At 38.3% G+C, this 121,896-nt stretch overlaps 2 protein-coding genes and 1 long non-coding RNA gene across 6 annotated transcripts; all 3 read left to right on the top strand.

Moving 5' to 3' along the window:
• The first annotated feature begins 4,266 nt into the window (after positions 1 to 4,266).
• LOC116725673 (forkhead box protein J3-like) lies at positions 4,267 to 80,986 on the top strand. Its single transcript, XM_032571891.1, has 14 exons — positions 4,267 to 4,639; positions 18,117 to 18,252; positions 18,532 to 19,020; positions 43,743 to 43,817; positions 48,577 to 48,650; positions 54,923 to 55,034; positions 59,263 to 59,421; positions 60,183 to 60,197; positions 64,115 to 64,304; positions 66,902 to 67,138; positions 71,898 to 71,999; positions 75,381 to 75,632; positions 77,088 to 77,189; positions 78,196 to 80,986. Exons 3-14 carry the CDS (start codon positions 18,652 to 18,654, stop codon positions 78,312 to 78,314), a joined length of 1,806 nt encoding a protein of 601 aa, XP_032427782.1. The 5' UTR covers positions 4,267 to 4,639; positions 18,117 to 18,252; positions 18,532 to 18,651; the 3' UTR covers positions 78,315 to 80,986.
• A 1,025-nt stretch (positions 80,987 to 82,011) lies between these two features.
• On the top strand, positions 82,012 to 93,845 carry LOC116725669 (uncharacterized). The gene is made up of 4 exons (XR_004340447.1): positions 82,012 to 82,430; positions 88,989 to 89,409; positions 89,512 to 89,620; positions 91,423 to 93,845. It is a non-coding gene; the product is annotated as an uncharacterized LOC116725669 (long non-coding RNA).
• Positions 93,846 to 108,230: 14,385 nt separating this feature from the next.
• On the top strand, positions 108,231 to 117,063 carry prdm2a (PR domain containing 2, with ZNF domain a). 4 transcript variants are annotated; one of them, XM_032571689.1, is made up of 4 exons: positions 108,231 to 108,649; positions 109,646 to 109,711; positions 110,651 to 114,601; positions 115,060 to 117,063. In XM_032571689.1, exon 3 carries the CDS (start codon positions 110,721 to 110,723, stop codon positions 114,570 to 114,572), a length of 3,852 nt encoding a protein of 1,283 aa, XP_032427580.1. In that variant the 5' UTR covers positions 108,231 to 108,649; positions 109,646 to 109,711; positions 110,651 to 110,720; the 3' UTR covers positions 114,573 to 114,601; positions 115,060 to 117,063. The 4 variants fall into 4 exon arrangements, with proteins under 4 accessions (XP_032427580.1, XP_032427571.1, XP_032427597.1 ...); XM_032571680.1 differs by having other exon boundaries at positions 108,233 to 108,411; XM_032571698.1 differs by lacking the exon at positions 108,231 to 108,649 and adding an exon at positions 108,656 to 109,294.
• The last annotated feature ends 4,833 nt before the right edge of the window (positions 117,064 to 121,896 follow it).

Raw genomic sequence — 121,896 nt, 5'->3', positions numbered from 1 at the left:
TGTAGGGAGGAGGGCAGGTGTGTGTGAGTGTGTATGAGTGAAGGCAGGGCGGATAGCCTAAACCTAAACTGTGATGCAGTCAGAAAAACACTGGATTAATAAATGGTATGTGGAATTAACAATAAAAAATGTTGTGCAATGTGAGGAAAAATAAAAATAATTCTCATTATTATAAAAAAATATTGCAAGAAAGAAACTGTTTTGTAAGAACAGTTACAAAACAATTAGAATTAACACTAATAAAAATATTTTTAAAAATGATTAGAGACACATCTTCACTAAATAGTGTCTGGGGAAAGTGTAACCAAAAGTGTGGACATGCTAAACCTATATAGGAAATAATTACAAGACTTGATTTTTTCAGTCAAACTTCATAGATACATCATAACATCAGTCTGCAGAGTATTAGTGTACTAAATTAGTGCACAAACTATGTGTGTGTGAGAAATTGAGAGAGAAAATCGCCTTTGGAGTTATTTGTTTTCGAAACATGCTCTAAATAAATATGTTACTTGATGTCCAACTTAGCGTTATTCCAGCTTGCCATAAAGTTACAGATTGTAGTTAATTTCATCAAGTATCATTCAAAAATGTTATCATAAATTTCTTTGGCAAAACAGATGATTCAGTCCTTCAACTCCAGCTGAAGGATTAAATACAGGAAGTTGCAATATCAATTGATTCAACAATACATTGACCTAAACCACATTATTCCCAGCAGCAGGAAGAGATGTTTCAGGACGGAAACTCTGTGACTGTCATGGGAACCTTTAAAACTCTTTTCTGTAGCGCTGCTACATTGGAGAGGATGAAGCGTGCTCATCTTGAATTCTGCCTTTGTGGGTGGAGGAAGGCTGCTCCATTTCCTAAGAGCTGAGTATCCACAAAATTCAGGTTACTGTTGTGCATCCAGTAACTATGCCTGGTAAAAACAATAAACCTTGGTTCTTTTTTTTCAGATTTATGCAGAACGAACATTGGAATTACAGGTTTCAAAATGTTGCCATCAACAACTAACTCTGACTGCTAAGGTTATTGATTTCTAATTGAGCTAAACCATCACACTTTGAATTCCTTATAAAATAAATCTTGTTTCTAAATATACACAATTTAGACTGAACTGTGGCACTGGTTCTATTTTTGTCTATATTTAAAAATAATTTTACTGTTTTTACCTCTACTTGTAGTTTCATCATTATGTTTTTCCCTCACTAGCTTATTGAGTTTGTTGATTGAAGGGTCTAACTGCAAGGTTGAATTCTTGTAGTTAATAAACTCCTGTATTTTTTGAGAGAGGTTTTCTGTATTTATTCCACACACATCTGTAGTATCTTGTGGTTCAGACAATCCTAGAGCTCGACTTCCATCCTGATATTTAAAAACCTAAGGCTTATCAGGAAGGTTTGCATAGTCAATAGCTGAAACTGAGTGATTTGGCTATTTACGACCTTGTGATTTCGAATCAAAATCAGTTAGTTTTTTCAGTTTGCAGTATTACAGTCTCTTCGGTGGCTTTCTTGAATTATACCTGATATTTAGGAAACATGAGGAACCAACTTCTAATTGTGATGGACTGTGTGTATTTCTGTCATTGTTTGTGTATACTGGAGTTTATTTTTTTGTAAACTGAAAAAATAAAGACACACAAATAAAAACAGGTAAACAACCTCGATGCTGATAGCGTGCAACTTAAAGGTCTTGTGTCACCCATCTGACCATCACACACTACATCGGCAGGGGTGTCAAACTTTTGCAAAGAGGGCCAGATTTGATCAAGTTGAAGATGCCCGGGGGCCAATAGTTGTGGTTCGGACACTTTTGTAACTACAAAAGTTTCATGCAAATACACTCTGTTATAAAACTATTTTCAATTGTCACAATTATCTTATCTTTCAAATGACAAAAAAAAACCAAATATAAGCCACTCAGGCAGATGAGAACAACTCTAAAAACACAAGATTCTGCAATTCTTTCATATCTGGAGAGTCAGATAACATTGAAACAAACTGTAATGAAATACCTTAAATTAACATGAGTTTAAAAAATATCTTTGTCCTCAAGAACATTTAAAACAGGAGTTATAAGTAATGCAAAGTTGTCTGTTATTATTAAATCTTAAAACAAGTGAATTTGCTCGTGTCATTTACAAGATCTTTCAGAAAGTAATAGTTTGTGTCACATCTACAGGTTCATAAAAGTCAACAGTAATAACCAAATCTTACTCAGAGTTTTAATAAAAATAATAGTGCCATAAATCCAAGTGCATAATGTTCTTTTGGCTTCTTACCTGTTGATAGTTGACAGATGTTAACCTGTTCAAAATACTCAATTTCATGTCCTCAACTCTCAGTGCCACACTGTTACTGTGCCAGGGCAGACATTCGCAAAATTCTTGCTTCTTCTCAGGCCAAATGGTCTCCACCATTTCATAACACAGTCCTTGATAAAAGTATCTTCAGTAAAAGGTTTGCCATGTTTAGCTATTAACATGGCCCTTCGTAGCTTGCTTGGGTGGATTAATTTTCTTTTGACTCAGGGCCCGCGTGAAGAATTGCTGTTGTGATGCCAGTGCAGCTTGGAGCTGCTTCAGTTTTCAGCACGGCATTCTCCTGTTAGCTTGTTTACGCGTTAGCATGTTTAGTCCTGGTAGTGTCTCTTTTGACGTTGAAATCCTTAAACAAGGCAACCGTCTCACAAATTACACAAGCACAATTGCCTTGATTTTCAAGTGAAGAAGTATTGTAAATATGCCCATCTCTCTTGAAAGCGGCGGCCCGCACTGTTAACTTGTTTTCTTTGCAGTGGCCATGGCAGAAATGAGTGGAGAGGGGTTTCGCTGCAACGAAGGCAGACTGATAGTATTAAAGTGGTACTGGCCACCAATTTGGTGAAAGGAGGAAATTACAGTTTTCAAGTTGATGATTATTTATTCTGTTTTCACAGTGCAGGGCGGCCTGCAATAATACATTATAAGACTGAAGCTGCGGGCCGTATGAAATCTGACCGCGGGCCATGATTGGCCCCCGGGCCGGACTTTGGACATGCCTGCACTACAGTTAATGAGTCAGTGTACATAGTGTCAGAAATACTCATAAGAAGATGGGTCAAAATTGTGTCTAACCCATGATCCTCCTAGACTTGATAAAGAGAGTTCTGCAGCATCTGCAACAATACCTATGCTGATGACATAAAACTTCAAATTTCTGTCATCATTTGACCACTGTCCGTGTTAGTTATTGAGACAGTATGTCCAGGCTATCAATTGTCAGATGGGTCAATAGATGCCTTTCTTCCAATTAAATGCACAAAAGACAGAAGTCAGTGTTTTTGGCCCCAAAATGGTTAGAAATCAAAATTGATCTCCAAGGAACTAAACACAAACACCACCCAATCTATTGCTTGTATTTCTATTTCAGACAGTTAGTTTTCTCAGCCAGCTTGTTTGTCACCAATAATCTGTAAGAAATTACATCAGAGGTGTTTCCGTAGAGGTAAGCAAAAGTTCAGGCACATTTTGGGCAAAAGTTTTTCATATAGAACACAATTAAATATGTTTCTTTCAAACACAATCAGTTAACATTTTAGGTTTTAAGGTGAGCACAAACAGTTAAAACAACACTGGCATCCTTAATGGGTCAACTAAAAGTTGAATTTACAACTGGTGCTGAGTGTCACGGAAAGTTAACCCACTAAAAAGATTAGACTCAGTGCACTTACTGTATATTATAATGGAATTATGACTTTTAGAAATGGTACGAGGAAGTCAGTTCCAACATTGTCCTCACCAGTTGGGTGCGCTGTTACTTCATATCAGACTCTTCCCTGGATTCAATGGTCAAATTAGAAGTAAGGACTAGGCTAGAATAGATCCAAGTCCTTCTCAATAGATTGGCAGTTTACCATCAAGCTCAACGTATCAGAGTAACTTAGTTATACACGGCAAACTTGCTTTTGCTGTGCGATGAATACATTAATATTATAATATTTCTTTGTCTAGAGCAATTATGTATCTTTTAAATCTGGATGCTTTCAGGGTTTCCTTTAGTTTTTCATTTTAAAGGAACGAAGTCGCTGAAATTATTGTCATAACCTACAAATATACTAAATAAACGTGATACTCCTTATTATATGGCTTTTTATAAATATATATGATGCAAAAAACAAGAATTTTAAAATAGTTGACATTCTTGTAGAATCTCATTAATATTAGAGCTGGGAACTAGTTAAATGAATATGAATTCATATTTCCCCCTGTTGTGGTGCATGAATTCATCTTCAATGTGCTCCGGCTGGCGTTGGAAGTAGTTCCGGTGGCTTATCAGCGGAGCACGGAGCGCTCAGAGAGCCGGGATCTTCTGCCGCCGCCGCTGCTGCCGCTGAGCTCAAACGCCAACAGCGGGTCGCAGTGTTTCCGTCAGGAGCGTCGGATGACCACAAGCAGCCCGGTCAGTTCAGTCTGACTCCGCCAGCCGGAGCGTCGAGCCTGCAAACCCGAGTGACAGCACAAAGATACCGCTGGAGCTTTTGTCTTCGGAAGGGGGGAATTTTCAAGTGTACAATCTGCGGCGTCTGGAATATGTAAAAAAAAAAAAAAAAAAAATCATAAGAGCTCTAAGCCGGTTCAGTTTTATTCCTCACGGTAAGTAGCCTGCTCTGGAATCTTTAGATGTTAGTCATGAAGGCATGTGATTTGCAATGACATATTGTGAAGCGGTAATGGTTTTACTTTTAAAGGCAGGCCGTGACAAGTTGACTGCCTGTGACAGTATGCATGCCTGCAGGTACTGGATATGTTTATTGCTTGCTTTCTTGTTGTTGTTGATAAGTCCAACTTTTGCAAGTTTAACAGAATCTCACCTTCGTGACATTGACTCAATGAGGCCGTCAGAAGAGATGCTGTTAAAACAAAGTTGTAGCCACAGATTTTTCAAGCGGTGAAATGTGTCTGGAGCAGTGGGTATCTACAGCTGTAGAGACGTTCAAAGCGAGACCAGAAAGCGAGACAGCCTCAGAGGAGAGACTCAGCGAAGCTGCACAGTGATGTGTCCCAAAGAATCAGCAGGGCAGCCGAACCAGTCAGCCCAGATGCATGGAAGAGACTTAACTTTATATTTTAAGTCTGCATAACGAAAAAAGGAGAAATAGTAAGGTGTCATTCAGATATGCAAATTAGTTTTAGAATCTTTCTAAATATTAATCCTTCCTCACTCTAAGGTACTTATATGCATCATGTCAAATTACAAGCTTTCTGTGTTCAATAATATTAAGTCAGATTAGTGCCTGAATACATTCCCAAATGATCTGATTTCATGTAACTTAAAATCAGTGTAAGTTTAGTATGTTCATCAAAAAGATCTAGAACATCTGAGAGTAAAGAATCATCAAATAGAAAACATATTAGGAGGAATTTTTAACAACTTATGGCAGGAAGTGGTGCAGCAATCTAAGTTTTTTTTTTTCCAGTGTAACAACTATAACTTAGATAATTTTGTAGAATAACAGTATAACATTTGTCCAGATATGCCTAATAGTATGACTTATAGAGCTACAAAGAAAGAAACTTCTTTTCCAAAATGAAACCATAAATTAAAATCAGAAAATGCTATAAAGACTCAACATCTTTCTTCTTACTGCAAAGATGCAACAAAGTAACTGAAACCATATCAGCTGTTTGAATGACTTAACTTTGTAAGTTTGCATTTTGAATGTGTGATGTAGATTTTCAGTTAACTTGCCAGGTTTGCTGTATTTAGTTCAGTACTGTAATGAAGACTATTGAAAAGTTAAAAGTCCAATTTGCATCATAGTTACTTCAACCGAAAAATAATTGTGTTAAATAATATCACATCTACATTTATTGTCAAAATATACTGAATCACAAGCATTGGCCAGTGGGATTCTCACTGCATGAACCCTTGAGTAAAGATGTACAAGTGTCACTGCATTACAATATTTGGGAACATATCTAATGTCTAACATTATTTAATTGTTTTTTGTTTAAAGATGAAAAAGGATAAAATATTTCTACTGTTATTAAAATAATCTAGCATTATTTTAACAACAGTAGAAATATTTTATCCTTTTAATAATCGAACATTATTTTAACATTTATTTAAATTTTCAAATTTAGTTTTCAAGTGCCCGATGCTCAGGATTTTCTATTCTATCTTTTGTTTTGCTTTTTATAATTTAACACAGGCATAAATAGTTGATACTAGCTGGTTAATTAGTCGGACTATCTGCTCAGGTAGAGCCTGCAGTCAGCTACTTAATAGACATGCTGCTTGTAGTTTTTTTCACTGCATTTCAAAAAATAGCAATAGTTTAATAAGAGTGAAAGGTGGGGGCTCCTTTAGTTCCTACACCATTATTGTCTGTCTTTAGAAATATTTCAAAACACTTCATGGAAGTAAAAGGGAACATGCTGTGCTCTTTTTTTAGCCAGCTGACGAGCAGTGAGCAGCATTGGTCAGTGGGAGAGCTCTACTCGTCCCATTAAAAGGATGAGAATATATATTTTCCTGGCATATAGTGTCTTTTTATAGTACAATCAAGTAACTATGTCACCTTCAAATATAACTTAAAAGAAAATTTGACTTCATAATTTGACACTTTGAAATTGGCTTCTGTCTCTTTAAGGAGCTCCATAAAGATGGCACTCTGTCTTCATCACAGCAACATTCTTCCTTTAAGCCGTTAGAAATGTTGCACTAAACTCGGCAGATGTGCAGTTCCAGCATGTGTTTGCTAATTCCTGCTGGTAGGCTGAAGGAGCTGCGTGGGCGAGGCATATGTGGGAGCTTCAAGGAGGAGCTTTGCGGAAATAGGTGGTGCTTTGTGAGAGTAAATGTTTGGGCATATATTTATACACACTCTTTATAAAAACCTTGAACCACTATCAGAGTAGTTAAAAAGTTTTGTGATGGTTGTACTTTTTAACACCCCGGTACACCTTGGTACAACTTAGCGGGTCATGCCTGTTAAGTTTAGCATAGAACGACATGATACAGAGTTTAACATATGATAACTATAAATAGTGATAATAAGGCAGAAAATAGGTAAAATAGAAAAATAGTCACAGTTATCTAAAAGAGATCATCTTCTCAATATCTAGAGGTTTTACAGCTTGTTGCTTCTTCTTTGCTATCAAAAATCTACAGCCCCATTTTTGGTGAATGTAGGTGAACAATACAAAATTTACTGTTGTTGAAGAGAAAAGTTCTGCAATTTAGTCAAACATTTAGTGTTAATATTCACATACATTACAAACATTACAACTCTTTTTCAATTATGAGCCTATAACTCTGAAATGTAAAGGACTTTAAGATATCACCATGTTTCTTCTTGCTGCTGTTCAGACAGCCAGTCAGTTATGTCCAGCTCCCTAAAAATAAACAGACAGTATGAGATGTTACTGTGTGTTTGTGACAGTGTTTTATTTTTTATTTTTTGCTTCTGATTTGGATGCATCTCTGATTCCTATCAAGATGAGAGCTGTCTGAACAGATTTCTCTCATCATTATTTGCTCGGAGATTTACTTGTGCTTGTAAATGGTGTTGATTGAGGGCAATTTGGCTTTTTAATTGCTGAACAGCTGCCACACTCACTGCTGATTGCCATTGTAGGCTCTTCTCAGTACATCACTCATAGACCTCCTAAATGCCTCATTAAAATGTTACGCAGAATCTCATGAAACGCGAGGAGAAGGAACCGTTGCAGCGTGTTTTTTTAAAATTTTATTTTATTTTTTATGTTTAGTGATTTGTGTTTTTATCATTGGAAAGGTCATTGTAATTATTGTCAATGTTAGCAAACGCAATGGAGAAAGAAGTGACTCAAGTAATGACTTTCTGAAAGTTGAATGAGGGGTTATATTTGGGTAGTCTTAAGCATTGTAGCTTCTTAGAAAAAGATGAACTCCATATAATGGTAATGATAATTATTTTTTTACGCAGCTCTTCTGTCAGATTTTTCTTTTCCCCCCTGCATTTTAATGATCTGTATTATTTTTGTGCAGCTTCACATTCAGTGTTGTTTCCTTCTTTATACTGAAAGTTAAAACATGGTGGATTTACATATTAAACCCACCTTCCAATACTACATAGGAGTAAGGAATTTGCCATTATTCTTTTTCTGGCCTAGATAAATTCATAGTATTAAAATCTTTTAAGTTTAATATATCGACCGTCCCCCAACTTTTTTTCTAGAAGGCAAAATTTCTAAAACTTAGAGATGTACAGCTCAAGCTTTTGCTGGTCAACACTGATTACTGGTCTTCTTTGAGGTCTGACCAGTGGGTTTAATTTTTTTTTCTAAGGCCTTTAACATATGAAACATAAAAAAATGTACTGCAAGTTCTTTGTACTTGCAGCACATGGATTAGACAGAAACATTTTCTGTTTAATCCAACAGAAAATGAAGGAATTGCAAAATTTTTCCTATTCATGCATCATAGGATATGTCTTTAATCTTTATCTGATTTTTAAGCTAAAAAAGAATACAAAGTAGTACATGGAATTGATGCATGTGTGCAGGAAAGTAATTCAGACTTTTCAGGATTTTGCTGGATATTCACATATCAGAGAAAACTAGTCTATTGGCTGACTGGTGCAAGTATGCTACAAATTTTGTGGTTTTTACATTAGTTGATATTTAAATTACAACTTTTATCTTTAATTTGCTGTGTCACTCTTAAGTTACTTAAATTTTTAAGTAACTTTGTAGAAATTTATAGATATTTAATATACGTTCAATAATCAAATAAGGGCTATTTTCTGCTTTCTTGGTGTCAAAGAACTTTATATCAGTCAATATCAATACAAATTGCTGAAACATACATATATTTTTTAAGAGGCTGCAAAAATTATAGAGATCGGATTTGGACAATTTTGTTTTCTTTGGATCTGCTCTGTTTAATGATTGGTGAGTCAAATACTGAAATATTTAATTTACTCTGTTTATACGAGTTTAAAAATGGTCAGAAAAAGGCTTGGAACTTATAATATTAATAGTCAATATAATATTGGTCCTGATGTAGTGAAATAGCTTTTTACCATGTTGCCAGATCAGTATCCATTTGCATCCTCATTTTGTTTCATGACTCTAGTAACACACATCTATCTACTGCATTAACATTTCCCAAGTAAATATTTTCTTTAAATGTCTGGAATGGTATAAAAACTACAGATACACATCTAGAAACATTTTGGAAAAAAAAGAAAACATATAGGAATCCTGACACTAAGCTAAGTTCTACAGATCAGATTATATTTGTGAACAAGTTATAGACTCGTGTTTTTAATACATATTTACTCTTTTGAAATGCTCGAAAAATAAATTACACTTGAGGACATATAGAATTGAAACACAATCCTTGCACCCTGGTGGCTGCTTGGTGTTCACACCGAGTTTGTTTTATTGAAAAACTCAGCGTGAGCTGCATTAGCGTGTATCATTCAGAGCTTTTCTTTCTTTCTTTTTTTTTTTTCTTTTACGGCTCATAAGTAATCTCTGACATGCTGTGCAGAAAAAAATTCAGCACGTTATAACTGCAGCACTAACTTTTATCTTTTTTAACTGATGCTATGATACGGTGAGTGTCATGTGATTTGCCTTGAAAGGAGCCGAGTCTCCAAATGAGGAACAACATGCTTTTAGCAAACACATACACCCACAAGTCTGTTGTTGACAAGAAGCTGTCTGGTCCTCATCACGAAAAAAAAAAAAAAAAACCTTGGTTAGAGATGCTGTGGGTTAACTGCCCTGCTTGAAAATAGTAGGGTTGCGGTTATTACACGAGGTGGGGATGAGGTGCAGTTTCAGCTGGAAGCCCCTCCAACCTGCCTCTAAATAGCATTGGTGACTAAGTCAACATTGTTTCAAGTATGTCAGTGAAGAGAAATTTTAAATGTAGAAACTTCATGTCAGGGCAATTACTTGTATGTAATCAATATTCAGGATCTTGCAATAGGATTCATGGTCACATTTTGTCATATTACAACCACAAAATGCCAATTTATTTCAGTGAGATTTTATGTGACAGTAGAACATGATTGTTAAATTGGAGGAAATTGATTCACAGTTTTTCTATTAAGCTAAATACAAATGCATGCCACATTACAAAATGTACAGATGATGCCAAACTGACTGAATGGAGAGCGTTTGTGAGCATCCAAGTTTTTCCACAGATTCTCAGGTCTAAATTAATTGTTGCTGTGTTTTGAGAATTTGTCCTGGTAAACGGTGAACATCATTTGTTTCCCTGTGTTTAGCGCCGTACGTCTTTCCATACAATCTCAGCAACTTTTGTTTCACTGCTGAGGTGATGCATCCCAACAGCATGATGCTGCCTCCTTCACAGTGAGGGTAGTGTTTACGCTCATGTGCAGCATTAGTATTTTTTTTTCTTTTACACAAAACAAGACAGCTGTGTTTTGAACTGGAGGAAATATTTAGAAGAATACAAATGCACACTGTTCAAATTTTTATTTACAATTCTGAAAACTATGTGTCGTTTTCCTCCCATTCCCCACAACTACGAGCCTCTTTGTGTTGGTCTACCGCATAAAATCTCAACCAGTTATATTATGTCTTGTGGCTCAAACATGACAAAATGTGCAAAAGTTTTAGAGGTATTAGTACTTTAGCAAGGCACTAATTCCCCAACATAACAGACTCCCGTGTCACCGAGCTCTAAACTGATGAATTTGACGACACATTAGAGGAGGCGTTCTCTCTTTTCAAGTACCTTTAAGTTCCCTGAGTGCTCCCAGTCACTGTGATTTTTGTCATGTCCCCAGGAAAGTACACATAATTTGAATTCTAATGCAGCAAATCCTTTTATCTTGTCAAAATCCTCTTTGATTCAGTTTGCAAAAGCGTCGCTGTGATTTCAAAAAGAAAGATGTGAGAGATAAGATAGGGGGGGGGGATGATCACCTTTAAAGGGCTGCTATTTGGATTGAACTCAGCCACTGCGCTGCCAACGACAAGAGCTTCCATTGTGAACTCGATGTCCCGCACAGGCAGAGCGCGTTGCACTCTTACTGCTTCATGTTTTAATGAGTAACAATTGTTGGCCAATTTGCATGTAAAACAATGCAATTACAAACAAGCATCAAAAAGCTGTAAAAACTTCTAAAAAATGTAAATTACTCTCTATTATTAAGCGCAACAAAACCCGAGCTATCCCTGCAAGCCTGGGCCTCAAGGTTTAGGATGCTGGCTTCCATTATTTATGCTATTCACAAGCCAAACTTTTTATTTTTTATATTTTTGTAGGGTTGTACAGTTGGGTGCTTTAATCTATTTTTGCTGTAAATTAATGAATTTTTAAAGAGGACTAGTCCTCGCTGAATAGGGCTGGGATGTGGGAATGTAGCTTGAGTTGCGGTGGCGCCGTGCTATAGCCTCCTTTAGTGTGTGCAAAGCGCGAGTTCACAAACAGCATCCCATCTCTGTCTCTCTTGGGACCTTTCGCTGGGGGAGTTTGCTGAATGTTGCACTCTTATGTATTATTTATGACAAAATATGCCTTTTTAACTCCGCCGTTGTCAGAATCTCAAATTCTGATAGCTTTTTTTTTTTTTTTTTTTTTCCCCCACATTTTGGTTGCTGTAAGACTTGCGGGTTGCTAACTCCTACCGCGGCGCATGTTTTTTTAGGTGTTGCGTTCTGTGTGGGCTTAGCGGGTAAATATTTCATTCTAGGGCTGGTGAGAGTCAGTTACTGATTGAATTCCTTAGATGCCAAATTTTTTAACCTTATCTCAATAGGATTTTCTGTTACATCTGAAAGAACCGCGACATTGAATGAAGATGTTGATGGATGAACTTGGTTGACATCAGCCAGCTAATGAAAGTTTTCCATCACCAATAAAATATGAGCCTCTGTATTAATCATCTTTTTATTCCCTTTCAGAGACGGGTTAGCCTGACCAGTCTGTTGAAGGCTGCTGACTTTGAAGTAGTGCCTTCCATTGATGCCTCCCCAGGTTTCGCGTATCAAATGATAATTGCTTAACCTAGCTCCATTTAGTGGCACACGAACAGCCACGCTGGGGGCAGCTGATTTGCCTTGATATCTCATAAATGAACCTTTTCAGGGTTATGTTTTGCCAAAGCAGAAAGTAATTAAGATGTTCAATGTGGCTTTTTGGACCTTTTCCTCTCTCCTTTGAATGGCCCGCACTTCTAGACATGTCAGCGCTCAAAATGCCTACAGAGTTCCTTTGACACATTAGCCCTGCTCTTGCCAAAAAGAAGTCCTTTCCAGAAACCCCCTCTGCTCCGCGCGCTCCGGGTGGGTATTTTGTCATTTCTTCATTTTCCACTGAAAATATTTTGATGCCTCTTTCCTTTGGCTCCCCATCCCTCACCACCACCCTCCCCTTTCTCACCCATCCCCCGTCACTCCATTGAAAGTTCGCTATTAAAATGCAGAACTGTAAAGTCCCCCTCTCTCAGTCTAAAAGCCTGCTAGCAGCGGGAGACTGTTGGCTGTTAGTGATGCATACAGCTGAGTGAGTGCATAACAGCTACAAAATCTAATGGGTGAATACATTCAATCACACACACACTCATCCTCAGCTCTTTTAAAGGGACAGTCATCAAAGCGCTATCCACAGCACACAGAGTGGTATATTATAACATTATTTTCAGAGAAGAGGAAAGAACGATTTTTTTTGCTTTTAAATGCCCATATCCTCTTTTTTATAAAAACGACGCGTGAAATTTCTTCTATGAACTCCATCAAGTCAAGCTGAAAAAGTTTACTTGTGTTTCTTTTAATTTAGTTGATCATAACCCTCTGAAATCATTATTTTTTTTTTACCATGATCTTAACCTCTACTTATTCCTATTTCTGTTGAACTAATAAAACTATTCACTCTGCTCATTTAAATGCATCAGTATAATTGCTACCAAGGCATCCTCCACTCAATATTTCTATGCCTTACCCAGATAAATATGTATGACTTACATTTATGGTTAGGGGTTTCCTAAAAAGTGAGGCTACAATTAAATCAAGAACGTTTTTAGCTAATATATACTGAAGTTGATTGCTTGCATTATGTACCAAAGCACATATGCATTTGGCTTGCTGTTCTTTATTAAAAGTGCAGTTTTTTTAGATAACAAATCCCAAATTTGTGTCACACATTTGACTATGTAAAACTTCCTTTTGCTGCAATTACAGCCTACAGTCAAATAAAGTCTTTTCGAGTATGTCACTACTAGCTTTGTATATCTAGAGGTGAAAATCTTTGCCCCTTCCTGTTTGCAAAATTATCTGAAGCTCAGTCACTTTGGATGGAGAACATCTGCGAACAGCATTTTTCACTTTTTACCACAGATTCTCAACTTGATTTAGGCTCTAGGCTTCGACCAGGCCATTTTAAAACATAGCTAAGGCTTGGGCTTAAACTTGTGCTTCACAAGATGACGATAACATGAAATTACAATGTTCTTGTTGAATTTTATGTTGATGATATCAGTTGCAATTCACTCAGCACTTTCCTCACTTTTCTTTTTCTATGACTCCAGCACTCCGGCATGAACTGTGGCATGAGCATCTTGGCCGCTAAGATTTGTGTCAGGTGTGGGCATGAAAGGCAGTGAAAGTGAAAGTTTTGTTGCAATGCTCCTGAAATGTCACAGCCTACTAAATATTGCATCCAAGAAGTTTTTTTTTACATGCAGTATTACACATATTGAAATTGCAGTTCAAACTGTGATTTGATGTATTGTGCAGCTCTAAGCTAAACCATTCCATCATACCTTTAGTTGTATGTTTAGGGTTGTTGAAAGGTAACACTGTGGTCCAACTTATTATTTTTTTTTTTTTTGCTGTCTCTTAACAGGTTTTCTTCCAGGATTATTCTATATTTAGCTCCATCCATCTTCACTTCAACTCCAAACTGTTTCCTTGTTCTTTGCTGTAGAAAAGCGTCCTAACAGCTGCCACAGCTGTATTTAACTGTGATTTGTTCATGGTGCATTGTTACCTGGCACACAGATAATTTTACATGAGGACTGAAAACTAAACATGGCTTCTTTCAATTTTTCTTTCTTATTTGCTGCTCTTTGGTAAAGGACAGGTCTGTGGAATGGATAGCTAATCCTTGTGCTGTCAACCAGTTCTTTCCTCTGAACTTTCTGCAGCTTCTCCAGGGAAACTAAGGCCCTTTTGGCTGCTTTACAGTCTTGCCTAGCCTTTCAGTTTAGATGGATGACCAAGTCATAGCAGATTTGCAAATGGGACATATCCTTCTCATTACTCTTATGATAGATTGAGCTTAGAATATTGTTTTATTACCCAACTCTGCTTCTCTGCAAACTTATGCCTGACCTGTCTGGTATGTTCCTTTCTCTCTACTGTTTGTTCACTAACACTCTCCAGGCCTTCACTGAACAACTTTATTTAAACAGAGATTAAATTACAATAAGATAAACTTGATTTATTAGTTGGTCGCCTTGGATTTTATCTATGGGTATCTGAATTAAGAGCTCTGAAAACAAACACATGTCACACTGTACAGATTTTTATTTGTAAATGTGCTACTTTGTGTTACTCTATCACATATAATCTCAAAGTACGTTCAAGTCTTTGGTTATGTGGAAACTTTTAAAGGGTATTCTAACTTATGCACTGATGAACAGCTGCTAGCACTGTTTTGCTTGCTAACACCTTGTGAAGTCTTTGTGGTCTCTTTGTGCTCATATGGATTTTCTTCAAGTACTCCAGCTTCCTTCCTCAATTCCAGTGGTGAATGTGAGGCTATTTGTTTGTTCTAGATTTTCATCAGGTGTGAGGGCATTTTTGCTCCTGTGCTTTGTACCATCTGTGTTGCTTTGTCATTAACGGGCCGAGGACTACTGTGAGCCAGAGGTTACAAACCAAGAATTTCTCCTGAAAATCAGCTTCAGTGGTTAAATGAGTCAAGCGTTGGAATTGAGACAATTTGACTTGAACGAAAACAATAGCAATGAAAAAACTAGTTTACTTTCTTAGGATTGGTTTTAATGTGATGTGTGAGCAATACCCTAAGTTGTCAACTGCAGCTCATATTTCATTAGTCATTTGTCGAAACTAAATACAGTTGCTGCTGCACTTTGACATGTCTTCTCTCCAGTGATCATGTTCCTGTAGAACCATGCTGATACAAAACCCGACCGATATCAGACATAGAAGGTATAGCATTGAGGTTAGATTAGTCACCGTGGGACCAGTTGTCGGAGTCGACAAGGTAATTGGTTGTGTCTACCCACCCAGCAGGGTCCCTTTACCCATAAGCAAAGTCATATCCCCTTTTCCTTTGCTGGTCTATGCTATTACTCATCATCTCAGCACCTCAACAGGCTAGCGGTGTGAAGCATTACAATGTGCGACCGCGTAGGCATCCCCACGCTCCGCAACTTCTCAACAACAGCAGCAGCGGCAGCACAGCAGGTCGGGGCTTGTGGCAGGCTGATTTGCAGTTCGAGCCTCCTCGTAATGAGAGGAAAATAAGCACTTGTTGTACCGTGTCTTGTGTGTCACCACCCAAATCCCACCTACCCACCGACATTAGATCCTTAGGAAAAAAGAAAGGAAGGCACACTAATTAAGACGGCTTCTTGGGATTTGGAAAAAAAAGAAAAAAAATGTTTGGATATACTTCTTGCATAGTGGAGAGGCCTGAAGGAGAAGAATCCTTATCGAGTTTTTCTTGGTTCCTTTTTCAGCATAGTCCCTCTGCCTGACTTGTTTAGTGTTATGATTTCTGCTGCTACACATGTTTTTTTGTTGTTTTTTTCCTTCATGTAATTAAAGCAAGATACTTTTCAGATGCTGGGCATTTTCCCTCTTCTTCTTCTTCATGTTGGTATATTAGGGCTCTCCATGGGGAAAGGTGGAAAGAAACCAATGTGTTTTATCTTTGTTGGCAGGCTTTTTGAAGCTCTCACACCTTTATCATTTACTGCATGAATAGAGGATGCGTGGGCCATTGATTGGGCTCTTTGTTGTTGAAGGACACATGAAGGTTAGCGCATAGAATTGGGATGAAAGTTTAGATGTTTTTTTCATTTTATTATTATGTGATTTAGATGTTAATTCCATGTAAACACATATTTAGGGTATTTTTTACTAAGTCTTTTCGTATATCCTATTTCAATACTCCTTTCTGCCACAGCATTAATTGCAGTTCAATGCACTTAGCCAATTATCCAATTAGGTAATAACATTATTTAGTGACTTCCAGCAACTTTTAAGGCAGCCAATAGTTATTTTACTTCGTGAGTTGGCAATAATGGCGGTACTTAACAAGCATCTTTAATGTTGCTTTCATAAAATCGAATAGCTTGTCTTTCAAAAAAAATAAGAGCATACTTTTTCAACGTATTGGCTTAACTTCCTTTATCACTCTCACATAGTTCTGCTCTCTCTCAAACCACTTAAAAAATCTTGCTTACAGAATTGCTAACCCTCATTATCATGTCTCGTTTATCAGATTTACGTCCTCTTACACAAATATGTTCTTCTTCTGTTTGAACCCTGCACTTCATCGTTTTCTCTGCTTGCAGGTTTCCTTTGCTCTCTCTTGAAGCAAAGTGGAAATTCTTCCTGGTAACAGTTACAGTCAAAGAATGAGGGTTTGATGAATTTTTTTTTAACATCACTGTCTTCCTTTTGGTGTGCCTGTAGTGCTCATAAGAGTTCACTCCAGAGGTATCTCCGAGCAGAGAGAGCAGAGCTGAAAGTACAGGTTTTTCCCTGAGAGTTTGAGCGAGTGGAGCAGGATTTAAACGAGAGCAGAGGACATCTGTACAAGAAGCATATCTGCAAGCAAGAGTTACTTTTTTTTGAGTGAGAGAAGACTTTGTGGGTAAGGACATTACAATATGTAAAAAAATAAATCTTGCTCTTGCATATAAGATGTATGCTTTTAGATTTTTAAAAGAAAAGAAATCCTCTATTATTATGGCAAAACTTGACACAAAATTCCTGCTCAGAGAAATTTTCCCGACAACAGGACTCTTGACAATTCTTATTTCCTACCAAAATTGCTATATTTGTTAATATTAAAACCTTTCAAAATATAGTTTTAATGTTCTCTGCTGGACACAATAAATGGCTGAATCAACTAAAACCTTCAGTTAAAATCTAATCAGGAAGTTTAGGTAGGATTTGTTACCAAAAAGACCAAAAGTTGTTTCATGTTCCATTATTGAACATAAAACAACTTGTTTCATTTACAAATTTGTACATTTAAAAATTAATATGTTAGACTTAATTTTGATTGAATTAAATGGGAATTACTAAACATGCTGTGAAATTATTTTTACAGCATTAGATGCTGTTGTTCCATTGTTACCAACTAAAGTGGTTTTTATTAGTTAAATCAAAGCATTTTCTCTGAAGACTAACTTGGCATTTTCAGTCCAACGAAGGTAAACTACAGTACAAAACAATCACGCATGGACAATATTATTTTCTTTCTTTAGCTATGACTCATGGCAAAATTATTTGTAAAACCCTTAATAAGGGGTGTTGCTAAGTTTGACCCAGGAAATATTTTTGGGGTGAGTGTTTTGCTTAAAGCTGTAATAATAAGAGGCTGAGGGTTATTTAGCATATGTTTTTATTGCTTGCGTCTGTCTGACAGGGATGTGAGAGGCTGAGTGGGACAGAGAGGTGGGCACGGACTTGTTGGGAGAGAGAGGCACGTCAAGCAAGAAAATGAAAATGTGTATGTGTGTGAGAGAGAGACAGCGAGAGAGGGAGATGTGTGTTGGTGGGTTAGACAGAGGAAAGCGGACGAGCCTTTCAGCTCCTCCGGAGGGTTGGAATTCCTCCTGAGCTGCCCCCCACTCCGCCATCCCCCTTTGGCAGACACTTGTGAAAACAATTCCCCAGCTTTTAGTCACTGTGCAGATCCAATTGCTGTTTCCACCTTGGATGGAATGGACTTTAAGCCAGACAGACACAACATAGAGAGGAAGAGAGAGAGGAGGTTTTAATCAAGTTGGACAGATGCCGAGGCCAGCTGAACGGTTGTGCGATATTAATATCTTATGAGAGCCGTCTGGCAGCGCAAGCTCACCGTCTTGTGTGGTTTTGTGTTTGTACATTGCAGCCGCAGCAGCATCAGCCGCCGTCACGGTCGCCAGATGAAGATTTTGTGAACATGCACAAGGGGAGGACTTTACCTTTCACAGCGCTGACTTCCCCAGATGCTTTGGCCAAAAGAAAGATGGAAGGAAATGGGAAGAGTAAGACACTTATCTCATTCCAAGCCCCCAAACTACTGTCCTACTTAATGTATAATTAATGGAAACAATATGATAAACAGTTTTTAATATCCCTCTCTCACATATTTATGTGCGGTGCTAAAGGCAAAGAGATGAAAGTGCCAAAATATTTTGTTTTCTGTTATACAAAGCTAGACCGAATGTACAAGTTGACATCCATGTGTCTCTGCCAAGTCTGCTTTCTGCTCCAGCTAAGGAAGATGAATAGGCATAGTAAATAAACCTCCTGTTCTTCCCTAGGCTTGAGCCAAGACTGCAGCACAGAACCCATTCAGTGAGCCAGCAGAAAATCCCTCCGTACGCCACGTCGCTGAAGCCCCTCTCCTTCTATTCTTTTGACCCTCCGGAGCATCGAGCACCATGACCTCTGAGCTGGAGAGCAGCCTCACGTCGATGGACTGGCTTCCACAGCTCGGCATGAGGGCAGCCATCCAGAAGGCAGACATGGGACACCACCACAGTCACCTTGGGCATCATCACCATCACCACCACCACATGCACCATCACGGGCACAGCCTGGGGAAGAAGATTGTGCATCTGGATCCAGGAACCACACTGGACCAAGAGGAAGCGGCACAGCACAGAGACGGCAAACCCCCCTACAGCTACGCCAGCCTCATCACCTTCGCCATCAACGGCTCTCCGCGGAAACGGATGACACTCAGTGAGATCTACCAGTGGATCTGCGACAACTTTCCTTACTACAGAGAGGCGGGCAGCGGCTGGAAGGTAAGAGAGGATAAGACAGGCAACTCCACATTTAGAGTTTTTTTTTGTTTGAGTATAAGAAACTAATATAGCAACCATAACACTGATCATCAACTCCTATGAAGGCAATCATCCGAGTCATCTGAATATTGCTGAGTGGTACTTTTCAGGATGTGCTGAACTTTGAATTCTAGTTTTGGTTCACAATATTGTTTATGAAAGTTTGCAATGCCCTGCTGATGTCATGTAGCTCTGAGTTTTCTAATACCCATGGAGGTTATGCTGCAATGAGTCTTGAGCTGTTTGGTCTGTCTCTCTTTTCCTCTCACCTTTTCTCTCTCTCTCTCACTCTCTCGGTCTCTTTTCAGTGTTTTTGAAAAAATAAAAGAGTCTCTATAGTCTGTGGCATACCAGTCTAAAACTCTTATACCAGCAGGGGGCACTAATGCCAATATTGCCCCATTGAAAAGCAGTTGTCCTTTTCACTTGCAGCACTACTGAAAAGATGAAAGTACTGAGCATGGCTAAAGTAGTACTCAGCTTAAGTTCTACCAAAAGAGTTGTTCTGCTTCTTCTCTTTGGCATTGTTTACCTTTTCCATCTTGAAAAACCACAATATAAAACTACATTCTTGGGGTTCTTAGTGAAAGTGTTGGTAAGCATGTTTTTTAAGGTTTGTCCAGTACGTCATAGTTTTCAACAATCTCATGATATTCAGTTCATATGTAGGGAAACTGCGTTTTAAAGGATCTTTATTTTGCAGATTATATGTGACTATTCTTTCTTCTTTCTATTCTGTACGTTTTACACTTCCAAAAATACCATGGAAATGTGGTTGTAGAGTGTATTTTATGTATTATTCTATGTCTGATTGCTCCTAAAGTTTCAGTCTGGACAGTTGTATTTTTGTTTTCTTCTTCTTCACACTTTTGGTGATGGTCTAATCACGAGCTAACCTAACTAAATATTGCTTTGATCTTGGCATCCACTGTCTCTCTCCATAAGAGGCAGTACTTATAGCTTGTGGTTTTCATCTCATTGCCAACTCTAAGATCAGTACTACTGTTATGTATGTGACCCTATGGTCCTCTTTGATGTTCTCAGCAGGAAAACCTTGCAGCCCTGCACAGCATTCCTGCAGTTCTTAACAGCCATAGAAGAACAATGTCAATTTCTGCATCTTGAAAGTCTAAAAAGTTCCCAAACTAAGGCCGTTTGCTTAAGGCGTGTTTCACATTTCTCTCAAATGTCGATGTTTTATATACATATGAGTTGAATTATTTTAATTCCACTTTAACATTTTCCGTTTTTTATTTGCTAACATTTAAGCATGTCTGACTCAACAAGAGGAATTAATATTGGCTACCGATTGCATCATATCCCATGAAACTCATACTGATGGTGCTCGGAGTGCCAAGCACCGACTGATCCCGCTGTTGCCTTAAACAGCACAGAAACCTTTTAGTGAACTGAGAATGATTGACAGGTGCATTTTGTCTCATTCAGGGGACATTATTAAATCCTTATGCAAATGTAGCAATGCAAATCCTGGCTAATACGAGCAGAAAGGTGCCGCTGTTATTGGAGACAAATGAATAGATCCCTGTGGTTGTGTCTTGGGGATTCTGTGGCTTATTAGTGGAAGAAGGGGATGGATATAGTCCTTCGACTGATGCACTGAAAAGGCTGTCTGCAAACTATGAACCAATTCATCTCTCTGAGAGTGGGAACGTTTTTCCTCTTCTCTCATTATTTCTCTTCCCTTTCACTTTCCATCTTCATCTCCTGAGCACTTGCACTCCACCAAACCATCTCCCTGCCTCCTCTCTCAGCCCTCCCCGTCAGTCACTCCTCTCGTCTCTTCTTCTCTTTTGCTTTCACAAACTCGTGTTTGCTCCCTGTCTGTAATCTTGAACGCACCGTTCCCTGAACATAGACGCATGCCAGAAACGGAGACAAAAAGGTTATGATCCAAGCCTGGGCTTTTGCTGGCAGAGTTCCTTCACCTGCACATAGATTCAATCAATTAGTTTTTCTTTTTGTCTCCAGAGAGGTGATAAAGGTTACCAAGACAATTTTTGGCTTTTTCTTACCGCTGCTCATGAATGCATTCTGCTGTTGGTTGTACTGGAGCGCCAGGATATTATTGTACCCCATAATTACACCATGATATGCATTGATTGTGTATGTGTGTGATTGAATCCTGTTAAGATCATTAACACACTACACTGGTGGCACTGAGATATTCTTCTCGGTCTGGCATTGCAGAGCTATTCTGCTTTTTAATAAGCCAGGATACAATACCTACAATCTATTGAATAAATCAGAAAAGCAGCAGGGCAAATATTTTGACTTTTTTTATTTTTTTTTACCAAGATAGGTTCTAATAAATAATGAAAAAGTTTGGCATTCATCTGTAAAAAGCAAATCTTTGGCTTGTCCTTGAACTTGTCTTTTAGAAACTTCCAGTGCCTTAAATATTTGTCAAATTTTCTCATGTTAAAGTCACACATTTTAATGCAGCTAATTTGCATTTCATGAGAAAAGAAAACAATGCATGGCTTTCAATTTTTTATTATCAAACAAAAATCTGAAAGGTGTGGCATGCATTTCCTTTACTATAATAAAAGGGGACTGAATAAACTCCAGTAAAACCAGTTGTCGTTAGAATTTACTCAATTAATGAATACTAAGAAGCACAAGATGTTGCTTCGGTCAGACAAGGTTAAAATTGAACTGTTGGGCCTGCAAACAAAATAGGTGTGGCAGAAAACTAACACTGCACATCATCCAGAAGACTCTATCCCCACTGTAAAACAGTGATGACAGCATCATCCTGAGGGATGCTTTTCTTTGCCACGGAAAGAGATGGATGGAGCTAAAAAGGGTGTGGAGATTCACTCACTACAGCTAGAGCTGCAAAAGAACGGTACAGATCAAAACGCTTTTGTGCGTCAGAATGACTTGGTGAAAGTCCAGACCTAAACTTATCTGTGAATCTGATCAGATCATTATTTATAGAAATTGTTGAGATCCACAAATTATTATCCTTCCACTTTCTATTCATGCAATTCTGTGTTGGTCTATTGCATAAACCAGGTGTGCCAAACTCATCTTCATTTATAAAAAATCTGAATGTTCCTAAAAGGGCCGGTTGTCCCAGAATGAATTGATGAAACCCATTACATTGCTAAAATATCAATAAATAGCTGTTTCAGCATTTAGTACGTGTTTCTTAAAATTAAATCATATTGAACATTTTTTCACACTGATCAGTCCATCCAGGTTTCCGTGATTGTTTTTGTGGGATATTTTACAATCAAAATAACTGATTTTTGAAATTTAGAAATATTTTTGAAATAATTTTTACGATATTTGCGCTAATGTGTGATGTTAAATATGACTTTTTATTATTCGCTGCATCAATAACAGACTATAACTTGACATCAAGGCAGCAGTCACTTAAATCCAATGTTTTTTGGCCAATTTTGAGAGAAAAATATCAGTAAAATCAGAAAAATGTGGGGATCTGTCGATTTTGTGCGACTTCTTTTGTGTGAATTTTGCACATTTGTGAAAAACTGGAGGGAAGTTCTTGATGTAATTTGGAGTCTGGAGGGGCCACATAACATTTGGCACCTGGCCCTTGAGTTTGACACATGTTTTCATAAACCCAGCTAGATTTGGAAGTTGGAACCAAACTTAATGTAAACAAACTGAATGTGTATGAATAGCTTCTGAAGCTTCTCTTAATAGATCAAAGTACATTATATTGAGTGAGTAATGCATTAGTTTGTACAGAAAGGCTTTAGACCATTGCTTTCTGGGTGACCTAACCCATCACAGCAGGGCTTGTTTTGTATCAGCCGTCACAGGGAACGTTACATAAGCCCAGCTAATTCCGGTTAAGGTGATTGCTGTCTGCTGCACACAGTAGGATCCAGACTCAAAGATTGTCTTATTGACAGATTCTACAGATATTGTTGTGGTTGACATATCCACCTGTGTGAAGTGCACACTCTTAAGATGGATGTTTTTTCTTCTTCTTCTGAATTTAGACTTCAGGCAAACTCTCATGCTTTCAGGAAACACTTTACATATATGATGCGTCCGGATTGTCTTGTCTCTGTTCGCCTGCCGCCGCGCGTGCACGTACGCTCACACACGAACCGGTGGACCCAGAGAGAGACTCCCGCTCAGGTAGGCAGAGTACGTGTGCAGTCTGCAGATTACACGCAGGGAGCTCGGCAGGAGATGAGATGGGAGGAGGAAGAGAGGTGTGTGTGTGTGGAGGGTTGGGAGGGGGTTGCTGTTAGAGAGCAGCGAAGAGGTTTACTACCCAGCACACGCACTCCGTCTGCTCTGTATGATAATGTGAGAGTGCAGGAATGGCAGAGTTTAAACCAGGACAACATGCATGCACCAGCTCGACCACACGAACGCATACAACCGCCGTATTGAATGGGTTGCATTTACCCACATGGTCTCAGTTTCAGATGTATTAAAAGTGAAAGCAGATATCTTTCTCTTGTACTCGTTCAGCCTCTCAAGGTCACGAGAGTTTTGGGTTCTTTGGCAAGAGAAAATGAATATGGAAAGAACTCTTTTTATCTGAGACGTATTGACGAGAAGCTTCAGCTTGAGCATGCATGCATAAACGATTTGTTTTTGGACCTTGTTGAATCTTCTTATAACATCTAGTATTACAAGCATGCGTACCATTTTGTTTTTCTTTTTTTTTTCAATGTTTTCTTTAAATCATGGGAGTAAGCTGGAAGAGGGCTATGACTGGAAACAGCGTTGCATTAGAATGCGTCATACTCGTGTTATTTAGTATCTCTGGAACGTCTTTATCTCCCCTATGTTATCTCTACCAGCCTCACTCTCACTCCCCGCTTTTGTGCTCGCACATGTCCTGCCCCCCCGCTTCCCTTTTTAAAAAAAACCCAAACATCCCTATCTGGTCCACGTGTCGGTCCACTCTCGAGGCCAGCTTGACCACAGCTTATAATGAGCACACAGTGGGACACCAACTTTCACTGCAGGTTTCCCATTTTCTGTCTTTGTCCTTTTGCCGCCAGCTTGTAGGGGTGAGGCATCTGAAAATAAAATAATGTCTTGCAATTTTGATTTTGTTTTATTCTATGATAAGTGGAGAGTATTACTTCAACATTTTATTGACTATGTTATGTGAAACTATGAGTGACATTATTCATCTTGTGTGTTTTTTTAAAAGTATGTTCAATATAATTTAGCTTCGTTTATCAACAGGACCCTTTTCTATTCTCACCACTGTCACTAGATTTCAGAAGGTAGATATTTTAGCCTAGATTTCAAACTGTTGTCTTCTGCTTTCAGTCTGCATTAGGTGTGTGGTTGATTGAAAGCGTACAAGTTTTTACATATCTAAGAAACAGGAAATTATTATTTTCTGGGATTTTTATACAATTTGTGCTACCTGTCATAGTTGAATCGGTCACATTTGTTTTAGTTCAATAACAGACTAAAAGTTTACTGTAACCATTTACCTTTAATCTCCATTTAGAAAGTTGATGATGGTGTTTAGTTTAGGGCAAAGTTTCCTTTAGAAATGGAATGAAAGGCCAAGAAGAGGGAGATTGATAGAAAATGTGGAGTTTAAAACAACAAATGACTAACTGGTGTCAGTCTTTTACAGCAAGTTAAGGACAACTATAAAGAGATTAAAACTTTTTCAGAAATACTTTCATGACTGTCAATATTTGCATTAAGAATAAAGTCCTAATTGGGAAACTGGAAAACATGTTGCCCTTCTGTGATTTGGGGCTGCCTGTTTTAAAGTGGTTGGTGGGAAACGTGACAGCAGAACTCCTTCATGATTTCCACGGTCAACTTTCTAAATGACGAATTGCTTTTTCTACCCGGATTTTTAAATATTAATATGTCAGGGACAGTAATTTATATCCTGCGTTGTTTACTTGAACTGATAAGATGCTCACAGATAATAACGGACGAGTGATTTATCAAAGCATGTGTGTATGAAACATTTTAAATAAATTTAAAAATAAAAAAATGCATTTCTCAATTAAAACTGATCATAATACAAACTCTGAATGCATGTAAGCCTGCATTATTTTAGAAAACAAAGATACATATTTATATATTTAACAGATTAAGGCAGCTAAAGTGGTTGATAATAAAAGTTAACCGTGTTTAACAAAAAGATAAATTGAATAGTGGTGGATCTTCCGTTTATCCTGTCCTTTCTGATATGCAATGTCTCTTCTGTAATTTCCTTTCCGCTGTGTCGCATTGTGTTGTTATACAGGATGACAGGAAAATGAGGCAGTAATATGGGCCCAGTTCACTGCAAGACTGTTTCTGTTGGGTTGTGCTTGAAAGCAAGAGGAAGAAAAGCTCTTGAAGTCTGCAATGTAGGTGCTATTCACATAGTTTTAAAAAAAAAGGCAGTTCTTCAATTGCTCCACTTTATTCTTTTCTAAATTAGATTAAATTCTGACCACAGATTATTTTGGGTTCATGCTGTGATGCATCAGATAATCAACTTAGTTGAATAAATAAGCCTGTGCTGATAATCTGAAAGCTTGAAAAGACATTGAGATGTTTAAATTGTAATTTCTATATGTGGGTATGACGATGTCTGCAAAAGTCTGGAACTTGATTTCAGTATTCTACAAGTAGGCTAAGAAGGAGTTAAGAGTGCCACTCCTTCTGTTCCTTTTTTAATTGTCTTGTTTCGTGCTTCCTATCTTTTTAGTTCTTTCCTTTTTCATTCGTTTAGTCTTTTCTTCCATTCTTCTTTCTCTCTTTGCCTTTTTTGTTGTGGTGTCATTATTTCTGTCCTCTCTTGTTTTATTTCTATTTCCTTTTTCTGTCCTTCATTCATTGATTCCTTTCTTTCTTCCTTCCTGCTTCCCTTATGTGCTACCCCTCTTTCTTTCTTGTTCTTTCTTCTTGTTCTGTCCTTCATTTCATTTCAATAATTTGATCCTTGCCTCATTCCTTCATTTGTTCTCTCTGTCGATTCTTTCCTTACTTGCATCCATCTTACTTCCTTCCATTCCTTTTCTTATTGTGCCCTCCTTCCTTGTTTCACTTCTCCCTTCCTTTCTTTTGGTTTCCTTTTATCCATGTGTCCTTTCTTGCAACTTGCTTGCTTACCACTACTCCTCCTATTTACTTTACTTTACCCTTTCTTCATCCCTTCCTTTATATTGTCCAAATGTTGCATTCTGTCTTGCTTCCTACCTAACTTCGTTGCATCCTGTCTTGTGGCCTCCATTCTTCCTTCTTCTTTTCCTTTTTACTGCTGCATGTGAGCTTCCTTTCTTGTTTCCCCTCATGAGTCCTTCATCCTTTGTGCCCTCCTTTCTTGTATTAGCCCGCTGTTAAGATAAGTTCATAGTGAAATTTACTACTTCATCTTTATGAAGGAATATTTAGGAAATTTATACACCACATACAAAACACAGTCCAGACATGTGCAGTCGGTGCTGACTAAATCGGTCTCTCTGAAACCCTGAGGCTTCAGGCAGCCTCTCATGCAGCCAAGCTAATTGCGTGCAAATTAGCAAACCCTAATATGAGGCTGTGAAGGGCAGCCGTGCCACAGAGGCCTTTGCCCTTTGGCTGACCACCGCGTATCACAGACAATCACCTGATATGAATCATTACTAGGCAATTTATTCAGGGTCACCACTCTTACTGCTGCATGTGAGCTCTACAGCTGAGAGCCTCGACAGTCAGCACTATGCTTCATTTCCATCACCTGTTTTGATCATTTTAGTTTAATACAAAGTTGCGTAAGGCCACACCTATGCACATCTGTCCACATATGGAAGAGAATGTCTTAATATCAGAGGTGGTGTGAAACATGAGATGACACAATGGACAGTACTGGGTTCACGATGAGATTTTAGGAATCACTTTTTGAAAAACCAAGAAACTCCATTTTATTGTTTTTACATATAAAATAGAACTTTCACAAAGTATCATGAAAAAAACCAGTAATCGATTGAAGTGTACAACACTCCAGTCAATGTGTGACATCTCTAAAAGGTTTTAAAAAAAATAAATAAATAAAGAAGCAATAAGCATTAGTTAGTCGCGCTGCTGGATTGTAACCAGGTTGCAAACTTCACTTTAAAATGCGAAAAGCAGAAATGGGAGCACGAGGCAAAAGACATATTAAGCAGTTTATTGAAACCGACATTTAAAATGAAACATCAACTCAGTAGTTAAAACAAAAACTTTAAACAGAACTAAAGGTTTCAAAAAAGTTCTAGTATTGTTTAGGCCCAATGATCAATTCAGAAGTTAGTTCAGGCATTCTTGACATGAGTGTTGCAGTCATTGCTCGATGTGTTGAAGAATGGCTTCATGAAGGACATCCACGGTCTAGACCTGGCATCTGCTTTTGTAAATGTCTCTTTCCGTTTAGTCTCAAATGTTTTGTTTCTAATGTGATTTAGGTCAGAGGAACATGAAGGATTTCCAAAACAGGGACGTTGGTTCCCCTGGAAGAGGTCCTTTGTAAGATGAACTTTGTCACCCCTTCTGACGAAAGACTCAGTAATGACTGCACAGCCCAGGGCCTTCAGTCATAAAGGTCTGCCCACTGTAGCATCCCCACATAGCCAGCAGTAGCTTCACTTCCCTGTACAACCTGAAGATCCATCATTCTACTGAAGGAAAAAGTTCTTGTGAGTTCCTCTTACCCTTTCAGTAACCATGGAAACCATCAATACACATTTTTCTCAGACTTAAAATTTCCCTTCATCTTTTAATGTTTACCTATGGTTATTAGAGCTGCAGTCATTATCAGTAAGAGCCTTAATTTGGGTCAAGAATCGGTCTGTGTTTTCACGGACACACAGTTGGATGCTCTGGCTGAGCACAGTTGATATTTAGTGGCTTGTGAACTTGGCTTTTGTGTCTTGACCCCCTGAGGACCCTTTCAGGTTTTACAGTTAGTCTTACATGAGCAGAGCTAGAGTGCTGTGAGACGTCTTGCTTGTGCAGCTCAACAGTTCTGCCAAAGACAGAAAACGTTTGGACGTTATGATCAGCGGGTCAAGCTAGTGTGAATGCTGCCCTGTGCATGGATTTGGACTTTTAAGGCTAATGTTCTTAAAGCTTTGATTAGCTGATTAACTATTTGTTGGGGAGTTCATCTGTACAAAGTAAAATCAATTTTACATTTAAAAATATATCAACACACAGGAGTCAGAAGTTGGGAAGGTTGGCAAAATCAGTATGCTTTCTGCCATACGTATATAAATAAAACCATTTTTCAAATATAATGTCGTTTTGAACTCCAGCGTTCAGAAACATTCCTCAGTCAGTGGTTTGGTTGACAATAGATGAATAGTCACTGATAAACCTGCTAACTTTCTCTCTGCAGCAAAATTGCCTTTGATGATTACAAAGGCCACAGACATTGAAAAACATATAGAGAACCTTTCTCTGTCACACCTCTGAGCTTCAGTGATAAACACGCACAGCTCGCCAGATGTTACCATTCAAATATGATAATACAAGAACGCAAGCCTAACATTGTCCTATGAGTAAACCTCAAATGACATGCATGTGAGCTACTTTATAATGAGCAGAAGGAGCACTCCGTTTGACGCAGTCACTGGTCTGTCTCAGACCAGTGACTCTATGCTGTCTCTTCAGTAGATGTGCCTCTGCTTCTTCTACTGCTGCCTGCACTGCCTCCATTGTTAAGCAACTGTCTAGAGTCTAGACCAATGATGTGATCGACTGGTGAAGTAATGCAAAGCTCAGATGTTTTCATTCCTTGCGTGGGTGTCCATTGTCTCCATTGTGTCTCACGGTTGCGCTCGAACACTAAAACCGAGTTGTTTAACAATTGGAAAACTATCCATAGCATGAGAAGTTGCTGTCTTAAAAAAAACCCCAGAGGATAATTCTTCAAAAAAACTCATCCCTCGTGTTCTTTTAAAGGTGACTACAACTTATTTGTTGTTATCCCTGTCGAAATGTGAGATCAATGACATTTTCTTTGCCATTAATAAGTATGGCAGCCCTTATTTTTTGTGTGGAATCTATTTTTTCCCAAATTGATTTCAGGTTTTCATAGATGGAGTTTTTTAGTAGGACAGACGTATGCAGCAATATGTGTGTTTGATGATTTTTGGAGATTTTTCTTCATTATTCTCCTCCATGTGGTCTTTGATAAGACAAGCTGGAATCCTCATTAAGCTCATGTCCCTGTTTTTTATTTTATTTTGAATTGACTGTAGGTGTGGTGACGTTTACATTTACATCTTTACATGTCCATTTATAGTAACAATAACAAAAAAACCCACAACCTAATTATTGCAAAACCAGTATTGAGGCAAGCAAGTCTGTAACCATTTAGATATAAAAGGAGCAATTAACTTTTGTAGGGAAATAGTAGGCAGTGGTTTCTGTTCACAATGAAATTTGCACTTTGGATTCGGCTGTATAAGTTGTTGGAAACCGAGTGTCCTGACAGTCATAGGAATCTCTTTCATCCAAATGTAAAATTAAATGTAATGTTATTTTTTTGTTTCTGATTTTGTCAAAACATCTTTGATGATTAGAAGTATCCAGTAAGGTAGGTTATCATGGTGTCACCATGTTACCATAGTTTCTAGTGGATTTGTGTTGGCTTCAAGATATGTCTTTAAAAAAAAAAAGAGTAAAAAAAAAGCAGTTTTTCCAGACATCAAAATTATAAACTACAATAAACTCTCATTTAGTTAGATCTTTTTTAATTCAGCGTGGCGGACCTAGTGTGTAAAAAAAAAAAAAAGGGTCATATTTATTAGAAACTGAAGGAGGAAAGTGAAACTATTCCACAGTTTTTCTTTTTAAAGTCAGTGTTCAGAAAAGCCACTGGAATCACCACATTGACATTTAACATATCAATGTTAAATGTCATGGGGCTTTGCATTTAATTTAACTGCTCTTTATGTGGACTTTCAGCCTTAGAGAAATTGTTGGTCTCTTTCTGCTCACACATACTTATACGTTTTAGCCCAATGCTATTCATTCCCCTGGCAGATTTAAATTTAAAGGAATCTTCTGCTTTACCAACATGATTGAAAAGGATATAGAAGTGTTTCAAATAGGATCCAAGGAAGACGTTACTTCTCAGTGAAAGTTTGCTTCGCAAAATCTCATCTGAGCAAAGAAGACAACTTCTGGTCTTTTTTTTGGAGGTCAGACAATATGTTTGGCCACAATGATGTAACATTTGTTTGACATAAAAAGGAGAAACATTCAACCCAAAGAACATCATCTATGCAGTCAGCTTGGTAGTGGGAGCAAGTTGACAGGCATCTTTATCAAAGTAAACAAGAAGACAAAATCAAAATTCTCAGTCTCAGCCTGCACAAATGACAATTTCAGAAAAACAGACGGCTAAATTTGTGAAAAAGCGGTTGGCAAAAAATCCACGTTTTTGAGGGGCCTGAATTAAATCCAATACAGAATCTGTGGTAGGAGGTAAAGATTAGGCTGATGACTAACAGGCTTCCCAGCCTCAGAGATTTACAACTAAGATAGCAGTGAAGACATATAAAAAGCTTCTCAGCAATTGAGCAATGAGAACCTTTTCTGACCAGACTCAATAAAAATAACTTTGAATCTGTCAGGGGTATGTGTAATTTTGAATTTAACTGTATGTATACTATATACATAAAAACGCAGCGTATATCGATGCAGCTATTAATTATGCTTGTGTGAGAATCCACGGTAGGAGCTTTTAATTATGTACTAATCACTAGAACCAGTGTCGGTATTAAATTCTTAATTAAAAGCGAGGAATTTCTCTCGCTATCTCCTCGAGCGTTTGGCACACGCCCAGCACTGTGTTCCGCTCTCCAACCAGCCAGGCCCACAGCACTCTCCATATGGCTAATAACAGGCTTAAGGCTGGTTTCCCTAGCACTGTGGAATGCAACAATTATGCTACAGAATGAGCTTATTTTGCTTGTTATAAGCTTTACATCCTGCCTGACATGAGTCTGTCGTTTGTCAGACCCCAACTAACATCGGAACGTCTCATAAAATGTTTCAGCAGAGAGAAACATTGATGTTTCAAGATGTTTATCTGGTTCAGCAAAACAAGCCCACTCAAGTGAATGAAGATCTGTGCTGTAAAACATTTATGGTGCTTCTTATAGAAGAACAAAATGGTCTTGGGGTTTATTTTAGTTTTTTTTTTTTTTTTTTTTACATTCGGATAGTTTTTTTTTGTTGTTGTCCTCAAACAACTGAGGTTCTATACCCCAAAAAAATGTTTGAAAAATGAGACATGCGAACAGAAACTCTTGTTCTGGTTGAGCTGCCTTTGAATTGATGACGACAAGCTGATCTCTTATTGGCTTTATTGACATTTTAATCACAGGAGGACGTGAGAGGTGGGACTGAGACATTAATCAGGCGTCTTAACATCACATTTACTCGGTACTCGACTGTGTCTGAGCAGACTGACATACAGCCCAGTGGGTCGTCATTCATTCCATTATATTTTGACAGTCTTTCCAAAGTGTTTTGTGGACATTTGTGGGCATTTTCTGTTGGTTTTTAGTAGAGATGCACAGATCACACAGAGCATTGCGGGCCAATTTTTGATCTCTGGTTTCTATAAAGCTCTTACCTACATCTAATGCTTAGAGCTAATTCCTATTTATTTTTAGGGCCTAAACGTATTTTTGCTGCTTCTTTTTTGTCACTTATTATTAATGTTTGGAACAAAGGAGCGGAAGTCATAGAAATGACTCTGAAACAGCGTTTTACTCATTTAAAACAAATATCACAGTTTGGATTTTTTGTTTTTACTATAAAAATCAGTGTCTTGTGTGTGCATCAGTGTTAACATGCAGACACTGAGCTTAACTCTGAATACTCTAAAAGGCTGTAAACATTTCAGGATTCAACATGCTCCATCACAGAAATCGAAAGCGTTAGAAAATAAATATTCAGCCTCGTTGATATCTCTTAAGTCAGCTCCGGGTCACTTTACTCCCTCACCAGTTGGACAAAATCTTCCCAAGTTGGGTATGAATTAGATTGTGTAATTAATTGTGTAGAAAATTAAAAATTATTATTTTTTTTTACTTTTTTGCTAAAAAGACAGGTATGAAATCAGCACAGCTTGACTATAAGCCACTCCGGAGTATAAGTCACATCAGTCGAAAAATGTGTGGTGAAGAGAAAAACGACACAAGTCACACTGTAGTAATTGGAGAAATTGTCAACCGTGACTTTCTGTGTCTACATAACTAGAAACCATCTAGCGTAAACAGCAGTCCATCAGATCTCGAATAAACTAAAAAACAAAAGACTGTCGCTGGATGTTATTTGGATTCACATGAAGTGCAGCCCGAGCATTCCTTCCTGCGCGCCCTGCTCTCCTGCTCGCACACCCCCTCTCCCGGAAAGCCGCTGACAGAGACTGTCACTTCACCGCAGTCCGATGGCTGACACAACAGCAACACAGCAACAGGAAGTGTGCCACCGTGACCTAGTTCGATCTGTGTTATTTCTGAAACACGTCAGTAGAATTACAACTGCGAGCATTTGTCTTTCTATATTAGCTGCAAAATTAGAAATCCCGCTAATTTGACGCAGGAAGGATGTTCAGGATACATTTACCAGGTTTATCTGATTTTGTCATTTGTTATCGTATGGACTATAGCCGAGGTTTTTGCTCTCCAGATCTAAATTTGTTGTCTAACCACTGTAAACAATACAAAGCAATTCCAACTAATGCACTGCATTTCATTAACTATATTTCTCTGCCTCAGAATGTCTTGTTTTTATGCTTTTGGGGGTCTGTTCTTATTTTAGCCATTGTATTTATTTCACAATAAAAGTTTGTGGCTTGAAGGAATGTGATGTGAAAGCCAATTTCCTTCTAGAGCCTGTCCCAAATTGGCAAAAAATACCTTTATTCATAAGCGCTGCTCCCTCTGAATCCCATATTGTATTTATTATTTATGTTTTCTATTTAGTAAGTCTCTTTTACCTCTATATTTTTTCACTCTACATGCATCATAAGAAAAAAAACATACAAGTGACTCATAAAGTAAAAGCTTTCATTAACAAACAAGCCAGGCTGTGTTAATGGTTCTGTGTTCAGTTATACACTGGGTTTAAGTGGGTTAGAACAACAGCGTATCACTCTGCTCTCAGATTTTATGGATGCCAGCAAAATGTTGCTCATAATTGTAGTAAATTATATTTAGTTTTCAACAATATCATAAGTAAAGATCTGAAAAGTGTGGGGCACCTTTTTATGCAACCATCTTTAATGTGGTACGACAAAAAAAAAAAAAATCAAGTGCCCTCATTCAAAAGAAACAAAATTGGGATTTATGATCTGTTTTTGTCTAAATATGTTGAATTCCAGTAACTTAATGACTCACAAGTTTAAATTTGATGTAGCTGCTCAGATGTGTTGCACAAGCTGAAAATCTTACAAATCATGTGTTTTCAATCCACATCTTTGTTTTAGAATCTAAAGTATTTCCACACACCATCCATTAATTCAACCCCCCCACCAGGAGTTATCCTGCTGCTTCGCCTCTCGTCCTCTTCGCACTTTTCCTGACTTTTGAGAACAACATTTGACACCACATGTGGATGATGATGTTGTTTTTTATGATTACTTAGTGCCAAAATCAAAATTCTATGCTAGTTGTGATTACTTTCTCGGTTATGTGACATCAGGCCGATGTGGCACGTATATAAACTTTTGACCAACACCGTGTCTGCTAACGTGCTCAGGCATACAAACAAAACACAGAAATCCAGCCTACAGATACACATTTTCAGGCACACACACCGTTAGGAAATTCACCTTTTCCCATAGTCAACGTGTGTGAGGAAAAGTAGAGTGTGGGGGAAGGGCCTATCAAATGAAATGAAATGAATATGTATAAGATGGAGTTTAAAATACCGTCTTGTATTCAGCCCTGCATGCTCACCGAGCGTCTGTCACTCTGTCAGCATCAGGATATAATAAGGCGGCATTTCAATGACGCTCAGAACTCCGGAGGCTCTCACATCTAAGACACCTGTCCATATGCGCACATACCCTGAACTGCCTGCTCCAGCCGACTCCTGCTCCCTGTTTCTTTTTAGCGCACCCTCCCTTTTCCTCGGCTTCTTTTCCTCTGCCTTCAAACTGTACCACATCTTACTCTTTCTTTATGCTCTGCCTGGCTCAGCTGAGAGATAGTAACGTATTCTTTTTCTCTTCTTCTGCCATTTCTTCCTTTCTTTTTGTTTCTGTTCTGTTTGCAGATGCACACGGATTACCTTTTTTTTAACACCACAACACACACCTGTAGGGCACTGGGCCCTCCTGAATACTGCTGGGTGTGTGTGCCTGTGGACATAGGTTAACACTCCTGCCAGCAAACCTTTTGGCCTTTGACTCCCGTCTCCCTGCAAACACACACATCAGTAGACATTTCTCAGGGATCTATACAATGCACACAGGCACAAAAGGCTCATATTTTACCTTGCTCAAAAAGAAACAACAACAAAAAAAAAACTTTCAGGCTGTTTATTACAGCTTACCAAGGTACACTGAAACTGTTTTTCATCCCAGCCTCTAAATCTCACAATCCATCGCTTAACGCCACAGCGGACCCACATGTTTGATCCCTCTCATCTTTTAAATGTCATCTTGTAAAGTTTTGGTCGCTTTAATCATTCTTCGTCCTTATACGGAAGAAGACATCCCTTCCCTAAACAGCAAATCTGTTGATGGATGATTCAACCTAAAGATCAATGTCCATCCTGGGACTGGAGATCAGATGAATGTAAATGTCACAGATCTGCAAGATACTGGGAAAAGAAAGGGAAAAAAAATATATGAATAACATTTTATTTTTCTGTAAAATAATCTGTATGGCTGTCAAGCAGTTTGAAAGTTTACCTGCAAATATAATATTAATTGGATTTTCTTTTTTTTTTCCCCTTCTGCTTTTAAATTTGTTGTGAGATGATTGAAATTAAATTAAGGAGAAAGACGGTTATTTTTTCCACACCTGGTAAAGACAATTAAAAATCCTTGAAATTAATTCATTTGTATTACAGTAACATAATCACACACAGAAAAAAAAAACCCTATAAAACTCACTAAGAGAACTGCAGCGGAGGGTTGCTTGTCGGAGTCGTCATTTTTAGAAGCAATCATTAAATGCTAGATACATGCCAACTGTTTTTCTTTGTGTAGAGTGAAACCAGAAAAAAGTATTTCTTGTTGTAGCTTTGCAAGCATAAACATATGGAGTTTACTAAACTCTACAGAGACTTTTGCTGAAACCATCTGCTAATGAGACAATGATTAAGCTTTTCTACAACAGTCCAGGTGGCTTTCAGGTACACAAAAGTGGAAATCAGGTAATAAGGCACTTTCATACTGTTACACCATGTTACTGTAAGCATGGTGAACAATCTGTTATGCTGTGGGCCTGTTATCTGTCTATAAGGCCTGCGGGAACTGTTTGTACGGAGATGAAACAGAACATTCACTGACTCTGCCAGTAAATTAAAATCAGATCCACACTGCACCTTTTTTTTATTGGGATAAGGGTTCAAAACAGTAGATCACCACACACTAACATACCTCTAGTCCATTTCTCTGTGCATCCAAACTACATGTTTTACTCATTTGCATTGTTCATTTTTTACCTTCTTAGTTTTTTTCACTTTATAAACATTAACCACTTTTTTTTCCTGATTTTGGTCACTCACATGCAAGTAGACATGCCTTAAGTACAACCATTCAGATTGGCATTAAAACATTGCCAATGACCAGATCTCATTTGCCCCTTTTTGCATACAAATAACACATAGCCATAACCCTGGGCTGTTAACATTAGTGTTCAACATTAGAAACTACTGCTATTGTTTTGTGCTCAAAATACATTCAATCAGCTGCGCTGTATTATTCAAGGTTGAACACAGTTGGGGTTCACCTGGGTCGCTTTTTTTGTGTGCAGGCACTTAAGCTAAAAGAACAAACAAAAAAAACAAGTTAGTTCACCTTCAGAACTACCTAATAGTGTGCCCTTGAATCTTAACCCACTCAATACGGGTGTAGCAAATTAATTACATTGTGGGACTTAACAAAGCTCAGTGGCAACATGAAGACACTGAAAATTTTTACCCATACACAGCAGTACATGATGGCTTACTGTCAGCTCAACTTTGCATCTTTATTATGCACATAGCATTGTATAAAAGTGAGCATTTGACTGATGGCCATCTTGGGAATATTTTGCAGTACAACTGAGTGAAACAATCATTACAATACAGATCTTATTATTGAAATCATTTAACTTTGGATTGTTTTATGCGATAGTTGTTTAGTTGTTTTAAATCACCTGACAGTAATTTCAGATTTTACAACAGCTTTGTTTCTTAAAGAGGAGCCACATCAGGTTTGCGAGTGATTCCAGGATGCCTTGCGTTCACACAATAATCTGACTGTGCTTAAATTGTCCCAGACCATGCCCAAGAAGTTCTGAGGGAAACCTTCATTTAAGTTCAGGTGTGATTGTTTTGGATAATATTACACGTTTTTTGTTTTGAGCTTCTGATTTATTGCTGTCAACCTTTTTGAAATAACTACAGAGGAATCATTCTCTCATGTTGCTTTGTGTTGAACTCAGACGTCATGACCCAAATCACCCAAACTTACATAACGTCAGTCTTCTCCTCGTTTCCTTTTCGTGCCGCCACAAACAACACACACCTTGTCTCATATGCCTACAGTGAGAAAACTGCTCTCTGATTTTGACCTTAACATATTGTACCTACTAACACATATTGTACACACATATCACATCGTATCATATTGCATTTTGTCAAGAAGTCATTCATGGTTATCAAGCCTGCTTTATATAACTAACCTCTTCAAGTTCAAGATGTTGCAGTCCATATTAAGCCTCAGCGTAATAAATGTGCAAATTATATGTACACTCACAGAGCCTGACATAACTAATAAATGTTTAAAAATGGAAATTTGACCTTATTTTCCTCCAACAGAACTCTAAATCTTCCACCCCGAAAAACAGCAGATGAAAGCAGGAGATTATAAAATGAACACGCACAGGTGCGTTTTTGTCTGCGTATACATGATTTTAGTCAAACAAAACTCATTATTTAATGATACAATATGTTCACCAGCGCTTAAGGACTAAACATTTATTAGATATTTTCCTGTGGGAATGAGACAACTGAGCGTTTTCAGCGCGTGCTTAATCCCGGTTGACACACTCGGTTTTAAAAGTGTAAGTCAAAATAGATTTTATGTCCACTCATAAAAAAGCTAATTGTTCCACTCTGTCTCGAGTATTCATACCCCTTAGACCTTTTTATGGGTCACCATATTATTACCATTAACTTTATTTTATTGAGATTTTATGCTGTGGATCAGGGGGTTTCAAATCCAAGCCTCAAGTGCTGGTGTCCTGCAACGTTTAGTTTCATCTGTGCTTCAACTTAACTGAGTCAAATAATGAGATCATTAGCAGGATTCTGGAGATGTTCACTGCATTCTGAGGAGGTGATCCAGAATGTTTGATTCAGGTGGGTTTGGACCAGGGACACATGTAAACTTTCCTGACATCCACCCTCAAGGTCTGCTGTAGACCAACAAAAGTCTAGCCCAGGCGGTCAGCAACATTTTTCATTCAAAGAGACACATTTGACCGTGTTGCTACAAAATAAAACTCTCCTAGATAACATAAAACATAAAAGGATTTGCTACATCAAATGTTTTATTATGAAAGCTACCAAATTTAAACTTATAAATATAAATATTAGACTCTGCTTCAGAAGAATCTTTTTGTAGAAGATTCCTTTTCAATAAATCCTCTATTACAAAGGAAAAAAAAAATTATAATGATGAGCCTTTCCTATAAATATGGAAAGGCTAGCAGCATAGTTTGAAGCTAGTCACTTTTAAATGCCTGTTGCAGATATTATATGCAGATTTTGCATTGGAACTTACTGAAAAACTCCTAAAAGGACCATTTCTCATTGATCTATAAAAAGCCACATTTCCGTTTTGGTTTTGTAAGAGTCACAGTGGAGGGACCAAAGAGCCACAAGTGTTGCTGCAGGTTGCAGCTCTAAATCTGACCCATCAAAGTGATGTAGAGGAAAATTAATGCTTGCTAAAATGTGTTCATCAAAAATTCTGAGAAGAGTGGTGGTGAGGGTTACTGTGTTTTAGGACAACTTCTAGTCTCCACAGTTTTACCCTTATAGAAGACTAGCAAGAAAGCCTTTTTTTTTTTTTAGAAATAAAAAAAGTTTTCCAATTTGCATAAAAGTGACATGGAAAATGTGAAAGAAGATGCTCTTGTCAGTTGAGTAACTTTTTTTTTTTTTAACCAGTAAGTTAATTGCAATGTCTGGCATGAAACTAACTTTATATTATCTTGAAAATGTCAAATCCGTTGCAAAACATGAAGGTGGCAGCAATATATGCTGAGTGGATACTTTTCATTTATCAGGGAAGTGGAAGCAGGTCAGAGTTGATGGGAAGGTGGGCAGAGAGAGATGCAGGACAATCCTGGAAGGAAAGTTGTAGATTCTGTAAAAGACTAGAGACTGGACCAGAGATCAATCTTCCAGCAGGACAACAGCCCTAAACAAACAACCAGAGCTGCTATAGGGTGGTTTAGATAAAAGATATCCATGTGTTAGGATGGCTCTGTTAAAGTCCTGGTCTAAATATGACTGACAATTTGTGTCAAGACTTGAAACTGTATGATCACAAGTGCTCTCCTTCCAGTGTGACTGAGCTTGAGCTGTTTCACAAACAAGCCTTGGTAAAGATTTCTTCTATCTACCTAAAGCTATAGTAGAGACATCCTGGATCTGTGGTTGCGGTTTAGGCTGGTTTAATCATTTAAAATCCCTGTAGATTTCATAGACGTTGTAACATTAGTAGTTAATGTCAGTTTAATTTGTTTTAAGAACTAAATACTGTAGATTATTGATGATGAATATATGAATATTTGATCAAATGATTATTTCTGTGGGGAAGATATAAAACCCCAGAAGTTATGTTTGTCGGCTGCTATTACATTTAATTCTCAATGTAATTTTATTTCGTAAAAACCGCTACCAGTTTTATTTGGATGAAATGAATAAGAATCCCAAGCATTTGAAAGAAAATCCGATTTTCCTTTAGCTTTCGTCGTCTACAGATAACATTCCAACAAAAATGTATCTATGGTTCGGCTTAATGTCATGGAAACATTAAAAGAGAAAGTGTTTATGTAGTTTAGTTCATGGCAGAGTTACGAGATCTCCTCCTCCCCCCACCGATTTTACACATTATCCTTCCTGTGTGTGTTTTAAAGACACTCAGACATGCTCACACACAATGCCAAATGCTTGTGTGGTCCATTAGCTGCTGGGCAGTGATGGCGTTGCCCCAGCGAGGCCCAGAAAGCTCATTAATCAAGCCGAGCAAGGAGTGGGTGGAAGGAGGATGCAGCGGTGGATTTCATTATCTTACTTCACAGCACTGCTAATCAGTACATTTATTGATGGTGACTATCCCCATTCACTGAAAGATTATAGTTTCTGTAATATGAGGGGGACAAAAAGACATTCACTCATGCAGTTTATATTTAGACACACAAACTGTACATTTGAAAATCTGTGCGAGTGAGCTGGCTCGGATTGATGCTTTCCAGGTAGAAGGAGAATCGTCTTATGTATGTTTTTATAATTAGATGCATACACGCACACGTGTACCCACCCCCACACACGCCTGCACACACACACCCATGCAAGCGCAGCACCTAGTGTCCTTGCAGCTGTCTGTAATAAAGAATGGTTTTGTTTCTTGCAGCTAACAGCAGGAAAAATGAAAAGTGGGTATGTTATTTTTATGGACATAAATGAAGAGGAAATATTTATATTGAAGTAAATTTTAAATATTCCAAGGTTTCCTCCAGAAAACCTGCTAAGCCCGGTGGTTGGGTGCCATGGCAGTCATTCAGCCAGCAGCCTGTTGTGTTTTTCAGTTAATTTTTATTTTTTTTAAATTAACAGGACATTTTAAAATATCACTTGATAATCATGTATTATTGAAAGATTGGAAGATTAATACCTGAACACCAACTATAAAGTCTTAAAAAATGCAAACATTTTAAAGAGACTTAAACAAATGCTTAGCCTGGTGGGGACACAAGTAAAGCCTGGTGGCCCGCCAGGCTTATAGTACACTGTGGGAAACCTTGTATTCTGAACAAAAAATCCAATTATTACAGCATTTAAGCTTGTCCCAATAAGCAATTAGTCAATTAATCTCAAAATAAATTAAAATGAGCTTGATTCTGTTGATTAATATGTTTTGTTTTTTTTTTACATTCATTTCATTTATTACATACATTTATTATTACATACAATTCATTTATGGTTTTGGTTGTAAGTGGTTCCGTCTTATTTACTGTTTTTTGGTTGTTGTGTTTTATATTGGAGGTTTAAAATGTCTTTCAGTTCCTGTGTTAAGTGTCCTTTACAATATTAAAGTTTGTCTTCGGGAGAGCAAACTTGCATTACGAAGGACACGAGCAAAGAAATACTGCTGTCGTCCGATAGTGAAAGACGACAGCAAGTTAGATGTCTGTCGTCTCCAGACATCTACTTGCTGTTCATTTAAAATATGTAAAAGGCTTTATTTGTTGGGGCTGGACATTATCTATTATCTATGGTTGTTTAAGCTATCCAGTAAAGTTATTTGAAATGTCATCAAATCAACAAACACCGTTTAAGACGAATCGAACGATGACGTCAGCTGTTGTGAGTTCAGTCACATAAAGGCAATCACATGAAGCTAGGAAGTCCATGCTCAAACATTAAAAAGCAAAGACTTCTGAGTTGTCTTTTATTTTATTTTTTTTCCAAAATTAAACCAATGTTAAGTATTTGTGCTGTGAGATCTCCTTTCTTTTCTTCTAGTCTGCTGAATAGAAGTTGTTCCCGTTGCAGTTTGACCATTTTAATGCATCCAGATGAAGCTGTTACCTTTTTGTTATGTTTGAAGTAGAGTTGCGTGATGTCACACACATCGATGAGCCCACAGGGAGCTCAGCATTTTAACCAGAGACTCCTTCAGGTGTAAACTGGGGCCTGATTTTCAAATGGCTGCTCTCGCTGCTGAATCCAGGAAACTGCTCTAAAAATCATCACTTTAAACTCTGTTGAACCATCAGGGGCCCAACTTTTGATTCCACACAGTGGGAATAATTTCCCCCCAAAACTTTTAGTGACATTATGCGGACTGAATTTAAGCCGTTAAGAGATTTTTATTGTTGGCTCGAGTGATTTTTTTAAATTTTATTTTATTTATTTATTTATTTTTTTAAGCACCATCGAAGAACAAGGACAAACATACAAAAAAATGCCACAGTGCGCAAAGACTGAAATACACAAGATTGTGCAGACGCTGCAAGACGTGCACAGGTGTGCATAAACTGCCTGGGTTATAAAAATAGTGCATAAATACACAAACAACAACAACAACAAAAGAAGTTGGTAGAAGTTAGCAAAGTCAAGCTTGCTGCTGAAATGAAGGCGCTTTCTGTGATTAATCAAGCGGCACCGTCCATGAGATATACAGTATATATATATATATATATATATTTTTTTTGGTAGATGGGGGGGTTTGCAGCGGCTGAGGGAAGAGGGGAGAGAATTCCTGTTTGCCTTTTTCAGTCACCTGATTGCCACGCTTTTCCTTGATGGACGGCCAGCGACCTGTCAAGTAAAGCAAAAACTGGTGAAGCATTTCTTCGGGAGGATTGGGGCAAAGCAAAGGCGGACAAGGCTGCTACAATATGCTGCGGACTGAGGGAGGAGATGAGTTTTGCTGGAGAGACAAAGCTTGAGTGGAGCAGTAAGAACAAGGGAGAAGGAGAAGGAAAAAAAAACAAAACAGAAAACCCTCCTCCGATCCGTCTATCTTCTCCCCTCCTCCCCAGTGGTATTAATTAGCAGCAGCAGATGAGTGGAGAACAGAAGCCTGAAGGGAGAACAGGTTCATGTCAGGTTAGTGTATACTGTTGTTGGCCCCCCTCTCTGGTCTTCTGCCTTTCCCTTTATCCTCTCATTCCTCTCACGCGCACGCGCAAAAATTCACATATCATGAGATCTCACCCACAGAAGTATCAGCTCGCTCTCATCACTGCACCCCCCCCCCCACACACACACACTTAATAAGCAGAAGCCGCAGTAATTCCAGTGAGATCGGAGCTATAGTTTTACCACAGCTTCTCGCATATTCAAAGAACGCATTCAAACCCAGGTATCGCCCGAGACTGGAAAATCATATAAGCGTCCAGCCTCACAATTACTGCAAATCATGGCTCCGGTATTGTATTTGCTTGCCAATTATCTGTGGCAGTTTGCGTTTTAGCTTCCCCTTTTCAAGTATATGTTTCAGATGTGTCCGGGAGACGAATCTAATTCAGTTTGCGACAGTCCAGCTGTTTGCATTTTGCTGCAGTAATTGCTTGGATTTCACCTTTGTGTGACTTGTCATTTTGCATCAAGCAAAAACACACGACTAAAATCTCTATACCAGCCGTGTCCTGTTAAAAGCAAATATGTAGTTTCTCAAATTTATAAGCTGATTAATTTCTTTTATGTGGTCCTGTGTTACTTGTGTTTGTAAGAGCTTTATCTGTGTATGTGCTTTTCGTGGCCTGGTATTACATTGCATAATCATAAGCTATGCCTTTTTCATTGCAATTAGATGCGCAGCATAAGAAGACTCATTTGACCTTGCAGTGCTCTCTGACTCAGCTCCATCAGAAGTGTTTAATACCCACATTGTCTCGAAATACAGCAGTAAATCGTGCTTTAGTACTCTGCTCTCTGATGCTCATTAGCATGTATCCTTATACTGTAATGCTGCCTTTAAACTGTTGGGTTTTCTTTGATCAACTTACCTTTCTAATAAAGCAAATAACAAGTTTTTTTCTTTGCAGTCCTCGTTAGATTTCCTTAATTGATATTTTGATTACTTAGAAAAAGAATAAAATGAGGAAGACTGAAAGATGTGAGGTTGAATTAAAAAAACCAAACAAAAAAATAACGATAACTTTTATACTGACTCCAGAAAATTGTTTAAACTGTCCAAATATTTTTGACTTTAATATTGTGGCATTGTTTTTGTCGACTGCTGAAAGCAATCAAATTATAAATGACATAGGGGTTTTCAAATAGCTGTTTGTTTGGACTCTGCAGTAATAAATTTGATAATGAAAATGCTCAAATTGGGTTAGCGAAACTCCCTGATTGAATAATGGCAGCCTATATTGCTCCACTTTGAGTGCAGCCAAGATGGTTTAAGGTGGGAAATAATGATGGAAACAATCATGATCGGGATCTTAGGCCCTGCAGGCTGCTATCTTGGACATATTTGAAGGTCCTGAGTTGAGAAAACAAGCACGTTTGCCAAAGAAGTCTTGATTTCAAATCTTTCTTGTTAATCTGTACAAAATAAGCAAGAAATATGACAGCATAAAAAATAGGACAAATTAAGACTCTTGAACAAGTCAAAGCAACTATGTGCCCTTCTCCTGGTAGAATCACCAAAACTCTAAAATCACAAAGTTATCAGCACTCAAAAGCAATAATTTGATGTTTATTTACCACTTAACTTGTCTTTCATTTCTTTTCTCTCTTTCTTCCTGCAGAATTCTATCCGACACAACTTGTCATTGAACAAGTGTTTTCTCAAAGTGCCTCGCTCCAAAGACGACCCTGGGAAAGTAAGTATGTTCAGACCAGCATGACGTGACTTAAAAGGTTCTGTTGAATTCGGCTCATTGTATAATGGAAAAAGAAAAAGAAGTACATTTTGGCAAATGATCTTAAATATGGTACAAACAGGGCTCAGTTTGGAGAAATAAATTCAATTACATTCAATTCAGTTCAGTGACAATTAAAAACATGTGTAATTTCAAGACACTTTTTTTTTTTAAGACAAATTCAATTTACTATGTATAATTAGATCAGTGCAATCATTCAGCCAGATTTAAATTCAGGCTCATATTTGATGTTCTAATTTATTACTTTGGGTCGCAATTAATTTCTATAAAGAGCAAAACCAGAGAGATAATGAAACATTAATTATTGTAGGTAATGCACAATTGGAAAGTAGTAGAAAGTGGCAGAGTGGAGACAATTGGCCAGTATGTTTTCAGTGTCCGTGGCCCATATCATCATAGCTATAGAAAGTTGCAGAGGATTTTCGTAAGCCACTCTAACTAAAAACTTTGTCAAAAAGAAAGCTTTGAACCTTGTTTGCCTCACAAAGAAAACTGAGTTAGTTGGACAGGAGACCAGCCTGATAACTAAAATAATCTGCTTAACATTCTACTTTTAGAAATTCTTGGAACCATCGGTACTCTGTCTGAAACATATGGAAGAATCAGACCTGTGATATTTATGATGGCCCTAATTAAACAAGAGCTTTATGTGGAGGTTTTTTCCAATTTAGTCTTGTCGATAAGGAGGGAAAAGTAGAATGGAGTATGTTCAAATATAATATACACACTGAAGTACTGAGGGACAGTAAAGGTTATATTTATTGCATTGTATTCGAAATTTTGAACTTTTTCTGAGTAGAAAACTATTTTCCGACCATCCATCCAAATGCTGGACTACATTTGAAATTTCTGAAACGAATCCATACCAAATTTTTTGATTTATTCATTAAAATTTGCTTAAACAAAAGTGAGAACTCTGGAAATTTGATGCGAATGAATGTGGAATTTTGACTTTGGGGGAAAAAATGGACAGCGACCCCGAAGAAATTTCTGCATAGGGTATTCCTATGTAAAATTTATTTTACATAGGAATACCCACACACACGTGCACCCCCATGCACCCACACACATCCCCCTGCACGCACACACATGCCCTGTGCACTTTAAAGCAGTTTGTGACTCCATAACCAGCTGTGGTGAATGCCTAATGCGGTTTTCTCTGTGTTCTGCTTCTCCTCCAATATTGATTCTGCCGAGTAATAATGTGGCACAGGGAGTAATGAATAATAAGTATATGTAGGTACACACCTTCATATCCAAGGCCTTTCATGCATCTGTTATGCTTTATTAGAGTTCTCTTCTCTGCCTTTTCTCTCCTGGACACAATCACAGGAAGCTTTAGATATGTTTCACGCCTGGCGCTACTGCCCCTGCTGCTCCTGCTGTTGTGGTTACGAGGCAGACTTTGTCTTTTTTTTTTTTTTTTACCACAGCCACTTCTGCAGCGCCAGTTTGATAACAACAATTTGTCAAGTCCTTGTTTGTGCTGAATCGAAAGACTTGGGCTCAGATGGGGGGCGAGGGGAGGAGAGTATGTAATTAAGGTTGATCACTGAAGCTTGCCTTTACATTATTTTTTAATAAACGCTCAAATGTTCAAACTTCCACTCTTCACAGGATTAATGCAAGAGCTGACCTACAACTTTTATAGAAAGAGAGAGAAGAAAAAACTAAAAAAGCCAAAACTTTTCAATGAACTCTCAAAACTCTGCTCATTTCGTTTGGGGGAGGAAGGCTGGTGGAAGGAGTTTCTTCTGACTGTGGGGATTTTGGAGCCATTGAAAAATGAATTAGGGGGGAAGAAGCTTTAAATAATTCAGAGGAAATCCTTCAGCTTGAGTGGAGGCCTATAGTCTGGAAAGACACAAAGAGAGTGGCTCCCCTCCTGATTAGCCTGACTTGGACCTGAGCAGCACCTTAATTTACTACCAAGATCGAAGCGGTCGATACCTCGGCACCGGGAATGGAGGGTAGGGGGTGTGTGTGAGGGGGTCATCTGTGTGTGGAGAAGTTGAATGTACATGTTCTGCTTGAAGCCGCAGAGAGAGGGGTGAAGCTAAATCATGAATGTGCTAACGTTAATTGGCTGTGTACAGCTCAGTGATGTGGGACTGAGAGACAAGGGGAGGAGAAGAGGAAAGAAATATGGGGGCGGCGGGGAGGGTGGAGGCGGGTTGAAGCTGAGCTGCGTCTGTGGCCAAGAAGAACCTCTTAGATTCATCATACAACTTTAGCTCTCCTTGGGAGGGAGGAGGAAATATGTTGCACAAACTAAAACCAGAAAATTAAGGACCTGTGAAACGGCTATTGGCAAAATATTATCCCTCATTGCACAGTTAAGATAAGATATTGACTTGCTTTAGGAAAACAAAAACAGTATTTCTCTCTAAATCTTTCACGTTTTAGGTAAATTCAAATCAACAAAATTATTTCTGCGTGCTAAGTACCAGAATAATGAGAGTGAGAACTTTTTAGAAGTTTTGTAACTTTCTGTCCAGAAAATTCAAAAGGATGTAAACAGTTCAAGTAAGTCAAGATGATGATGTCATGGCTTTGTAGGCTTTTGATGGGCTAACTTACAAAATTTGAGGTTAGGTCCTAACTGTGGTTGTATTTTGATCCGCAACTCAAATGTTGCAATGTTCGTCTTTTCAAACAATCTGTTTCAAGTGTAAAGACCATAAGATATTTATACCGTTTATGGGGAAGACAGATTCTGGATGTGTTTTGGTACAAAATGTTCCTATCAACCCCAAAACAATAAGAAAAGACCTTGTGAAGATGTGAAGAGGGAAATGAGTCTTGTGCTGATGGAAGTCACATGAAAAAGATCATTACTCCAAAAGCCACATAAAATCCAAATATATATTTTGCAAACGCACAGGGGAGCATCGTGTGGTTTAATGAAGCTGAAATTGAATTGTTTGATTACATTTGACGATTGTGACATTTTAAGGGGAAATTGAAAGCTTGTGAGTCCAAGAACATAAACCCAGCTAAGCAACGTCTCAGCCAAAACAGATAAAGCTTGGTAGCAAATGGATAATTACCCAAAGCATACCGCCAAAGACTGTGAATTTAGAACAACAAACTTAACATTTCAAGAGGCCGTCACAAAGACCTGAGGTCAGTCTTGTAGAAAATTAGACTTGGATCAGGCCTGGTTGAAGAATACCCAATAACTTTGGGGAAAAAAAGTTACAGAAAATTGTACTAAATTCCAACTATATGTATGTAAACTCCTAAAGTTAAAGAAAGTGATAGTCTCATATTATTCTGGCTATCAAATTGTGGTAGCCTATTTGAGTGTGACAAAACACACTCAAATAAGAGTTTTCAACCATAAATGTTAATTTAACAGTAATGTTTTAATGTTGTGTATTAAAAGCATGTGAGTGAATTTTATGTGGAAAAATGTGGCCGTAAAAAATCAAGAGCAGGGAACTGTGCTCAAAAGAGAAGCAGATGCTTTAGATTTATTTAAAATAGATGGGAACATTATCTAAAGATGTGCAACTAATGTAGGAAATTTAAAGTTGTGCAAATAACAACACAGGCGTTTAAAAGGGTGATTTCTTTTCTTTTTCTTTTTTCTTCCGGAGAGATGTGGCAAGAAATTTCCTGGGTACCACATCAGGATAATTTTCAGCTTGGTCGGCCATGATTGGTTTCAACTTTTTCTCTGTCTCTGAAGGCACTATATGCAGTAAACTGAGTACGACACAACTTTGGTTAACTTTTCTGTAAAAGTACTTGAAGAGAAATCTCAAACAGCCAAAATCAGTGTCGGTGGGTTGAGTGCCATAATCCACCACAACACTTCGCTTTAAAAATATGATCAGAGTACCTGAGAATCCTAGCTCCTTTACCAAAAAATGTTGAACAGAAGAAGAAAATAAAACCATGCCTCACATATGAACAGCATGTAAAAGTGACGGATGAAAAGCTGAAGTTTGATTAAACTTTACACATCTTCATAAAGGCTAAAATTGTACTGTGGTCATGGGTTAAAAGTCACATTTTAGAAGTACTTTCTCCTGAACAGAGTGACAGACTGACATATTGGTCTTTAATGTGGCAAAAAAGCTGCTTTATTATTATTATTATTATTATTATTATTATTATTATTAAGCTGTTGGTAGTGACCAAAACAGAGAGATTGGGAATAAAACATTTCAAAATGGCATCTTCTGCGGTGATGCTTCTGGTCAGAATGCCTACAAGCAGAAATGCATTAACTACCCTTCTTGGGAAGAAGCCTCATAGAAAATGAGGACTAGTTGGGGACATTATATCTCATGGCCGCTTTGGGAATAGCTCAGCTTTGGTTGCACTCACAATGCAGGAGCTTAAAATGCCACTTCCACCCGAAAACATATATGTTTTATAACTTAATATTAGATATCTGCTGATAAAGCCTATCTGCTTCCCCAATGCGACTACTGTCTGCAGCTGCAGAATACTCCCAACTACTTATAAATAATTCACATGACCCCAAATATAATCTACTGACAGAATAGTGAGTGAAAATCCTGTTCTTAGCTGGAAGAAGCATCCCTCTCCAGATTTCCATAGACTTCTCTTGCTTTAAATGAGAAAGTAAAAAGGTAATAATGAAAGTTTTACCTGAAGTCTAAAGGCTTGTAAAGACCTGAACGCTGACCTGTGTGTTTTTTTTTTTTTTGTGATTACTTTTCAGGGCTCCTACTGGGCGATAGACACCAACCCTAAAGAGGACTCGGTGCCCAGCAGGCCGAAAAAGAGACCACGTTCATGGGGAACGGGTACGATTTTACCAATCTTCCAGAATCTTTAGTTTGTTGTCACAGAGAACAATTTCTGGGAATACATTCAAAATACTCGGTGAGGGCACATGAGGACAACAAAAGATAAACTCTTGTGATGCTGCTGCAGAGATATTTAGACAGATTTAAAAAAACAAACATTTTTTTAAATTCCAAGCAGCGAAACTAGCAGCGCCGCTACCGTTCTAAACGGTTTGGCTTATATTGACCCCTTTATGTGGGCAGAAATCTAAAAACCCCACTTGGTTATGGAAAAAAAACTCACTGGCTTCATGTGTGGTTCATTTAAACTGAACCAAATCATAGTCATGATTAAACAACGCTGTGCACATATGTGCTCCCTGATGTTCACCAGAGGCTCGTCGGGCGCATTCTTCAGCATCTCACAGGAGGAGCAGGAAAGAAAAGTTACAGGGAAGATGAGAGAATGCAGGCGCAGGAATGAAGATTGGTTTTGAAAACACTGATTGACAGCAGAGGAGGCTATAAATATACGTAACCCAGCATCGGCTCGGCGGAATGCGGCTGGGTGTTCAGTCATTAACCCTGCAGATCTGAATACAAAAGCGGTGCCGGGGTAGCTCCGCCATGAGTTGCAGGTCTCGTACAAACCCCTTATACAATCCTCTGTTGTTTTTGCTCTGTGTGCAACAAACTGTGCATGAAGTTTCAGTTTCTTCAGTACTTAGTTTGCATACTCATAAGCAATTAGATGTTTTTTAAAAAGCATTGAGACCAAAGAGACAGCTTCTAGTACATATAAAAAAAAAAAAAACTAGAATATTGTGTAAAAGTGAAATATTTACTGTCAGCCATCTCAGAAAGTGAAACTCATATATTATATTGAATCATCCCACTTAGAGTGACGGTTATAGATAATGAAAACCTAAAATGATGTAAAAAAAAAACTTGTGGTGTCACACCCTCATCAGCTAATTAACTCAAAACACCTGGTTCTTCAGTCTCTCGCTGTTTTGGGGCAGAAAGCTACACAATCATTGGAAAAACTGCTGACTTGACAGATGTCCAGAAGACAGCCATCAACGTCAGTCACAGGGAGGGTGAGCCACAGAAGGTCGTTGCTGAAGAAGCTGGTTGTTTACGGAGTTCTGTATCCAAACATATTCACAAAACTATGGAGTGGAAAGGAAGAAGTGTGCCTTGGAAAAGATGCACCAGCAATGGGAAAAACTGCAGCCTTAAGAGGAATATCAAATCAAATTCATTCCAGAAGAGCCACCACACACAGACGAATACTAGACATGGACTACAAATGTCACATTCCCTGTATGAAGCCACTCTTTTGAACCAGAGACAAATTCTTACCTGAGTTTCGAACAAAAGGAGCTGGACTTTTGCGCAATGGTACAGAGTCCTGTAAATTCTGCATTTCATTTGGAAATCAAGATCCCAGGGGTTTTGAAAAAGAGAAGAGATGAACAGAATCCATCTTGCTTGATGTCCAGTATGAAGTTTGAAACAGTCGGTGAGGGTTGAGGTGCCAAGTTGTCTGCTGGTCTTGGTGCACTGTGTTTCTAAAGTCTACAATCAATGCAATCGTCTGCCTTGGAAATTCTGGAGCTTTTTATGCTTCCCTCTGCTGACCAGCTGTATTATCCTTTATTTTCCAGCAGGACTTGGCATTTGCTCACACTGCCAAAGCCACCAAAAAATTGTTTATTGACCATGTTGTTCCTGTTCTTGATTGGCCGAGCAAACTTCCCTGATCTTTAACCCTTCTAAAAAAAATCTATGGGCTGTGTTGTGAAGAAGAAGATGAGACACAACGCCCAACAAGGAAGCAATCTGGTCTTCCATTGCCTCTACACAGTGCCACAGGCTGATCGCCTCTGTGCCATGGTGCAGTGATGCAGTAATTCATAGAAATGTACATACCTTTCACTAGTCTGACATTTATGCTTAAGACATCCATTTTTGATTGGTGTAATGCAATATTTCTAATCTTATGAGACACCGAATGTTCAGGTTTTCTTTACCTGAAAGCCATAACACATGAAATGTTTAACTCTATGTGTAATGAATGTCTCCAGATCTGTAAAAATTTATTTTCAACAAAAGATTAACCAGACATCAAAGTGCAAACAGTTTTTATCAATATTGAGCAGGAGTGGTTCATGTCTGTGTGTGTTGAAGGACAGAAGGAATGCGTGACTCAAAGCTTTACCAAACTCTACCTAACACTCACAATACGCCTCTCAGCAACTCCCATGCAGTTCAAATGGTTAATGATTGGAATATAGTGGTTTCAATTGGTTTATAATGTATAAAAATGTGCGGTTCTGATCTTCCGAAAACTTCACACTGTTTAGAAGTGTGCTCAAGTCACCAGCTATTCCCTTGCGTATGATTTACATCAAAACCTCTAATTTCCAGGAGCTCCAGCTTCACTGTGCAGATAATTCTCTTGTTTTTATTCCACTAGACTCCAGCGAGATTTTCTGAACGTACACCTGACCATGTTGTGACGTACAAGTTGTTCATCACTGTTGCCTTTCTACCTATTATCCAACATCTCTTGTCACTGCTTGTTGGAACATAATCATTATCTCCCCGTTTTCCTGCCACTCTCCTCTCTACCTCCTGGTCCATGCCGCTGCCTCACCCTCTCCCCCGTCCCCCCATTCAGTCTTGGGAAAAGCTCAGGCAGGCGTGGAGCAGCAAAGTGCACAATCACCGTTGCTCACTTGGGGAAGACTGGAGAGAGAGAGAGAGAGAGAGAGAGAGAGAAAGTGTTGCCTGAAAAGAAGCAAGAGAGAAGTTTGGAAGGAAGAATGCAGAAAAGAGAAACAGACGTCAAGGTAGACAGAATGTTGAGGAAAAATCGGAGCTACGAGGAGGGGAAAAGAAGTAAAGAGGAGCTGGAGGAGGAGGGAGGAGAGAGTATTCCGGGCTTGTGTTCCAGTTAATTACCACAGTAGGCCCTGGGGCTGCCGTTAGACATATTTTCTTCACCAACGATTTTTTTTTTATTACAAACATTAATTAATTCAGAGGCTTGTCATCTCGTCTTACATGGATGGGCCCTTCGACCCCTTTTCTCGTGCCTCACTTGCACCGCTGGCAGACACACCGTGGGCTGTCACATGGGCTAAGGAGAAAATGGGAGGTTACAAGTGCGGAGATTTATGCCGACATTACTGTCTGAGGGTGGGGGGGAAGGTGGACTAAATATGTCTTTGTGTTTTTATTGGGGGGTGTTTAGTTGCACCTGGGCTGTGTGCTTGTAAAGAGTTTTAAGTTGGCAGCGAGGCTAAACGTCAGCCTCATAAATCCATTGTGCTGTTAGCCGCGTAGCTGCGGTGAGGATATTTACGGTCCTTTCATTTCATGTATATCTCTCCGTCTGCCTGTCTGTCACCGCTCAATTATCTACCTATTCTTTCTGTCTTCCCGCTTTCTTCCACCAGCCCCATTTTTTTTTTTTTACTCTCCCCCTCGTCTCCTCTTTGTTGGTATTTTTCTAAGAGCTTCCGTCGGGGGAGCCGGCAACCCGTTTGTCTGGGAGTTTATCATAAATTAAAGATTGCATTGTTACCAACCAATCCTCTTACTATAAGCAGTTTGGGAAGTCAGCCAAAGCCAGCCTTGAACCTTAAAAGAAGTCAAACAAGGAGAAAAAAAACACATATTTTCTTCTTCTTTTTTTTTTTTTTTACATTTTTGGGGCATCAGTGTTGCCCCGAATCAATCCATGAGTAGCTTCTTGTATCTCATTGAGCTGTGCCCCTGCTTCGGCTCGCAGAGAAGACGGCGGCAAATGAAACGCTGCAGAATACGCCTGAAATGTGTAAATAATTCATGAGGAAGGCTTGATTCATCTTACCAAGTGCAAGTGATGTGTCCACTTCCCAGTCTGACTAAGTGTCCGGCAATTTACGCGAAGCGCGCGCCGACTTGTTCACGCGGTTCTCAGCCCGGAGCGTCGGGGTGAATCAGGGGAGGCTCGTAAAAGAATCATGAACTTGAAGCGGACAGAAATTTCTTCATAACCTTTGTCACATTTAATTTCTCATCTCATTGCCAAAATCCTCTGGGTATCCCCAATCAGTGCGAGCCAGATTTAGAATTCTAGTGAATCTAAATGAGGAGAAAAGGCTCTCAGGAATTCAGGAAGTGCTACATTATGGGCTGCACTCTGCTGGATTTATTTATTGTTTTGCCACAGGAATTTGTCCAGGCTCACTTATTAGTACATGTTAGTTATAATTGACAGTAAGTATGTATTAAGTTAGTATATATTAAGTTTGTGTATCATTTATATATGTGCACAGTATATATGTGTTTTAAGCTTTTTCATGTTTTGTCATGTTACAAACACAAACCCCAGTTTATGTCATTGAGGTTTTATATGAAAAATAAATAATTGTGCAGTGAAGGATTAATGATACAAAGGTCTTCTTCTTCTTCTCTTTTTTTTTTTTTACATACAAATCTGCAAAATGTGACATGCATTTGTATTTAGCCCCCTTTAATTTGATACCCTTTAGTAAAATCTAGTGTAAATAACTGATTAAAGATGTTGCCTTATTCTTAAACAGTGTCCATGGGAAGATTAACGTTGCTTAAAGCGTTTAATATCAAATTGTCTTACTTGCGGCATTCCTTAATACTATCTGCATGTTATTAATTCAGGCCGGTATGTACTTTAAAATGTAATATTGTCATTAGTTGTGATACGGATATAATAAAATATTGCTTAAAATGTAACACACAGTAGAGATAAATGGAGTAATGTATGTTTTCATGTAAAATAAAGTGTATTTAGTGATTCTAGTGACAGTAAAAGAGTGCTTCATCACAACTACAAGAATCTTACTAATCATGCATCTATATGAGTATTACCTGTTGGTTTAAAAGACCTGTAAAAACATAAGCACAGTGGAAATATTTGCAAACATAATGTGAAAAACTCTCTGGTTTATCTCAAAGAAACAAAAAAGCAACAAAGTCTTTGTTTATTTGCCTTTATATTTGACCATTTCCACATGTTGTGTTCCAATTCACCGATCTATGTTAGTATATTGAGCTTTTTCCTTATATTATATGTTTTTGGCTTTCGTTGTGCCTTAAACATCAGGCAATTACAGCAGAATAAACAAATACCAGATAAATACATTTAATTATTTGTATTCGAACATTCATAGGTACTTATAAACAATGTTTAAAGGTTTTGTGCAGGACTTTTGGAAGAAGCTGTTCTGCTGCTGAGGAAATAAATGTGTTCTTAAATTGCATAGTACTTAATTAATCCTTAAAGAGAAGATATTTACAGAGTAATAGTTATAAACTTAATGTGAAGGGCCCAGACTGACTGTTGGTTGAGCAGAGTGTACAAAACAGTTTTAGTTTTTGCAATATCCAAAAATGTTTTTCTTGATCCATATTCTGTTACTGAATGAATGAATGAAAGTTTATTTTAATACTTCAGAGAACAAAAAAATATTTTAATTTTATAATAAATTATCTTTAATAATAACCTAAATAAAAAAATAAACTTGATTTAATTTCCCTTTTGGATTAATAAAGTATTTTTGATTTTGAATTGAGTTGAATTATCATGTGGATATCTGTAATAAATATGCCATTGGCTAATAAATGACTGTTACATAAATGAGTATGACTTCTGAAGAAATATTACAACAATATGTCTGTTTAAATTTATTAAATCTAACCAATAGATTTTAAATACAGTATACCACTACCTAATCTGACATGGCTTCATCTTTAATCTTATTTAACATATTTCTTATGTACGCTTTTAAACTGTAGGATATTATTTATTTGTTTAAATTGAACATCTAATTTGTTCCATAATTTCACTCCACAGATAGAGACACTCGTATATCCCACTATTAAAAATGACACACGTATGGAATTGTACTGCCAGTTTGCTTGGTGTGGGTTAAATGTCTGGAATAATCTGCGTAAATAAGATGTAAATTGTGAGTTGTGACAGGGGTGGACATGTGTATGTGTTGATATAAAACAGTTTTTAAAAATAAAAAGTTAAACTAAAAAAAAAAATCACACACAGTACTTTAGATATTTGACAGGACTTGAGAAAATGTTTCTTTGAAACATAAACATAGATTACATAGAGTAACTTGGGTGTATAGAAAACACTCTGAGGTAACTTATTAAATACCAATATAATTATGCATTTCCTCTTCAGCTTGGGCTATAAAGTCTAATAATATCTGTGTCTGTTGTCATTTGCACTTCCTTGAAGGCATCAACCCCTTACAGCCTGGAGTCAGAGTCCCTGAGAATGGACTGCATCATGTCAGGAGGCGCATCTCCGACTCTGGCCATCAGTGCAGCAAATAACAAGGTAGGGCATCAGTCCAGATTTAAGGAGAGGGATTGGTTTTGTTGTTGCAAGACAATCAGTTATGAATAATTATGGAAAACATTCTTAAAATGCCCTGCATGCTACTGATTTACGTAGGTTCTTATATAACTAAGAAATCAGTTTTACTTTTCCTTAAAGAAAACTTTCACTGTACATTGGTCAATGCTCAGGTTTTGTAGTAATTTAAAACAATAAATATTTACTACTTCCTGTTCCTCACTCTTTATTTTCAAACTTCATGTCTTTCTCAGGTTATTAATTATCTTTTTTTTAAAAAGATTTGTAGTATAAAAATCAGATTTTTAGATTGACAGATCAAACTTCCCCATTTTTAACTAAGATAACAAGCTGAAAAAGCTGAGATGATGATGTCGTGTCTTACTGGCCCTTTGATCGCTCAATTCAACACATACGGGTTAATTTTAAGCCCAGCTGTGGCTCTATTTTAAAGAAACACATCAAACACATTGACATCTTGTGTGATGTGATGGAAGAAATAGCAGAAATCAGTCCTAGAGAGAGAATTGTGGACTTTAGGTCTGTTTCATCCTTTGGGTAAAATTTTCAGATGCCGTGTTCATCCGTTCAAACATTTATAAGCAAATTAAAATGTAAATAAGCAAATGTAAATAGTGTGGGATTGTACAGCCATCATACAGCTTCAGGAAGGAGACAAATTCCTTGTCTGTGTTTTGGAATGAAGTGTTCAAATCAACCTCACCGCAAAAGCAAAATACCTTTGGATAACAGTCTGATTGGCTGAAGCCTGGAACACCAGTGAACCATCTACAAGGTTTAAAAGGCCACTGAGCAAGGAAGAAGGCATTACTTCAGCTACATACTGTAAAAAGTCAACTCAGAAAAGCACACTTGAAAACAAACCTTTATTATAGTAGACATGTCTTATAAACTGATGAAAGTCACATTTATTGAACATTTAGAGAAAAGTCCCTGAGGATGCTATGAAGTATGGAGGAGGCAGCATCAAGAGTATATAAACCTCTAACTTTGGAGAACATATTAAACATTTAGTAAAAGTTTATTTGCCTATTATTTTGGCATTAAGCAAATAAAAGGTAAATTGATTTACTGAAATTGGGAGAAAAAATTTAGCAGATTAAATGTTAGATGATAAAAGCAGACTGTGTTTTTTTTTACACATTGTGTGTATATTTGATTGACAGCACTAAGGCCCTCCTCTTGGCTCTGATTGGTTGTTTCTGACTGAGCAGTGTATTTCTGCAGATGGCAGTCAGACCTGAGGGAGATGGCGGAGGAGCTCGGTTTTTTCACAGATGATCTGTCCCATATCATACCGTGAAATCATAGTGACGGTTTTTAAGATATATGTAAAAACATTTATTTAAAAAAAAATTAAAGTTACGTACTGGGAATCAAACATATTGATTGACACTCAAAATAAATGTCCAGTTTATTAGCATATTTCATTCGAGGAAGCAACAAGAAAACCTTGATTGGCAGTTATTTTAATATTGATAGTAGCTGTTTCTGAGCAGTCTTAATCAACACAGAAAACGCTTTTTTTTTTTTCTTTTTTAAAGATGTTACTTCTCACAATATACGTTCAACATGTCAGCTTCCACTCACTGTGTTACTCCAGCAGAAGCTCAAACACATCTCTTTTAAGACATCACTTTACATTTTGAAACAATGATTCAGAGCAGGGCGAGGAAGACCTTGACGATAATGATGCAGATGCCAACGTCAATGATATCCGCCCACGTCCAGACAGGTGGCGTCCTGCAGGCACAGCAGCGTGTCAGAGCCTCATCTCTTACACAATTTCTCACTCATTTTCTGTTATGCTCAAAAGATGTAATTGCTTTTTAAAAGGCATTTCTGTTACTTGACAGAAAAGCATAGAAAAACTGAAAAAAAAATATTCTTAATTAGATACTTGCTATGCTGTTGTTAGCATATTGGATAGTTTTTTACTCTAATATCCTTTACTTGAAGCTGTGTTGCATCAAAAATACAACCTACAAATATGCTTTGTAATATATATTCTGTATTTCTGTGCAAACCGTAAATATCTTCGAGACTGCAAAGTGGTTTTCCCCGCTGCGACAATGTCACAGTAAGGAGAATTAAATCTTCTTTCACTGCAGATTTCTCCACACCCACTAAAACTGGGGAAGACTTCTCAGAAATGCTCTTTTTTTGTTGTTTTTCTTACCAGCTAGATTTTCCACAGGGTAGAGCGCTGCCCCAGAGAGCTTTTACTGTTGTCTCACCCGAAGGCTATGTTTTCACATTTGTCTTTACAATTAAACGTAGCCCGGAGGTAATCCTGACGCTCTGCCTCACAAGTCCTGACAGTCAAATAAAACAAGAGAAACATGATTCAACATAATTCTGAGGCACCGCTTTTTAAAAAGCTTTGTGATGTGTCAACACGAGACATTACGCTGTGCAGCTCCTTTCACTACAGAGGGAGTTCTCTGGGTAAGGTTTTTCTTTTTCTTTTTTTTTTTTATTCATGAAAATTGTGGCTGTTGATGCAGGGATAAGACAAATTGCACTGACTAATGCTTTAATTTCTGTTTTTACTTTGACTCGTAGCCTTGCAAAAAATATTATCCCGTCAACTTTTTCACATTGTGTCACTTTACTCACACAAGCTCCAATGAGTTGCATTGGGAATTTGTGTGATGGAAAAAAAAAAAGGAAGTGCAGAATTGTGAAGTGGAAGGTCATTTTTCTGACAAATCTAAATTTGAAAACAGTAGCATGCATTTGCATTATTTGAGTCAATACATTTTAGAAACACCTCTTGGTCACTGCTACAAGTATTAGGGGTTATGTCTCTACCAACTACAAACTTTGTTTGCTAAAACGCTTGTACTTCAAGTCTTGCCCAGATTTGCTATTGGATTTAGGTCTGAGCTTTGACTAGGCCATCTCAATGCAATTTGATTGTAGATTTGGCTGCACTTCTTAGGGTCTGTGTACCATTGGAAGACCCAGTTCCAGGTTTAAATTTTTGATCGCTCTGTCTTTAGCTCCATCTACCCTCCCTTCAACCTTAACTGACTTCCTTTTCTCTACTGAAGAAAAGCGTATCCACAGCATGATGCTGCCACTGCCATATTTCATAGTGTGGGTGGCTTTCTCAGTGTTAAGTTTTGTTCATATAGAGCATCTTTTTCTGCCTAAATGTGCCTCTTTAGCCACTTCTGAGTGGCACTAAAGAAATTAGACAGATAAAATGAGCAATAATTTTACATATGCAGGCAGTGAGAAAGACTAATTTTATTATGCCCTTCATAAAATTTTGACAACTAAATGATACACAAGGATGATTTTATCATCGTGGATTGCCTTCAATGTCATTCAAGTGCTTTCCTTTTCAAAGTAAGCAATCGTCCACAACTGGAAAGAATTCAGTCATATTCCTGTCTCTCAAGACAAAATTCTCTTCTTCAGAAACCTGACATTAGAACTAAAAATGTTCTTATATTTAAAAAAATAAAACATATGATAGCTGGTGATAGCTTTTGCTTCATGAGATGCTACTACTTACCACTTTTACATTTTGCAGTCACAGTGTTGGGTCTATTTTGGTTCCCAACCTGCAAAGAATCAACCAGAGACATAAATTGCTTTTCTGCAGAAAAGGGGAGCAGAGCCAGACGCGGAGAACCGCTGTCAAACACTGTCTGGGACCAACTCCGCCGGCTCTCAGTCCCCAACTGCCTTTTATTATGATTACAAGGAAAGAGGTTGGGCTTTTTCACACAGTCACACAAACAAGTTGATCATAGACCTCTACCAAAGGATGTTCTGGAACCTTCTGTGGGTTCTGTGGCCCTTACAAGGGCACAAGGCCTTGTAAGGTCAAGGCACAAGGCTGACCGTTATAAATCAGCTTCACAGGCAGCTAATGACACAAGCAGGCTGATGACACAAACATGTGTAAATGTTTCTAACCCCCAAGCAAACATCCGAAAATAGTTAATAATGTACCACAAAAGGAAGGAGTCAAGTAAACAACACAGAATAATAATATGAAAACATAAATAAACTCATAAGTAAATGAACTTAGTTTTTCTAACACACAGTACTGGTGTTAATTAAAAAAAAACCAAATGTTTAAGCTCCTCCTCTCAGTTTGATGATGATTTAGCAAAAAACCCTAAAAACAATGAGTGAACTAGATGAAATCTTGTTGTCTTTGTGTGTTTAGGTAGCGCTGTATAACCCTGAAGCAGAAGGCGGTGAGAGTCCTGGGAGTCTGGGTGGTAGCCTGAGCAACAGTCTTTCAGAGCAGAGTTTGGCGTCTGTCAGCCTTAACAGCCTGAACCCCGCTGTCAGCAGCAGCAGCAACGTGCACAGCTACACACCAGTAAGAGCTCGTCTTTGTTATGGCTGCGAGTGTTGTGAATGTTGCAGGAGGACGGCCGCCTGTCGCAGAGTGTGTCCTATTAAAAAGACACCTTAGCTGGGCCAACATTTTCTCTCACCTCTCATCTGGTTTTTCGTCATTGACCTCTGGGAAATTTTATTCGATCCGTATTAAACCAGTCCCTCTGTGACCTCCTGATTCTGACATCGTCTTGGTGATTCAGTGGGTGCCGAAGGTGTCTGCTGCATCCTTAGCGGCTAAGGAGGTGGGAGCCGACTAACGATGTGTGCATTGGATCTGCAGCTAACTCCTGAAACTCTCCCTTCGTGTATGACTATTTGAAACCAAATAGATTTCTTTTTTTCACTTTTAGGTGATTTCTTGAGTGAACAACTTGTATTTGTTTTCAAAAGTCTTACATTGGACATACCAAGTTTGAGAGTGAAATGCTAAATTAAATTTTCGTGTTTAGCAAAAACTATTTTGAGAAAAAAAAAAATCATCACGTATCAAGGCATTTCAGCAGCGATGCAGGTGAAAGTCCAAACACATGCATTTGTCTTGTTGAACACAGCAATCACACGCAATATTATTTACCCTGTAAATTGAGGTTTTTGTTTTGCAGCAGACTATCGGTGGTGTTGGCGCAGCCTCGCTGCACCCCTCAGGGCTGAACACAACAAAAAGCATTTTAAATCTGTGAGAAATAATAGGATGCTTTGAAGGAGGCTCACTCCTGTCATGCAAAAATAAAACAGCAGGTGAGAAATGTACCTGTGCCGTCTCTGATGTATTTAAATGGTGCCTGACCCCTCTAGATTTGACCTATTTAAAACACAGGCAGCGGTAAAAGAGTAAGATATCTTGCAAGCATAGAAATATGGATTTTGTTGCATTTTTCCTTGTATTGCAGAAACATTTCAGACATCTGGTAAGGGATATCTCCATCCATATATTTCAGCAGCTTTTCAAATCAGCAGACATTTACAACCACTTAGCACTGTGATCAGCTGTGTGGACCAAAACCAAGTGTTGCTTTCTTTTTGGCTGTCTCCTTCCTAATGGTGTCTTCTTTTATAGCAGTATGGATTTATTCCACAGTCAGACCGTTTTTGAAGATCATCACCCCACTTCAAATAGAAATGTGTAACACCACACAAAAATCACGGTTCAGTTTGAACCTCAGCTTCAGGGTCGCAGTTGATACAACGGCAAAAAGAAATAAAAGCCACCTTCTGTTTTTTAACAGGACATTTTTACCCTTTTTTTTAATGAAGACTAGTCCATATAATCTGTTTCAGCCTCAGCAGGTCAGTTCATTTCCTCCTGAAAGTATGCTATCAGATGTTCCTAGATATGCCAGGCCTCGCATTGTGTTGCATCTTACTAAAGTTTTATAACACAGCTGTTTTTATGGAACAATCTGAACATTCATGTGGTAGATTAAGCTACGTTTTTCTTGATTTACTAAGTTTGCTAAGTTGATTTTTTTTTATTTTTTTTTTACAGACACTAGCAATGTCTCATTATCTCCTACTTAAATGACGCAGATTATGTGTATTGAACTAAAGAAAATAGCAAAAGAAGAAAAAACTATTTAGTCTTGAAGTGAATTCAAAACTTGTGCTAGAAACGGTCAAAGTGTTTCATAAATTCCACTTTTCAGTTTCACTTCCAGAGTCACATTTAATAGTTTTGGTTCAGCCAAACACCAGACACCCTATGCCATCAGCAGTGGATTGTGCAGCAACAAATTGTGAAAGAATGACATTTGGCATGTCACTGTGACAAGGGAAAGCGGATTTTTTTTTTTTACTGTAAATGGGGAAACATAGATGATTTTAAATAATTTATTTGTCTGTTTAGCAAGAAATATGTGCATTACAGTTCTTACTTAGAACATAAATAGTTATTCACTGCTAAATCTTTTAAGTTTTCAGTTTTCTTTATGTTGAAATATATGTTACTGTCATTTTTAACCCAATCATATATAAAATGATTATATATCATCACATACCAATCAGGTTTTTTTCCCCTGAAAGCCATTATGAAGTTCAGTTTGCACATTATGTAGCACACATCATCCTACAGTTTCCAAATTCGCTACTCTACACAATTATTGTCAATGTTATGTATTAAATATGACTTCTTTTCTTTGTATGGAGGCTTGTTTCTCTGCCACAGCTCAAAATGGGAAAGCCAAGAGAACAGTCCAATTAAGTAAGGCTGACGTTTGTTTATTAGAAGAAAATTGTCATCAGCATAAACTTGTATTAATATAGACTTACCTGTAGCTTGAAGAAAACTTTTTTTTTCCAAGACCTAGTCCCACCATCTCTGGAGTCACTAATAGTTCCATTTTCAAACAGTACGTTAAAGACAAAAAATTGTAGTAGCATGAATGCAGCTTTGTTTTCTTTAATTATATTTCATTTATTTACTTGTATTTTACAGAGTTTTTTGTGTATTTTTTATTTTTTATTTTGGTCAGGTTACTTCCTCTATTTTGCTGCAGCACAGAGACAAATTTCTATTCTCTTCCTGCCTGTCCAGTTAAATTTAGTAGCGCGGAGTTAAAGGCTGCTTTGTTCAACAACATTTGATGCAGGTTTACAGCTGAGCGGGAACACCACTGCTCTTTATTGCTTCTCTTTTGTAACAGCTGCTCACCTTTTTACCATCAATCACTTTTCTCCTGCTGCCTCCCACCTGCATTAGCAAAAAGGTCAGCGCAATCTCATCTCGTTAACCTCCCATTTCTGCGGGCCATCTTTTGTTTTCCTCCTGCCTTCATCACCTCGGCCACCCCTCGCCCTCCCTCCTCCCGCTCCTCCATCCTTTCAGACCTCATTTGCGGTCTAGTCCGTCGAGGATCGGGGTTAGTTCTGTCTCATTACCTGGTGCAGGTGACATCCTCCTGACTGACAGTGATTACCGGTGGCACCGTTGGCAGAGATCGCACACACACGACAGCGGAGTTTACAGAGAGGCTCCCATTACCGGGTGCAGGTAGATGTGTGGGTGATGGCGTCACGGAAAGTTGGCTCATATTGGCAGAGGCACACTGATCACAGCAAATTGCTTGTGTTCACCGGCTGGATGGCGAGGAGGATGACAGCTGGGATGAGATGATTGAGGATGGAGGAAGACGAGCCGCAGCCGCGAAATGAGAAAAATTGGAAGCGCCGTGCTTCATTTTTTATTTATTTATTTTTTTTGTGTATTTATGGAGAAAAGAAAATGATTGGTTTTCTATTTCATTTAGCAAAATTAAATTAAGTTTGATTGTCATTGTGAACTGCAGAATTAAAAACAAGTCATAAAAGGACATTTGCAAGACTGAAGGAAAATTCTTTTTTTTAATTATTATTATTCTAAAATAAACTGGACTTTTATATAGTTTTGCTTTTCTGGTTTGCACAGCATCTCTCCCAGTCAAAATGACAATTGGCCTCACCTGCATGACCTGGTGAAAGACGGAAAACTGCGATGCAGTTTAAATGTGCACCTCAAGAAGTTTACAGCAGAGTTATTTAAAAATAAAAACATGTTGTGTTTCAGTTATTTAAAATAACAATATTTTGTGTTACCCAAGCAGCAGAAATCCTGAATTCTGGTGAAAAAAAATTTGCCAGTTGTGCAACCTGATGTTCCAGATAGACAACATTGAAATTCAGAATTTTAAATGTTTAACTGGAAACCATTTACAGAGAAATAGCCAGGGATGTACAACATAACTGATGTAACATCAGTATTGGCCAATGTCAGTCATGTTTTAACATATTAGTAGGTTTTAGAAGAAAAACTAGGCTAATAATACTAACAATTAATGTTTCTTCACATTTTGTAGACATTTGTTCATGTGTTTCAGGAAGGCAGAGTGCTTGGTATTGTTTGGGCAGTGATGGACGCAGCACAGGATTGCAGGATATTTGTCAGATATGGATATCAGGCCAGGACTTTCACAGTGTTGCATCCGTACAAGTAACAATTTTAGACAAACACTGCCCATAAAAACCAAAGACCTTCAAATCAGACTAAACAATTCCTGCTTAAGGATTAGGATCGAAAATATTTCTGTCAGCCAAAAGGTTTCATAGACCAAGTCTACTTTTACTTTTAACCATTGAGTAAAATCTTGATATTGATATTAGTTCTCATTTCAATAAATTAGAGGGACATTGATGGATGTATTTCAAGGCTGAAACACTTATTCCATCAAAAAAGAAGAAAAAAAAATCTGAATATCTCATTGCAAAAATGCAATGAGATATTCAGATGCTAGTTCAGTATCTTGTTATTGTAAATAATATTGTCAGTGTTTTTAATATTGTTATTATTGTTAACCATTTCCCTTTTTGTTTGACACTAAATGACTACTGATGATTCAAAACCTAAATGTGACTGAATAGTCAAGGCTACGTGTCTGGTCCTTGGAAACAAGAATATCTATACACTACAATGGATTTTTTTGTGTCTGGAACACTTTGTTTATTTTTCCTTCACCTAGAGCAACTTTGTTTTTGTATCACTTCAGTTGTACAAAGTCTGATCTGACTTTCAGAAGATTTTGTCAGTGTTTAAATATTTACTACATCCACAGGTTTCTTTTTCTTCCCCCTCTTTTTTCTTTCTTCTAAGAACACTTTGTTCACATCTTTCTTTGTCTTTCTAAAGGTGAGCAGTCACTCAGGAGCCTTCGTCTCAGTCCTTGAGCCTTCAGCAGTCGGCCCAGGCTCCACCTCCGCCCCAGCAGCCCCAGTACGGTTTACCAGTCCCGGAGTCGCGGGACAAGCAGCTCTGCTTCTCCGACTTCGAGGACCTCAGCGCTTCTTTCCGCAGCCTGTACAAGTGCGTCTTTGAGCAGTCCTTTTCACAACAAGGTGAGTGTCAGCCTCACTGCGGGTTGTTGATGCCAGCCTGTCCAACAGTACACAATACTTGATATGTGTGTGTTTTTGAGAGAGAGAGAGGAGAAACAATCGCAAACCTCTGTCAGCCCTCATGCACATAATTAACTGGCACGCTTTAACTCGCATTGAAATTCAGTCAATTTAACATTGCTTTCATAGCGGGCGTTTCAGTATTAACCTCCACCACTCGCTACTCCTACTCTGTTGTATTTAAATAAACAAACAATCTGTTGTTCCGCATATCTGCATTTTATGGCTCGCACAGTCAAACGAGTAAAGGCAATTAAGAGGAAGAATTCAACAGGAGGAAAAACACATCTTTAGCAGAGCAGTGGAAGGAGTTCGGCTTTGATAGCAGCTAATTAGATTGGTTCTAAAGTTTGTGAAGCATCTCACTAATTGCTTCCTGAAGCTTTCAGGTCACAAGGCGCTCTCCCTGTTGGACCCCCCTCCTCTCTTCCTTCCTTCACGCCGTCCTACCACCCCTCTATCACCTTCCTCCTCTCACTTACTTTTCCCCCCCGCACACATTCAGGAAGTTGTAACTGAGGGAGATTGATGCGCTCTGTTGAGTTCTGCAAAACTGCTTGTCTGGACTCACCGTCTGACTGGATCCCCAGCAGTGAGTGGTCAGGGGTGATCACAAGCACATAAAATAAGACAATGAAAATACCAGCCGATAAAAAAAAAAAAAAAAAAGAAAAAGAAAAAATAAACTTTATTACAGTGCAGATTGTGAAATATGGAATGACTATAAATGATTTAAGAGATAACTGTGAAGTGAATGTGTTCAGCAAGTCAATATCTGACTTACGGTGTCAAAATATACACAAACAGTATCTGTCTTGGTTAAAAAAAAATAAACTGAATAATCCAACAAACTTGTTAAAAGAGAAAGATGAAAACATTTACTTTGACTCAGAGAGCTTTTCAGCATTCCCTTTGAATTTTTCACACACATTACAAAGACAAACAATCATGTATTTTGTGGTTTATTTTATTTGACATACAAACCAAGATAGTGCACATTAAATAAAAGATAAATAGAGTAATTGTTTGAAACTGTGAAAATCTTCCCTATTAAAAAAAAACTATCCCCACAGCATGCTACTGCCATCACCATGTTTCAGAGTGGGTATGTTGTCCTGACAGTGATGCTCAGTGTTACTTTTCCTCCACAAATAGCTATTTGTATTTTGGCCAGAAAATTTCATCTGAGCACAGAACCTTTCTCCCACATGTTTTGATGTTTAATTTAACTTTATTGTGCAACATTTTACTCAGGAGTATCAGAGTAACATGGAGAATGATTATAAATGCATATCAAACTTCACTGTTTTTTTTTTTAAAGCTACCCTTTTCATTTCACTGTTATGGACCACCTTGTGACTAGTATGAATGCTTTTTCAAGGCACAGTGTGTCTGTGTATTCTCAAACATATAACAAGAGAATCTGTTATAATTATGTGAAGCTCTGATCTGACACGCAGCGAAGACGTTCTTCAAAAACCCTTCTATTGTAAGTGGATAGTATAAAGAAGATAAAAAAATCACTTGCACAAATTGACTAACTTATAGATAGACTTGGTTAGCTTCTAAATTACAACTGGTTTTGAAACTGTCATCTCCATGAAGGTCATTTCTGAAACCGAGTGGGAAGTTTTAAACCTACAGCTGAAGAAAAGTTGAAGTTTTTGCTATATTTTTCTTTTTTTTTTTTTTTTTTTTAAGAATAAAGCATCTGACAGAAAGTAGTTCCACATTCACGGGGCAGTGTCTTGGGTATTTCACTCTGACTGGCTAAGTTTTAAATGCATCTAAAGCAAAGTGAAGGTGGGGACGTCCAAGGGCAACCGAAATACGTTCTGAAACTACCAAGAAACAAACCAGTTTAGTTTTTCTTCAGCGGCTAATTTTTGTAGGAATCTGAGCTGAGAACTGCCCTGGAATGATAGAATCAATAAGCTGATGTGGAAGGTTGTGTGCATTTAAAGGATATTATTAGCAGGAACATCAAGAGAGCCACTGGCGTGACCTCATTATGGTGGTATGGGCTGCAGTGTACAATACTGTCAGTAATTAAAGTCTCTGAGAAGTAAGATTCTCAAGGCGCCAGTCTTGAGAAGAAGTAAAAATTGTTTTCCCCTTCTTAATAAGGCTACAAGCCTGGGATAGTTTATATTTGTTTCTGCTGTTTAGGTCATGTTTCAAGAACTAGTTATCAAAAAAAGAGCAGTAATTTATCCAGTGTCTTCCAAAAAAACCTTGAAATTGTTCAATTAATTTTGCACTACAGTCACAAACTTAAATTTTATGATTTTTTTATGGTAGTAGAGAATGGATATGAAGTAAAAGGACGCAAAACAAAGTTGTTCATGAGAAAACAAAATTAAAAAGAGGCATACATTTGTAACGAACCCCCTTTAATCTGACAGTCCAAAATAAAATCTAGCACAATTGCCTTTAGAAGTCAGGGCAGGTATGCTTGAGAAAGAATGTATTTTTACAGTGTAAGAGTCAAACCTCTCAGTCAGTTTACATCCCAGCTTTTCTCTTTATTGTGTCAGGTTTGATGAGCATGCCGAATGACTCCAGCCAGCAGGCCCGAACAGCCTGTTCCTACCAGCACTCTCCGGGTGCAGGAGGCAGCGTTGGCCACCGCCACCAACACAACCACTGCCAGGCGTCGCACCACGCCCACCACCCTCACCTGTCCCCTCACAGGCACCAGGTGCACGGGCCGCATGGCCAGCACCGGCCACACAACTCTCTCTCCCACCAGAGTCATGCTGTCCAGGCTCCAGGTGAGAATATAACCGCCTATTCCTGCTTTCATTTTACTGTCATTAGGGACAAGGAAGTGTGGTAATAAAGGAAAATGCCGCTGATAAAATGCAGGAATAAAGTAAAAGAAGCAGTAACTGTGCGGAATTGTACAATTTGTTGAAAAAAAGAAAAAGGGAAAATTATATCAAATATATCACAGTTGACACAGAAATTAAGCACTTGAGTGCAAACTTGGAAGCTGAATGATATTGCACAGATATGAGGCTTGTGAAGTCAAAGGTACCATAGCACTTTCATGTAAGTTATTTCAATCATTTCCAACCAATCATAGCTTGGAAATGTTTTTCTTTTCTTATAAATGTGGAAACAAAATCTACATATTTATGAATGTTTAGTGTAAAATATGAATGAATCTTCTGCCCTCAGGGACTACAGCAAGTGGAATGTTTTATTTACAGTATTCTTAAACAAGTTTTCAATTTTCTGACATGGTTTGTAAGTTGTATTTCAGAGATTTATTTTATGCTTTTGAACATTTTCTTTGCAGATGCCCATATGCGTGAGATTAATTTTAATTTATACTCAAAAAAATGCAAAGAGCTTAGATGAATTTGTTGCAGGACAGTCCTGTTTTTCCACTCTTAAATGTTTTCTCAGTCAGTTTTGACAACAGCAGATTTCTTGTATTTTATTTTTACCTGAAATATTTTTGTAATTTGAAGTCAAGGCATCTCACAATTTTCTTCTAGGTGTCTTTTTGGAGCTTTTTTGATATTGACTTGATGGTGTCAAATGTAAAAAAAATAAAAAATCAGCCATCATCAATTAAAGATGTCCAAATGTTGAAATTTCTTTCAAGGCGAATTGTTTGATTTTAATTATACTGAAATGTTTTAGGCAAATATATTGATGTCGGTGTTTCTATTTACTACAACTGTACTTTGTTAATTTACTTCAGAAAAGCTAATTAAGTGTTTTTCAATTGTTTGACATTATTCTCCTTTATTAGTGTAATTTTGTGCTATTTTAAAGAGTTTCACCATCTTTTTCAACATTTTTTTTTTTTGCTAAATATTTTCACAATTTCAACTGTTTTTGTAGACTGTTTTCTCCTTTCTGAAAACATTCCCACCAGTGTTTTTTTTTTTCTTTTCATCATTCATCTGGTAGTTGTTATAACCTTGTCAAATAAGACACAAAGCCTCAACCCAGGAATGCATCATTAAGAAAACACACACCTCCGTCTCTTTGGAGGTGATAAAAGACTCCTTATGTTGTGGTTTTCCATGGAATAGTTTGGGATGCACTGTTGACACAATGTTTTGTGAGGTCAATTTTTTTTATGAAAACCCACAGCGTTGGAAGTGGAAAATCTCTGCTCGAGCATGTTGCAGCATTTTGACCATCAGTTCGAGGTAGCTCAACCTCACACAATCTGAGATCCACTCGCTGAAAGGTTGATTTCGGTGAAAATGCAAAGCACCCTCCTATGGGCCGAGGATGGTGTTCATGGTATATGTTGTCAAGACAGCCAATACAAGCAATAGAACCAAAACCCAATATAATAATCCCGTTTAATCCAGTATATCAGTCTGCATTCAACTGCTTTTGACATGTTAATAAAGAGCTTTAAACATTACAAGTAATGTCAAAAATAAGAAGTTTTTGCTGTTTCTATGCGTTAGACCAACACAAAGTAGTGCCTAGTTGTGAAGAGGATATAAGTCTGAAAAGTGTGACGGTATTAGTCCACTTTAAAGGCAAGCCGTGTGGGGTTGCATGGCTTCATATTTGTTAAAGTCTTGGCCAACATGATGAGTCAACTGGTCGCTGTGACGTCTTAGAAACACAAGCTGCCATGTTAGGAGCTTCAAAACGCAGAGTGATGCTGATCATGTTGAAAATCAGTTGGATGGATGAAAAAGAGCCCTGGCATGTCACAGGCTGCGCGTAGCCAATAGCCTGTGCCAGGGTTTGCATTACCCTTTTGATAATTTACATACACATTGTTTATACTATTAAAACTACCTGGCATTCTCCAAACCAGTTTGTCATCTTTCATTTTCTTTGAAAAATTTATTTTTTCTGTGACGTGATTGCGACTTGTCTTTGTGAAGCGTAACAAGTCACTTCTGAGCACAGAATCGACTCGCCTAAAAGTCGACTAGTTGTTGAAAAGTTTTTACCTCATCCACTTAATGTGCGTATACGTACAGGGAACAAAAAAAGAGCCATTAGTGCAAATTTTGTACCCTCAATCTATTTGTGAGATAAATTATTCAGACTGACCAAACAAAAGATCACTCATATATTTTTTCTTAAACAGGCATCATTGTTGTTTTAATTCTCTATTTGATCTGAGCGGCTTTTATGCATCTGCTGTGTGTTTAGTGCCACCCTCTGTCTGAGGTTATTTTTATCCGTGTTGGCGAAAACATCCAACGCAGACACAAAAGTCTGGACAGGATGGACATGGATGTCGACAGGTACGGGTAATGAAAATTACAGCGTGCAGACTTTGCAGTTGACGGGGACAGTAGAGCGGACAAAGAAGCATGAATTATGCTTCACTCTGACAAAACCAGCTGCACTCAGAGGTCACATAATTGGGGGGGGAAAAAAAGAACACCTTTGTGTAATTTCATGTCAATATTAATTCAGCTGCTCAGTGAAAGCCTTAGATGTATGTTCGAGGACATTTGGAAAGAAACGGCATCGTAAAGACCAAGGAACACTCTGGATAGGATCACATGACGGCATGAAAAAGTGGAAGGCATACAAATTCCTTTTCCAAAGTGGTTTGAGTTGTACTTAAAGCATTTTGAGAACTTATAAATCTTGTTTAGTAATGCTGATATGAATGCTGATGGCCAAATAGCCAGCAGTTCTGGATTAGCGCCTAGGGGTCGTGGAGGAGTACAAAGAAGAAGATTGTGTACTCCGCAAATCTGGCCCTTATGCTGGAGTAGCAAGAAGACAGCCATTGTTGAACAAAAGTCCTATTTGCAGTTTGCCACAAGCCTTGTAGGGGACAATGTGTCAAAGAAGGTGCTATGGTCAAATGACACCAAGATATTTTGCCAACAGTCGAAAAGCCTTGTGGTGGAAAACATTGCACAACACCCTGAACTTGTAATCCCAATTGTGATGATTGCAGAATCATGATGTGGGGGGGAGGGCTTTTCCTCAGCAGGGACAGAGAAGCTGCTCAGACTTAACAGAAAGATGAATGTAGCAAATGTCAGGCAATCTAGCAAGAAAACGTGTTTGAATTTGCCCTTTGATATGGATGCTGAAATGTGATCTTTACAGGCCTGCTTCAACTAATCAGACTGAACTTCATCTGTTTTACAAAGAAAAACAGGAAAATGTATGTAGACTTCCAAACCGGAAGGAAACATACCCATAAACACGAAAGCTAACAAACAAAACACTTCTTAGGGTTAGATGTACAGAAATGTTGGTAACTTTGTGACCTTTTCTAACAACTTCATAATGATTCACTATTTATAGTTGGTCCATCACATAAAATACATTCTATTTTCTGGTTAAAGGTATTCAGGCACTGTAGAAGATATTGCATGAGTAGAGCTTTATTATTGCTTCCCCAAAACACCTAAAGGTAAAGATTTCTCATTCACTGTTTTAAAACAGTGATTCTACATTGTCTACTTCTCACATCCACTCTGTTGTAGAGCAATTCATCTGACACAACATCGTCTCTGCACAGAATTATTGCATTTATATTTATATATTTTCCTATGATGCTCCCATAGTGCTGCATTTCATATTGTGTAGCTGGGCTTGTACAAACAGCTTTTTTGTTCATGGATTTTCTGGCTCATATTTCCTGTCTAGTTTTTATTCTTCTTTGTCTCTCTGCAACTGAGCTCTCAGGGCAGCAGTAGGACTTTTCAGACATTTTTGTTTCTCGGCCAGTTTTGCTCTTTAAGCTGTAGATTAATGAAAACATCCACTCCATAATGGCTTGGAGATATTCTGCTATTTAATTGGAGTGTGATGACTGTAAAGTATTCTGCATTTGCAGTCCCATTTATTTATTTTCGTCTCAAATGTTTCTGTGTGAACTCATACCACCTTGTGGCTGTTTGCAATATAGACAGAGATAGTTTTTTTTGTAAATGTTTTAATTTTTCATTTGAATTTAACACATTTTGTTATTTCAACAGAAATTAGTTCACTTGATTTTAGACTTCATTTTGGCTCCAGTTTTAAGATTTTATTGACCTAGGTCATTTTAATTTCAGGAACATGAACTCAAATTTATAAAAAATATTATTTTTGTATAACAAATATCACTTTGTGATTGTTCCATTATTATCAACGAAAGTTTTGTAAACGGATTAAGAAACAGTGCCAATGAATAATGATGATTTTTTTGACTGAAAAAGTCAATGTACTGTTGTACAGCTTTTTCCATCCATCCATCCATCCATCCATCCATCCATCCATCGAGTGTCATTTTAGATTTTATTTTATTTTTTTAGATTTTCTCCATTAATGCCTCTCAGCTTGACACAAAAGTTTACACATGGGAGTCTATCCTTGAGTTTGAAGTTATTACTTTAATGCAGTTTGGGGCTTTGAAGTAATATTTTGTGTTGGAAGGGCCTGGAAGCAGAAGCAGAAAATCTATATTTTGGAGTGACTCTCATAAACTCTGAGCTCAGAGATGGAACACTTAAAATTCTGGACATTAGTCCAGTAATCAGAAATGTGGTTGAAGGTTTGTGTTTCTGCTTGGCGTTTTAACAGGCATGTCATCCGACTGGTACCCAAACCTGGACTGGCTGAAAGAGAGCTGCCGCATCGCAACCAGCTACAACTGGGCTGATGTGGATCTCTCTCCCTTTCAAGGTAACACACACATGCAAACACATCAATATTTCCCAATTCTGATCATTTTAATGAATTACTTTGATTAGACCATTATGTTTCCACCTTTATGTACCATCACTCTTCAGGCACAGGGGTAGTTATAACACTGTCTTAATAAAAGACATTATCCTGCATCAGTGAGGTTGCCACTTGTTTTTGCCGTAGCTCACACACGCACACACCCCAACACATACTGACACACACTCACAGGCTGTCTCACACCTACCCTCACCCCCCTCTCAATTGTATAATGTGAATAATCCAATTAGGTCCCAGCTCAGTAACAGCCTGTTATCACGGTCAGTGCACTAAGCCAACAAACATCCACACAGGACTGATGAAGAAGGCCGGTCCTACAACACACAGGCTGCTGCTAGCTCTCTGTTTCTGCAACGCTTGACCTCCCTCACACTGCCATAACGCAATCCTTCACTTTCTGTGGCATGCTTCCAAGGATCAGGGACAGAGCTCCTGTTTTTCTGTCATGGCAAGGTGCATAAATTTGACTAGGGGAAGGTGTTGGACTACATTTCATTTTCTGCGTATATATTTTGAAATAGAAAATTAGACGCTTTGGGTTTAGCTCCAGTTATGTGTTTTGTTCACCTGTCAACAGTTCTGTGATGAGGGGACGGTGGGTCAGGTGTTATTAACTTGGTTATTCTCTCACTGTGTATTCACAGTGATTTACTGTAGGTATGTTTTTATTTAGTGAAACTGGCACTTCTATGATTAGACTAAAAGAAAATCTATTTCTAAATTAAAGTTTGAAGAGCATTCACATCGACATGGGAAGGGTTGTTGAGATGTTTATTTTTTCTCAGTAATTTCCTTCCTTGACTGAGTGCAACAGAACTCCAAAAGTCACATGGTGATAATGCGTACAACTGAAGAACAATCGAGCTAGATCTTTTTCTTTATCAAATTAAGGTTTCTTAAGCTGGCGCTGGGCTTTTTAGTTGATAAAAAAAATAAAATAAAAAATTATGTATCAATCATAACACAGAAAATGGATGGCGTATGAACGTCATCAGAAGAGAAAAGTATTTTTTCCATTTAGTCCAGAAATATACCAGAAGACACATAAGACATAACCAGTGTGTGTTGTAATTACTGCAGCTTCTTCAGTATTACTGTCATATCTTGGCCATTTTTTTTCCATCTCATGTTTTTGATCAATTAAGAAAAGAAATCATCTGTTTTTTGCTAGTGCGCTTACATGGTTCTCCTAAATGTACAGTGTAGCACTGGTTCCTTGTTTCTACACTTCCCCTGATTGGTACATTTGTGCAATGATATGTTTTGAAGCCATTTTGACCTGCCTACAACCTAAGGCTTTCATCATCATAAACTTTATTTATAAAGTGCTTTAACACTAGCCATAGCTGAAAGAAAGCGCTGACCATCTATAAAATAAACAGGAAAAAAGAAAGCATAAAAATAAAGTGACAAATCTCAAGTCTCAGTTGGGTTACAGGCCAATGAGTAAAAATAAGTTTTCAAACAGAGAAGGCTTCCGCTTATAGGTGGGAATGACTGAATGCTTAAATTATATCAAAGTGTGTTTTAGTAAAGTATTAGTTGAAGAGTTGCGCATATATTTTCAGATTATCACAGCTTTTTAAAAAATCTCAAATATACATTTTCTCCTACAGTACAGACCAAAAGGTTTGGACACACCTTTTAATTCAACGGAGTTTCCTTTATTTTCATGACTATTGACACTTGTAGATTCACACTGAAGGCATCAAAACTATGAATAACACATGTGGAAATATGCACTAAACAAAAAAGTGTAAAACAACTGAAAATACCCCTTATATTCTAGTTTCTTCAAAGTAGCAACCTTTTGCTGTGATTACTGCTTTGCACACACTCTGCATTTTCTTGATGGGCTTCAAGAGGTAGTCACCTGAAATGGTTTTCACTTCAGTAGCTGTGCCCTGTCAGGTTAATAAGTGGGATTTCTTGCCTTATAAATAGTCATGAAAATAAAGAAAACCCATTGAATTAGAAAGGTGTGTCCAAACTTTTGGTCTGTACTGTACGTGACAGAGACATTTGAGAAAAATTGGTGTTGGTTGAATTGTAAGGGATACATGTCAAAAATAACAATTTCATATATCTCAAAGACCTGAAAATGAGTTTGTTGAGGACTCAGGCGCTGAGAATTTTAGTGGACAGTGAGAAGTTTTGATGAAAGAACATAAAGATCTTACAAAGATAATCACTGGAAGAACTGGGAGTGGATGAAGCAGAACAACGGAGAAAGTAATAAACACGAAAAGCATGACTAGAGTGAGAGGAAAAGAGAAAATAGAGCTAAACAAAGGGAAAACCCTGAAACCAACAAAAACTGTAACAGAAAGAAACATTAATCCAAGGTGCCTAATCTAAATGCACAATAAATAATAAACCAAGATCTAAATACAAGGAGAAACGAACAAAGGCAAAATCAAAGTAAAAGAACCAGGACATGATCAAACCAGAAGCAAGCAAAAACCAAAGTTCCAACTTCTTGTGATCATAACAGAAGATCAAACTCTTTTAAGAGGCCACTGCATGTTTTCTTGAAGGCCACAATTCTCGGTAAAAAGAAGCTTCTCCTCATCTTGTTGAGTTGTCACGGCTTTTTTTCCCGATGAAAGGAGAGCAAACAGAAAGTGGACCTCTGTGAGTCTAGTTCAAACCGATCAACTTCGCCTTCTGCTGCAGGTGGTTGACCCATGCGCTGGTCCAAAGTGGAGCCCCTACAACATTTTTGGGCAGATTTGAGCACCTGAAAGAGGTCTCCTCTGTTATCTGTAGGGCAGCCTGTGTGAGCCACGCTTTGCTGCTCTGCCAGAAGATGTTCTCTTTTGTGTTCCTATTAAATTTGTATGCATCCTTGAGGATAGACCGACCCGTTTTCATTTTCTCAGAAAGAAAATTCACTGCTTGACTCTCTTCACTAGGCTGGAAATGTTCAGAGTCTAAGTGTTCACATAGTTATGCAAGTTCCTAAGAGATTGGTGGAACCACATCTTATCACCTAATGCAATGATGAAGAGTGTGCGATCTAATTAGACTTGCTCAATCTAGAAAAACCTTCCGTGTTTATTTTAAGTGTTTAGTATCAGGGTTTTGTCCAAAACCCACTATGCAGATGTCGAACCTAAACTGGATCCCATTGTTTTTATAGGATGAATCGCACCACAATTGTGTCATTCCCAAATGTCACTGTTGGGTTATATGGTGATCCATGTTGGAAGTGAATGCACATTTTGTTCAAAAGGGCAAACATGACTGGGCTGAGCACACAACCTTGAGGTACTCCTGTGTTCAAGACATCACAGTCAATTCCGCTTTTTTCTTGATCAGCTCTGAAGGAGACCATGAGGCAAGCCGAACTCAACAACTGGACCCTTGATGCCACTCAGATGGCTGACCTGTGTTCTTCAATCAACCAGTTCTTCACAGCCACAGGGGTCATCCCACCTCAGAGCGCGACCCACCCACAACCTCAGGTCCAACACCCAGCAGCGCCGTCAGCAACGCAGCACCCTGCTCCCATGCACCCAAAGCCCGGCCACCACAGTCAGCATGGGCAACACAACCAACACATTGGAACAGGTTGGCCCACACAGCCACGTTGCTACGAACACATAGTGAATAACATCATCATTTTTGTGTGTGTGGAGGTGAGTTCACTAGTCAGGGTGAAGGGAAGTTGGGAGAAAGTAGAGAATGTAGAAATGTAAGTAAGAAAGAAAAATAGATTTACAAATAAATAAGAGTAAAATGGACACAAGACATTTTTTTATGTCTGCAATGGATAAACAGAAGAAACCATCTCAAGCCAGACCTGCATCATCCTTTATCTTAGTAAGGTCTTCGGCATATAACTTGTTGATGCAAATTACAATTTTATCTCTGTCAAACATGTCTCATACATAATTTTAATGCATCAAAAGAAGTAAATTGGAACATATTTTGTGTTGTTTTAGTCATGCTGTTGTTGAAGTGTTCTATGAATTGGCTCAGCACTACCTCTAAAAGACATATGTTGGAATTGAAACGATATTCATGTGAATGTTTAAACCCACTAAAGCATATTTTTATGTCCCTTGTAAATCATCAGAGAGATAAGTTTAATCAGCTTTAGAGGAGAAGATACTTGTACTTTCAAACCTTATTAAAAACGTGCCTTCAATCATTACCACCTATTTAATTTCAGCCCCTAACAGTATGCATTCAGTATAATGCTCAGGGGCATCTCTTCATGTGCTTCCTGACAAGCCTTGAAGCTAAATCCTTTGCTCTCTTTGCTCAGTGAGCAATTGTCGCCACTTAACCCTTTCATGCATAGTGGTCACTACAGTGGACAGCTATCTAAAAGCCATTTTCTTGTGCTTCCTGTGGATTTTTATGTTATAAATGCACACAGACCACTGAAGTGGACACTAATGCATCATAAAATATACCATCAACTACTGGCCATCAGCTGCAAATGCAAGAAATTATTTTTGTTAAATACAATATGGCCGACAGACAAAAAAGCATGAGAACCGACCCGGTCCCTCCTTCTACTGTAGACGACTCTTGCAAGTAAAAGAAATATTGTGACATCAGATAACCCCTAAGGAACAATACTACTGATGTATTTTTCAAATAACAACTTTGTATTTGGACAAAATTACAATTGATCACATAAAAAAAAAAAAATTTAAAAAAAATTATTTTTACAAAAAAATGTTCCTACCTTTTTTATGCCTTAAGAAAAGAATTTTAAAAAATGGAAAAAAAATTCTGACACAAAGGATCATAATTCATGCATCAGAGGGTTAACATTGTACATTTGCAAAGAAATTATAGCGGTTTTCAGTTTCAAGGCAACTCTAGTATGGATGTGGAGGTGAGTGGACTGTTTTTACCAGAGTTTTGGTACTACTTATCCAGCATAAGATGGCAGTGCAGTTGTGTACGCGAAATGCGCGGTAACAGCTTGTGTTCTGCAAAGATGAATGTGTGAAAGTTGGTACACTAATCTGACAGTTAGTCATTGCCCTTTTGTCTGTTCTCTCACAGGGAACATGTACATGGACTCAAGACAGAACATTTCTTCTCTGATGGGCCCACCAGGATACCCTCACATGCCTCCAATGAGCAACACGGCGCCCGGCATGACAGGTGACTCTTCTGATGGGACGGGAGAAACTTGTTAAAGGTGTAATAATGCAGCAAAGTGTTGGCTTTTCAAACATATGTAAAGAAGCTTGTCTCATTAAAAAGACATTTTCTTTTTGGTTTTATAAGACGAACAAAAACTATCAATTGGTGGCGCATAATGTTGAAGTACATGGAACAAAATGGTTACATTTTTGTGAGTAAAAAGGGAATTTGTGTTTTGGAGAATCTGATCACATAAGCAGCCCCACTGTGTTTTGCTCTGTAGAAAGTTTGCTGCCCGAAGGTGTGGAGAATTTTCTTTTCTCCTCTTGTAGCATTTACCCCAACACCAAAAGTTGTCTCCACCAGCTCTCCACCAGATATAGGTGAGCATTTGACACAGGGCGGGAGTCAGACCTGGGCTGGGATTTCTTTTTCCAACGAGCTGCCGTCCGCGTGGGTTGAGGGTTATGTGTTGGCGATGCAAATAAGCCACATGTTCCTTTCAAGCTTTCATCTAATTGGCCGAAACCAATATTGAAAGTGTGTGAATAGCCAATAAAGCCGGAATGTTAACCAGCGTTGAGTTTCTCCCGCACATCCTGAAACAACTCATATTTACTGTGTAAGCAAGCTGAATTCAAACACAAAGTTTACCATTTTAAAACCCCCAAATTGCTATTAAAACATTGGTGTGGTTTATTTATGACTTCAACTAGTTTTATTTTAACAAAAAAGACGAAAATCACAATTTTCTCAGAAATTGATGGCATCTACACATTGTCACTTGCATTGTATTAATTGTCAAGTAATTGAATAATACTGACTAAAGATCATGTTGACAGTGTTTTTCCAGAACTTCTTATAAAGGTGCACTGTTTTCTAAATGTCTCAGTGTTATTGATGTATCAGAAAGAGCTCAAGTAACCAAACAGGAAACCCCTAATATGTAATCAACTTCATCCAATCTAAATTCCCGCTGACACATACGTAGTCCTGAGTTACTGACATTTTTCTCCACACACAGGTCATCACAGCCAGCTGAGCCAGCAGCAGCACACTCTGCCTGCGGGGCACTTTCAGGTGAGACGCATCCTTGCTGCTGAGGACATCCAGGACGACTTTGACTGGGACTCCATTGTCTAAAGCTGAACTGTGAGTCAAAATAAGAGAAAAGAGACCAGGCGGGACAATACGAATATGAGTTTTGTAGTGGACAACCACCTCTGTTCACCGAAGTGAAGAAACGGATGACAATCCAGAAAGTAATGGAAGTAATTTTCTAAAATCTTGTTGGCCTTTTTTTCTAATACAAGTGGCTGAGGGGTCCAAAAGACAATCATTATTGAAAAAAAAAAGGAAAAAAAAAGAAGAATTACAGGAAAGACTTTTATTGTGTGGGGCAGCGCCAAGTTGTAAACACAATGTTTAAAGAGTCACAGGTCGCCAAAGTATTGTCAAATCCTCTGTGTATTTTCATTTTTTTCCCTCAGATGCGTTTCCTGCAACAGCTGATGTCATGTTAAAGTTCCCGCTGATAAAAGAAATGGACAGAAAACTCTAAGCCTGCAGCAGATTGCTGCACATGAATTATATTTCTTACAAACACAATGAGCATGTTCAGATATTTCAACTTTTTCTTGGTGTAAGCATTTTTTTTGCCCTTTAACTGGGCCTCTTTATGCTGCTGTGGATCTGGACAAAAGAAGATGCAGGAAAATGTGGTTGAGTGGAGCGCCATCTACTGGTCAAAACTGGAATACTTTTCATGCGCCACAATACAATCTTCCGGGATATTTTCTCTGCCTTTTCAGACATATTTGTTTCTAAAAATGTATAATAATCTGGTATGCTCAATTTTCATGCTCTCAGGGTGAAATGCTCACATGCATCTCCACTTTTGTGCCATTTCTGAATGAAAATGTCCCTCCTCTGACCTGGCACTAACATGTATCCTGGCTGGTTTGGTCTCAGTTTTAAGTTTTCACTCTTATTAGTAAAATATATCATGAGATGAACCAACGTCATATATAGTGCTTTAGATAAAGCATTTTTCCTTAAAGATTTCAGTTTTTGTCTTTTTAAAAAACTTCCAATTCGTTATAATCAAAACAGTTTTAGTATCAGACAGAGATAGCCAGAGTAAAAACCAACCTGGGTATTTGTGAAAAACTTAATTGTTGCCTTCGCTGATTATGAATTAACACTATTTAACAGGATTAACTGGAAAGCAGAGTTGAATTTCACATGTAAACCAGATCAAGAAATACTTAAAATAGAACCTGTCTAACAACGTGGAGCAGGAAGTTCAGCAATATGTACATCTATACTCCTCTAACTAAAAGTATATTGGGGCTACGATCATGCTTATAAGTTAGAAAAAATGCATTACCTGCATTCCTTGTATTGAAATTGTATTTGTACTATTTATTTATATGTATTTATTTATTTATAGGAGTCTGTGAAAAACAAATAGTTCACCTGGCTTCCCCCCCCCCGGCCTAGAATTAAGTTTTTTTTGTTTGTTTGTTTGTTTTTTAATGTGAGACTATGATACAGCTATACAACATAAATTTATTTTAGACCTTTTTACCCATCTTTGCCAAAAACAATCGAAACAAACACTACAGAGGGAACTCACATCCTGCTACGTTCCCTGAGATAGGTGTTTAATTGTAAATTAGCCTGAGTTCAGTGTGTCCTGAGCTCATCCACACGTCTGTTTAGGGTCATTTGAGAGTGACCTGCGCACCCAGGACAGGTGTTAGTGCCAGGTCTCAATGGGACTTGCGTTGGTTCGACTCTGTGCCGTGTGTTTAGATCCCGTTTAGCTTCGGCTAACAGGAAATGGTCAGCTCCATATGCTGAAAAGTCAATTATTATTGTGGAATAAGCTTTGCGGCAGGTGAGAGAGCAGCAGCATATCAAGTTGGGAAGCAAGTTGCAGGCCAGACTTGGACTTCCTTAAGACTTGTACCCAGTTTTTGATGTATAATTTACCAGGTGGACCCTCTATATTTCTGAGGGGAACGTGCGCAGAGCTTCTGAACAGACTGAAGGAGTTGATTGATCATTTGTGATGCCTGAATTAGGGAAAAAGAAATAGCAGGTTTTGCACAACACTAAGTCTGAGAGCATCTACTTAATAAAAGAAAGACATGTTGTTTTTCTCTTTTTGCAGAACTAAAAAGAAGAGACAAAATGCTCTGGTTTGTTCATTGTGACGTTTCTTTTGTCTGTGTACAGTTCTGTATTGTCTCCGATTTTTATCAGTGTACAGCTTCATAAGGCTAAAAAAATACACTAAAAAATAAAGGAATTTCTTTGTAGTAACATTTTGAGCTCATATTTCCTTCTGTGAAATATTGAATCTTAAAGTGTTATTTGTTTCAGAGAAGCTTGATCAATAATTAGGCGGTCACAAAACAATCATTGTATGGACAACAACAACAAAAAAAAGGGAAATGCTCCTTATTGCCATTCAGTGCTGTGTTACAGTGACCAGCATATGTATATCTTCTCTGTTTCTATGTTGTCGTCTTTGTAAATAACTGTGTTAATCCTCTGTTTTTGCCCTTGAAAAACACAGACTGAAAAGCAAAGGAAGCTGCAAATGGAGACAGGATTTTGTTACGTGTCCTTCTGGATTTGCATCATGTACATAATTTCAGTATACTGTAAAGAAGTGATCTAGAAAAACAGACAAAAAAAAAAAAAACTGGGATTGGCAAGCTGTGTGTCCAAAAATATTCTGTGTATGGCGGTTAAAATATGTTAAGTGTTTATTAAAATGTCACAAGCCATTTTTACTGCTCTAATCCTGCGTGTGCTGCCATCATTCCACCATTATTCCGTCTTTGGACTTAGTCAAAGGCCTGCAGTAGATTAGGGTGATGGGACGGAGGCCTATAACACTTTCACTTCATCACAGTTGATTTGATAAAATAAATAGATAAATTGCTGTTTTTTAGAATTAAAACTCCTTTTACACTTTTTTTTCAGATGTGTGGCACCTTTTATATCAGAAGCATCTTCTCTAGTGAATAAGAATAATTTCAAATCTAAATCTGCCTGGGATATTAAGAATTTTGAGCCGAACTGTGGATATGTTAAGATATATTTTTGTGGTGAAACGAAACCTAAGGAACAACCGAGTTTCATTTTTTTTTGTAAGAAGTGCTCATCACCTTGCTTTCATCCACACTTATAGCTTGTTCTCCAATAGGTGTCAGCCAAGTGCCGAGCAACATTTAGTCTTCAGTTGCATGTAAACTCGACAGACAGACCACCCGTGCTTCGTTGTGTAAAAGTCGCACAGTGTTGAGACTGCTCTAAAAGCTGCCTTTCATTGGGTTCAAATCCTAAAAAGCCCTGCTGCTAGTCTTATCTTTTCAAGAAAAAGAGCTACACTTTAAGCTATCAATGCAGCTGATTTATATATGCTTAATTTATTACTATTTTTATTTAGGCAATTAACAAAGGATTCAGACATCAGGTAAAACTGTTGCCTGAAGTTACATTTATATATATTTTTTTATTCATTCCTAAACTTGCTTAAAAAGTAACTTCAGTATTTTTTTTTACTGCACATTCATTCAGTTTCTGTCATGTCTTTATATCAGCTATTTATCTGTTTGAAGTGTGAAAGCTTCCATGCGTGAATGTGTGCAAGCTACTGATACCGCTGCAGGCTTTGCTGGCCTGAGTTGCAGAGACTCATTCAGGGCTGGACCACATTAGCCACCTTACAGTCCATACTCAGTGGAGCCTCCTCCCAGCACAACCTGCTCCCCAAACCGCCCGCCCTACCACCAACCCAACCACCCACCTCCTCCCCGCTCAGTTTATTCACCATCTTTTCTCACTCATGCTGTGTGCCATTCCCTCTCTCTCCCGTCTTACACTTCCTCAAAGTGGCCAGAGATCCTCTTCTATCCTCTCCACATCCTGTCCTGTACAGATTTGTATCCATTTTGCCTAATTCTCAGGCCACTTTTCTTTTATCCCGTACTTTTTCTTTAACATTTTTTATTTTCTTTTCTTTTTTATTTCTTCACTTTTTTTTTTTTTATTTGGAGGTTGGTTCCTTATCCTCTCTCATTCCGGTGTACAACCCTGAACTGTGCAAGATCTCTCTGATTTGAGTCTCCCAGCGGTTTTTTCAGGAGAAAAAGTGCTTAGAAGAATTTCACACCACAATGAAAGTTCAGCTGCTGCTCCTCTTGGCCCTGGCCGGCCCTCTCTGCTCCTTCACACGTGCAAGTAAGTGTACTCTTTATCACAGTCCTGCCGTTAGCACACTCTGTCCCCCCTGTGTGCCTCTGCCTCCATGTGCCCTGCATACACCACTCTTTGTCTGCTTTAACCTGTGCTGATCTAACAATAACAATGAAAACGGTGGCTTGAGATAGAAGCAAAAAGTGTTTTGATAAGAAATTAATCAAACAAGTGTTTATTTTAAATACTGAAATCTTGAAATAATTTTTTAAAAATGATTTTTATTTCAAAATTACTGTAAAATTTTAATCTGGCAACCATTGTCTGTAACTGGTTTTAGCGGTTTTCCTTTTCTCCCTCTCTCTTTCTTTTTTCATTTATTGTTATTGAGCAATAGCTTTCCATGACAAATATAGTTTTTTTTTGTTTTTTTAACAACCACCTCTCCTGCCTTTGTTGTATTCCTGATGTGTTTTCATATTATCTCGTGCCACTGGTGCTGAGTCCAGACAACAGGAAGAGTTTGATTTTCTGCCACAAGAGGGAAAAAAATGATGTAATAGCGGGAGCTCAGCTGCCTCATGTCTGTAAACTCTTGGCACAGCCAAAGAGAAGAAAGGGAATATCCTTTGGAAGCGTCCCAAAGCACTTCTCATACTCAAGTAGGCAAGGAAGAAGGTTGGGTGGAGGGTGGAGGCAACGGGGGGCTGTAAATTGTAACGTACACCGTACATATTTCTCCAAAACGCTGTCCTACGCTTTCTTTCTATATGTATATATTTTTTGCAACTCTTCATTTCGACTCCAATCCCTTCTCTCATTCCTAAGTAGAAGTATCATTTATCTCTTGGTCTCCTAGGTTCATATCTTTGCCTTTAAGAAAGAAAAGTACCCATAAGAAACAGCCGGCACCAACCGTAGGGAAGGGCCGGGCTGCTTTCGGTATTAATAGAGAGAGCCTCTATATTTAAGAGGGTCATGTGGAAGGGAGAGGGAGCAGGAGACGCGCCCTACCCGTCCCTGTGTGTTGGTAAACTGTTGGTCTCGCCAACCCCCTTGGCGTCTACCCATCTTTGGTTGGGGTGTCAAAGCTTTAGCTGCTTAAAATCCCCCTGTCATGCCTCACCCCCCCTGCCTCGTAACAGCTTGCCTCCTTTCTACAACCCTACCAGTCTGATGAGTTTAACCCTTAACAGGGGGAAAAATATATTGAAACTTCAGAAAGTATCTTTACATTTCAAAAAACAAATGGAACAAAAACATAGAAGTGGGCACGTTTTTCTACATCTTATCTTCTAACTTAACAAGGTTAGGAATCCTGTAAAAGCTTCCTTCCATTCATTCCCCCGCCCCTGTTCTCGCTGCTAATGAGTTTTGTCTGCCTTGCTGGCCCAGTAACACTCCGATCACATCTGGCTACTCAAAAGTGGGTCAAACTTAACTTCACGTTCTTAATATGAGACCCAAACCAGAAATGGCGAAACATAAATATATGAGCCGCACGCATATTTTCATGTCAGCTCATGAGTCTCATTTTGAAAAAGCAAAAACGCCACAGTCATGCTTTTGAAATTTTCCACAAAGAGAGAGAGGGAGAGAGAAACATCTGTTTTAGGAATAGGAGGCAGAGAGGCTGTTTTAGCGCTGACGTCCTCAGTCTGCAGCAGCCTCTCTCAGACCTGGGAGGAAATCCACAAACGGAGCTGAGGCGGAGCAGTGTACAAACCTCTGTAAGGATACCATCGTGGGTCTTGAGAACGCACATAAATGGGAAGCTGCTGACAAAGAAATCGGTAGCTGGGTGTGTGCTTCACTACTTGCAACCAAAGGTTAGAAAGATTAGGAGTTTAGGAGAAGAAGAGGAAATTTGGGAATGGATTTTTAGGGGTGCTGCGATCGAACCTGCAGGCCATGAGAATAATGAATAAGTCGTTGTGATGCCAGTATCTGCCGCCGGCGATGAAGTCCAGATGGGACCTGCTCTGTCTCTTTATCTGAGTAAAAGGGGTAAAAACACATCAGGTGTTTGGACACTCACTGTGTGGAGTTAGTGATGACAGTCTGCAAATATTCCCCCCTGGCCTCGGGTTTCAAACCTCTACATAGTACTGGGTAGCATTATCATCAGCGATATCACCTACTGGTTTTGTGGGGGAGTTCTGCCAGATGAGCAGAGTGTCTCTTTCAGTTCTCTCCTTTAGGGTCTTGAAACATTCCGCAGCCCAAAGGTGGACATGGTCTCTCACTCCCCTCACATTGTCTTTCCCTCCCACACTAAGCTGTAAATTAGAACGTACAGACATACGTAAACAGAGGCCTGCTGTGGCAGCTGATTGTGATAGTCTCGGCGGATGGAAACTGCTACTCCCTTTGTTCTCGTCTCGCCCTGCGTGTTGTTGTGTACCTGCTTCGCACAATAACTCCCATGAAAGAGATTTTATTTTTGTCAGGCAGAAAGCGCAGCTCCCTGTCTTCACACAGCCTCTTTTACCGTCTCTGTCTATCTGCAGCACTTAATGCATGTCAACCAAAGTCATAAACCAGGCTGGTGTGTAGTAAAAATATTTGTAATACCTTTTCTCATATTTACACACAAGCTTATGTCTTTCCTCTTAATGAATTGTGGTCAGTACTGGATATAGGTTTAGATTTAGATGCATAATTTATTATGCAGTTTATTATGCGAGTTCCTATCAAAATATATAAAAAATATATCTTGAACATTGTTTTTTTATTTGTGTTTCTGTGACTTTAAATCAGACATTCACCACAGCACTAAGTGGAGATGAACCATTCAGAGATTTGCAGTGGATTTCTCATCTCTGGTTTTTGTTAAGCTTTGAGTCAATTACAATTTATGATCCAGTACATTAATATATAAGAAGGTAGGAAGATTGGAGAAAATTATGGTAAATATTCTTTTCTAGCCAAGGTCAGTTATTTTGTGTTTAATGACATCATTTCACCCTGCGTATCAGACAGCATTAACATTTTTTTTTTTTTTTTTTACAAAGTTCCCATTTTAAAAAGCTTCTAGCATCTTCACAGTTAACACAAAGAACTGCGTATCTGAAAATGTAAGTGTTTTTATGTGGATTCTAGAGAATTTAATCTTTTCCAAAATGTTAAGTTTTGGTAAAGTCATTTTGCTGTTGATGGACAGATTTTTCCCCATTGTGGGACAACAAATGAATTTCTATTCTATTCTAGTCTGTTCTATTCCATTCTACTCTAACACTTCCCAATCCAGCTTGTATCATAATAGGCTGAGGTCAGATGTTTAAAAAGATAAAACTGACCGACTGTTCTGTACTCTATTCAGCGATCCAGTTATTTACTCAAATTCTTGCTGTCTTTCTCTCTGAGAGTTTGATCTTTGATTAACTCACAGACATAAAACAAAATAATTTTATCTTTTTACGTTTTTTGTGTTTCCCCTTATAAAAATAATGAAACTTTGAATCTCTGTTGTTTACCGTTGTCAGTGCAACAAGTAATACATCTGGTGAGTTCACTGATCGGAGTTTTTGACATAACAATCAGCTCACTACTGGTCAAGACCACTGAAACTGAAAAATCTTCAGATGACCACAACCGCAGGCGATGGGGTCTTGCAGCAAGACCCCTTTCTTATCTGGGTAAAAGGATGTTGACTAGCAAGCTATTAAATCCAACTGGATACAGACGTTTAGGTCATAAACCCAATCATTACTTGTTGGTGTACGTGCTCTGTGTGTTTGCAGTTGTAATCCATCTTGTCTAGTTGATAAAAATGATCAGGAATAAACAGTAATTGCTCTAAGCTAAAAGCCAACTGCTCTTCTTCTCTGTCTCCGTCTGCAATCAAACCAGTTTCCATGCATCTTCGCTGTGGAAGTTCGGCCAACCGGAACCTCGGGAGTTGCTAATGCAATTCCTCTTCCAAAATAAGCTGTTCGCTGTACATCACACATCACCAAAGGCCATATGTAACCCCTTGATTGAATCATGTGGAGCCAACTGTAACCAACAGGCATGCAGGCATTCTCAAACTCTAACAAAGGGGCATCTGCTAACATTTCAGGCAGTTAGATGCTGTTTCAAGCTTGCTTGATGCTGAATTGGAGGCAAATGAGTGTGTATATGTGTGTGGTCAGATTGATTTGATATAGGATAAAGGGTGTATATTTGGAGCCCTTTCATAGCCTTGTTGACCACAAAAAGACACAATTGGTTTGCAACCATGAATGTCAGATTGGGGGATAGTTTCTTATCACTAAGCTGGAATCAAATCAAATCTTATTAACTATCCAAAGCGTGGCACTCACATTTTTGAGACAATGACAACGGCACCATTACAAAAATGTTTAAACTCGGTTGTGCTCAGGAGCTGACAAAATTATTATGCCCTTTCAATGGTCAGCTCAAATGTGATAGTAGTAGTCCAAACCTATTCTCTGGGGTTTGGTTCCAGGCCTGGACCTGCTCTGGATTAGATGTTCAGATTCAGTATTATACCCTACATGTCCAAAAAACCGACCGCATTCATCATGACATCATGTTCCCCAGTTTCCCAGTTTTGAATCACTGAATACCCAAGGAAGATCATCTCCCACCCTTACGATTTCAATCTGTCCGACCTTCCTATCTCCACCCCTATGTACAATGATTCAGTGCTTTCAAATGTTTTGGCCCTAACAAACGTATCCTCAGGGATCGGTTTGTTGTTCTCCTCAGGGAGTGGCATGGTCACGGAGAGAGAGAGATGGAGTAGATTAAAAGAGGGGGAGAGGCGAAGAGGGGAAACAGATTTCACCAGAGTTGCTCACTAATGCAGCTGCATTAACCCAGAAGGGTTATTTTTGTGGGGAGGAAATACTACTCCGAGCTAATTGTGGGAACTGAGCACATAATGAAGCAATTGTTAGAGGAGTTTAGGGGAGGTGATTACACATAGTGTGTAGCCATATTCTGTGAAGCGCAGACCATTTTATCTTCATTTACAGACGGTCCAAACAAACGGATTGAAGCCCCTCCGCCCCCCATTCAATGGTCGGCGGCAGCGGGAACAAATGTTTTGTTATATTTCGCCCGCCTGGTCATAATGAAGGCGGCGAAGGCCATCCAGGGTTATTTTTGGACATTTTGAAAGGATTCGTTTTCGTTTCACATATCTAGTAGAAGTCTAATAAAGTGGAAATGAACGGACATTAATGACGGTGGCTGAGCTTAAAAGACTCTTTGTCAGCTCTCAGTAGAAATAAAGTTTTGGGGCATAAGTGGATTTCTAACCAGCAGATTTCACTTTTCCAGAAGAGAAGGAGTAGTTTGTAAGCCAACTTTTTGTCAGTGGAAAGTTGATTGCAGGCTGTAATTTTGGTGCCCCGCTGAAGGCTGGCTCCTTAATTTTCAAGTGGTGCTGTTCAGGCTAAACTTTCAGTTGTGGCTGGAAGGATATAGACCTTGGGGAGGTGAAGCAAGCGCTACTGGTGGGGAATGATTGCATTGAAATTAGGCTGGCTCACAGTCGATGCTAGGATAAATACGTGTTTATTTTCTTAAATATTTCCAAGATAATCAGCAGCACAGACAGATGTGCAGGCTCTAAAAATGCTTAATTTCAGATGTCAATTATTCAAGAGGGAATGAAATGTGATGTTTTCTTGACATGATTGACAACTTTGGGCTTTCTCATTTATGAAAGCAGTTATCAAAATGTATCCTCACATTTTGATAACTGCCCAAAATGTACTCTTTAGGACTTGAAAAACCAAATTAGAAGTTCCCACACTCTTAGATGTTGCATCAGGTCTGAAGTGGGCTTGCAGCTCAGGGTTAACAAGCCTTCCTGTGCCGTCCTGACACTGCGGCTCCTTCCACAGGAAATGAGGCGGAGGATGTGGCATTCTCCTACACAGAGACAAGACGTAAATCTAAAGGCAGGATGGAGGGGTGGAGGAACAGGGGGAGGATGTACATTTTATGAGGTCACTGGGTGTGGCAGACTCACTGGCTTTGGTAACTGTGCACTAATGATGGGACAATAGTAATGAGAAATGCTGCATAAGTCTTTTGTGGCACCCTTCTAAACAAACGGGAGAACCTCTGTGTCGAGTGTCAGTTTGATTTAACAACCTCACTCCCTGGGACCAGTCCAAAAAGGAGAGAGGACAATGCATCTGCTTGCTTTAGTAGGGTTTTGCAATCATTTGAAATTCTGATTCACTGTCTCTTTGTGATGCCATGAGGTTTCCACAACCCGATATTGCAATAAAGTGCACAGTTTCCTTTCTTTTCAAGCTCGTAATGTCATACAAGCACTTCACTGAGAACACATTTACTTCAGTAACAAAACTGATAACTGATTTTCAAGCCAGCATGTGGTCACAGCTCGGAGTGAAGCTTCAGGATAAAAACACAAATTTCTACTAGTTTATCTAATGCAAGATAAGAGGGAGAAAATAAGCATAAAACTTATTTGGGAGAGAAAGCCCTTCCTTCATAAAGTGGATTTGTATTATATGGCAGAGAAAATGTAGACTATTGGATGTTTTTATGAAAATCAGCATAAATAAAAGTGTTAAAGAAAACTTATTTGGGATCTTTTATAATTTCTCCCCTCAGGTCCTACGACAGTCACCTCATACTCCTCTTTGGTAACAAAAGAAGCAGAAGAAACAATCATCACCGGTCCTTCTCCCACCCGACCCACAAGTTGCCCCTCAAGATGTAGTGCTCAGTACTACTGAACCGGTAGCTGCAACTGAGGCTGGCACCGATGTCCCTACTACAGAATCAAATCAGATCCTTGATACAACTACTGTGGAAGTAACCGAAGCTCCCACCGTGCACACTTCAGCCTCCGCTGAGACGGCTTCACCTCCTCCCGAGACCACTGCAGCTCCCGCTTTCGAAACCAGTGGCCCTGAAGAGACCAGTAGCCCCTTCATTGACGAGACCGTAGCACCGATTGATCCCATCACGAGTGCGGACGCAACTCCGGGGACCGACAATGGCACAGCAGGTGTAACGGTGGAAAATGAAGGTGACTGAAGACTTAGTCCAATAGTCTGCAATTTTTCAGAACAATAATAGTAAAAATAATGACGTGTAGATGAAAAACACCCCAATAACCATTATCTTTCAGAGGGCCTGAGCACCGGACAAATAGTGGGAATTGTGATTGGTGCCATCGTGGCCGTGGTAATTGTCATCGCTGTGGTGATAGCAGTGTTGAGGAGGATGGGCAAATACTCGTAAGTCTGTATATCACCTGTCTTGCTAAATTTTGCATGTCAAATGTTTCTGATTTTTTTTTTATGTTAGAATGGCAAACCTCGATGCAGGAGGAAGTACATAAACTTGTAGTAGAAAGGAAATGGTGCACAATTTTCAAAGTTCCTTGAAAATAAATATCTAAAAAATGTTGGATGAATTTTTAACGAGCCCCACTGAGTTCATACTTCACATCTGCAAGTCTTTTAGGGTCTGTCTCTTACCAATAAGAGACAAACTTATTAGTCTTTTAGAGTCTGTCTCTTCCAGATTTTGAAATCTAGAGACTGAAAGTGTTATCTTTTTCATTTTTCAAGTATTGTCATATTAGATGGAGAACATCTAGACATCAATTTTGCATCTTGCAACAGATATGAATAAAGAGAAGCACAATGTTGCCATGACAGTGTTTCACAATGAACATATGTAGATGAAATTAAGTTAAATGCATTATGACATAATTAGGTGATTATGAAGGCAGCAGGTTACATTGTATTTTAGGGGTATCAGTGTCAAAAAGGCTAGATACATGTGTACACTTTTTGTTTGATTTCTGTTAGAGAAATATTCATTGTGTTGTTTCATATAAAGCCACAAAAAGTTTAATGTTTGTCGTCTGAACTCGACAACATGTGCTCAAATCTTTGTAACCTACTTTCACTGTAAGCCATGTGCAGCTCTGAGGGCCTAAATTGTTGGCAATACATGTGAATGTTAAAACAAAGTTGTGCTCAGAGTCATCACTTCTTGCTTTCTCTAAAGGTTGAGCCAAACCTTTAGTCATTAATTACACAGTCCCATTACATCACTTACAGTGATGTAATGGGACTTGTTGGTCTGTGGTGATAAGTTGACATTGGATTCCCAGCACTGCAGCATTACAGCCATAAATGGTCTAAAGGTGTCGAACCTATTTTGAAAACCTTACTTTCCTCTGAGAAATAAGCAAAATCTCTTCCAATTGACAGTGTTCCCACAGAACACACCTTCCATTATGAGAATATGATGGTATTGGATCGTAGTAAGTGTCTTTTTTGTGTGTATGTGTTTGTCATAGGTCTACCAAGAGCAGAAAACCTGTAAAGAAAGACAGCGTTGTTGTCTCTGTAAAGTTCTCCAACTTAATTCTGTCTCCTAATGATTTGAACCCTCCGCCTACCCTTTTTACTCTCATTGTAACAAACATTTTCTCCCCATTAAAACACTCCTGACACCCCGGTGAAAGCTGCTCCTTTTACTGACACACAGTCCCGTGCCTTCAAGATGTAAAAATTAGGCATTCATGGTGACAAGTGACTCTCTCTTGCCTCCAAATTACTCTGTTTATTGACTCAGTGTCAGCGTACATGAGCAGTGGTCATCAGGAGGGCAGGTTTCATAATGGCAGCTTGATTTAATCCCTAGGAACAGAAGATTTGTGTTTGCTGGGACTGGGGCTGGGAGTTAGAATCAGCCATTTTTGTTTGTTATTTCAGCAGCTAATGGTTCAGTTTCGTCTGATCGCTCACTGTCATTCCAAAAACTTGATGGTAAGATATACTAAAAGGGAATAAACAAACTAAACGCTTATGTAACCCCTTTCAATCTGTTATTAAAATCTACAGCTAAGTTATTTTTTTCTATCCATATTTATATCAATGTGTGCCTAATAAAAAAAAAACAAATTACCACCAGCAGTGAATTAATGTCACAGTAACAGAAAGCTTAAATACTCTGAATTCAGTAGGATAATGTTCCATTTAAAAGCCCTTACTGATTTGGTTTTTTTTTCTGTCCTCTGCAGCCCTTGAAGAAAAAGTCAACCAAGCAGCAGGAGCGTGGAAAGTTCTGGAAATCCTAAACTACTGAACTGTGACTTTTGAGTTTGATAATTAAAACGAGCACAATGCTAGAACTAAACTAATCTAACCTGGACTTGAAATGATGCCAAACCAAGGGGTGCAGTGAGGGTCGAGTGTTTTGTTGTGTGTATATACAGTGTGTACTGTAACGTGTGTGAGACAAGAGGGGGTGCACAAGTCAACATCTTCGTTTTCCCCTGCTTACCTCCCCAAAAAAGCTCTCTCTTCCCTCGTGTTCCTGAAGTGAACGAAAAAAACAAGGGGACAGCAAATTCTTTTGTTGTGCTTTTTGAATGCATTTTGTTGATTGAGTAAACAAACAATTATCTGACGTCATGAAGAAGGCATTGCTCTCCATTAAAGGGACGTAGGTAAGCAAAATTACTGTTGAACTTTGAGAAATCAACTTAATGGAGAAATGTATCAAATACAAAAGGGGGATGAGAGGGTAGGAAATGGAAAATACTTTTACAAATCCATAGGATGTATGTATATATATTGAATTCATTGGCGCTACATAGGATAGAGCGAGCAACTTTCTCATTTTCTTGCAGTTGCATAGGCTAGAATTTGACAATATTCAGTATACAGAATGAACAGGCAATCATAGGATGGTGTTGTACAGTGCCTCAAAAAGCATTATGCCCCATTATAGTTTTTTTTTATTTTGCTTTTTTTTTTGCACTTAAATGTTGCAATAAATGGCAGTTAGTTGCTGCTAGAAAAAAAAATGTTGCAGAATTGTTTTAGTTTAGCCCTGTTGGAGGGTTGCTTTAGCGTAACTGTTTAAGGTCATTCCACTGCACACCAATTTTGCTAAAATCTGGACTTTGACAATGCCACTCCAAAGCCTTTTTATCTTATTAGGCATTGAAAGGTAGACTTGCTCAAATGCTTGCATAAACCAGGCTGCTTAAGTTCAGTCACGGCCAGTCATCAGTCATTTTGGGGAATTTCAAACGACCTCTTCACCTCTTTTTTGCTGAGCAGTGGTTTTTACTATTAATGACACTTTTGCCCGCTTTCTTTACTATTGCTGAATTATGAACTCTGACTTTAACTGAGGCAAGTGAGGTCTGCAGTGCTTTAGATGTTATTCTGTGTTCTTTTGTGCCATCCTGGATGGAGTCATTGATGCCCTCTTGGAGTAATTTTAGTAATTTTTAGCCACTCCTGGAGAGGTTCACCACTGTGCCATGTTTCTCGTTTTTTAGTCTCCTATATGTTGCCAGGCAGGTTTTATTTAAACAATTTATTGATTCTATATTCCTGGTTGTATTTAGGCCTGGATGTGACTTGGAAAATTAAACTCAGTTTTCAAAAACCACAGTTAAGTCGTGATTTACCAGGGTGGGTGACCAGGTTTTTGTTTAGCACTGGGTTGGTTTGGATAGTTTATTTCCCCTCAATAAATACAAAAAATAATCATAAGGGGACTGATTTTTGTAATCACTCACTTTATGTCAGTCTGCTTTATTTTTTTTTTTGAAAACATCAAACATTTGAATGTAACAAAAAAGCAAGAACAGAAGGAACCTGTAATGGGGCAAATACTTTTTCACTGTAGTGAAGTCATTCTAGAACACCAGTTAGAACAGTTTCCCAGGCGGCCAAAATACCTGACACCTCGGCCAATTGCATGAAGCACAGCGTGCAGACCTTGTCCCGACCATGGGCGTCCTCTTTGAGGATGAGCGCAGAAGAAACAGCAGCCCTCGTTTGCAGGAGCACCAGGACATTCTGCCCACTTTAACACTGACACATTAAAACCTAATACATATCTGTGAAATTTAGCAGAAGGGTTTGTGCCACTGTTTCTGGTATTCTCTCGCTAGCGCAGAGGATTTCAAAGTTTTGAAGTGTGCTACGAGTGTGTCTTGAATGGACTTCTTCAGCTGGCCCCTGCTCTACTTCGGGTCTCTGTGCTGCCATAGGTTGCTAGATGTGATATAAGTATTAGCTTAACAGTGTATTTTTCTGTTAATGTTACCAGAACAGCCGTCCAGTTGTTAACTGCATATTGCACACAGGATAACATTTCATAGCTGCACTTAGTTTTAGTGCTCAGTGTTAAGCAGGCATTTTTTTTTTTACATTGTGTTCCAACTGTAACTGTGCTAACTGGATGTATAAATACTCTTATCTTACCCTGCCTGCTTTTAAAACTTGTTTAATATGTGCACTGAACGAGAGGATTAATGTTTAATGATTTAGACTTTAGACACTGCAAATGTTTGCAATGATCCATTTCTTTTGCTTTGCCATGATGTCGTCCATTTGTGCCATGTGTTTCATGCAAACCTCTTATTTAATTGCAGTGTTTTTGTTCATACAGTTTCAATAAAACAAGAAACATTTCACAAGCTTGCTCATCTCCCTCTATTTATATTAGAAACTGGCCATAAAAATGGACACAACTGAGCTCATTGTTGACCAGCACTGTACTTTCCCTCTTATATACTTGTGACCGTTATAGTCCCATGACACTTATTTTCTATTACAAATGTTAACAAGTTGCCCAGGGCTCCGTCCAGCTGCCTTCTCTCCGATTGGCCAATTCAAGCAGCACTTCAAATTAACGAGAGGGAGAGAAAACAAAACCCTTTTCAAGCTGACAAACAAGCAGCACCAAATATGGCAAACAAGCAGTCCTACAACTTGGGATCGTCAGGTCGGTTGGTGTTTCTGACAGTTAGGTGTGTTTCTTTGCGTCATGTTGTGGAGTTTTTCATACAGTTCTGTTAAGCTAAGGCAAACCTCCAGCAGTAGGCTGTGAGTTGCACAGAGATGCTCTATGTCTGGCTCCCTGTCCTCCGTGTGGTTTTAGGCACCAACCCAACACCTCCCACCCCGCCCCAGCCTCTGCCCCGTTGGCGAGCTCCATAACTCCCTTTAGCTCACTCTCTGGGAGCTGACTGCCGGGAACAATGGAGGCTTTTGAGAGGGGGCAAACGGAGAGGCTATATGAGCAGCGGCTCGCTCTCTCCTCACTTCGGCAAGGCGGGGGTACTTGGGGGGGATTCTGTGCGTCCTTGCAGGGTGGAGTCACTTCCTGGGTGGGCCCTTCTTCCATCACGTGCTTTCACATCCACACACACACATTATACAACATGTTCTAATAAAGATTTAAATTATAAGCTTTGCTGATGAAAAAGATCCACTAAAACTTTAAGAGTCATTCGTCAGTGAAAGGCCTGAAAGCAGCTATTACAACACACAAACGGAGAAATTTACAAAGATTCAAGCCACATGGTCTTAACTGCACAATTGCTCTAAATCATCTTTAACTACTTCTAAAAACAAACTTACTTGTGACATAACATTAGTCAGAGACACATTCTGACTCAACTAGAGGTGACTAAAACATACTCAGAGTGGTAGGAAGAACCCCACCCAAGGTCTTGTACACAGATGTATAAAGATATGTGAGATTATTTTTCTTAAGCTGGTATTGGAAGATTTATCAGATGCTTGTTTCAGTTTGTGTACTGGATTACACTCAGACCAAAGTAAGCTTTTCTAATTATCAGAAAAATTCAGTTGATGCCCATTCAGCTACAATTAATCCCAACTGTATAATCGAAGCACAGATTGTGAAACAATAGAAGAATAGCGTAGATGATAAGCAGGCATTTGTTTACAAACCTAATCTGCCAAAGCTTGAATGGGTAATGTCTCACTTAGACTTTTTCATATCAAGCACAAGGTCAGACATGTTATGAGTGACAGTAGCAATAAAGAGCTGCCACAGGATGTTTCCTGTAGGAAGAAGCTGGGGAGAGTAAAGGAAGCACAAGGAAAATACAAAGAGAATATGGAAGTTCCACACTGAACTGCTACACCAGGGATGTGTTCAAAACGGCAATGGGTCATTCAGTCTACAGTTAATCTTATCAGGAGCAGCTTGAGAACACGCCCACAATTCAGTTCCCCTATCAAAAAATAAAACCAGTGTTTGTTTCAGTTGCCAGGAGAATGCAATAAGACTTGACACGGTTCCCAAGTAGAAGTTATTGACATACTGTTTACCAGTAACTTGTTCTCAATCTGCTGCTGAAGCTCATCCCACAGAATTGGCAGCAAATCTGTTGTGGGTTGACTCGAGCTCTGCAGTCGTAGTCCACGTTTACCAGTGTGCATAGATAACATACAGGAGTTTGGGTTATAATGACAAAACGTGTTGCGAGCACCTTTGAGTGCCACAGACAGCTGAGACCGAGAGTAGACTTAGGGAGGGGAGAACTGGGGACCTGGCAAATGGGTGAACAAGGTTGGGTGGCAGGCATGGACTGGGTGTTGTTGATGTGTGGTAAATGTTTGCAGGGATGATGAATGGGTTACCTACATTTGCTGGTGTTAGCTACAGAAAGGCAGAGTTGCAGAAAGCAATGACTAAGTGACCATGTTTTCTCAGTGTGTTCTCTGAATGTTGATGAATCTGTGCGTTTTTGTGCTGTGTTCCCACCACCGCACAGTGTCGACTTGTATTTGCATGTTCGCATTTACATGTTCTTGTCTGCACATCTGGCACTTGAGACGAAAGCAATAAATTTCATTTTGATGCCAGTGACATAACATCTTGTCAGATGACAGTCACGTCTTTGTCTTTGCTGGTGTGGCACATATCTTCCGTCAGAGACCCTCATTGTTTATTGCCAAAGTCTTACTCAGTGATCTTTCTGATGTATGGACATGTTGGGGTCCACCTCGCTGGCTTTCTCTCTTTGTCTCTCTTGTCTTACATCTTCATGTTGATGTTGAATGTTACATTGTGTGGAGAATCATTGGCACAAACCGGTGCCCATCGCCACAGGATATGCTAACTAGCATCTGGCACATGTTATAGCACAATCACCAAGCTTCTTGTCTGAGTTTAAAGGGATAGTTCAGATTTTTTTTACTGTTTTCTGTTAAAATGTCAAAAACACTTTATACCTCACCAAGAGTATGTTATCCTTCTTGTTTAAATATTTTATTACCATTAGCTCACTTAAACATATGCTTATTTTTCTGCTGTTGAAACCAGATGTTTACTTACAAAACACATAACCTTCTTTCTCACTGTTTGATATTAAATCACACTAAGCTTCTGCTGCTTTAGGCCAGTAAGGATTACCAAAATAATTTCTATTTGCTAACTGCCAGAATATCAAGAGTTTTTTTTTTTCAACATTTTTACATACTTTCTTTAAAGTCAGAAGTTTATATAATTCACACTTTGTTTTCATTTTGGCCCATTCCTCTTTACTGAATAGCTGTAACTAAGTGAGGGTTTTAAGGTAGCATTGCTTGCACAAAACTTTCAGGGGCTTTACTATGGGCACTCAAAAACACTGACTTTGTTTTACTCTTGCCACTTGACTAAGTAACTTGTTTGGTGGTATGTTGAAGCTTAAATTTCTTCAATACTCAATATTGCTACCCGATGTTATTTCCTTGTGATGTCATCTAATTTGTAAATTCCATATGCTATTTTTGTTGTTTTAAGTTTGTGTTTCATGTAGGAAGATCATTGGTGACACACCATCTGTTGCTGTCATTTCCTGTTTAGGTTTATTGTGTCAACAATTGCCCATGGTAAAATGCATCAGTACCTACAACAGTGTTTGCATAAACTGCCACGTTATTTTGTTAGACTGTATTTGTTTTACGAAAGTAAAAGAAAGTTTTAGTCTTGGGCCTGTTTTGGACAACTTTTTAGGTTCAGCCTACCAGACCAACTAATCTGGATTTATAAATTCTAACTCCCCAGTTTAAAAAATCAATTGGAAAACCCTCTGCAGTTAGATTTCCCAGTGAGAAACTTTAAAAACTCTGATTACCCCCAGTTCCAACTTGTAATGCTGACTTTCTGTTTCAACATGGCCCCTTCTCACATCAACAGTAGTAAGATGTAATGGAATCATGCTTATTTTACAAGATACAGTTGTATCTTGTAAAATACAGATGTATCTTGTAAAATAAGACACATTTAACATTGATTTACGATGTTAAGTGTAACATCGTAAATCAATGTTATATTTAGCACCTGCAACAATAAACTGAACAAATTAAAAGTGGCACTTGCTCAAGGAAAGGGAAGCTTAAAATTATGTTTGTAAGAGCTACTGCAAACAATGTCTATGGCCGTCACCATGTTGAAATTCTGACTTCCTAAGTAAAACACTGTTACTGGTGGGTTTGTCTGACATCAAACCGAGCGACAAATTCCCACTTCTGAGCAGCATAAAGCAGCATAAATGAAGAAGTCAAAAGAGTTATCTACTGCAGGTAAGACACCAACTGCTTACAGCCGTTCAACAGAACCCCAGTTATAAAATTCTAAGCTATCAATTTCATGTTCTAAACAAATTTTTGAGATCAACAAAACAGCCTCTTAAAATAAAACCCAATTTACATTTATAATGGATATTATTTTCTGTTTTGATTTGATGTTGAAAACAGTGGCCTTGGGAACTAAATCTAACAGGGTGTACATACATTCAGAACTTTCCTGCAGAAATCATATCCACATGGAAACACTCACATGCATGTGAAAACATCATGACACTGTATCGTTAGACATTCTGTTCGGATACAGTTGGGGATAATGCAAACAAATCAAAAGTTAATATACAGCATAGATGCTGCACATAGTATGTTGCTCTGACTTACTGTTGAGAGCAATAATTCAGCTCCACAGGTATCTGCTAAGACTTAAAATGTCTCACTTAGCTTTTACATGTTCAGGCTAAAGGGTCATGTTTCAGAGTTCATGTCCACACACATGATCATATGCTGCAGCAACTAAACAGATCATGTTTCTACTTGGTTTGCTTTCCCAGGGGTCACCAAAATATGAATACATACCTTGGCAAATTTAAAACCGTATGACCTCTGTTTACACCACCTAACTCTACAGCTCAAAATATTAGCTTTATCCACTTCATGATTTTCTTTATATGTAAACTTCAACTTGTCCTCTTTGTTCTAGAGTGCAATTTTTTTCCCCTTGATCATTCTGTTTGCTTCATTTGCCTAGTTGCTTGTATTTTCTTCAACTTTGACGCTTCAGCGCCTGGTTAAACAATGATTTGATATATGCACAACACAGAGACCCAGTTTCAATCTGCTGACTAAAGTTTCCCAGCTGCAGTTGCCATCAGCTGTGAAAGACACACCAGAACTTTTGGCAGGTCCACAACAACTTAGAACATGCTATAAATAAACACAATCGTAACCAAACTTCCACTAAAAAAATAATAAAAAAAAATATTCAATGCTTATTCAATTACTTTTTTTCCACATTGTGCTGTTTCAGCAAGTTAGCTGCGGGGTTTAAAATGCTGATTCTAAAATACAGAGAAGGAAAAAGTGAGGCTTAGCAGGGTGGGTTAAGCCTGTTATTTATGATCTTTCATTATGGCCCGCAGAGGTCTGGCATGTGGTGTCACAGTGAAACACCACTCAACCCACATGCAACATAACAAGAGAGACATGCCATGCATGTGCCATAAGAACACCACCCATGTGCACCACAATGTCACAGATGTACATCAGGCAGGAGTGAGGGGTCCGAAGAACTCCTACAGGTTGGAAATAATGCCATGAAAAGCCAAATAGTTTGCTTTGTGTCAGTGTAGGTGTGAGATTGATACGAATCCAGCTGACGGGATTCAATTGGCGATTGTTAAGGAAAACAGAGAGGAGAACACATACTATTGCCCGTTATTAATCTTCAGCATGTCAGTACAATGTGTCTTCTGTTTTCTGAACAGCTGTAAAACAGAAATGACAGAGATGATTGATAGCTAGGAATGTGGCTCTTATCCAACAGTGATATCAAAATTTTAATATTTAACCGAGAGTTTATTGTATTTTACAATGGTGTTTTCTGTCTACTAGAAATAATATTATTCTCATCTACTACCCCGATAGTTTTAGAAAGATTACCTCAAGATTGCTGCCATTAATCTATTGCCCCAAAAAAATCTACACAGGACCTATAAGTTTTAAGTTACAACCATTGCAACATACTTCCTGGAAGCTTCACTAGAAATCCTTAACTAATATTAATGTCAAAGATTACCTGAATAACTAAATAAGTCTTTAAATAATCTTTTTTTTTTGAGGGGGTGGGGGGGTGGAATGGACAGGTTATTATTCCATCGCAGGGCAACACAGAGACAAACACAAACACCTGAGAAAATATGAATTTTCTTAGTTTTTAGGATTAGAAAGTAGAAATTTCGTAATTCTAAATGTCATGTTTACATTACCTGTATGCGGAAAAAATCATTATAATTAACAGAAATAATGACTTTCAAATCAAACACCATCTGTGTGTGATTAGTTTCACTAGTACTAAATTGTTTCTCAGTATACTGAATGGGTTTGTACACATTTGTTTCTTTTTTTGTTAGAAAACAAGCTGTAAGTTGATGAATATTTCTTTTGTTTACAGTCTGCAGCTTAATCCCTCTCATTTCGAAATGTAACCATCTGAAATGGTCGTAAATAAAGCATAGTTCAAGTTAATACAAACAAATTAATCAAACTGTGTTCGTGCACAGATATTTTGTAATCTCTTTACCTGAATACATGTGATTAAATGCATTGCTGTACAACACATCAAATGTAATCCGTGTATATAATGCGCACATAAGTATCATAAGTTACTGTGGGATATCAAAAATTACTGCACATTCAAAAATAATCCTTACTCTGGAAATTTGTAAATGTTACAAACATTTACACGCGGAGGTGCGCTCCAGTTTAATCCTGTATTGAAACAAAGTCTTTTAATTTTGCTCCCTCTCCTGGTCAAGATAACACACTACAATGGCAAGGAATATAGTGAAATGTTATGTTCATTTCTTTAACCCATTATCCAGTTTTGACAAGTCCTGAATAATATTTCTGATATTCAAACAGCATAAAAAAATCTAATGAAATATTGTGAGATCACAAAACAATTCTGCAGTTAATCGTCGAGTTTCATTTTTACTGTAACACTTTTTTTTTTCCCAGTTTTACTTTGAAACAACCATTTTCTTATAGACACGCGGAGGTGCGCTCCAGATTGAATGTTTTTTTGGGGGGGAGAACGGAGGGACGGAAGGGGGGGTTACTATGGAAGCCCGTTTCCGCCACTCTGTACAAAAAAAATAAAAAAAATTATCTCATTATAATGAGATAGTATCTCATTATTTTGAGTTACTATGTCATTATAATGAGATACTATCTCATTATAATGAGATAGTATCTCATTATAATGAGATAGTATCTCATTATAATGAGATAGTATCTCATTATTTTGAGTTACTATGTCATTATAATGAGATACTATCTCATTATAATGAGATAGTATCTCATTATTTTGAGTTACTATCTCATTATAATGAGATAGTATCTCATTATTTTGAGTTACTATGTCATTATAATGAGATACTATCTCATTATAACGAGATACTATCTCATTATAATGAGATAGTATCTCATTATTTTGAGTTACTATGTCGTTATAATGAGATACTATCTCATTATAACGAGATAGTATACACAGGCTCAGGACATTTGGAGACTGTGGAGGCTGAACCCCCATTTCGAATTGGTTCAGTCCACCTGTAGCGGTTTGACTGTACCGTCAGTCGCGCCTGCCGCCTGCAAGCACCCAGCTAAACATAGCTGTTTACAACGGTAAGAAATGTGGTTTTGTAAATTTAAGTTAAGTCTGTACGCTAGCATAGTATAAAGTCATCAATTTGGCATACTGACAACGGTAGCTATTCTTGAAGATAGCTTAAGAAGATGCATTCATATCTTTGAAGCTAACGTTTTCTGTTTCTTTACTTCGTCAGTCCACAACTGACTTTCCGGTAACTGTAGTTAATATCGAAGGATTACGTGGTACGTTTATTTGCTGTAATGACACATGTTCAGTCTACCACAAAATCGTGGTGTAACAACTTGTGAGTAGTTCGTAGATGCTGCATCTCGCTCCCAAACCACTGCGACACCAAAACAATACCTCTAAGCCTATGTATATATATTTTTTAAAGTTAAACTAAAATATGTCATGGCATTTTATGTCACGTTCTCTCTGTGTCTCTCTCTCTTTTATTAATATTAAATTCTAAATAATTTATTTAACTGCACCCCAAGCAAAGAAATGTAAATAGGCTATATACAGTATATATATATATATATATATTTATTTTTTTTTGTATGTCTGCAAATCTTTTTTATTGATTTAATCAGTAAGTTCAAGTAACCATCAAAACCAAATGTGCTTGCTTTTGTACAGTGCAGGTTGTTTCAGAAAGACAGAAGACTTGATGGTGTGGAGCACCTGCAGTTTCACTGGCCTTGTCTGATCACACAAGAGGTATATGTGAGTTCTCTGCCATAGCGTGTTTCTCCAGTTCTCTATTGAAAGACCTCTATGCTTCACAGATGGCTTAATTTTCTGCTAAAGATTAGCAGTAGAAAATTTATTGTTACTACCAATAAATACTTTCTTATCTTTTCTGTGAATTTAAAGAGGTTTCTCAAGATGTGTCCATTTTAAAAGTAAAACTCCTGTATATGCATACATTTGTCTGTACGCTAGCATAGTATAAAGTCATCAATTTGGCATGAAATAACTGTGGTAATAGTTATTATAAAACAAAAGTTTAAAAGATGCTAAATATTTTTTGTGAAAGAATTTATTTGTGACGTTGAAATAGTTTGAGTTTAGCCTTAGTAAAATCATTTGATGAAAAAACAGTGCTTAAAGACATTATGAATGTCCCAGTCCATTATAATGAGATACTATCTCATTATAATGAGGGTCTTTCTGAATGGAGTTTGCATGTTCTCTCTGTGCATGGTGGATTCTCTCTGGGTACTCTGGCTTCCTCCCACAGTCCTAAAACATGACTGTCAGGTTAATTGGTCTCTCTAAATTCTCCTTAGGTGTGAGTGTGTGTGCATGGTTGTTTGTCCTGTCTGTCTCTGTGTTGCCCTGCGACAGACTGGCAACCTGTCCAGGGTGACCCTGCCTCTTGCCCGGAACGTTAGCTAGAGATAGGCACCAGCACCTCCCGACCCCATTAGGGACAAGGGTGTTAGAAAATGGATGGATGGAGGGATGGCATTATGAATGACTATATTATGATTAGTTTTTTAGGTAAAATTATAATTTGTAGTATGACTTGCTTTACATTTTATTGGAAACATATGATGATGGTCTTGTGTATCTTCTCTTCCAGTGTATGATCACAGAATGGATGACCTGAGTGATTTCCTGAGGCAAAGGAATATTCCAGAGGAAACTATCGAGACCATGCTGAGAGAGAAGGTACTAAATCAGTATTTCAAAAACTACAGTTTTTTTAAAGCATGTGTCTAGCAATGTTATCTAATTTAATTCAAATAATTTGCATGCAATTCTAGTTACATTTTTGTAGTTTTAAAGAAATTATTTTTTATTGTCCTTGTTTAGATTGATACCAACGTCATCCAGCTCATGACAGATGAAGAGCTAAAGAATTATTTGCCATCATATGGAGACCGCATAGCCCTATCAGGATACTGTAGAAGGAAGGAAAATGGCCCCCCAAGCAGTCGCAAATCAAAACTGTTTGAGCGCCTGAAATCAAAGCTGGGTAAAAGAAAAACTGCTCATGAAGATGGCTGTGGTATGGAAAAAGAAGAGCAATCTGAAACAACTGTAAAGAAGAATGCTCTGAAGTCAAAGAGAAAAATAGAAATAGGCTGGCTGCTTTATGATGAAGAACAACAGGCTTTTAAACAAGTAAGAGCAAGAAGAGGTGGTGGAACAAGGAAGGTCGATGTATCAAAGGATGCTAAAAAAAGTGAGATAATCCAGATGGCTATTGGCCTCTTCTTTCCAAATGGAAGAAATAGAGAAGGGTCCATAGCAGATTTTGAAATGGATCTAAAAGATTATCAGGAAGTGGCAATTGATGACAAAATCACTGTTGGACAAATGTTTCATGTTACAAAACTGACTATTCTCAGGTTTTACCTGACCACCCATAAAAAGAAGGCTAACCAGTCAGTCAGTCAAGATGAAGTTTTGTCTTCATCATTTTTTCAGGATCAAGACAGTTCTCTGAGTCAGCCCTCCTCTTCATCTGCTGTAAATGTTGCAGTGACCAGCCAATCTACAATATCCACAGAAGTAACTTCTGACTTCCTATTTGTTGGAAACATAACAAATCATGAGAATATTAACTTTTCACTTCATTCTACAGAGCTTAGGGAGGAGGATTTGGATAGCAGTAACATAGTGTTTCTAGGACCGTTTTCTGACAGTGAGCCACAGATTTTGGACGATACTTTGCCAATATCCCCTCAATCCACATCATCCTCCAAGGCAGTGAAGAAGATACTGATAGTTCACAGAGGACAGGTACTTCCTGAGCTCATAGCACATTTCTGTGATGACGGACTTTTAGATAGAGATTTCAAAATCCAGCTTGTACTGCCAGATGGAACACCTGAGATGGGTTATGATGACGGAGGAGTCGTTAGAGACTGTCTTTCTGAATTCTGGAAAGATTTCTATGACCAGTGTACTACAGGAAACACTTATAAAGTGCCTTTTCTGAGACATGATTATGGACAGCAGCAGTGGGAGAGTGTAGGCCGAATAATTGTTTTTGGATGGACAAGAGAGAAATATCTTCCTATGAAGATTGCACCTGTCATACTACAGCAAGCAGCCTTTGGACAGGTTAAAAGTGAGGTGGTGGAGAATTTCCTTAAGTGCATGTCTGAATCTGAGCGCTTTGTGTTTCAGTCATGGCAGTCAGACTTCAGCAGTGTTGACAAAGAGGAATTGATAGAGATTCTTGATAACCACAGTTGCAGACGAATGCCCACTGCCAGCAATGTAAACGAAATCCTCCAGGAGCTTGCACACAAAACACTTGTCCAAGAGCCTGCTTATGTTATTGAACAGTGGGCCAAAGCACTCAGTATCATCGGGAACAGCTTCCAGGACCTTTCTTCAGTGTATGAAAACTTGCAACCAAATGCAAGAAAAGTTTTGAAGTCCATTGTCTTTCCTGAGGAAATGAATGTCCATCAGAAGGACATTCAAAAGTACGTTAGCACGTATATCAGGAATGCAGATTTGCAGCATCTGTCCTTGTTTCTAAGGTTCTGCACAGGTTCAGACCTGTTCCTGGATAAGAAAATTCTTATTGATTTCACAAAGATTCAAGGGTTTCTCAGAAGACCTGTGGCTCACACATGTGGCTGTGTCCTTGAGCTGTCAATCTATTATGATAGCTATCCAGATTTCAGTGCTGAAATGAACAAGGTTTTGGAGTCTAATGTATGGGTCATGGACATTATTTAGTTTTGAAAGTGGTGGAGGTAGAGGGTGGAGTTCCACAGTTGAGGAACTCAGAAAAAAAAGGAATTAAGATGGCTATTTAAAGTAACAAGTTGCCTATCAAGATCTAAGTAGATGTTTTAAGGATTTCCCCCAAAATTTCCTTGTCAGGGTTTAAGGTTTTAGAGATAACATTTTGCCTGAGTAATTCCCAAACTTTCTCCAGATGTAATAAAACGGGATCAACTGTTTGTGATAGGTAAATGTTGGTTTGTGCAGCACAGCTGTTGGTTTGTTTAAGGGTAGGTTGTCAAAACTCAACAAGGGAGATATTCTACCACACATGTACAAGTTCTGCATATCTGTTAACTGTCAGGGGAGCAGTCAAAATTCTATCTCTGGAAAGCCATGATGCCAGACAACAAAATGTAGCTAACTTTTGTTATGCCATAATTAACATGTTAATTGTTAGCTGACATAATAAATCATAAGAGGTAAAGTGAAAATTACTGTAGGAAGTATTTAGAAGTTCACAGCCAAAATAAACAAAAATAGGAACTGTTTATTGTTATTGTATCTTTTTATGAGACACAACTATGTTGACAGTTGCACTTGTTACATTGCATCCATATTCATAATAAAATCGTTTTCTAATTTCTTTTTCTTTTTTGCACATTGGATTTCTTTTGTGGAAGGTTATAAAAAGAGTCTTCTTTTTTGTTTTACTGGACACAACTTGGTAAATTCCTTTATCTTAAACTTATTAAATGCACTATACACCAAGGCAAATTTTTTTTAAGCATTTGTGATTTATTTTTGGGGATGTCAAAGTAATGGATTGTTCTTTGTTGACAGAATACAAAATAAATACATTTTGAATAAAGTTTAGAGTCTGTTTATGATTTGCTGTTGCACTGTAAACAAATTGATTGGCCATAATACTGAAAAACATGTATATGTCAAGAGTAAGGACAACATTTGTACTCTTATCAAATTAATACCAACTGCAAACAATAGCATATTGGTTATCTGTTACTAATAACATGATTAAAACATTGCTTGTACATGTAACACTCCTGTCCATATATCAACAGTTTCCCTGAACAAGTAAGGCTAATAAAACAGAGAGCCTGCAAATGTTGGTACTATTTAGTACTGTTTTGAACAGGAGGCTAGTATTTTCCATTAATAAATAAGATGAAACATAGAAATTAATAAATTGACCTTGACCACAACATTGAAGGAAACTAAAATGTTTAGTCTTTTTAGGTAAACCATGGAAACAAATTGTAACTCATTCATGCATTTTAGTTTTACAATCAGTGTTTACACAGGACATATAGACATAATATCTGACTTGTTAGATGTTTTGTGGACCTGGGTGACTTAGAGAAACTATTCCCTCAGCCCGTCACTGATCATTTGACGGAGTCTTACATAAAGATTAGTAATTTCATACACATCATCTGTCATTACCAGTCTGTGCTCAGTCATGAGTTCAATGCATAAGTGAAATACATCAACATCACAGGGAAAGTCCTTGAAACGACATTCTTCTATACATATTTCCAGCTTTGTTAGATTAGCAGTCTGTAAAAAGTTTGGAATCCCATACAGGTTGGGAACACCATGCATTAATGTGGGACGACCAGGAGGAGCCCGAGGATTATTTGTAGATCGTATACGATGGTCATTCCATGTATGGACAACTTGATCCAGCTCCACCTGTTTGATAAAAAAAAAAGACGGGAAAAAAATAAGAAAATAGTTGTTAGAAAACAAATTCATGCTTTTGTATTATTTGTAACTTATTTCAAATTTGTGTGCTGAAAGCAAGAAGTAAATTTATAGTACCTGTATTGTTTGTAGGAAGCAAAACTGGATCAGTGATTTGTCCAGAAAGCTGTCAGCAAAATAGCCATCGGCTTTAAGCTGGTCGAAATGGTCCATCCAAAACTGGGCACATTCACTTCTTAAAGTGCACCACCATCACTCTATCCTTTGATTTCTTGTACTCGGACCGAGAATAACAGATTCAAAACCATTTTCATTCTCGGTGTTGTGCAGAAATCTTTGCATCGCTGCCACATAAGTGTTCTCTGTGCCATGATCCATTCGTATCTTTTGTGGAAATCCATTATACTCCATCACAGCATCAATGAAATAGCCAGCAATAATGTGAGGGTCACTATTAGTCTTATTAGCTTCTAGCCAGATCATTTTCCTTGAAAAGCCATCTATTCATCCATTAATACATATCCCATAAGGCTTTAATTTGTCGTACCCATCGATGTGCCAAACATAGTTTGGTCCCCGACTGACATATAAGCGTCGTCTCAAGCGATTTTGTGCACGCAGGTCAACCCCATTGGGATCCAATAGGCGCATCAAAAGACGTACTGTTTCCCTGTCAGTGACTATGCCAGCCATCCAACATTTCTGGTGCATCCACCTGTAGCCGTGCTGTCTCCCAGATCCATTTAGTTGTTGCTCAATAAAAGAGGCCACTTCTGCAACATCTGTCTTATTTTTTCTACGCCAAAGGCGCTTCTTTTGAAGTCTTCTCTCCAGCGTCCGGAGACTTAATTTAACATTATGGGTTTCTTCCAAAACTCGCAAGATTTCAAGATTAGTAAAACCACTTCTGAAGTATTGCTCAATGATATTATCAATATCCATTTCTTTCTATCAAGTTGAGCATATCTCAAGCTATAGGGCCAACTCAAGTTATCTCAAAATAATGAGATAGTATCTCATTATAATGAGATAGTATCTCAAAATAATGAGATAGTATCTCAAAATAATGAGATAGTATCTCATTATAATGAGATAGTATCTCAAAATAATGAGATAGTATCTCATTATAATGAGATAGTATCTCAAAATAATGAGATAGTATCTCATTATAATGAGATAGTATCTCAAAATAATGAGATAGTATCTCATTATAATGAGATAGTATCTCAAAATAATGAGATAGTATCTCATTATAATGAGATAATTTTTTTTTTTTTTTTTTTACAGAGTGGCGGAAACGGGCTTCCATAGGTTACACCTTCCTCCTACGATTTAAACAATATATTTGTTACTTTCACCGTGTGATCTAAAACAAATTGTATAAATATTTTTCAAAATTTCAACTGAACCATCTAAAATGAGCATTTATATTTTTGGAACTCGTCAAATTCAAGGCAATTACATCGGATAAGAAAAGTTAATGAAAAAGATCGCATACATTATAAAACCATCTTATTTTTACACAAGTATTCAAATTTGCTTCACGATCCAGGTTTCCGTATTCAAAAACATGCTGTGTTAGTATTACTAATTTTAATTCTGTAATAATAAAATGATTACAGTCACACACCACAATAATAGTTTGGTTCAGATTAGGTGTATTTTATTTGCAAGAGCAGTCTTTTTGTCCTTTTAAAAATTCAACTTTAAGAAGCCTCTCGCTGATTGGTTATATTTTGACATCCTAATTCTCTGTCCAATCAGAACGCCGAAATTTTGTTGATAGAGTAAAGTGGAAAAACAGCTGTCTACAAGGTGCACAACAGGACTGTTTCAAACCTTTCCGGAACTTTGGAAGCATCGTGTATGTTTAAAGACCTTCTTTTTCTTCGCAAATTTTATTCACCAACCTGTACTTGAGGCTGTCGCGGTTAACATTTGGTTTTAATTCGTGGCAAACGCTAACAAGCTAGCAATAGCATTGTGGCTATCTGTAGATGCGTACACAGCGGTCGATAACAACTCCCTTTTTTAGAAATGGTGTATGAGGCTTTGTTCGAAGACGTCAGTTTAGTAATTTCTTAGTGTCTGCATTCGGCTCGGTAAGTAGTTAAAAGCTTGCGTTCGTAAATCTAGTTGACCTTAAATTAAGAGGAGCTAGCTGGCTCTGTAGCCAGAGCAAATGTGACGACGTGTTGTGTGAGCTGTTAGCAATGGAGCAAGGACGGGGGAGCGTCACCGAACCAGGGGAGGCGCACCTCATCGCCTGTCTGCCTTTAACTTATTAAAATAAAACAACTGTTATTTATCGGCATGTACGTGGTAGTGGTAAAAAGAGACCTGTTGTAGTCTACAGTAATTAAAATAGAAACCGAATATTTTAAAACAGCTTCTACTAATTCATTTCTGTGGGCCCTTGAAAGGTATAGATTCTGCTAATATATTTAATAGTGCCTCACTTGTACAATAATTCACCGGATTATTGTGCTGTAAATATAACGGGAGTGTACATCTATTTAAAAAGTCTTTGTTTGCATGTCATCTCGTGTCTTTATGTACTTTAACGCTGCATTGTGTGCATAATTATGCGAAATACACATTTTAAAACGTATGTTTTTGGAAATGCGTGTTGTGAAACGTTAGATTTAGGCTTCTTATGTATTTAGGTTGACATTTGTTTTCCAAACAAGATTCATGGGAGAACAAATAAGACATGACAGGCCTGCCATTTTGTCGTAGTACATAAGGTATATGTCAAAATCCACCGCCCTATTGTCAACTGTATATTTCACTAGTATTTTATAACTATTGTTGTAAAAGACTTTTAAATAATGTTTAAGGATATCTAGGTAGTATTCTCAAGGGAATTTTCTGTTCTGTTATCCTCTAATGTGCTTTATTTTTTCTGTTCCTATATGTCAGGATAGGAACAGAAAAAAAACAATTTGTTTTTGTTTTGTTAAAATGAACTACTACTTGTATCGTTTACTTTCACCCCATTGCTAATTATCACATTGTGCTTCTTTTTGTTTTGTGGGAGCATGCAGTAATGATCAGTTTTCCTTTAAACAATTTACATGTTTTTTTTTCCCCAACAGAAATATCTCAGCAAAAGATCTGCATAAAAGTCCACAAACACTCATTCTAAACTTGCAGTGGAAATGGTAAGCCAGTATAAATATTTAAATTGACCTTACCAACTTTCAAAGAAACATTTGTAAATAAGAAGTGTAGTTCTATAAAAGGTATCCCTCTGTTGCTGTTGTTATATTACACTTAAATGTTAAAAATCATTAAACTAATTTTAATACAACATGAAAATACAGTTAATACAAAACTGACAAACATGTTGACAGTTGTTGCTACTAGTAGTTATGCTTTGTATTTTTAATTATTATTTTTTTAACCTAGTCTAGGTTGGTTTAGTTAGCTTTTTTTTCCTTACAAAATTAATTTGAATATTTAATTTGTTTTTGTGATGTGATATTTACAAAGGAAAACCTTAAGGGGGACATACTTTTTCCACAGCATTTTTTATCCAATACAGTATCAGTTTAGATACATTTTGTTTTGGATTAACATTTTGATATTTTTCCAGAAATGTATGATGCATTTGTGATGTAAACTTAACAAATAAGTTTAGTTAGTTTTTTTTCCTTGCATGTAAAACAATTTTTCTATGTGGTACAGCAATGATGTTAACAGTTGAAATATATTATTAGGTCTCCCATATCTTGTTTATATTTACCTCAATCAGCTTTTTATTCCCTCTATAAATTCCTTTTCCCATTGGAATTAATACATATGTTGCATATTGCTTAAATCTGGTTTCTATCTTATGAAAAGGGTGTTTTCTTGTTAACCATGTTGCACTTATGATTGGTTGTGTTACTAAAGGGTCCATTCAGCTTTTTAGGATTGACCTCGTAAAATGGTCAATGATGTTTAGATTCACAAATGACATTAGCCAGCTAATATTTCCTATTGCTAATGTTTCTCGTAGTCTTGTTTCTTTTCTATTTTGCTAAAGTTGATTTAATACAACCCTTCAATGTTCTGTATCACACTTCTGAATTCTAGTATTTTCTTTATCGTCTTAATAGGTATGACTGCTGCCACTATCCTGTGTGGAAAAACATCGATCAAACAACTATACACATATGCTAAGTGAGGATGGAAGACTCTTCCCACTTGTACATCTCTGAACGTAGAGACAGGGAGGATACACAAGAACAACTAGATATCAGCTGGGAGCACTTATACTCTCACAAGCTCCCCATCAAAGCTACAGATAAAAAAGCTTTTGTGTGCCAGCACTGCAACAGATGTTTTACCTGCCAACAAGGCTTGGAACGACACATGCATGTTCATCATCCTTGCAAATCTCCAGAGAAGATATCCACAAGTATGAACAGACAGCATCAGGAGGGCAGGGTCCCTGATAACCAACTGCATCCTACAGTGAAGGAAAATGCCAACCTGACAGAAGAGGAAATACCTCAAGCGCTACTAAGTGATTCATTTCAACAACAGACACAGGCCATAAAAACTATTTCCACTACCGTTTTGGAAAATAATGGAGAACAGGCAGAGCAATATATGCTAGATGTGTCTAGTAATATTTCAGAGAATCTTAGCTTTTACATTGATGGAAAGATATTATCAACAAGTACAATAAATAACTGTGAAATGGAAATCCGCTCCGGGTCCTCAACTTTAGTTGGAATGGACACCCTAATTTTGGGCCCTGCCCAGATTAGCCAAGTTTTACACACAGATGCAGAAGCATCTGGTCAACAACAATCCAAAAGAAGAACCGCCACACCACCTCTCCTACCACAGATTAAAACTGAACTGCAGTCTGAGGTGGTCATGTCTTCATCCTCATCATCACTTCTGTCTTCACTGATTGAGAATCTGTTCCCTCAGAATACAGAATCAGAGATTGTTCAGGAGGAACGCACTGTGTTTCTGTCTCCAAAACTTAAGCAGCTTCTTGAGAAACAGGAGGGTTTTAAACCTACAGTTGCCCTCATCACTGACGGACAGAAGTCTTCATCACCTGTTTCACTCACTGTCCTACCTTCTGGGACTGGAAAGTTTAGGAGAAGAACTGGCTCTCCCACTGGGTCCTCACAGCAAATTCTTGCAGCAAATGAAGAAACGGGAGAGCCAGATCTGTTAGATTTGGGTGATGGAAGTAAAAGACAGATTGATGCTCAGTGTAACTCGCCTGTCCAACAAACAGGAAATGAGACTAATGATGCAACTCAATCTGTAGCTGTGCCAGAAGGGAGTCCTGTTTTGTCAGAGAGTTGGGCCCCAGCGACTGGTGGTAATCCATGTAACCAGCAACCCCTGGATCTTTCTAATACAGTCAAAAGAAATGAAGATGAAGCATCAGCTGATGCTGCGCTAGATTTGAGTTTACAAAGAAAAAGCCCAGGTGAATTGGGTTCAAATTCAAATGTGGCGGAAAAGGTCTTAATAAGTAGTGAGGAGCAAATGATAAGCCATGTGAATCCAGAAACACCTGTAGTTACAGACTTGACTCTTGTAACAGGTTCAGATGTTGTGAACCCACTGGAGCATGTTGCTGAGGGACTTGTTTATGGACTGACCTTACCCCCAAATTCTCTGACTCGATCACCTGCGTCACTTACTTCTCTTGCCATGGAACCATCTCCACAGTGCACCATAGCATTTGCTTCTCCAGTCACTCACACTGTACTCCCTGCTGCTCCCTCATTGATCACAGTTTTGGCTCCACCTTCATCTCTTTCCAACCCCTCAAACCAACCAATCCAGGTACTTGCCCCAAACATATCTCCAGAACCCTTGGTGATTTGCACAGAAAATCCATTAAATTCATCACAGTGTGATTTAACTACTGCATTTGCCTCTGCCAACTCTGCAAACATTGTCACTCTCTCCCAGCCACTTGACCCAACCCTGAATCTACCTAGCCACGTCTTTCTCACTGATCAGATTGCACTCAACCCACCAATGGTTGAATCTGCTCCTGTGTCAGAAGTGTCGTTCCCACCCACTGTAACCTTAAATGATTCCCTACTCAAATTAGCCAGCAGCACCGTCTTAATAGAGTGTACCATAGCTCTTGAAGCTCCAGGAAGTATTGTGCCAGCTACAGTAACTTTACAAGAGAATACAGCTGAGCCTCTAGCACCCACTCAGATGGTCATCAATCAATTAGAACAACAGCGGATCACATCTTTACCTGACCTTCAACCTGTGGACCCTCCTGTTCTTGTGTCTGCCATCCCAGAATCTGTAACCCTGACATCTAACACCCCAGTGATGTCTGATTCTCCTCCTGTGGCAGACTCAAAACCTGGTCTAGGACTTGTTAGTACAGAGCTTCCTACAAAAAAAGTTGAGGAAGTATCTGATGGGTCTGTTTCTATGTCTGAAACCGCACCTACAACACCTCCTTCCCCTCCTCCTGACAAAACTGAGGAAGAACCCTTAAATGAGACAGCAGTTGATGCAGAGGAGCAGACTTTCACCAAGAATTTCATCTGCAATGTGTGTGAAAGGCTCTTCCACTCAATGAAAGAACTTGGCCATCATGTGGCTGACCATGCAGATGAATGGCCCTACAAATGTGAGTTCTGCGTGCTGCTGTTTGGCAAGCCATCCGCGCTACTCGACCATCGATCGAGTCTTCACGGCGTCGGAAAGACCTACGTTTGTAGTGCATGTACAAAAGAATTTGTCTACTTTTGCAATCTGAAGCAGCATCAAAATGAACTGCATCCTGGGCAGCAGTGCTCATACACGGAAGAAGAAAAGGGTAAACTGAGACCTCAGAACTACAACAACACAAGTAAAAACAATACAGATCCTTCAGTCACAAAGTCACCAGAGGAATCAAAAAAATCTGTCAAAAAGGAAGAATGCGAAGTTGACATGACTGCTGATGAACTCTTTACAACAATTAAGATCATGACTTCAGATGGATGTAAGATCAAAGGGCCTGATGTTCGTCTTGGCATAAACCAGCATTATCCCAGCTTTAAGCCGCCTCCCTTTCCTTACCATAACAGATCCCCTGCAGGGTCACTTGCTTCAGCTACAAACTTCACCACCCACAACATCCCACAAACCTTTAGTACAGCTATTCGGTGCACCAAGTGTGGGAAAAGCTTTGACAATATGCCAGAGCTGCACAAGCACATCTTGGTATGTGCAAATGCAAGTGATAAGAAGCGATACACGCCTAGAAAAAATCCTGTCCCCTTACGCCACTTTGCAAAAACCCAGAATGGAGTTTTGTCTACGACCAACTCTGCTAATGGACTAAATACTTCAGTCAGAGTCAGTCAGGGAAACCGGTCCAAACCAAATCAAGAGCCACCAGTCAAGATCAAAATACTTAATAAAAGGAAGAAGAAGTTTGTCCAGAGGATTATGCCACATAGAAACAAGTCAATTTCTTCAGCAAACAAACTGTCACCTGCACAGGTAGAAATCTTTGTCTGCCCTCACTGCAACAGAGAGTTCACAATGCGCCGCAGCAGAACCAAACACATGGCCGTCTGCCCCAAAAAGCCCAAAGAGATGACAAAAAGGAAAGAGGGAGGAATCTCTCTCACAAAAGAGAACAACGAACACTCGCATCGAGGAGTTTCCCATTTAAAAGAGAAACTGCAATCCCCGCCTCGGCATAACACAAGACTCCAGACATCTGGCTCTACAAAGAGACCTGCCATTCTTCCAGTACAAACCGTCTTCTCAAGCAAACGAAGTAAAATCATCATTAAGGAGCGCATACAGCCCAAAGAAGAGGCGCCTATGCTTGCAGAAGTTCCCATTCGCACTTTCAACCCGTCTCTGCGGCAGTACAGCAGAGTGCAGCACAGCATCAAAGGAATTCCCATTAAAATCACTATTGTGAAGCCTCCGCAGAGTGTCCCGCTGACAGATGAATCTGCTGCTGCTCAGACTGAAGAAGTTGCATCTGGAGCCATTAAAAGCTGCTCCGAGCAGAAATCCTCAGCTTGAGAACATGAGTAATCCTCCAGGATATGCAGGTAAATACATTTGCACCAATAGTATAATTGATATAGAAAAGTGGAGGGTTGATTTCGTGTCTGGTGATCCATTTCTGTTGATGTGTGTTTGGGATCAGTTTTCTCAAAATTCTGAGATAATGTTGCCACGCACAATCGCTTTTAGCTAATTCCACGTGGTTACATTTGTGATGGTAGGACAAACAAGACCTTTTTCTGGTATGACTCCCAAATAAGCACAGAGGATCCAGTAGTTGTAATCATGGTGACAAAATGTTCCTCTTTGCTAGTGTTTTCTGGCTATGGGATTTCATTTTTTTTTTTTTTTCGCTTTTACCATTCTCCATGTGTCTTTGGTTGTATTTTCTATTCTTATCTTTCTCAGGGGTAAAGCTATGTGTGAAGAGCAAAGTACATAAAGCCTGATGATTTGTTATGTTTTCCATTCATAACTTTAATTCTGTATTCTGTTGTTTCAGGACTCCACTGTATGAAACACTCTCCGTTATCCTACAGGGAGAAGTACTGGTAATCACACTGGAAACCCAGTAGACCTGTAGACTGCATTATACTGTACAATAAATGACTGATTACAGAACGGATAAAACAGGCCTGTAATGCGAACTTGAGAGAATGTGTGAATGCCATTTTAGTAGCTTGAGATTTTGAGGAAAACAGAATCCTTCATTGCATAAGCTTGCTGTGTCAATAGCTTGGAGTTGCACTTGAAGTTAATCTAGCTGCTTCATGCTACAAATTGGAAAAGGAAGTAGGATGAACTGAGCTCCTCGCATTTCCTTCTTGATGGGCGGTTTAGAGAGCATGGCAGGTGGCAATCATTTCTGGCATGCATTTGCACTTTTTCTTTGTACTCTGTTGCCTTTTGGTTTCAATTCTAATTGCATGCTGTCTCTGAGCTTCTGCTCTCGCTACACAGATTTAAGATGGATTATGTTGATACAACTTCAATACTGAATCTGATTATGAACCTTTTTCTCTGAGGGGTAAGGTCAGCAATGTGAGTAAAGAAAAGGCATGTCTACTGTTCAGAAATTGTACATTTGGAGAAGTTTTTTTTTTTCTGAAGTTACAAAAAACCTGAATTTCAAACAGTAGCACAATGTAATGTAACCTTGGCCTGAACCTCATATCTTAAGTCCTACGTTTTGTAATCATTAATTTTTAGAAAGACAGTCGGAGTAGTGGGTTTTCCATAATTGCTGTGAATGTAATATTTACTGAAATTAATGCTAAAGGCATTTTTTGACGCCCAGCTGCTACTAAATGAGTTTGAATAGAATGCTCTTGTGTGCCATGAAATTTAATTAAAATGGTCAAATACAGCATGGCAACAGTGAAAGCGTATCATCTTTCAGTGTTTCTCAGATGAAGAATTTATTTAGCTGCATTAGCAAATTATAAACCGTTGTCTTATTGAAATTTACTTTCACATCTGAGCTACGTGTAATTCTTGTTCAGAGGGTATAGCATATGAACATCTTTTAAGTTAAGTGCGATAATGCGTATTTTCTCATGTATTTACAGATTGATGTAAACAAATTCTCTACAACTGAGAAATCTTGCCAGTTGATGCATTTGGACCGCAACCCCAAATAGAAGTGCTGTGTTTCTATTATGTGAAGTTAGTTGCATCTTTGACTGAACCAATCCCAATATTTGGTATCTGTGCATTTTCATCTGACTTACTCTCTTCTTTATGCTTTGTTTTGCACATCTTCCCACAAATACTTATCAAACATTTGTTTTGTGGTGTTTTGTTATCCCTACAGTGATTGAAAATGTAATATTGTTTGTTTTTCATCTGGAACACACAAGCACTTCACTTTTGTTTGTACTTTCAAAAATTGTTTTTGGCTAGGAGATGATATTCTTGTGGGATATAAAAACATTTGTTGCACAGTGTCCTAAATCAAATAGTATTTGTTTTATGTAAGATTTTGTTTCTTATATCAACTAAAGGTTTGGAAAAATAACTGCTATACAGGGTAATAATTTTGTGTGAGATTTAAATATTAATTTTGTAATCTGAAACTTGATAAAGTCTCTGCATCTGTAATTTTTTGTTGTTTTTTTTTTGGCCTTTTCAGCCCAAGCTGGCGTTTCTTTGGTTCTGGCTGAAACCTTTTGGATGTACAGAATAGATTGGGAGACAGATGCTGAACTGTGAAAAGTGCTTGTAGCATTTTAAAAATGTAAATTGAGTCATGTATATTTATTAATAACTTAAAATCATGTTCTTGAATAATTCCTGTTTGATTTGCACTAAAGTTTTTGTTTTTTTTCAAGCAAGTGTTAAAAATAAATTGAGCGTCAACTGAATATGAGTTGATGTGATTTTGTTTAGAAAATGTTTTTTGATGTGGATTAGAATCTAATTCAGCTGGGTTCAAAGAAGTGTGACATGTAACCAAAAGTCAAAATGTACAAGATACTGATTCTGATTAAATCTTTTATTGAAATGAGTGTGTCCAAAATTATAGCAGATATATTTAGTCATAGACATCATTGATGGTGGAAAAAAATACATTATTTAAAGACTGAAGACTCAAAAGAATATAGTCCATCTGTCTATAATTTGAGAGTAAAATGGGTAGTTCCTAACAATATTTAGAAGAATAATGAACATTTATTGGAGTGGTGAACCTAATTGAAGATGTACAAATGTATATTTCAAAAGCTCTAATATAAGAAGCAAAAGAGAATGATGTGGAAGAAAACAGAAATCTACCCTATGAGGAGATTTAAAAAAATGCATCCTACATGTTGTAGTTGTCTCCCTGTTTTAACACAGCTCAATCAAATGATGGCTCATTGGCGTGCTGAGTAGGTAGTTATGCTGCTTCCCAATTGCCAACTTCCCAGTAGGAAAAATCAACTGGAACTCTCTCCGAACTCAGATTTCCCACTGGGAGCAACTCCGGCTACTTCCCGGTTAAGACTTAATGTCGACTTTGTGTTTCAATATAGCCGCTCCTAGCATCAACAGTAGATTTAGTGGAAACATGTTTATTTTACAAGACACACATTGCATGTAGCGACTACAACTCTACACTGAACAAATTAGAAGTGGTGTTTGTGGAAAATAAAGCTTAAAATTATTTTTTGTAACGGGTACAATAAACAATGTCTACGGGCGTCGCCGTGTTGAAATTCCGTCTTAACACATTTTACCTCGGGTCATCCGACTTCCGAGGTAACTGGAACGCAGCATTACTACCAAAGAGAGAACTAAAACATGCAGAAAACCGGCCCTTGAGGACTTTGGACATCCAGGTATTAGGAGTTCCCCTGCTTCAACGGGTCTGATTTCAATTGATGGTTGGATTAACAGGCTTTTGCTGAACTGCTAGTGAGGTGTGTCAAAATCGAGGGAACGTCTACATGCAGAACAGTGTGCTTTGAGGACCAGGGTCGGTGAACACGGACAGAAGACACGCCGATGAAGCCAAATTATTGGTAAGTGATGGCCAACAAAGTTCAACATTTAGAAAAAATACCCCCAAAACGTTTGTGTTGAATGTTTGAAACAAACCTGCTGAAAAATGAACAGCTATTCCCCTTTCCTTGTTCCCATGTAATCAGGGCCGTGCAGAGACTTTTGGAGGGGCAGGGGCTCAAAGTTAAAAAAGGGCACATTAAACAAGATCTTAAACACCGTACAACAACATAGCAACAACCCATATTGGTCAAGAATTTAATTGGATCCTACTATATCATTGTCATCAGGTGGGGACCTGCAAATGTAGTATATTTTCCCCAACAGGTATAACGTTGCTGTTTCTGCTGCTGACAGTCCTGGAGGTCTGAGCTGATCTGAGACTGTAGCTGTTAAACAGACCAGAGGAGAGAAGGTGACTGGTTATAAAATAAGCAAATTTGCTGCCATTTTACTAATTAAGCCCTAATAATATTTATTTAACCTCTAGAACAACTTGGCTGCAGACTGCTTTAAAAAGCTCTAAGGGATTAACTATATAATTTTTTATGTTAGCACCTCTGAGATCTAGATTTGTAAGACTGGGATATCAAGGCAAAGAAAACTCAGTAGCTTCTGGTAGGGGCCTCCAGACATTCAGGGGCGCCTAGAAATGGTTTAATTGTAACACAGACCATGCCCTGCATGAAAAGCCGCTGCGATGCGCATCTCTGGAATCCACCTGGAATCCCCGGTGGGGATAGACTGTTGCTGTCCCCAAATCATCAGTCCGCTGATCCTTTGGGGACATTTTGATTCATTTAATTGTGGCATGTTTGGCTTTATGCTGCTGGTTCTAATTATTGCTACAGTATTTTCTCTGATGTTTATTTTGTGAACTCAATGCTTTGGGCCGAATCTTCCTTTAACACTTGAGGTTCTGTAATAACTTCTATTTACAGCCGCGAACCTCCAGCCCCAGATCCCGTCAGCAGCGGCTTTAACCCACCTGGTAGAAACAGTAAGGGAGAAGCAGAGCGAACAGTCAGCAGGTGGTACCAGGTGGTACCAGGTGGTACTGGGGCTTTGAGCTGCGTCACGACTCGCTGGTGACAGTCGGTACCGTGTCTTATATCAGAATATCTGTTATAAAGACAGACATTCTTTCTATCTGTCGGTGGACCGACTCAGACTGCCTGTAGCGAACCGGGCCTTTAGCAGAATGATGAAGTTAAAGTCAGAAGTTTTCTCTGCAGCCGAAAGCATTTCTGTGTTTAGGGGCGAAGCGGGTTTTGTCCCGCTATTGCGAAGACAATTATGAAAATATAAATAGAAACCGTTTTTCTAACGTCAACATCAGACCTTCGTTTTTATTCACAAACCAGTATATGAAAAAATATTCTTGCCCATAATTTGATAGTTAGAGGACACAGATCAGGCTCCTCCTCCTCACCATGGACCCGGTGTCTGAACAACATGGAGGCAGAGAAACTGAGAGTCATTATTAGACTGAGGGCAGCCAGACTAGTTTATTTTGCTAAATTATCATATTTAGCTAAATATTATTGCTGAGGCCTTCTGATGCACAGATTCAAAAAATAATAATAATAAAAATTGAAAAAAAAAGTTTTGAAAAAAACAAACAAACTCAAAAAGGGCACTAGGGGCAACAAGGACAAAAGGGGCAGGGGCTCAAGCCCCTCCATGCCCCCTTCCCCCTCTGCACGTGCCTGCATGTAGTCATTACAGATAATATGAATGTTTAATTTTTTGCTTAATATTAGAATTTCCAGTGTCCACATTGACATTGTCATATACTGAAAAATAAACATTGTTTTGAACCATACTCAATTTTTAAAAAGACAACTATTATTAGCGGTATATTTCAACAATGTACATAAAGGCCAGGTGGGGGCACTGTTTCCTTACATTCTCTTTTTCCAGTGATGAATAAAAAGCCGATATGGTAAGGTACCACTGCTTCTTCACTTAATGCTGGTGTTTGACAAAAGACAAATCAATGAATGGGAGGCTACTTCAGCTTAACACATGGAGCAACAACGGTCTAACTCACTGTCACTTGCTCTCCTGCAAAGCAATTCAGAATCCTGCAAAGGAGCGGCTTTTTAAAACATGTTATCTCTTTTGCTTCCAAAGAGTTGAAACATAAAAGGACCATTTTAAAGAGGGAACTGGTTATGCAAAAAAAACATTGGGTAATGTAAATTTGTGTGAGAACTGCATAATTCTGTAAAATGTCAAATCTGTTGCCCAGAGTCTGTGTTTGAAAAAATTGTGTGCACATATTTTCTTTTGATGCCTGAATCGCAGCCCCAGACCTTTGACTGTCCACTAAGATTTATTTACCAAGATTTAGTTGCTTCACTTTTTTTGCTGGTGTACTCTGGGGCAGAGGTTGAGGTTCTGTTTAAATAAAGAGACAAACCGCATGTGGCAAAAGAGCAAAACAAAATCCCAAAGATCAGCAAGAAATGGAAAGTAGCACTTTTTTTTTCCTCACAGAAGACTTGGACTCTTGCTTCATTGCAGAGAAATCTAAATTGTTGTACAACTAACTTATCCATCATGCACCTCTTCTCATGATCAAAAATGAATCTCTTGCTGTATGAGTAAAATATTTGTGAAAATGCACAAACAGAAAAACCTTTTTTAAAACCGGGTGTCTCATTTTGAGTGAGAGGAGTCCCAGGTTTCTCAAATATAGTTTGCAAGAAACACAGATTTGTTTTTTACTGCAACATGTTTAATGTAGCATAATATATACTGCTTTTTTAGATGCAGCATCGAGTAAATAAAATTCAATGTTATTGAATGGAATGCTTTTCTAAAATACTGGACTGCTAATGCCCACTTGCTAGTCTTTCTAGCCTCTGCATATGTTTACAATTCCACCCACCACACACTCTTGACTTTGTTCAAACCCACATGAGTAAATTTAGCAATATGGCCTTATCTGACTGGGATAGTATAGTTTTGGTTACAGAGAACCTGTGATAGAAGCGGAGAGAGAACCCAGAGTTGTCACATTTGGATCATTATGTACAGATAAAGGTATGTTTTCCATTTACTTTGACATGACTTTGCCTCAAAGAGCTAATTTTTTTTTTCAGAACAATTTGAATTCTCAGTAGTTTGCTAGGTTTCATTTTTACATTTTGTGCTGGATTTATTAATGACTGAATTTGGACTTTCCTCTGTCCAGCTTTAAACAACAGACATACCATGTCGTCACCTTCCTAAAATAATGGCCTAAGTCTCAGGCAGTTCTCTATTCAGATGATAAAAATAAACATTCTTCCATATATGGAAAATCTTTGCAATGAGGCCATTATCCCTTCATATATTATCCCTGAACATCAATAACCATGCAAAACATGGCAGAAGCAGCATCATGCTGCAAGGATCCTTGTTTTCAGCAGGACTAGGGAGGCTGGCCAGTTTATTGACTGATGGATTTAGCTGAACACAGGGTAGTCCCAGTAAAAAAAGACATTTTCTTTACTGTGTTGTTCTTTCTGCCAGTCTAATAGATAATTCAATTGAGACAAATTGAAGGTTAAGATTAGAACGATGAAGTGTTTTGCAAGATTTTGTACCATATTTCATCATTCCGTAAAGATATCTTTCGATCCTAATTTTAAAAAGACTCTTGAGATATAAAAACTTTTTTCAAGAGTGTTCTGATCTTTTAAAAACCCAAGCATTACATAACAGTTCAAATGCAATTTGTTTGCAATGACATGTAGTTGGGAGAACTTCTTACAGGAAAAAAAAACCCCCTAATCATGTAAATTTGGGAATGGATCTAAATAGAGAGCAGCATGTCAAATAACTCTGAAGAGTAAAGACTTTAAAACTC

This window comes from Xiphophorus hellerii, chromosome 1, assembly GCF_003331165.1.
Source record: "Xiphophorus hellerii strain 12219 chromosome 1, Xiphophorus_hellerii-4.1, whole genome shotgun sequence".
Lineage (NCBI taxonomy): Eukaryota > Metazoa > Chordata > Actinopteri > Cyprinodontiformes > Poeciliidae > Xiphophorus > Xiphophorus hellerii.
Note: the sequence above shows the minus strand (reverse complement) of the source record. Positions and strands in the feature narration are given on the sequence as shown.

Excerpts from the sequence above, each read along its gene's own strand:
- prdm2a (XM_032571689.1), top strand. The coding sequence starts at position 110,721 with ATGGAAGACTCTTCCCACTTGTACATCTCTGAACGTAGAGACAGGGAG.
- LOC116725673 (XM_032571891.1), top strand. The coding sequence starts at position 18,652 with ATGACCTCTGAGCTGGAGAGCAGCCTCACGTCGATGGACTGGCTTCCA. Across the intron at positions 19,021-43,742 it reads AGGCGGGCAGCGGCTGGAAG|AATTCTATCCGACACAACTT; the intron begins GTAAGAGAGGAT and ends TTCTTCCTGCAG. Across the intron at positions 67,139-71,897 it reads TCATGCTGTCCAGGCTCCAG|GCATGTCATCCGACTGGTAC; the intron begins GTGAGAATATAA and ends GCGTTTTAACAG.